Consider the following 144,179-nt stretch of genomic DNA (forward strand, 5'->3'; position numbering starts at 1 on the left):
TAAATGGGATCAACATGCTCAAAGGGGTTGTTTGGGATCTGTGTGACTTGCCTTGCTGGCCTTGGAACTCTTCAAATTCTTCTCCTGCGAAAACGGACTCTCCGGAAACGTCGGAATCTAAACAGAAAAGAGCAAAACACCAAAACAGCACATAAACAAGCATGAACAGTACATGTGGATATTTTTAACATGTAGATCTCAATTTTAGAAAAATTTAGAGACTTGAACCAACTAAATCCGAGCTAAGATGAATTAGTTATGAATTTTTAAAGATTAAATCAGATTAAAACACTTATATGGATTTTAATTGAATTATGACGCAATAATGAATTATTTTTGAAAAGGAAAAGAGGATTTATTGCGTCAGCGGCTAGGGTTAGCGGTGGACCGGGTGCACGGCGACGGTTCACAGGAACGGACGGCCGAGATCGATCCATTCAAAACGAACGGCCGAGATCGACCGGTCCACAGCCGGACCACGGCGGACGGCATCGATGACGTCGGCGATGACGTCATCTCCGGCGGCGACCGAACCGCGCGAGTTCGCCGGCGAACGACGGCGCGGCGACGCGAACGGAGAGCACCTACGGGTAGCGGACGGCACGGCGAACTCACCGGTGACCAACGAAGCGGCGGAAGAACAACGGACGGCGACAGCGGCGAAGAAGAAGCGGCGGCGACCTCCGGCTTAACGACGTCGACGGTGTTCCGGCGGTCGACAGCGACGGCGGAGGGGCGGACGAGGACGGCGACGCGACGACGACCACGACGGCGGCCTCCCCGAGCGACGGCGACGACTGGAGCGACGGCGGCGCACGGCTGGAGCGGCGGCGACGACGGCGGCGCGAGGGCTCACGGCGCTAGGGCTCTACGGAAGACGAGAGGCAAAGGCGAGGGTGGCGACGGGTAGCGGAGACACCGGGGATCCTTTTAAAGGGGCAAGGAGGCGGCGGCGAAGGCCCACGGCGACCGGCGACGCGAAGGAAAGGTTAGGGTTCGGGAGAGAGAGACGAATCCGATTCGAGATCGAATCCTCCGCTTTCCAAACGATTTTAGCCGAAGTTCCAAAAGGGAAAAGGTAGAGGAGATCGAGAAGATCATTTCCCCTCTATTGATTTCACCGGAAATGGAAAGGGGCGGCTGGATTTGGAAGGAGACGACGGCGGCGCGACGCTAGGGTTTCGGGCGGCGGCGGCGCGAGGAAGACGACGAGTCTGACAGGTGGGCCCCACCTGTCAGCGGGCGGACGCGCGCGCGAGCGACGGCTGCGGCTGCGGACTGGGCCGACTTGGGCCGGGGAGAGAGAAGGTTTTGGGCCGACTTTCGGCCCAAAGCCAAAAGAGACTTTTTGAAACTTTTTCCAATTTAAATTATTCATGAAATGCAATTCCATTTATTAAAAATACTTCCTTAGCTCAAATAAATCCCAGAAAAATCTAGGAATTATAGAATTAAGCAAAGTATTTAATAAAATTTTATCTGGCCCCATTTTATATTGGAATTTATTATTTAAAATTAGATCTTCTCTTCTAGGCTTTTAAAATCAATTCTAATAATTCCAATTAAACAACAATTTATATATTTGAAATTTTTAGGGTGTGACATACTTCCAAGACTGAGAAAGAGCAGCCATGGCAAGAAGTTAAGCAAAAGTTCTAGTGGAGGAAAGGATCCTCATTCAATTCTCCTAACAACCAAGAGATCATGGCTGCAAGAAAGATCCGATTCCTCAAGCACACAGAAGGTAAATGCTTCCGCTGCCTCCAACCCGGTCATAAAGTTGCAGACTGCAGGGATCCTCTTCGTTGTTGGTTTTGCAGAAGATTTGGTCACCTCTCCTCAGCCTGCAGAGAACGCCGCTATAAATTGCAACAACAAGTGCAGTTTCATCCGCCATCCTAGCAACCATCTCCGCCACCAGCGCCACCACTGCTTTCCTCCACAGTGTTCCCTCCTCTCAACAACCATCTGAACACTTCCTCTGCTCCTCCCACCATGGCCTCGGTCCCAAGTGACTTGGCCTCTTGCCCTGACCTGGGTAGCTGCATGGTGGCGGTGACAAGTGAAATGGAATGTCTGAAGCAGCTCTTCACGGCAAGATCGGTGGTGGCCTGGTCTGATGAAGGCTAGAAGGTGGAGATCGGCACATTTGCTGATGACATCCGTTCGGCCTTCCGTATCCATCGCTCCGACATTCAGATCACGAAGTTCTATCCAGAAGACTTCTTCCTCACTTTTGTTAACCATAGCGATCGTGAGGAAGTGCTGCAAGAGCCAAGGCTAGTAACTCGAAGTGGGAGAGTGTATCACTTCAAGCCATGGAATGAAAGGCGCAATGCTGAAGTAATTGATGTTCGCTTCCATGCCCGAGTCTGCATTGAAGGTATCCCAATGCATGCAAGATCAGAAGAAGTGGCGACAAAGATCATTGGCTGCAAGAGTTCAGTCCACTACATAGAAGAGTACTCCCGTCGCCGGAACTACAACCGTACCTTTGATCTTGGGATTTGGAGCTCAGACTTGAGCTCCATCCCGAAGGCTTCAAGTTTCTCTATCACAAGGCCAGACAGTGAAGCAAGAGCCACTGATGTTCCTTTTCCTGAGTTGGAGCCGCCCCGGATGCCGGGCATTCTTCCGCAGTTGTTTCTCCTCATCCCAACCTCTCTCACCTGATCTGTTGCCCGTGTCACAGGATCAGAGGGCTTTGCTCTTGCTTGAAAGACACCTGGATCCTATGTTCTATGAGGCCACGATGGGAGGTTCCATCTACTCCCCTGATACTTCCCTGCCTCGTACTGCCTCTCCTGTGTTTGTTCTTTCAGCTGCTGCAGACTCACAGGCGACACCAGTTGAGGTGACCCGGCATGATGTGGAGGAGTTCCTGGCGGAGGTGACCACACCCATCCAGCAGCCACTCCTTCCTGCGCCAGGAACCAAGCCACGCCGCCCATGCTGCAACAAGGTGATTACTCCAATACAAAGGCAACGTGAAAGACTGGCCTTGAAAGCCAGACGCAATACAAAGCTTGATTTAATTGCGCAAGAAATACTTGCAAAGAAATTTGGCGTTCTTGATGATAATAAGCGTCTAGATGACCAAATTAAGAAACTTTACTTGCAGCACTACAAGAAACCGCTCTCCCCAGTAGACATGAAGACAATCACGACACTGGTGGAGAATGGAGGCTGCAAAGGCATTCGGCTGCGTGCCAAGAAGGCGGCATCGGTGGTGCCGATATGAAGCCCCAACCGTGACAGAAGACTGCCGGCCAACTGTTGATGATGTTAAGTAGATGGCTTTTGATGTTTGTAATGCAAATGTGCACCTCTTTGTGTTTCTGCCAAGTTTCTTGGCTGTGTTTCAGAGATGGCCATTTGCATCACAAGTCCTCCCTTGCAGATGGAGTCTCCCCTAGTAGTAATGACTTTTATTCATGTCGCAGTTGAACTGTTTCATCCTCAATTGGAATGTCAGAGGCTTGAACAGCCAAGTTAGAAAAAAAAGTGTTAAGCTGTTGGTAGAGCAGATGAATGCTACAATAGTTTGTCTCCAAGAAACAAAGATGAATCAAATCTCTGATGTGGATGTTTTGCATACTCTGGGTTCTCGTTTCAAAAACGAATTTGCTTTTCTCCCTGCTGATGGAACCAGAGGAGGAATCCTCCTAGCCTGCAATGATAACTATTTCAGCCTCTCTAATGTTCTCCGGAAGCAGTACAGTCTCACAGCCACAGTGACTATGAAAAATGATGGCATCGCATGGACGATAACTGTGGTCTATGGACCTCAGCAAGATGCCCAGAAAATTGAGTTCCTCACTGAGCTACAGGAAATAAAGCAACTGGTTATGTCACCTTGGCTGCTAATAGGAGATTTCAATCTAATCTATAAAACCTTAGACAAGAACAACAGCAGGCTAAATAGAAGTATGATGCAGAGGTTCAAAGGAACTTTAGACAGATTGGAGGTAAAGGAACTGCCTCTTTTAGGAAGGAAATTCACTTGGACACAAGAGTGTGATAACCCAACCCAATCAAAAATTGACCGTGCTTTTTGCTGTCCTGATTGGAATGTTCTTTTCGACTCAGTACAAATGTATGCCCTCTCTTCTTCCTGTTCAGACCACGCCCCCTTATTCATAACAGGTTGTGTGGAAAGAGAGCAAAATAACTCCTTCCGTTTCGAGTCCTTTTGGCTAAAGTTCCCAAACTTTCTTCAGATAACAGAGGAGTCCTGGAACAGACCTTTACAGACCACCAATCCTTTTGCACGAATTAATTTAAAGCTAAGAAGGCTTGCAAGAGATCTCAGAAGATGGAAATCAACCAAAATAGGAGACACGAGATTGCAGCTGGCAATTGCGAATGAAGTAATCTTTCAATTAGATGTTGCTCAAGAGGATAGAGTTTTGTCGGATGAAGAACAGTGTTTTCGAAAATTTTTGAAAGTAAGAGTGCTTGGCCTGGCAGCTATGGAGAAAATTCGTTTAAGACAAAGAGCCAGGATCACATGGCTAAAACATGGGGATGTCAATTCAAAGTTCTTCCAAATCAAGGCGAACGGTAGAAAGAGAAAAAACCACATCCTGCTCCTCCAAACACCGATTGGTATTGCTTTCACAAAAAACCAGAAAGAAGAAGTGAAGCGATACTTCACTCAAAACCTAGGTTCTTTTGGCCCTAGAAATCAACGACTAAACTGGGCTGCCCTCAACATACCTTGTTTAGATCTCTCAGATCTTGATGAGCCTTTCACTGAAGAAGAACTTAAATATGTCATTTCTGATCTACCCTCGGAAAAAGCCCCTGTCCCGGATGGTTTCATTGGGGCTTTTTTCAAGCAGGCCTGGGATATAATTAAAATAGATATGCTGCAGGCAGTAACTTTCTTTGGAGATTTGGGATACTCAAGGCTACAGGACCTAAACTCAGCACATATTTGTCTCATTCCCAAAAAGACTGATGCTTTGAAAGTGGAAGATTTTCGACTGATAAGCTTAATTCATAGCTTTGCAAAGATAATTGCCAAACTGCTAGCCAACAGGCTTGCACCTAAGCTAGGAGATTTGGTCTCCCAAAGTCAAAGTGCGTTTATTAGGAAAAGAGCAATTCACGACAATGTCCTGTTCATCCAAAACATGATCAAAGCATGCCATAGAGCAAAAAAGCCAACTCTTTTCCTTAAAGTTGACATTTCGAAAGCCTTTGACACAATTAATTGGCCATATCTGCTAGAGGTCCTACAAAACTTCGGTTTTGGTCAGAACAGGTGTAATTGGATTTCTAACTTGTTGGGTACCTCCTCCTCGGCAATTCTCCTGAATGGCACCCCAGGGCAGGTAATAGAACATGCAAGAGGGCTCCGTCAGGGAGACCCCCTCTCCCCCATGCTTTTTATTCTTGCAATGGAACCTCTACATAAATTGTTTCTAAAGGCAGAAGAGTCTGGACTTCTGTCAAGTCTCCAAAGACAAAGACGTTTCAGATGTTCTCTTTACGCGGATGATGTTGCCCTTTTCATAAAGCCAAATCGAGACGAGATGCTAGTTCTTCGTGGTATTCTCTCTGTTTTTGCAGAAGCCAGTGGTCTTTACACAAACATGGAAAAAACAGAGATATACCCGATTAGCTGCAATGAGATCAATCTTGATGATTGTCTATCCATCTTCCCAGGCAGAGTTTCAAACTTCCCATGTAAATACCTTGGTCTCCCTTTGCACACAAGAAAATTAAGAAAAGTAAAACTTCAGCCTTTGGTGGATAAAGTGGGATCAAGGATACCTGGTTGGCAAGGTCGATTCTTCACTTCGGCTGGCAGAGAAGTGTTGGTCAAAAATACTTTGTCCTCAACCCCAATTTACCACTTAACGATTCTACAACAAAATAAATGGCCATACAAGCGAATTGACAGGTTTAGACGAACTTTTCTTTGGAAAGGAAAAGACCCTGAAAATGTTAGTGGGGGCAGCTGCCTCCTCAACTGGTCCTCTGTTTGCAAACCCAAATCTCTTGGAGGACTTGGAACCCTCAATTTGGAGAAATTCGCGCGGGCTCTACGACTCCGTTGGCTTTGGTATGAATGGAAAGATGAACATAAGCCATGGATTAACATGGAAATTCCATGTGACGAGATGGATAGAATTCTGTTCAGGGCAAGCACGCAGATCTCTCTTGGAAATGGAATGAAATGTAAGTTTTGGTCAAACAACTGGCTACAGGGAAGGGCTCCTAAAGACTTGGCACCAAATATTTTCAGATTAGCAAAAAGAAAAGCAAATTGTGTAGCTCTAGAGATGCAAAACAACCACTGGATCACTTCTTTAAGGATGATCACCTCGATTGAAGAGATCAATGAATTAGTCTTCTTGGGAACCCAGCTGCAAGAGATCAACCTACACTGTAACTCTCTAGATAACATAACCTGGAAATGGACTCAACATGGAGAGTACACAGCAAAAAGCGCTTATGAAATTCAGTTCCAAGGCTCTGTTGTAAACAAAAACTTTATGCCACTTTGGAAAGCTGAAGCTGAACCAAAACACTGTTTCTTCAGTTGGCTGATCCTACATCAAAGAACCCTCACAGCGGAAAACCTTTTATTAAGGCATTGGCCATGTGATTGGATATGCAGTCTCTGCACAGAAGCTTTTGAAGATGCAAATCATTTAGCAAAGGAATGCAATTTCATTATCTTGGTCTGGAACCAGGTTTGCTTGTGGCTAAATTTCTCACAAGTTCCAAATCACCTTGTGCATTAGAACATCTCAGATTGGTGGGAATCTTTAGTAGTTTCATTTCAAGGAAACAGAAGAAAGAAGCTAATAGGAGCCCTTCTAACAACCTGGTGGCATGTGTGGCTTGAACGTAACAGAAGATTTTTCAGCAAAAACATCTTAGTGCCACACAAGTAGCTTTTATGGTTAAAGAAAATATAGATCTTATGCAGATCTTGCGCCAAACCTAAAGGTTTGTGCCTTGCGAAAGTTGTTTCTTCTTTGCCTGTAATTTTTTTTTAAAAAAAAGTACCACTGCTTGTAGTGGTCACCTTAAGACTTTGTGTCTGCTCATTCTTCTAATATATCCGGCAGATCTCATGCCGTCATTTGCTTCAAAAAAAAAAGTAAACTTACTGCTGTGGTGGCTTCTACAGTGAACTGCAGATAACAATTTTTGAAAATATATGCAACGTATAGCAGATTACTACAAACTGTCAACCGCATGCTTTTTCAGAGAAGCATAGAAAGCAATACATCGTGGCAGAGCTTATTCTCTACAATAAATACAGGGGTGTATATATTCAGAGTTTCAGACAATAAAAACAGACAACACTTCCGCTAGCCACATGTATACGTACGGGAGTAATAATTCAAAGAAGATCCCGAGTTTGAATTTATTCTGCCGAAATTCGAGCTCCTCAAGCTGTATCACTTAAGCAAAACTTGCAAATCCAAAAAAAAACTATTTTTTTTAAAAAAAACCTCTGTAGTGGAGATTCACCATCAAAAAGGCAGACAATTGATATAGTCTTCTATGAATGGTAAAAATCTTGGAGGGAAGCCAAGTAAAATTATCAGAAGAAAGAAGTTTGAACCAAAAACAACCTCTCATCTTACACTACTGGTTGGATTAGAGTCGAGATGATGGCAATCAGTTCCACAAACCTCTATGATCTGGCTATTAGGTCACCAGTGACGGGCTGTCACTCACATTCGACGAAAGTAACCCTCTGCCGGGTTCTAATTCCGACCCGTCACAGGTGACGGAATACTTGTGACAGACTGCGACCAGTGACCTCATCTGTTACGGCCTCCCGATGGACCCGTCAAAGGTGAGGCCATCCGTGACAAGCACTTCGGCCTGTCACTGGTGGGTTCTTAGAAGTGAGCCGTTTTGGCGTGGTGTAGGTTTTCACTTGAAGAAGAGAGGGCTGCATTAACGATGCCCTAAGAGGGAAGACGACACTCACTAGTGTCGATGTCGCCACCGCCAGAAGACTGGGGGTAAGGCTTTCGCCTCGGTCTCTCTCGACGGTTGATTGCCTCCAAAAAACATGATGAGGGTGTTGTGGGTTATCACTGCCTAGCTCGCCACCCGGCACAACAGCTCTGACTCTGTCACAAAACAAGACGACCCCATACTATAGGAGCAAACAACACTACTACTCCACCCACGGCGAACCACACTACTTGAGGGGTTATTGTTCCCAAGATTGTCACCCAGTCAAGCAGTTCTAACTCCTCAGCTCACGAAAGCTCAGTCATGAGGTGGAACCAACAAAAACCACCACCACCGTGAACACAGGGCACCTGATTGTGGTCGGCCTTGAGAAAGCACCAACGATGCTGAAGGCCGCTCAACCTTCACTGAGTAAACACCCAGCTTGGCCAAAAGCGACACCTCCTTACCATTGGGCTTCCCGCGATCGGGATCTGAGAGCAGACCAGTACAAAGAAGGGGGGATTCAGCTCATCTGACTTCACCCCTCACGATGGCAGAGATCAGTCGAGGTCATCCAGCTGTCCACATTCAATCGAACCGTCCGCCCAGGGAAGTGCATGATATACACGAGCAGACGCGTCGTGAGTCTGGCCAAGGCCGGCCCAACAAGTTGTTTCCCAGCGCCGTCCGTCACTCCTACCCTTTTTACAGTGAACAGATGCGTTTTGGTGGCCGTGCTCTCCTTTTTGGCGCCAAACGAGGCCACGGCGCCGGACGATCGTCTGACAACGCACTGCGATGGCAAACCACGGATTCCACCGTTGATCAAGCATAGGTGAAGTAAGGACCTAATCTGAGTTTTTACACGCTTGATGAACTGCTTGATCTTTTAGGCAAGGTGAGCATTTATGCATCCATTGGTTGTACCTCCCTTGTTTGTTACTGCACATGTGCAGATGCTCCCATTCACCACTGCCAACAGGTGCTGAACGCAGGGGATGACATGATTGGTGTTGAGCACTTGGAAGAGGATTCTGATGGCTTGGCTCTTCTTAAAGCACGGAGCTCTGCCGGATCAATGATCGTCTTCAGCCTTTTTTTTTAACTGAATGCACACGCATGTGGTTAGTGTGTACAGTTTAGTATGTCATATACACTTGGTAGTCGACAGCAGAGAGCAAGCATGTTGGGTGGAGATTGATGTAGAGGAGAAGGGCCGCTGTCGCCACCGCTACCTCTTCCTTCACGCCGGTCTTCTCTGCCGTCGCCACTGGATTTGGGCTATTGTGTGTGGCTGCCGCGGTCCTCCTCCACCTCCGCCTCCACTGGGAGAGAGGGGGGCCGGAGGAGGAGGGAAGCGGCCGGAGGGGAGGGCAACGGTGGAGGAGGCGATGCCGCAACCGCTCCATCGATGCCGGTAACCACCTCACAGCAGACTAACAGAGATGAGGAGGAGGGGGAGAAGAATGGGGGGAGGCGGATCTAGAGGAGGAGGGGGAGAATAATGGAGGAGGAGGACGAGGAGTGTAGTACCGAGAGAGAGGATGTCGGATGGATAAGGAGTGGAGTATGGGCGCTGGCTTGATCGGTTCGCCTCAGCTCGAGTGCTGGTTTTCCTACAATAAACTATAGTGCCGATTTATATGCAGATCCGGCACCTATAATATAAGTATAGGTCCCTTTTTTATAAAAAAAAAACTAGCACCTATACTATAGGTGCCGGTTTTTATGGTAATAGGTATCCGTTTTAAATAAACCGACACCTATGAGCCAATACCTATTAGGTGTTTTGTAATAATGGTCACACTCACATATGTCCAGGATACCTGATGGTAGTCCAAGGAATTAGGTGCCCACACTACTACAGAATACCAGGGAGGCGGCACTATTGACTCCAAGTGATTGGTGCTGGTTTCAAAATCAGCACCTTTGAGGTGTTCGCGAGCCAAAAAAAAGGCTCGATACATCGGCTCGAATCGAGCTGGTGCATCGAGCGCATCCACCCCCTGTGTTGCCCCCAAAATCTCAAATCCACAGCATCAACGAATCAACCAATATCATCACAACGAACCAACCAACATCATCACAGAAATTACAGACTATAAACTCCCGAATCAACCAACATCAATAACAGACATCACACGACAAACATTGAAAGAACAATGAACTCCACCGCTGCTCACCATCGCCATCTACCAGACCCGCCACCGCTGCCACCGTTGCCCCGAGGATACTCCGCCGCCGGGCCACCACCGCCTCCCCTCCCACAGTCGGACCACCGGGAAGTAGGGGCTGTCGCATCCGGGAAGTAGGGGTCGCTGCCTCCATGCCGTCCACGGCCACCGCGCCTCCCCTCCCGCCGGATCTGGCGAAGGGGAGGGCGTCGCTGCCCCTCCCACCCCTGCCGAGCCGGTGCCGCCGCCGTCGCTGCCCTTTCTCCCGCCGTACGCCACTATTCCAGCTGCTGCGAGCGAGATAGAGAGGGGAGAGAGAGCGAATAAAATGAGAGGGGAGAGAGAGCGGAGAGAACGAGAGAGATCGAGAGGATACGAGAGAGTTCGAATGACCTTATCTCCTCAATGCTAGTGGTGGGGCCTGTCGGCTCGGCTCAATTCGTAGGTGCCGTACCTATCTATCTATCTATCTATCTATCTATCTATCTATCTATCCCTCTATACCTCTATACCTATACTAATTGGGCACTTTCTACGAGCTTCCACGTTAACCGGAGAAATCTAACCGTTGATTTAATCAGTTTTATTATCATGGCCGTACATACAAAATCTAACGTGGTGGGCTAATTTGCCTTCTAATTTCGTGGGCTCTTTCAGCCCATCTATTTTTTCTCTACAACAGATCAGCAGTAATCGAGAGAGATACAGATCGACCTCATCTCTCTGATAGAAATTAACGATAGAGAGGTGGGAGAGAGGACTAGCAACCACGGGATGATACCCAATGCGATTGGTGATGATTTGCAATCTCAAATCCTCTCTAACTCGGGTACTATTTTACCTCAACCTTGAACAGATTGATTTTTCATTGATTTGGATTGACACTCATCTGAAACGTCATCATCCAACCCAATAAATTTCAGGAGTCCAGATGCCGATCCAAAAAATCGAGTACATATGCCACCGTTCCCCAATTCACACAGGTAATGTCGAACTTGCATCTTCTATGCGATCTCCTCAGCCATCTATTTAAAACTTTCTTGATTTTTTATTTGTTTGGACTTTTGAGTGATGAATTACTGGCCGATAGTTTCCCTATTTAATGAGTTGTTCGGTGTTCGATGAACGTACATGTTGCAACCTATTTAAGAAATTAGCGATGACTGATTTTGACTGAAATAATGAAATAGCTGTTGATGAGTTGTGCTAATGATCCGGTAATCAGATCAGTCGACAGATCATAGACCCTTATCTATGACTTTTCTCTAAATCTAAATACAAACTAGCAAATATAATATTTATAATTTTCCAATTTACTGTATGTATGTCCGTATGCACTACATATAGTCTGCAGATTACCTTTTCTTTTACCAATGACATGGTTCAAGCTGTTGACAATGCGAAGGAAGCATCCAAAGTCAAGGTCAGGATAATCAGACTTTGGGATGGCCTAAATCCCAACAGACATGATAGTTATTAATAAAGGTCGGAATAAATATTCCCCTCGCAAATAATATTGGTATTAATGGGTATTTCCAGAGAGCTCTCACATTTACTATAAACGTTAACTAAAAGATCTGTAGTTCATTAGGTCGATCGTATTACCATGACTTGATCAATCAAGAATTTGTGTTAAAACCAATATCAGTTGTGCACTTCAGGGACGCTCGCACATTAGGAAGAAAGATCTTAACACCATTGATTAGGTGGTTTACATTGCTATGATATTCGATCTATATGAATTCGTGTAGATTAAAATATGGCCCGGAAAGTAACATGGACTCTTTAGTTTTATTTTTTTAAAAAATAATAATTCTGAAATCAGACATCATAAAGACAGGGTTTGCTCTCAATTTAGAAATTTGTTAATTTAATTGCATTTTTAAATTCATAATTATCAAGTTGTAACTTATGTGAACTCCAAACCATGTACAACTAAAATGTATTATTTACTATTTTTAGAATTATTAAATCATAAAAGTTATAATTGATACTTCAAAAATGTATTATTTCTAAATTTACAAATGATTAAATCACGAACTATCTATAACCGTGGGTCTGGACAGAGTACAATTTTATATATTATTTACGAAATTATTAAATCATATTTTTTTTACAGTTGAAAGTATAAATCATGTACTTTACAAGACTCCAACTTGAAAACGTGTAATATTCAGCAAAATCTGATGACCAACATATTCATAACTTGATTATATTTTTAATATTTATATTATTAATAACTATAGCCCGTGCAACGCACGGGTTAGCGTCTAGTACCTATAATTTATTATAGGTGTAGGTTTTTAATATTAAAGGTTTCGTTTTAAATAAAAACGACACAAAATACAATGGATGTCGGTTTTTATTTAGAATCGACACATATAATTACTTCAAGGTGTCAATTTTTTGCGATTTCAACCCGCGGAGGTGGGAAAAGGCCTATAGGTGCCGGTTTTAGCACTTATGACACCTATAGTGCCGACACCTATTTGATGTTTTGTAGTAGTGCCATATGAGGCGAGGGGAATGGGGCACATGTGGATGACAAAAAAGTACACTAACCCTAAGCAGTGGCAGTTTTCGCAATGTATCAGTTATCCGTTTTTTTTATCTTGTCCGTCTCCATGAAATTAACACTATAATCAGTTGATGGGTCAATAGGTTGGAAAACATAGCTGTTTAGCTTATAATTGCAGGTGCAAAACTTGAAAATATATTCCTATTATTGACTGTGTACATAGGAGACCGGAAAGTACAAGGTTTACTTGGACTGCTATTTGTATAGCAAGATAATTGTTGTACATAATACTCTTATTTTACTATAAAATATCACTATGTGTTACCAAATCAACTGGTGCTTCGGCGCTTCCTTGTAGTTGTTGTAGATCCATTCTTGTCATGAAATAAAGCTGTAGCAGAAGATACATACTTAGTATAAGGTGGTATTCGTGATTCCCACGTTGCTATTTCAAAATCACCACCTGAAATTGCCACCGATCTAGCTATTACCTCTTTGAACGATATACTTGGTTTCTTATAGTTTGGAATATCATCCCTTTCTACTCGAGGTGGCATTACAAGAATGCAGGCGTGAGTAGGATAAGATGTCATAAATTCGGTGCTATCTACTAGCTGCTCTTTCTCAATGATATCTTTCGGATGCTCACCATATTTCAAAAAGTTGTTCTTCACCATCCTCTCGAAGCGTCGCAATATTCTAAGCCAGAAGTGAACATTATGGTTCCTTCTAAGCATGTCAGATATCATATTGGCTGTTATCAATGATCCACCCAATACTACTGCAAGATCATTTGCAACTGAGACCATCTTTGGATGGTCCTTTTGGTCGGTCGCTAGCATCTTGAAAAGGTAGCTGTACTCCTCCTGTGATAAACTATTTAGATGAACTGCCTTTGCTGTTCCGAACCTTGCAAGATTTTCAATCCTAATTATGATTACCACTTTGCTTCCTCCAGCTGTCATCTGACTTACAGTAGAATAGAAGTTTACCCAATCATTTTCATCTATGTCCGTAAAATATTCACGAACAATTAATGTCCTCTCCATTTTGAACTTTGCATGTGTTATTGATCCGCAGCTGCTATCTCCATTGATGTACAAAATCGAAGAAAAGTATGATCTGATCCGCTCATCATTGCAGACATGGCTGATCAAGGATTTCTTTCCTACCCTGCAATCACCAATGATTGGAAGAACAAGACGAGCACCCTGGTTACCTGGATTTTGCAATAAAAAATTGATAATTTCCTGCTTCTCGACATGACGAGCAAACACACAATTATCGGTGTAAAGGTAAGCATCATAGGGTCGGCACCACATGCATTCACATCTGGCTAGGAATACAACAAACTCTTTCACTCTACCTCCATCTGAAGTATTTATGTGTTTTTTGTGCAGCTCTCTAAAAAGCTTGCTTCCCATCTCAGAACAGCCACCCTTATATATAATTAGCTGGAAATGGTTCAGAGCAAAACCAGCAGCCATTTTATCCACAGCTGTTTTCAAGGGATGAGAAAAGTGACTGCAATTTGCCAAGTTTAAAGTTCTCTATTCAATACTATTGGTCGTCGATTGCTTTGAATATCTGTTCCTTAATTTTTTACCATCACACACTTTATCGTATGAAATATTAATTAACTGGACTATTTGAAGAAACTAGTATTTTTCTTGCTAACGTACATGGCTAGGTGTGAAAATTTCTAAAGACTATGAGGGACCATTTGGACCATTTATGAAAGGAAAGCAACAAGTTGATTATGGGAAGCTAGAATTCGTCCACTTGATAAACCCTGAGCTCCACTTGAAAATATTTTACCAAAGTGTATGGGATGTCATGGTATAGATTGAACCGAGAGGAGAGGAAGGGAGTCGGACTCGGTGGAGATGATAGCACGAGGTGGACACTCGGCCTTAGTTTGGAAAGGTCCCCCGTGAAAACTAGAAACAAATCTGCCCTTCCTTTTTTTTCTCTTCTTTCTATCTGAAACAAACCCACGGAAATGAAAGGTAGATAAGTTGGGGTTCCGAAGACAAGCACTTAGGTGGTCTAGCTGACACGCGTAACTATACGGTAAAGTAGCAATGGCTAATGTTTAATCTAAGCAAACCCAAGAAACCCTGAAGGGGTACCAAGCTATTTAAGTAGGTGGGTGGACGACTAAGGGGTCCCTAGGGTCGTGCTCCACCTTGTTGGGGCACGCCCCGCATGGCCCCACTTAGGCCGAGATCCCAGATGAATTTACGAGTTCATAGGCTAAATATAGGTGACACAACACCTTGTTTCTATTATTCCAGCCTATGTAGTTGGAATTTGGAGCTGAGCTTGGATCCGTTTGAAAGAGGACTCCAAAAGCTTTCCATCAAGTACTCACGGACAAAAAAGGAGCACGTATGCACATTTGGTGCCCGTTTGAAATCAGCACTTTAGCATGTGGCTGAATTGGATTTCAGAACTTGGTCAGATTGATCTTGATGCAAGAAAAGGTTATATTAAAAGTCACCATGGTCACATCATCGTATGAAATATTAATTAAATTGACTATTTGAAGAAACAGGTACTTTCTTGCTAACGCACATGGCTAGGTGTGAAAGTTTCTAAAAACTATGAGGGACCATTTATCAAAGGAAAGCAACAAGTTGATTATGGGAAGCTAGAACTCGTCCACTTGATAAACTTTGAGCAGCACTCAAGAAATTTTTACCAAAGCGTATGAGATGTCATGGTATAGATTGAACCAAGAGGAGAGGAATGGAGTTGGACTCGGTCGAGATGATAGCACGAGGTGGACACTTGGCCTTAGTTTGGGAAGGTCCCACGTCAAAACTAAAAACAAACCCGCGATTGGAGAATTGATCTTTCACTGGTGGAGAGCTGCCGTTTTTTTTATTTGCATGGCCCTGTTGCTACATGGTTTATATATATATATATATATATATATATATATATATATATATATATATATATATATATATAGGCACCATGGTGCCCGGGCACCATGGTATGAAATACACAAATTCAATCAAATTTTTCAAAATTTTCAAATTATGAGTATATACCTAGTTATAAATATTCGATTCATACCTACACCTCTCAACAAAACAACTCAAAATTTAACTTTATTTCACAATCCAATATTACATACCTAACTAATTATATGTTTGGATGCCATATACCTAGAATCAAAATCTAACAAAAACATGTTTAAACTAAGTTCAAACTTGTTTTGAACTAGTTAGTAAAGTAGTTAATGTTAATACCTAAATTTTATACTCATTTGAATTGAGTATATACTCAATTTGAACCATGGAGCCCGGGCACCATGGAGCACCAAACAAATTTAATATATATATATATATATATAGATATATATATATATATATACATATATATAGGTAAATTAACTGGTGCTACATGGAGTATGGGCTCCAAGATTCAAATTGAGTATATACCCAATTTGAATGAGTATGAATTTTTTTAAATGTTTAGATATGAACATTAACTTCTTTACTAACAAGTTCAAGTTTGAACTTTTTTTTGTTAGATTTTGGTTCTAGGTATATAACATCCAAACATATAATTCGTTTGGTATGTAATAATGAATTGTGAAATAAAGTTGAGTTTGAGTTGTTTTGTTGTTAGGTATTTGTATGAATCAATTTCATATACCTAGGTATATACTCACAATTTGAAAATTTTTAAAAATTTGAGAGAATTTGTGTGTTTTATACCTTGGAGCCCGGGCTCCATGAAGTCCCATATGGGTATCATATATATATAATATATATATATATATATATATATATATATATATATATATACATATATATATATATATATATATATGAGTTGGATTTTTTGCACGCGAGTTCACATATACCCACAATCTACACCCTATATGTAGCTTGCATGAACCTTAGGGCAAATATATTAGGTGCTAACAAAATGTAACATGCATGATGTTTACGTTATACTATATTTTTTACAAGTGTAAAATACCTTGTTTATGTAATTTTTGTATTTCTTGTATGCAAAACTTGTTTATGTAGTTTACCTTGTTTATATAAATTACCATGTTTATGTAGTTTTTGATGGTAGGATATATATCATTTTGTAAGTATCATTGCAAGATGACAATTTGGTGATATAGTAGATATATTGTTTTCTCATTTTGACTAAATATCATGTTATAAACAAAATAAGGGTTAGAGAAATACAATGCACTAGATAGATAAATGTCATATATATGATTATTATTGAAAAAATTTATTTGGTAAATAATACAACATACATGTTATACATATTGTGAACCAACCTAATCCTAATCTTTTCTCCCTATAGTAATCATGCATTTGGTTAAGGTTAGATACATTGTGCAGCACGAATCAAAGCGGACCCGGCCCGTTTTGATTCTTCTTTTGTAAAATAATTCAGGGTCCTTAATTAGCGCTTAATTATATAAATCGCACCGGTTAGTACTCAACAGATCGAACAGCTCTCGCGACATTTGCGGTTTGACGCGAGGCGGAGGCGGCGACGGTTCCTTGACGGTAGCTTGGTTGGAGATCGCGAAGTCCGCCGGCGGTGGAAGAACTGGAGCAATCAGCCACGGACGGGTGGAAGTCGCGCTCCATCAACCAGTTGGACCACCAGCTTCCTCATACAGTCCTCAGACGGATGGGATGAGCAACGACATCAGGTAATTGGGTTGTGCTCCCCGTCGATGGTGCCGATCGACTAGATTTACGTCCTTTGAATGCTTGAATTACCATTGATGGTTGTTTAATTACATCCATTACTCACCTTTCGCAGGATTCCCAGGGCAACCGTATCAGACGTATCAGGGTCGGCGGCGGGCGGCTTCCAGCCTTCCACAGTTCCACTACCGCAGCAAGAAACGCGAACTCTCTCCTCCAACTAAAATCAGTACGGCTGGTCAGTGGTCAAGGCAAACGAATCGAACGATTCGGCCGGCGGCTGCCACAGATCGACCATGCACGATGATGCCAGTTTGTAGAGTTATTCCCAGCTAATGAATCACGGCAACGGCGGCAGACCGCAGATACGAACATGCACGCACATCTTCCATTGTGATTTGGTTTCTGGTAGAGATGTAACAATTAGCTTAAGATTATAGTCTGACGACGATGGCGATGCAGTGATGCACTGATGCAGTTTTACCTATGTAGCTATGATTTCTTTTTCTTAATCTCAGTTGTATCTATGTACTGTTACTGTCTTCTTAGTGGATTATAATAACTTAACCTTCTGTACTTCTTAATCGATTATATCTTGCATACGACTCGTTATTGTAATCAGTATATGATTGCACAATATACGTACTGTTCTTTGATCGTTGATACTACCAGGTAAAAGTAGTATGTACGTACTGACCAAACAAAAAAAATACTAGCATATACCGACTAAAAAAAGTACTAGCATATACTCCTTCAATGAGAAACGCAGTAGATACAGATCAAACAGAAGTATATAAACTTCTCAGGAATGTAGTATATACTGATTAAAAAAAAGTATATTGACTAAAAAGAGGCATATACCACTTACTAATTAAAAAGAAATAATATAAACCACTACCAATCTAAAAGATCAGTATATACTCACTCTTAGAAGAGATAAGTATATACTCACTCCAAAAAGAGATCAGTGTATACTTTCTCCAAGGAAAGATCAGTACATACTCATTCAGGGAGGATATCAGTATATATACTTCATCCAAAAAAAGATCAGTATATACCCATTCCAAGATATGATAATATATCCGGAAAATAAGATATACATGTACAAAAGTTTGTACTTGTGTGCCGAGAAAAACATATATATACTACTAACGAGCTTCCTCAGCCATATCAAAAAATTTGAACCTGCGTATGTAACGGCCGGAGTGCATGCATGCAGAAATTCAAAGAAAAAGGAAGGGAACAGTACTTTCTTTCTCTCTTTTAATCTAACTATTCATTATCAACCCTAAAAATAAAACTATTTATTATCAAAAATAAAACTATTTATTATCAACTAATGGATATCCAATAAAAAAAAGAGTACATACACCTAGGAGATATTATACTACAGATAGGGTGCGTCGTATTAAAACCCTAAACCCTAACCCTAACCCTAACCCTAAACCCTAAACTCTAACCCTAAACACTAAACCCTAAACGCTAAGCTAATCATCCCTAATCTTTGACTCAACCCCTTGCACGGACAGACACAGTCAGACCGTTGCGTTTGTTAGAAAAACGAAAAGGTAGCTAGGCATCGACTATATGACAGCAGACGCTAGGCTTAATAGTTTGTGTATCTGCAGTCATCAGCTGAACTGATCTTGTGATGGAATAACACATACCTACACTTTTACTCTGTTGTCTCAAAAAAAATGTTTGCTTTGTTCTGTTTTTATGTTTCTGATTCAAAGAGACCTGAGATGATTGGTTATGATATTTATCTTGCTAAATGGTTTCATCCTGTTTTCTCAGTGGCTGGAGCTGAAATGCCCCGATGTATATGTATGACATCTTAGTGTGCCTCTTGTATATAGCTGTTGTACATGCTGACAGATTCTATCAGTTGGATTTGTTAGATGCGGTCAATCACGCGTGTTTGTCAACTGACTGGTGGCCAACTAAATCACCCCCCCCCCCCCCCCCCCCCCAAGTCGCATACAACCAGCACCACCGACCCCACAACACATTCACTCAGTAATTTGTTTACTATTCACCTTATCCAATATATATACACATTCGGTTACGGGTCCAACCTCTTTTTCCCCTCCGATTTTTATAGATCTCGGCTTGTGGCAGCGACGGGCGACGGCGACGGCGATGGCCTACGGCAGCGTTGGGCGACGGTGGCCGTCCCTCGCTCGGCCCTGCACGGATCCACCAGCGGCGGCGGGAGGAGAGTCATCGTCGCGGGCACTGCCGATCCTCAGTCAAAGTCATCCTCGCCCAGTCCTCAACCAGTCGCCGCCGCCGCCTCGCCTTATGCCATCGCCAGATCGACGCCGCGATGCCCTGCCTCCTCACCCTAGTCGTGGTCGCCTCGAAGCCCTGCAACCAACTCCCCATCGTCGGCACGGTGGCTGCCTCCCGCTCCTCCACAGGTCGTCGTCACCCTGCAACCCCCTCCCCATCGTCGACCAGTGAGGTTGAGGCTAGCATCCACAGACTCATCCACCCCAAGCAAATGAACTTCAGTGATAGCAGTACACACCGATCTGATATTCTGTTTTTCTGTTCGTTTTTTCTTTTCTATATTTGTTTTTTCATGATTGATGTTTTTACAGGGATCTGGGATCATGCATGGGCAAGCCTGCAGCTAGGGTGCTGTTTTTGTTATTCATTCAGTACAACCTTTTCCTCCTGCTCTCAGCTATATTTTAATTTGTTCAGTCAGGAAATCTTGGGTTATGTTCGCAAAACTAGACTCATCTGAATTTTTTTCTGTTCAGTCATGGATTCGTGTGTGGGGCATTGTTCAGAAATCAAGCTGTACATCAATTTCCTACTCATGTAAATTTCCGTTTTTTCAGTCATTAGATCTTGTGCAATTTTTGCAAAAAAAAAAAGAAGAACAACTCTCATTTGATTTTTCTTTTTCATGCATGAGCAGGACTGCTGCTATAGCTGTTTTTGCGATGAGGGACTAGGATTAGTCCAAGAAGCACATCATCCGCTGCTATGGACAGCTCTGCCTCTGGGCGCACGCGACCAATGTGAGCCTCTCATTTCTAACTTCTTATTGTTCTTTTGTATGTAATGTGTCATTTATGCATTGATTTCATCAAGAATTTGTATGTTTGGAAGAACCAAGGAAGCATGTGTGTGAATTGCGCACTAGCTGGGTAAAAATTAGGTTGGATCTTAGCATTGAAACAATATTGTAGTTCATTTACGAGTGCAAATTCTGACTTGTACATCTGTTTTAGTGTTGTCTTGGTTCAAGAATTAGTATATAGCCAGACATGTAGCATGACTGGTCAATTTTAACTATATTCAGAGGAAACATACTTGATTCCTGGCAGGAATTTTTGCTCCTCCTTGTCGTAGGTTATTAAAGATTTGTGGATGATACATACTGAAGAATTCTGGGAGCAATCTCTCCGCTGCCTGCGCGCCGTTGTTCGGGGAGCAACCTCTTTCTCTCATTTATGCCGAGGAGGAGAGAGGGTGCAGCGGCAGCACGATAAGAGAAGGAGGAAGGCCACTGGATTCAGCGAGGCCACTACGACCGCGCACTACAGGTCTGCAGCTGCCTACCCGGCCCAGTCAACGTTAATCTCACTGGGCCCAGTCAACGGTAATCTCACTCGCACTTATTCTGTTAGGGTACATGTTGTTTCAGTCAAGAAGAACTAATTCTTAGCTGAGAGGGCAATCTTTATTACTTATCATGTCCATGTGCTTGGCTTTGTTTGCTGCTTGGTTATCCACCTTGGTTATCATGCTTTTGTGGTGGCAGAAGAGCGACTTGCAGGAAAGAGTAGCAGCTAATATCTTTTTTATAGGATCAAAATCTGAAGAGGCAAGTTCTTGCATAGGCACTGCCATAAACTTCCCCACAAAATACCAGAGTGATGCCACTGTAATCTCTCTGTCACAAGGTTTTTCTTAAAACCTGAGTGTGTTCAGTATTATACTTAAGACTGATACTCCTTTATACTACATTTTGTTTAATTGGACACTGATGCTGATTCTTTCAATTTTCATGGCAGATACTTCACAACGTTTGATGGTTTCGAGCTGCAACCTTTGATTTCTCACATATGGATGGGTTTTATTGATACTTTAGTTCTTTAGTCTTGACTAGCTAGTTAGCTTAAAAACATTATATCAGTTGGGCCAATACATTAGCTACGAGAGACCCTTTATGAAATGTCCCCTTCTGGTTATTTGGAGATGTTTCGTTGTTTTGGATGTGCAGTTGATATTGTGAGTCGAGGATATACTTGGACTTGTATTCTTCAAATGTAACCTCAGGATATTTGAATAGTGGCTTCAATGAATGCATTACAATATATATGTATGCTTGCTGATGCATGGTAATGTGGACTCTTTTGCAGTTCTATACTAGAAATTTTGTGGACTTGATTATTAAGAGAAACTTTGTGGCAAGATCAATATGTTATATTAAAAACCATCAGTGTAATAGTAATTTATTTACTAAGAAAAATCTTGAGACGGTACCAATACGTTAACTCTTAAGTAATTTATTTACTAAGAGAAGGTATACGAACCAATTGGGAGTACTACCATCCTAAGGAATTTATTTACTAAAGAAGAGCTAAGAACGACCTTAAGAGTAATTCATTTACTGAGAATAGGAACCAAACTGAGAAGGGCCTGGGAGTAATCCATTTACTGAGAGAAGGAATCAAGTTGTGAGTGCAGGAGTATTAGTAACTCATTTACTCATAGGTTGATAGACTCAGTAATCTTGTTACTAATGGGCCAACCACTAACTCATTTACTCATAGGTTGATAGACTCAGTAATCTTGTTACTAATGGGCCAACCACAAAAGAAGTGCGGAAGGAAAGAAAAAAGGTGCGGGCTAGTTATATGGGATTGATGGTGTGGGAAACATTTTGATAGTAACAAGTTTACTTATCGAACTAAATCCGCTGATAGTAATTGATTTACTTAATGAAGAATTTTTTGAAGAGGGAGGGATGGGGGAGTTTGTGCGGGATGGATTTGGGAGGGGGGGCGCTAGGAGGGGGGTGGGGGGGAGGGGGTATTGTGAGGGGAGTAGTTTAGTTATAACACACCCTGGGTGCGGTTTAGCGTATCCCTATATATATATAAACCGCGCCTGGGGTGCGCAATAACTAAACTAATCCTCTCAGCACCCCACCCCACCCACCACCCCCCCTCCCCGTCGCCCAGGGGGCTCTCCCGCACCTTTTTCTCTCCCTCACCATTTGTCTTTCAGTAAATAAATTACTTGCAGTTAATATCTTATTATTAGTAAATGAATTACTAACTAATATATTGATTTTTGCATTGTAATCCCGCACCTTTTGGCATGTCCATTCCAACTGCAACCCGCACATTTCTCTTGCACACGTAGTAAATAAATTACTCTCTGTTAATATCATTTATTAGTAATTAAATTACTCGGAATCCAACTCATTTCTTCTCTCAGTAAATGGATTACTCCCAGGTTGTAGCCCTTCTCAGTTGGTTCATTCTCTCAGTAAATGAATTACTTTCGGGTTGGTCTCATTTATTCTCTTAGTAAATAAATTACTTAAGATAATACAATACTTAATTGGTTATCATACCTTCTCGCAGTAAATAAATTACTTAAAATAACGTATTGATATCGTCACAAGATTTTCTTAGTAAATAAATTACTATTACACCAATCTCAACATAACATATTGACATTGCCAACAAATTCTCTTAGTAACCAAGTTACTATTACACCGATGGTTCTCAACATATGTCTCTTAGTAACTAAATTACTATTACATGCATGAATCCAACAAGCAAGACGACGCTAGTGCCTCATATCGATGTTGAGCCGACAAAGCACTATAGATTCCTTAGGTCTCCCCATCGACAGGTATCCATCACCCACGAACATCTAGAGAGGCATCCCACAGGCACCTGGATATAGACAGAAACGATTACATCATCTAAGAGAAGTCTTTAATTTACACTCATAAATGACTCTAAATGAGATATGATTCGCTGAAGAAGAAATAAAATGCTTCATAAAAAATTGAGCAGCAGGAAGAGAGAATATGTGCAAAATGCAGCCTCAATCTGAAGAACATAAATCGAGTAGAATAAATTTTAGAACTGATGAGTCTATACTGCTTTATTTACAGGAATACACTCCATTAGATTGATCATAGATTTCAGATGTTCACATGCATGTTAAATTAAGAACCAAAATTCTAATTGACACATTATCAGTTCACCAAGATAAATCCAGAAAAAGTGTGCAAAGTGTACGACATGAAACATTTAGAGCGTCCTAGTAAAATGAACCAAGGATCCTATATCTTCAGAGATCACCCGGATATCATTGAGGTCAAGAGAAAAGTTCAATTTGGCAGTCAGTAAAGATCTGTTTCCAGGGAACATATTATTATGCATAAAAAAAATACTAATCAAATAGACTCGTCCTAGATTTTTCACGATACCAATGCCCAAATAAGCTAAAATGATATGGAAATTATTCATGGATGAAAACTCCCTTGGTGTCCTTGATCCGCACCTGCGGAACTAGTGAAGGACATGCCATATGCACATGAGCAATTAGAACAACAATCTCAATCCTCTGAATATGAAAAAAAAAGCATACTTAGGCAAAAAAAAAAAATTATTGTGTGCCCAGTAGTAAAACACCTGCACCAAGAACAGGGATTTGTGCCAATAGACTGAACAATAAAGGTCTCAATGTACATCGTTATCAGTATAATCCTCATCTGCATTGATGCTGCATCCGGATTCTCACTCTGCCCGTGCGAAAAAAAGACATATCTTGTCTTTTCATGTCTAGTTATAAACACTAAACTAAAACCTGGGAAAATTGCAACCATAAAGCATAGAATATTGAATCAAGAAGAAAAACCACCATGAATCTGAACAGCGTGGGGGAAAAAAGGCCTGATCACCGATCATGCAAACATGAAAAAACAAAAACGAAAAAAAGAGAAAGGGAATAGATCGGATTGGCATGGCAGCACCAAAGACACTATTCCTCTCATGGGGGATGCAGACTTCAATCACGCAGACGAGTTCGGGGTTGTCGATGGTGTCGCTTGTGAAGGAACGCAGATGGCGCCGGCCCTCCTCCTCCTTTGTCCGCACCAACAACTTATGCAAATCCAATCCAAATACTGCTACTACACCTCCTCAGCGTCCTCCACGGGCGGCGGACGAGGGCAGCAGGCGTGGGCGATGGTGGCGATCTGGAGGCTGCCTGCGGACGAAGGCGGAACGGCGGCCACCGACGAGGACGAAGGACGTTGGCTCCTCCGTATAGCTCGCCAACGTGGAGCAGATCGGCAGCGGTGGAAGGGAAGCCGGTGGAGACCATGGGCGGAAGAAAGGCAGGCGCCCTTCGTCGTGGAGCTTGCCTCCAGATCCAGGCGGCGTGGTGGCCTCTCCCCGGTGCTGCCTTTTCTCGAATCGCCGCCGGCAACCTCCTCGTTCCAGATCTGAAAAAAGCAAAAGAAATTAACAAAAAAAAAATGAGTATATTAAATCCTATATATATAGGCGGAAGTTAAGTAGTAAAAGAATTACTACTGTGGGTACAGGGGAGGGGTGGGGTGGGTAGGGGTGGGTTGTGCCATCTGTGTGTGTGTCTATATATATATATATATATATATATATATATATATATATATATATATATATATATATGTTCCTACTACCAGGAGTAGTTACTCCCTCCTTTTAACGGGTCAGGTTAGTGGAACCATCTTGATCCAATAACCGGTACTTAGGTTGTTTTTTTAATTTAAACAATTAACTAAATTGTTTATTAGTTGAAATTATTTCTTTTTTGTTAGTTGCATGCAAACGAACTTCTGCATTAGAATTTCTGCTACGTGCTGGTCAACAGAAGATACATGTTAGCTAGCTAAACTGAATTTTCTGCTCGTTTGGTGCATGCATATATTTCCCATGTATTTAGGAACGTTAACGTGATGAAAAGGCAGAAAATATGTGAACGTTGACACATTTAAAATGCACGGTCTGTGAAACAGAAAAGGAACAGAGCATCAGTTGAGAAGGAAGCAGAACATTGTTTGGAAATGCGGCAGAACATCACTTGGAAAAAAAAATCCCAAACCGAAAATGGAGCAGAATATCGTTTGGAAATGGAGCAGAACATCGTTTGGAAAAAAAAATACATTCTGCTCTTCCTAGACAAACTCCATCTTCTGCTCGTCCCGGCAGAAAATGTATCTAAACTGAAAATGGCAGAACCTCAAATGAAAAAAAAATCCAAGGAGGAAAATAAACCTCAACTAAAAATTGGCAGAACGTCAACTGGAAAAATTCCCCAAATATAAGGGCAGAACCTCCCTGGGTAATACGTGATTAGTTACAAACAACAATTGCGGCATGTGCTCCGCGATGGCCGAGTCCATCTGAACTTGTAAATAGGCAATATAGTTTTATTAGCTAGTAGGAAGGACGAAAGCTTAACCAAAAAAAAAAAGGTGCAGAATATGTTCTGCTGGTGTAACTGAATCCCATCCTTTTATAGGAAGCTCTATGGCAAGAATACAGGCAGAAAGTTTCTGCTTGGGTAACTGAATCCCGTTCTCTTATAGGAAGCTCCCTGGCAAGAATACAGGCAGAAAGTTTCTGCTCGGGTAGAAACAGGAACAGGACAGGAAGCAGTATGTGAGTATGTGACTCAGAAAAGGAGCAGAACATCGGTTAGAAAGGAAGCAGAAAAATAATTTGAACAGAAGCACAACATCTTCTGCTCCTTCAACAAAATCGTCACTAAGCAGATGACGTTAAAAAAGGCAGAAAATTAAAAAGGAATAGAAGAACATCAATTGGAAAGAAGCAGAACATTATTTGTAAACGGAACAGAACATCAATTGGAAAGGAGCAGAACATTATTTGGAAACGGAACAGAACATCAATTTGAAAGGGAGCAAAATGGTTTCTGCCAATCATAGTGTCCATGTTCTGCTCCTCCGGCAGATGAACTAACATGCATTCGAAACTGTTTGTATCCTACGAAAATAGCGGTCGGCATTCTAAACGGGTTGGATAACATGGCTAATTAACTCTGAAATAGCAGAAATTTGCAATGCCACGTAGCAAACCGTACGGTGGATAAGCTGGAAGTAGTTACTCCCGGTAGTAGCTTATAATATTCCTATATATATATATATAAATATATATAAACCATGCATATATATGTTTCAATACATATACATGCATAATATATATGTATTTATACATATATGTATGCAAATGCATATGTATATATATATATTAAAGCACTTAACATTTTATGTGCATATATATGACCAAAATATATATTTACACTAAAGTAAATGTGTACATATAGAAAAATAGACATGTATTAATTACAATTCATCATGTCCTAGCTAGCTATGACTTCGACGTAGTAGTCATTATCTCAGAAGCTAACGACTTATGAATTGTATTTCCGTCGTAGTAGAATTCATCCTCGGGATCAAGGACTTGTTCGTTGATGAATCCCATGAGTTGTTCTTGAACCGCCGCGATAAATTCCTTGTGTGTGAGCTTATCCCTCATGCGAATAACCTATGAATGTATGAAATTAATTAGTAAACAACAAATCGATACGTACGCAATGAAATTTTGAATTTATTTGTACATACATCGAGCTCTCTTGTGGTGATGATTTGGTCTGCAAGGCAGTGGCAATACTCGCACACGTAGTAGCCGCACAAGTTAGTTCTCTGTTCTTGCTTTGCGCACTATATATACATGACAAACGGCGAGAGATCTAATTAATATACACTTGTATTTGAATTGGAGATTCAATATAAATGTAGAGCATGTGTACTCATAGGAAATTTAAACTTCCGCTTAAGTCTTTCTCTCCAATTGCAGCAGACCAAATGACGGAACCGATACCAAGCCCTAAATGGAGTTTAAAGCTATGATTCATAGTAGTAATTAATTATATCAAGATTCGTAATAACATTGGAACTTATGACATTACTTGTCTATAAGTTAAAAAACCTGGTCAAACGTAGACTCTTTTTTATCCATTGAGTCATATACATTGACTACGCAGGCCTCCAAGTCGAAGAGTAAAAGGACCCAGTGGAATCTGCAATGTGCGTCGGATGCATGACATATGAAACACTTAGCATGTACATACGGGAATGAAATTTGGTAGCAAGCTGGTCAGAAAGTTCATTAATCGCAGGGACAAAAAGATAAGGCGATAAAGGACAACCTTGACGAATACCTCGATGAGCTGAAAAGTACCTGTACGATTGACCATTTATAACAACAGAAAAATTAGCAGAGTTGATGCAGGAAAGGACAAGACGAACGAAATTAGCATGAAACCCTTTACGACAAAGAGCATCCGCTATGAATCTCCATTCAATCCTGTCAAAAGCTTTAGACAAGTCTATTTTTAAAAGAAAAGCTTTTTGATTAAAAGAGGTGAGATTAAAAGAGTGAGCAATTTCCTGGGCAAGCACAATATTATTAGAGATGCGTCTCCCCTTGACAAAAGCCTGCTGAGTGTCACAAATAAGGTTAGGAAGTTTATTCTGAATGTAATTAGCCAAGGACTTAGCAATGATTTTATAAGAAACATTACAAAGGCTAATGGGTCTAAAATCAGCAGGGGACTTAGGATTAGAATTTTTAGGAACAAGAACAATATTAGTAGCATTCATACCTGATTGAAGCTTACCTGTTTCATAGAAGGAGCCTACCATGGCAGTAACATCGTCTTTTATCCAATTCCAGGCAGCTCTATAAAATGCAACATTGAGACCATCTGGCCCTGGGGAGGCATCTCTTCGCATTTGCTTCAGAATTTCCAGGATGTCATTTTCAGAAGGGATTTCAGGGGGAGGAAAAATTACATCATTGTCATTTTGATCCATAGAAGGAGTGGCATCATCTGTATTGGAGCTTTGAAAGAGATTTTCAAAGTAAGAAGTGAAGACAGTTGCTATCTCATCAGGATCATTGATTATTGAATTATTATGGATAACACTAGAGATTCTGTTCTTTCTCCTTCTCTTCTGGGTTGCTTTTTGAAAGAAAGAAGTGTTTCTGTCACCTTTCTGGACCCAATGCTTCTTACTTCTCTGTTTGTGATAATCGGCCAGCTTCTGCATGGTAATATCATGCTGTTGCACAATCCTTTTCTCCACAAAGTACAAATGTTCTCTGTCGGGGGAACTCTGAATTTTCAACAGATCTTCTTCCAACTGATCCAATTGCTGCTGAAGAGGTTTCTTCTTTTTGCTCTAAGAAGTTAAGGATATTGCTAACAAGGTTGTTCTTCTCTGAAAATGACAGTTTACAGACTGCAGCCAGGCTGAATGAGCATGCTGATTAAAATCTGGTTCAAGCAGCCACCAATTTTCAAACATGAAAGATCTTTTAGGCCTCCTGTTCTTCGGATTGAGAATGGCAATGATGGGAGCATGATCACCATACAACATGGGCAAGTGATAAACAGTGGTATTTGGATAATTAAAACACCATTCCACATTTGCAAGACATCTGTCCAACCTTTCCAAAACCAGATCCTTACCCTGTTGCTTATTGGACCAAGTGTAAGCTGGACCATTATAACCCATATCCATAAGCCCCAGATTATTGCCATGATGCTTAAAAATATTAATACGATTCTGATTAGGAGGGGCCAAACCATACTTTTCATTAGCATGCATGATCTCATTAAGGTCTCCCATACAAAAGGTAGGTCTGTGACTACTATGTACAACAAAAGAGGAGATTTCACTCCACATGGCACTAGTGGCCCTGTGACTAGGATCACCATAAATACAAAGAAGATTGAAAATAGGACCAGAGTTCTTATAGACTCCATAAGCTAAAATATAATTAACACTAGACTGAACTATAGTAAGATCCATGTCTTCATCCCACATCAGCCACAGACCACCAGAAGCTTGATCAGCAGGAACCACATGACTATTAGCTACATGAAAATGATGGATCAGATCAGAAGCAGTGACTTTAGAGCTTTTTGTTTCTGAAATAAAGATTACCTTAGCATTAGTAGAGTATATTAGGCGTTGGAGGTGTTGCATTTTCCTACTGCCGAGGTGACCCCCCCATACCTCGGCAGTTCCAGCTTAAAAGACTCATGGCGCCCTCGACGCCTTATGGGCTGGCGCCATTGCCCATCCATCATTCTTTCCACTTCCATCTCCACCGTTTCCAGCACTGGGATCAACAAGCTGAATCTCTGAAACATTGCATTCCCTAGGATCTGTAGCCAGTATCAGTCTGGAGCTAGCTCCAGCATCACTTGCACCACCCCCTTGAGTATCTCCAGCAGCTTGATCAACAAAGATATCATGATGCGCCTCCACAGCACTCCAAGTATGCTTCCTGCTATGAATATTGTTAATGCTTTGAGGGGATCTTGGAGCATCTCTTTGAATGACATCAGAATGAGCAGCAGCAAGAGGTCTCCAAGAAGTGGAGGTCACCATTCAACCACCATAACCTCCTCTCTGATCCCATCTTGTAACTCTCTGCCCACCTCTTCTACTTGGAACCCTGATTGGTGCTGAATGATGGTTAGTTGGAGGAGCTCTTCTTGATTCAATCCCTCCATGTTCTTCACCTCCCACAATCGAGAAGGAAGAGGCAGCTGAAGTAGTTGGGGAGCAATGGCGTTTGGTAGATTCATGGGCTGCTTCATGAAACCCTCTCTTCTTACTTAAATGTTGTGAGGCTGTCTCATAAATCTTGGTAGCTCTTGTGCTTCTTCTGTGTTGCACTTCGTTGGTGCCAATAGCAGGGTCCATCAGAGGCATTTTTGGATATGGAGGAATCCAACAAAAATTCAATTGTGGAAAAATTCAGGCAACATTTTTCTTCTCAATTCAAGAACATTCAAGAACAGCAGAAGCAGCAAGAGAGAGGAAGTGGGACCAGCCAGTCATTAATGCCCAAGCTAGATTGAAAAAAAGAGAGTGAGAAAGCTTTGACTTTAGCTGGCTGCAGCACTGTTCAAGGGCCCCCAAGTCAAGCTGTTCACACTACCACAGCAGGCAAACAATGTGAGAAAAAAGACAAAGAACCTAATATGCAAAGTACACCAGAAGTTGGTACCGAAGAGATGTTGGTACATGGAAGTACAGTGAAAAAGAAGCTGGTTTCTAGTACTATAGAGGATCATGTCAGCTGCAACTCAAAGAATGTCAATACTGTTGGTAAGGTGCATCAGATGGAACCAATCCAGTCTGTTCCTTTGGTTCACCGAGTTTCACCCAGTGCAAGTGCCCATCAGAACAGATTTTTGACTTAGTGATATATATGAATACAAGTATGCCTCATTTGATCCTTACCAAGCCCCACATATTCAACCTTAGTGTAAGAGTCAAAAAGGCAATATCTTTGGTGAGGAATAAATATCCTTACACTGTTAAGTGATCGAGAGAATCACTTGATTTTTGAAAACCATCCGGAATGAAAACTAAGCAAGTAGATAAAATGTACTTTATGATCTGTTCTGTCTCTCAATATCCCAAGGTGGTGAGAAGCGTGTGTTCCACAAATTTTAGGCGTAAGGGTAAGTCACCGTGCATATTTGCTTAACATGAGAGAGAGTACCCAAACTATGCACTTGTACATCTAGATATACAGCATGGTAGCAACTCCTGATCAACAACCAAGTTTTGCTTCCCTTTCGTCCTTCACTCGGGACGAGCAAAGGTTCATGCTTGAGGGGTTTTGTTGATGGTCGTTACAGACAAATTTCGACCGTTAATATAACTAAATAATGGAGAAATAGCTATGCTTGCAACGCATATTTATTTTCAAATAATATAGTTTCACTTGTACATGGAGAATAACATGTTGCACGAATTTATGAAATAAAATAAAGAGAGAGTGTAGAGAACATCACTCCTAAGCAAGCAAATGGATAAGGAGGACCCACATGACAGGTGTAACCGCCGAAAACTGCCTTAACTGCCACAATCGTCATTGGGACCTAGCCTCCTTGCCAAACTTGGAGGCCTGTTGGGCTGGCCCAGGTTCGGCCGAACCCTAGCAGCTGCGGCTCCAGCAGGCCTTACACGTGGGTGTACAGGATCGCTTGCTGATGACGGTTACGAGGGTAAAATCGACATTTCACATGCCAATAACCATCATACCGACCATATAAAAGGCGGAGCTCACTTCATTTCGCAACACACTCAAGCAAGCTCAAATTCCTCTTCATACTTTAGTATTAATATCTTAGTGCCAAGTGGAGTAGAATAGAATAGTATTCGGAGTCTTCGGAAGAGTTTTAGTATGGCTCTAGCAGCTTTTGTATTCTCTTCTGTACAACTTTCGATATTAATGAAATACTCTTCTTTATATATCTTCAGTACTTTATTTAGTATGAATACTGTTCTTACTTTATATCTGTGCCGTACCAATTGTGTGGGTAGCCTGCCAGAGAGGTGCAATAGTGCGGGTTTAATGTCTAATTTATCAGTTACTCTATGTCATGTGCACGGGCGTAGAGTAGTATTTAGTAATGTAAGCATGGTGCTTAGATTAATTATTAAATATCATTAATTGGGCATATATGCTGCGGGACAGTAGAGGTGGGCCGCTGATGGTGACAACTCAGTACGGGTATTCCTCCACGTTAGTATATATTTCTAAGACAAATTCATGGGGAGGGTACTCCTCTGTATTTAGCCCCGGTTGGACGGCCATGATAGGTTAGCCACACGATTGTATATTAGAAGATGTAAACTAGAATTTGAGTGTATACTAGAAGTATAGGAATTAAATGCTTTCTCTTTCTTCTTCCACTTAGTTAGAATTACTTTATTATGTAGATTTGGTCAGCTTTGCTTCGTGTCACTATACCCCTATATTAAACTTAACCACTGCCTAGACTTTGATAATTACATGTAATATAGCCTAGACTTTGACAATTACAAGTAATATATGTATAAAGTGCATTAGCAAAGTTCACTCTTATCATCTTCCCTTGGGATTAAAAATAAGATACCTTGGAATACTTCTGGGTGAAATGCTACAATGGTATATCCGTGCGCTTGTGGATTACTTCTGTAACCATAAATATACCAGGACTATTTCTGGCGCCATTGCTGGGAATGAATATTTCTAGTAATACCGTTGAGAAATACCAACACCAACGAAGTTGTCCATAAAACTCCTTGTAAGGAGATGTGCATGGACCCGCTGAGCCGGAAGTTTTCTATCTTTCTTGCAATCATAGCATGGACATCAAATATAATGCGGTGCGTTAACTGAGTTTGTACTTGTGGCCACGGCAACGAGAGCCGTTACACCCGTAAGATACTCCATAGAGTCATGATCCGCTGTAGTTATCCGTTGTAGATCCATTACATCTAATGGGTGTCTGCGATTATTATCATTTATTACAAACCATGAACATTAATAAACAAGGAGGATTTCATAATTTACAGGCACACTAGATTAAATAAAAACGAGAAATGACCATTTTACCCCTATGATAAAATTGAGATTTTTTTGCATACACCCACGTCGCATTAGATATTCATGGCTAACAAAAATATCATGCCTATGCAATGATTAGTTGATTACACATTTTTCCATATGGGTCAAGTCGTCATTTAAATTTTGGCTAGTGTGAAACATTAATGACGATGGAATAGAAGGAATAAAACAATAATTCAAAATTAGCATGGCATCCGAGAAAAGATCTACCAATGACTGATGGATCCACACAAATGACTAGTGCATTTTACAAGTATTACCACACGGCAACTCAATTCAACGAGTAAGTGTGAATCGGGGTGAGAAATAATGAATATTTACCTTGTAGGCTTCAATTTTCAACCAAAACCTAACAAAAATCGAGCAAATCCGCTCCCCTAGCGGATCTATGGGCACCCCTAAGAGAAATTTGAGATTTATGGCACACAAGTCAAATTTAGCATAGATGGAAGAAACATTTAACATAGATGGAAGAAAAATTTAGCACCTATAGTGCCGGCACTGATGTAGTAGTGCCAACAACGTCAAATTTGACTTGACGTTCAAATCTATGCTATAAATCTATGCAAAATTTAGCATAGATGGAAGAAAAATGGCCAACAACGTCAAATTTGATTTATAGCACACAAGTCAAATTTTGCTCTGTAGTAGTGCCAACAACATCAAGTCCAGCGTGTGGCACCTGCCACCGGTTTGGCTGTCCATGCAAGAGATTTACTTTCTACCACGTGAGTGAGCACTTCACGGCCATGTTCCGGCGCAAAGCCATGCCCATCGTGCACTAGTACATTGAGGCATGGACGATGTGGAGATTATGGATACCCCATATCTACATGGCATGTATAGTCCGACTGGGTATGGGGTGCCATGTGTAGAAAGAATATCTTTAGAGAGACTCGGGTTAAAATCTAAACTTATATGTCAAGGAAATATCCGAGATCCTAGTCGGTTACGATTGTATTTTATCTGTAACTGCATATTCCGTTAGGGATATGGACTGTATTTTGTAATACGGACCCCTTCCCCTATATAAGGAGGGGTCCGGGTGTCTCTAGGGGCACGATTTTCTCCCAGATCATACGATCGATAATATACTCGGCGGATCAATCCCCGGACAGGAGTAGGGTATTACTTCTTGATTAATTAAGAAGGCCTGAACCTGTATAAAATTCCTTGTCTCGAAACCCATCCACTTTTCCAGCTTGATAGCCACCCCTTTTAGTATTGCCGAAATCTTGTTTCGACAGTTGGCGCGCCAGGTAGGGGTAGTGTCAAGTTCTTCGCCGACTAGTGCGATGGGTTTCGTTTCTGGCATCGACGACTTCGTCTTCCCTCCCGAGCAGGCGTTCCGATTCGGCAGCCTCGACTTCATCACCAACGACTTCGGCAAGATTTCTCTCCTCGACTCGGATTCAAACATGTCGGGAAGAGGCCAGATCTCCGCCCCGTTCGGTATCCCGAACTCGGCTGAGGTTTACCCCAAGATCGTCTCCACCGAGTTGGATTCAAACCACTCGGACGAGATCCAATCTACTCCGACTCGACCCGATCAAGATGATGGGGCCTATCCGCCGATCCTGATGAAACTCCCCGATGATTTGGCTGCTGTCTTCACCACAAAGGCGTCTTCTCCCCGTAGGCCTAGGCGGGATCCGGCTCCAGCCCCGGCCTGGCCTAGCTCCAGGGAAGTTGGCGTCATACTCCAGCCTCTCGGCACGGTTTCAACGGAACAACTAGACGGCTACCTCAGCTCCCCCGGCGTCGACTCGCGACCAACGGAGATCGTGGAGTACGACGACTTCGGCTACCGCTACGACTACCACAACCTCGACGACTTTGGAGATCTGTCTTGGGAGGGCTGTTAGCTTGAGCTTCTACTTCTGGGATATCTTTATTTGACTCTGTACCCGACTGACCAGTCGGGGGCTCCTGATCAGCGCCGACTCCAGCTTCAGCCGACTGGTTTCCAGTCGGGGGCTTGTTGCTAGGTTCTACATTGTCAGTTGCCGATTGATTATCACTCGGGTGATCTTCTGCAGTTGGCCCAGTTTCTTTTGAAGGACCCGTCTCTGCATCAGTCGGCTTGGGGTCTTTTCCAGAAGGATCTATGTCCGATGGCTTCCTACGAATTTGAGTTATGCTATCAGTGCTATTTCAATAGTGGGTGAGCAGCAATACAAGGGAGATGGCCAAATGATTTGTACTTGGAAGATTTCCTGATTTTCAGCATGGGACGACTGGATGTTTTCTTCTTCGGATTAGTTTGCCTTGGTTGTTTTCCAGTCACCTCTTTGTTGCCTGTTTTTTCAGCATCATCGCCCTCATCATCACTCAGAACCAATTTCCTCTTGCGGGAGTCTGACTGGCTAGTTGATTTCGAGGTGTTTGGTTGAGTTTCAGACTGAATTTTTGGTCCTCCACTTGCCTGACTAGTCTGCCGGCAGGGTGATCGGCGTTGAGCAATTGGAGGATCCGACTTCATCAAGGCGAATTCCTGAGCATGATATTTCGAACTTCCAATTAGCTTAACAGAAGATAAAAGCATGCTTTTGAGAAAGGCTGAAATGTTTGAATACATACCGGTGGAGGAGGATTGAAGGCGTTGTATGGCACCACTGGCAGCAAGTGCGAATAACTGACCACGATAGCGTTTGAGAAGATTTTGTACATTCTCTCCTTCATGACCTTAAAATCAAGAGAGTCTGGATCTTCACGGTTCGGGTCATGCTTGCCGTCAAACTCAAAGGCTGTACGGGATCTTTCTTTAATTGGAGCTAGCCGGCTCTTGATGAAATGCCGGGTGATCTGTTCTCCTTGCAGACCTTGTTCCTTCAGCTTCAGCATACGATCCATCAGGGCAAGTTCCTGAGCGGCTTCCTCTCCCATTGGAAGCGAGTTCCAAGTGTCCTGATAAACTGGAGGAAGACAGGAGTACTCGGGAAGTGCAGGCTTGGGGTTTTGTACATAGAACCAATTTGCATGCCAGCCTTTGTTTGAGGTTTTGAAGGGCATGGAGAAATACTTTTGGCTCAGAGTTCCCCTCAGTTGAAATCCGGCTCCCCCAACTACACATGGCTTGTTCTTGTTCGGTTGGGGTTTGAGAAAGAAGATGCGGCGAAATAGGGCAAAGTGTGGCCTGATGCCCAAAAAAGCTTCGTAGGCATGTATGAAGTTGGCAATATGGACTATGGAATTCGAGTTTAGGTGATGCAAACTAATCCCATAGAAATCCAAAATTCCCCGGAAGAATCTTGAGGTTGGAAGAGAGAACCCGCCATAGAAGAGATGAGAAAATACCACGACCTCGTGTGTGTCAGGGGTTGGGAATGCTTCGCAACATGCTGGACGCCACCCAATGATCTCCTTTGCCAGAAGAACACCGTGTGCCATCATCTCCTTCAGGTTCTCCTCCGTGACGTCGGAGGGCGCCCATTGGCTCTCGAAGCTTTCTCTCTCCTCCGCCATGGATGCGAATTCGATGATGCGATTTGTTTTGGAAATGGTTGGGAATGGATGGGGGATTGATGCGGTGGATGCGCGGATAATTTCTGTGGAGATTTCGAGGGTGGATTTGAGCGAATCGGTGAACCCTAGTTCCGCTGGAGTGGTTTTGCACTATAGCTGGAAATGGGGAAAGTGGCGAGAGTCTCGGCGGGGAAGACGAAATGACGCTCTAACTTCGGCGTTTATTTTGCTAGGGTATCGGGAGTGCTAATGGGCCTAGGCCTATACAATACTTCAGCCCAATTCTATCACCAGCGTGGCTAGTTGTGATCTTTAGGGACTTAGGCATTTTTGCTTCGGCAATTTTTTCTCACAACGGTATGGCCCAATGCTGTTAAAATCCTTTTTGATGCAGTTAGATAATTCCTTGGAATTACTACGATGCAAATAAAAAGGTGCCCGACAGAAAGGTGTTATACTTCTTTTGTAAGCCTTTTTAGGCTGCAAAGGCTGGTTGGGTTTTGTTGAGATGATTGGTTTTTGATCAGTCATTCTCTCAGCATGTTATATGCCTATTTTGATTATGGCGTGAGTCATAGCCTAGGCTACTTTGACTCATTAATTGTCATGATATCATATTTGTACCACATTTGATGGATCTTTGAGAGTTTTTACTCAGATTCTTGTCATATGTGCTGATTTATGGATCTTTGGAGTATTTTCTACTCGGGCCTCTTTATATCTCTCTTTTTGGTATATTAAAGCTAAAGCAGTCGGCTAGACGTTTTATTAAATGTTGCATATGCTTAGCAGTATGATATTTTGGTTAATTCGGTTGTAAAACCACTCGGGTGGATGTTATTTGCACCTTGACTATATGTTTAGTTTTTAACTAATCACATAGTCGGGGGCTACACCTAATTAGGTGCATCTAGTCGATGCACCCGATTTTTTCTATTTTCAGCCCTTCATAGTCTTTGATTTCGGTACTCGGGAGGTCAATACAGAAGAAATTGAAGCACTCGGATTATCATTTTACGCTCCGAGAGAAGGTTATTTCGTTGACTGTAAAGGTCTCAGGGGCTACTGTGGAGATTATGGATACCCCATACCTACACAGCATGTATAGTCCGACTAGGTATGGGGTGCCATGTGTAGAAAGAATATCTTTAGAGGGACTTGGGTTAAAATCTAAACTTGTATGTCAAGGAAATATCCGAGATCCTAGTCGGTTACGATTGTATTTTATCTGTAACTGCATATTCCGCTAGGGATATGGACTGTATTTTGTAATACGGACCCCTTCCCCTATATAAGAAGGGGTCCGGGTGTCTCTAGGGGCACGATTTTCTCCCAGATCATACGATCGATAATATACTCGGCAGATCAATCCCCGGACAGGAGTAGGGTATTACTTCTTGATTAAGAAGGCCTGAAACTGTATAAAATTTCTTATCTCGAAACCCTTCCACTTTTCCAGCTTGATAGCTACCCCTTTTAGTATTGCCGAAATCTTGTTTCGACAGACGAGATGGAGTACTGCGCCTAAGCAGAGAGCAACATGAACCCATGAACGACCTCGTTATCGATTAGTTGCAGTGCCTGGATGCCACCGCCGAGGTGTACGGCAAGGAAGGGCACAATGGGGAGCTAGCTCAACGCACCGGCGTCATCGTCGTCGGCCGACCCGAGGATCACGGTCTCACAGAGCTGTCCATGGTCACTCTCGATCTGGCCCACTCTCATTTTGGTACTGGGCTACCCATTTTAGGTACTTTTAAGTGGGTAGCTCCTATTTTTACACCATTCGATTTCTCCCGCTGGATGATCTGTATTTGTTTCAACCATTGTAAAATTTCTCAAGAAAAAAACAAGCTTCCGTTGAGGACAAACAAGAAATATCATAAAACCGATGCAACAAATGGGTTATAAAATGGTCCCTTCGTGGGTCCTCCCTTTATGTAGAAAACAAGGACCCAACAAACTTCAGGTATCATCAACACTGTAATAGCAATAACCAAACATCACAGCAATACTAACATAGCAGAGCAAAAACAAACACAACATATATGAGTTCCATGGGATGTAGATGCATACTACGGCATCCCTATTTATTTTCATACAACCAATGCAAGAACCGTAACAATATATATAAACTCTATGGCAAAGACCGAGGTTCTGAGAACGATTGGTTGGTGCAGTAGCACCAATATCTTTCGACCTTTCAAGAAGTGAATGTGTGATCAATGATTACCTTCAGTCCCTCAGTGCTATCTTTCAAATCTCGTACCAACAGGTCATTTATTTGAGCGGTTTGCTTATCCTCTTCTCTTGGTTTAGCTTCTCTGAGGCGCACCCCTTTGAGATTTCCTAGCGTGTCAATGCCAAATAGGCCTTCAAACGCTCTAAACTGCATCTCAATCATCTCAAGGGCTGGCATTGCATTGTGACAGAAGCCTAGCTTTGGAACAAGAGGTGCAAAGAAGCGAAGTAGCTGAAGACTCTTGAATCCTTCACCTGGAACAAAGATCTCCCCATCGGACAGTGATTTGTTGTCCTCGATGATGTCCTTCATCTTTTTGTCCTGATCCTTCTCCATCTCACCAAATGAGAAAGAAAAGGTAAGAGAAAACAGCGGCAGGGCACGGAGGTGCTCTAGAGTATCTGTCCGGAGAACTGTTAGAGACAGAGTTAGCTTGCTCAATGTCCGTAGTGTCTTGATCCAACCTGGGGGTTTTTTCAACATGCCGGAAAGCTCAAGGGCAACAAGATATCTTGGGGGTGCGGACATGTTACCCAAGGAGTTGATAAAATTAGATTGACCTTCCTCATTGATCGCCAAAGTCTGGAGACCACAGCTGCAAAGATACTCAATAGAAGAGCGTAGTTCTGTCAAGATTTTCCTTGTGCCCGGTTCCTCTGGGTTGAGCTTGAGCTTGTAAATAGTAAGCTTCTTTAGACCCGTCAATTGATGAAGGCCTGCTACAGCTGTTGTCTCATCGATCTTGATCCCAGACAGTATCCGGAGTGCTTTCATTCCTTCCTTCTCTTTATCTTGGGTCAACATACTTTTGTGTTGCTGCTTCTTACTTTTTTCTTGAGGCAGCCTCAACCCTTTCCGTGGGTTTTTGTTTTTACTCCCACCAAGTATTCTGCTGATTAGTTTTAGCTGCTCTACTTCTTTCGGCAGCTCTTCAACACGTGTTTCTCTTATGTCAAGAGTTTCCAAATACTCGAGCTTCACAATCGTCGGCGGAACATGGGTAATATCCGTCCCTCGGAGGCTCAAATACTTCAGCACAAACATCTTACAAATGTGTTTCATATGCCTGTTCTTGAATCCCTTCAGTCCTTGAAAATCCAGGACTTGTATTATTCTGTCATTGAAAGCATGGAATGGAAGCTGGGTGAGGCTCCCGAAAACGGTCAGTGACCGAACTTGTGACAGATTCTGCCTTTTGTTGAATCTCCATGCTTGGAACTGCTGCTCTGCATGGAAAGCCGACGGACTTTGTTATTACTGGGTGCTGTCATCATCAGATGGCCACCAACCACAGTAATAAAATTCTGTTCTCTTGCCTTGGTCACAATATAGTCAAGAACCATGTCATGAACTTGAAAGGTTTTTAGTTTCCCGTTGCTGCTGTGCTCCACAGGACGTATCAACTTTCTTCTTAAAATATGATTGAAGTATGATTCCGCAACTTCCTCCGCCGTCAGCCCTTGCTTTGCATTGACAAAACCTTCAGCAATCCATCGCCTGGACAGACACTTCCTACTAATTTTTTCCAACCCTTTGGAAATATTGCCAAGTACAGTAAGCAGGTTCTGAGATATCCAGGCAAATTATTGTAGCAACAATCAAGTATCCTTGTAATCCCATCCAAATTGAGAGAAGTTTCTTGTTCCTGAGCCCCAGCAGTAATAGAAACCTCTTCTGGCAATAATTTGTGAAGTCCAGCCCAGTAACTCTTTGGCTGGTCTTGGTTGCACGCCACTAGACCAGCCATGGTAACTATGGCCAAAGGCTGACCCCCACACCTTTTCCATAAATCACCAGGGACATTGTTCTGTACCTTGTGTCTATCTTTGGTGCTTTTGGATTCAGAAACACTTCGGTTGAATAGCTCCTTGGAATCACGAGGACTGAGGAAACTAATCGGATACAATAGATCCTTGTTTTCTGGCCGGCAGCAGGTCGAACCAACCGCTTGAAATCTTGAAGTAACTATTATTCTACTGCGCTCTTTATTATCAGTTAGCAACAAATAATCTGATATTGTTTTCCATGTTTTTGCAGACCATATGTCGTCAACCAGGATGATATACCTGGCAACAAAAAGAAGACGACAATGTGAGGTAGACGAAGAGTCCATCATCCAGTAACAAGCTTATAAATTGAAAACTACAAACATACATATTGTGCCACCACGTACACAAAATAATAAGGAATAAAGCAAATGATTTAAACTAGAAAGGTACCCCGCGTGAATGCACAGGCATGCATCACACGGTAAGTTTGTGATACTTATAAGAGCGAAATATTAACCGGAGAACATCTACCACGATTTCTCTGTAAATTGTTTCCATCAGCATTAACTGCTTGTATAATTTTCTAACCTCTGAACTTTATATTATATCATATTTAAGTAATATCTATGAGCAATTATTTATAATCGTCTTCATCATTTGAAAAGAAGGTAGATTTATTTTAAGTAAAAAAAAGAGGCCAATGAAAAGTAAGTGTAAAGTAAAACTAAGGTATTTTTCTTTATTTTAATTGCATATATATTATCATGGTTTATTCGAGGATGAATTGGGTGGGACAGGAAGCTCCACTAAAAGTATGATCAATTTATATAGCCTAATATGATTGATGTAGTTTGAGAAACTACTACAAAACTTCAAATAGATGTTGACACTATAGGTGCTAGAAATATTACAACCGGCACCTATAAAACTTTTCCTAACTCTGCGGAGTGACAAAATAGAAAACTCACACCTTTTAGTAACTACAGGTGCCGGTTCTAAAGAAAACCGGCACCTATATCATAAGTGCCGGTTTTTTAAACTAAAACGGTACCTACATAGAGGTTAAAAGTGCCGGTTTATAAAATAACCGGAACTTTAATAGAGACGAGCGAGGATTTTTTTTCTAGTCCTTATCTTCTCCCGCAACTCCCCCCACCGCTCATTCTCTCTCTCGCCTTTCCCCTCACCTTTCCCTTCCTCCTCCTCCCTTTTCAATTCCCCTCACCTCCTTCTCTACCTCCTCCACCGGCAGCGACAGTGTGGGAAGGCCACTGGCCACCTCCTCCTCTCGCTCCTTCCCACCAGCCACCGGCGCTCGCGGGTGTTCAGATCCAGCGCCGCCGCTCCTCCCCTCCGTCCCACCCCTTCCCATCAGCACTCAGAGCGGCTAGATCCGGCACGCCCCCCTCCCCACCCCACTGGTGCTAGGGGGTGGCTAGATCTGGCACCCCCACCACACCGGCACTCATTGGCGGCCAGATCCGGCACCGTTGCTCCTCCTCTCCGTCCCACCCCCTTCCCATCGGCACTCGGAGCGGGCAGATCTGGCACCCCCCACCACACCGGCGCTCAAGGGCGGCCAGATCCGGCGCCGCCGCTCCAACTCTCCATCCCACCCTCATCCCATCAGTGCTCCAGGCGGCCAAATCCGGCGCCGCCCTGACCACCGGAGCTTGGGGGCGGCCAGATCCAACGGTGGTGGTGGAGGAGGCTGGGTGCAGTGGACGTTAGCGGAGGTGGAGGCTGGGCGTGGCAGGAGGTCTCCACGAAGGTGCAGTGGGCTGCCTCCTTGATTGATTTTTGATTTGTGGTGTTTTTGAATGTGTTGCTGTTGTTGTTGATTCACTACTGTCTCTTTTTGTTGTTGTTGGGTGGATGGTGAGATTGTGAGAAATGTTGTTGTTGATGTTGATGGATGTGTTCTTGGATTTGGGTGATGGGGAGTTGCTCGATGCACAATATTTTTATATTTACACAAAAAAATTGAATAAGACAAATGGTCAAACGTTGGTTAAAAAGCCAACGACGTTATACATTAAAATACGGAGGGAAGTACGTATGTATACATACAACTATTCACGGGATTTTTTTTATTCGGGGAGGTTACATGGGATGTATTTTAAATAAATCTAATCTAAAGGTTTAAAAATAGTGGGTCCTCCAATGAAAATGAGGGTTATATGTTTTTCTTTTTTCTCAGAATTTATAAGGTTTTCTCTAATTTATTAGAGCGTCACATGGTGGCGGTGTAGAAGCGTTTGTAAGAGTACCACATGGATGTTTAAGAGCGTTTATAGAAAGTTTAATGGACTTTTAAGTCTCTCATCTTACCTATTGTATGTCGACCCAATGTGTCGTGATGTATTTAAGAGAACAACATAACTTTTATACAACGATAGTTTATATAATTAAACTAATAGAATGGATCATATATATGTTGGGCATATAATTAAAAATAATTTAAAAGATGATGTTTAGAGACCGTTGATTTGATATTTGATATTTATATTATATATCTAGCTTACATGCATATACTTCTTAGTATTATATTTTATTTTTATTTTATATTGTACAAAATCCTATTTTAAACCATCCTTTTTCCACCTGTACTAAGTACGCTTTTTTTTTTTGGCTATATCGTTTTTTATCGTAGGTAGATGTCTATTTTATTCTTCCGGCTAACAGTAGGAAGCTTTATTTGATTTTTTTTTCGATTGTATTAACGTACATATATTTATATATGTTCTCTTTCCTTTTCCCAGCCACCAGTTAAATATTTTATTTGGAGAAAAAACTATCACCTTTTTAATAATAGATCTAATCTATTAGCTTCGGTCTAGGAATTCTTAGTGTGAGATTGGGAATTTCAATCTTGTTTATCCTAAACCTCTTCTTCTCTTAAATTCTACTACTAAGCAACGAAATTAAGCCCTTCAATAATTTTGCTTCTACTGTTTGCCAAGACCACCAGCATAATATGGCTTAATATGCAACCAAGACTTAAGGAAATTAATCTAATCCTATTCAAAATTGCATCATGCCGAATCAATCTTGAACTTTGTAAGGGTGGCTTCTAATCACAGGGATGATGTGATTACGAGGGAACATGAAGGCTAAAATAAAGCTCTGATACCACAATGTTAGAATTTAATCCAATTAATTAATTGAGTCTTAACCTAAACATGATTACCTCTTGCTTATGCGGAAACTAATTGATCACTGACCTGAGATGAAGCATTGCTTTTCTTCTTTCTTGTCCTTTGTTTCTTCTGCTGTGAGATACCTCACGAACCCCTTCCAGTGTCTAATCGATCGGGCGATTGATTTAGGGTTTAGGGTTGGAGAGAGTTGAGTCGTCACCTGCCTCCCTCCTTTCTCTTTCTTTTATATAGCGACACTGGTGGGGCTCGGAGGTTTATCTCAATCTAAAATTCGAATCTATTTTGTACCGATCACATAAAACAGATTTATCTCTTAGTTTGTTTCTTGTTAGGATAGGAAAACCGGTGGGATTTTAACCTTATCCTAACTAACCGGCATTAGCCGATAAAATCAACCAACAGCTAGGTCTGGGTAGTGCTAGAGAAAGAGACGATCGATGTGAGAGCGTAATTACTTTACTGGGAGTGGATGGACTACTGATCACTAGTGATGAGTTTAGTCATGCTTTTCTTGGCCGGTTCATGTCAGAGCAGGCTGCAAGTTTGGCACACACAGTAAGCTGCACGGTTGGTGGTGGTTTGGTAATTCGGTGGTGTATCAAGCTTCATCCAATAAGAGATTAGGAGTAGCTATATTTATCACGTTATATTTTTTGCCACGAAATAGTGAGATCATTTTACATTGTAAAAGATTTTATACGTGTCTAATTTTATTCCAATACAATAGCTTCAATTCCTCTGTTTTAGAACTCAACTTTCCCATTTCGAAATTCCTCTTTTCAAATAGGACATCATTTTCTAAATTATGCACAAACTTATTTTTAGGAAATTTCCTCTATCTTTCTTCCTTCCTCCCTTTTCCCTTCCCCACCTCTCCTTTTTTCTTTTTCTTTTCTATCTTTCCTCATTCCTTTCCTCTTCTTTTTCCCTCTCCTATCTCTAGGCTGACGTATTCTGCTTTCTTCCTTTAGCATACAAACGTTCATAAACTACAAGGATTAGGGATCTACCAAACATGACCTTAGTACGAGGAATGCCAATATTAGAGTGACAAGTAGCACTATTCATAATAAATTTATTTTTTTATGATCTTAGTATGTTATTGTCTATAAAAGTGTCATGTTAGAGGTTGCAACAATAAGTAGTGAGTCCTTGATCAAGTGAAAACACGTCCACCACAAGGGAGCACAAAATATGAATATATGATCAACTCCACATCCCTTCGCCTACTAATCATGCGACAGCTCATCCAGTTGCTCTTAAGATATGTCACCTATGTACCGTAAAATGGTAAAGTGATGTAGCCATCCATATGTGAAGGCCCATGAAACATATTTATAGACTAGTAGTGGCATCTGACGTAGAAAGAGTGATATGGTCTATCTTAAACATATCTTAGTTGTGCAGGCATCTGTTGTAACTTCTGAGTGACAATCCATTTGCTCTTTAGAAAACAACATATTCGTTGATATAAATTAAGCTGCCAACATGAATTTGACGCGCATGCGTGAAGACCCATAGAGAAACATATGTACAGAATTTACAAGTTTTGTTGACAATAAAAGGAGTGATCCAATGCATGTGGGGAAATAATTGTGATTTTTCACGGTTTCTTTTTTAATGGAAAAGTGAAGCCTCACGCTGTCACGCATGACTAGAAGACGGAGCAGGATTTGTTTTTTTTAAACCGGAGTGGGAACACACACAATTTATTTTAGGATTAGTAATAGAAATGGATGCAGTCAGTGGATGCAAAATAGGATGAATAATGAGTCATGATCGGCGCAGGCAGAAAATATTATTTGATTCGCAAAAGCTTTGCGCGTCAATGGCTAAGAAAATTCAATTTACAACCGCGTCATGCTAGGTACTCCCTCCGTTTTATGTTACTACTCTAAGTTTTACTAACCCTATGAAAAAAATTAATAGTATTTATAACACCAGCATAGTTTTACTAAATCTACTGTACTAGACAAACCATCTTTGGTCGGTCGACAAAATTTCACAGTAGTCCCGGTTGTATTAAAAACCGGGACTAAAAACATCTTTAGTCCCGCTTAAAAGCTCAGGTGTACTTTTTGATCTTTAGTCCGGATAATGTTATCAACCGGAACTAAAGATCTATTTATCACCAACCGTGAAAAAAGATCGACATAAGCTTTACTCCCGGTTGGTACACCAACCGAGACTAAAGATCTATTATAGTCCCGGTTGGTATCACCAACCGGAAAAAAAGATCGACATACACGGAGAGACGTGCACGCGGATCATATCGACACATATCTCCTCCTCCCTCTCGGTTCTATCTCCTCCTCTCCTTTAACTCCTCTCCTCCCCTCCTCACACCCTATCTCTTCCTCTCCTTCTCCTCTCCCTGCCCCCTCCTCCCTATTTGCAGCGGTGGCGCGCGGCGGCCAAGCGCCGAGGGCCGGGCAGCCGGCGCGGCAGTGGCTGGCGGCCTCGCGGCGGCGCGCTGGGCCGCCTCGCGGAGGGTCAGGCGGCCTCGCGGGGTCGCGGCGGCGGGCGGCACGCCGGCGGCTGACGTAGGCGCTGTTTTTTTTAAAAGATTTATGATTGGATTGAGATGTATTTGATTTGTGTGTGATATGAATATGTAATATATTTGTGATGAATTTTGTAGAAGTTGTGATGTAATTTTTTTTTAAGATTTTGTGATGTATTTGGAGATGATCGATTTGAGGATTTAGAAGTGATAATCGATTTGAGATTTTACAATTCGGGGATGATTGATTTGGGATTTTGGGGGCGGGATGGAGTGAAATCAATATTAAAAAAAATGAAATGAAGAACATAAAAGAAAATAATAAAGGAGCAACCGGATCTAGGCTGGTTGGTAACACTAACTGGGAGTAAAAATAAATTTTTACTCCTGGTTATTTCACCCGGGACTACAGGGGGTTACGAACCGAACCGGAAGTAAAAACTACTTCTCCATCAGTACCATAATTAAATAAATTTTCATAATACATTAGTCTTGTGTTAAAAATATTACTACTTTTTTTATCAAACTTAGAGTAATTTGACTTTGACTAAAGCCAAAACATATTGTAAGCTGAAATGGAGGGAATAGTAGGCACTAGGGGAGAGAGCTTACGCGGCAGTTAGCAGCTAAGTAAAGACGCGTCCCCTAAAAAAAAGCAAATGAGGAGGAGGAAAAGATCACAAGGGTGGATCTACTCCCAAAAGATCTCCCAGGAGCAGAGTACACTACTAAAAAAGGAAAAAAAGTTTCTCCAGATGACCCAAAACCTATTTTCGTATGCATAATGTTAGCCCGTCTGCCCCAAATGGTATGCGGAAATCTGAATTTTGATGTACAGGTAGCACATGTAAAAATAAAAATCCAAAAAAATAATAATATTAATAAAAAGAAACCCTAGGAATCTCGGCAGTGGTGGCGCTGATCCGGCCGCCGCTATGTCGGTTGCCGCCGTCCGACGAGCTGCTCGCCGTTGCGCCCACCACCGCCCGAGCACCCGAGGAAGATAGAACCGTCCGCTATTCACCGCCGGCCCTCACAGTCCACCGAGCTCACCGCCGCGCCCACCACTACCCCGTTGGCACTCCCGGCTGCGACAGCCACCGCCGCTTCTCCCCGAGCCCGTCGACGTCGCTGTCGCCCGCCGCGTAACACCCGGCCAGGCCCGGCCTCTTCCGAGCGGAAGCCGCCGCTCCCAGCCATTCTTGCCTACTGCCGCTGCTCCCCGAGCGTGTCGCCGATGCCGTCACGCGCCGTCGTCGCGCAGCCGCCGTTGCCACCCTGCTGTCGCCGGGAAGTGAGGATGAGAGGAGATGAGAATGAGAGGAGGTGAGGAGGAAAAACAATCCACTCTCAACCCAATTTAACAAGTTAAATCGTTTTTTCAATGTTGCAGCTACTTTTCACCTAGTTCGTCCATCTTTGTCGATTTGCGCTGTAAATCGTATGCCTTCGCTGCGAGAGTACAAAATCCCTTTGTAGGTTTGTCCCGTAAACCTTCCGTTTGCCCATGAGATGGGTGTTTATCCCTAGTTTCATCTAAATCAGCTCTGCTAACCGGTTTAGTCTATCAAAACCCATCTTGATATCACCACATAGCATTTAGGTGTTCTGATCATTTATTTTTTTTGCCAAAAAAAAAGTTAAACATGATTTTTGGCAACTCCACTATGGATATAGTTCATCAACATCATGACCAAGCGTGAAGTGGATCCAAGCAATATCCTCCCCGTCACTTTGGAGGATTTGAACGAGGAACAACGCCAAGAGATTGAATGACATATGAAGGCGACGCAAGAGGTGCTTTTGGCGGGATGCTTCATCAAGACTCGTTAAGGAGTTACTCGAAAGCCCGACCCAATGCCCCGTGTCGTTGTTAATGAGGTAAGCATTGATGACATTGCTCTTTAGCATATTCCGTACATGAATCCGTTAATGCTACTTTTAATAATAAACTTGAGGCCGCTATGAGTTGATAGGAGAGTTGAATCTTTTATGAGGGACAAATTGGGCTCTCTCATGGCCGATGTGCCATCAAATTATATTCTATGTACTAGCCAAGCCCCCATTCATCACATCTATAGCAAAATTGATGGAGCGGCTACACAATATACTAGGAGCGAGGCTAACCCTAGCACCACGGGCGGTCCGGCCGTTCCTCTGGCCGGTCTGACCTGCTCTCCTGGCTTCAGTTTGACCAGCCATTAGACTGCTCTGACCGTGTAGACCTACAGTCCGACCACACCTTTGACTGCCGGTCAGACCGAGCTCTGGACCGATCAAACCGACACAATCGTGCCCTGATAATTCTGTTTTGCACCATTATCCAGTACCTAATCCACTAGTAGCTCCTGCTAATCCACATATTCATCCACATGTACCTAATGTTTGCAATGATCCTAATGGTGGATACCCTCAAGATGTTAGATATGGCCAATATAACAATATTGCGCTGACACCTCCTTTTAGGCCATACAATCCACAACCAAGGACTGAAAATATGGAGGAGTGTGTGAGGAATATTATTAGAGAAGCTTTCGGGATTGAGTCATATCTTGATTATTTTGATAATATCCCATATCCTTGTGGTTTTAGAGTTCCTGAATTTGCTAAGTTCAATGGTGAGGATAGTAGGCCACATGGGACCACATAGGCCAATTCTTAGCACAATGTGGTGAAGCTAGTAAGACAGATGCTTTTAAATTATGCATGCTTTCTTTATGTTTGTCTGGTACTGCTTTTTACATGGTTTAATTCTTTATCGGCAAATTCTATTCATACTTCGGCTCAATTAGAACAAAAATTTTATGATTATTTCATACATGGTTTACTGCTTCCTATTAAAGAAAGATTAGATGGCCAATAATTTCTTAATGTTAGTCAACTCATGCAAAAAGCTCTAGCTCAAGAAAGCCGAGTTAAATAAACTAAGATGTTTGTTAGGTCTAATGATAAGAAGCCTAATGTTAGTATTGTTGATTGCCATGATGAGTATGATGATGATGATGATGATGATGATGATAATGATGATGATGATGATGATGGTGATCATGATATTTATATTGCTGAGTGGTCATGGACTAATAAGAATAAAACTTTTGTTTGTTCTAATTTGACGCCGACTCCTCGCAAGGATCGACAAAGCGAGATTAAGCATAGCTTTGATGTGGTCAAGTGTGATAAGATTTCTGACTATCTTTTACAATAAAAACAAATTAGGTTGCCTAAAGGCCATGTCATACCATCTTTGGAGGAATTGAACCGTCGTTCTTATTGTAAGTGGCATGATTCTTATTCCTATACTACTAATGAATATAATGTGTTTCGTGGACATATTCAATCGGCTATAGAAGAAGAACGATTGAAATTTACTGAAGGTTCTAAGATGAACCTAGATCATGATGCTTTTCATGTGAACACTATAGATTTTAATGATAAAAATGTGTTGATTCGGCTAGAAGCAGGTAGTGATTGGAGAGCCTAGGCCAAAGATGATTGTGCCAAAAAGTCCAGGAGTTGGTGTATGGAAGGAAAATAGAGGTGAAGCTTCGAGGTCAAGAACATCTCAAAAGCCAAACGTGTCTTTTGAGATGATTTTGAACAAGTATGAGAAGAGAAGTGCCGAGCAACGTTCTAACAAGGGTAAAAGACCAAGATCACCTCCTAGGAGAGATTTGGTTAATCCCCAAGACAATTGGAGCTACCTTTTCCTTACAATCCACAAAGTCATGCCATGGGGGCCTTGTCCAATGCTGCCACCGGGTTATTCTTTTCCTTACTTCATGCCATGGTGGGCACCGCCACCAATGTACGAGTTCATGCCACCAACGGTGCTAATGCAATTTCATCAAAGTTGGGTGGAGCCATGAATGTCAGTGCATGAGCAGTTGTTTTCGTCAAACAAAGACTGGTTTCAATCAAATAATCGGTTTGAGGAGGAAAGAGGTGGAGGAAAGCGCGCCAAGGTGGAGACAAGGACTTCAGAGCTCATTGTTGTCAAAGTGGGGTCTCATGATTGTGCCAATACCTACTGGAGATGAAGCCTGGGTGGTTCAAAGCGAGAAAACCGAAGCTGAGACAATCACGGCGTAGGACACCAGTGAAGGTGGATGCCTAAGAATTTGACGGCTTCACAAAATAGGAGGTTGCAACGTCTTCGTGCTCATGAATTGAAAGAAAAGAAAGCAGAAGAGTGGAGAGATAGGAGATTTAATGAGTTGCGGCTGCCGCCAAGGCAAGAGTGGAGACCTAAGCCAATGGAGATTGAAAAGCCAGTGGTTGCTCAAGATGAAGAGGGAGACTTGAAAGAGATGAGCCACCGGTTGTTAATTAGCAATGATTCACCACCAAGGGAGTACATGGATGTCAATATGGTGTGCATGTTGCCTGTGGAGTTCCGTGCCACGGATGAGGCCAGAATTGCCTAATTTCACAAGGACTAAGAGATGCAGCTTTTGAGAAGCCCGATGAGTCTAACCGTCATATGAGGCCTCTCTACCAAAAGGGTCACATTGATGGGAAGCCGATCTCTAGGATGTTGGTGTATGGAGGTGCCACTGTAAATTTAATGCCATACTCACTATTCAAGAAGTTGGAGCGTGGACATGAGGATTTGAAGAAGACCAACATACCACTCAACGGCTTTAATAGTGAACCAATGGAGGCCAAAGGTATCTTTTCTATGTAGCTTGCCGTGGGGAACAAAACGTTGCCAACCGCTTTCTTCATCGTCGACGTCCAAGGTAACTATTGTGTTATTTTTGGATCCAAGGTAACTATAGTTTTTGTGTTAGAGGTGACACATAGTGGCAGGTGAGCGTTCAAGAATATATTTATGTTACGTGCTTTTTATGGAAATTTGAATGCCATGCAAAATGTAGTAGTATGGTGTGTAGCTGTATTTTTTTTGTCATGTTGAATTTATTAACGCGTTGAATTTATAAATTTTATTCCCTTCGATACCATCTATCTAATTTATTTTTGTAAAATGTTTACAATGATATATATTATTCATTTTCAATTTCTTACAATGTTTTATTGCTATTTGGTTGCCATTAAAAGAATAGGGTTCTATGACCAAATGATTATTGTCATATATAGCATATAATATGAGCAATATTGATCTCAAATTATTGGTTTATATTTCTTAAAACTCATGGCAAACTATCTAATTGTATGTATGTAATGGAGGGAGAATACGCATGAATGTACTTGAGGAAAGACATGATACATGTAGAAGGGGATGGAAGGTATTTGTATCTTTTTTAGTTTGATCTAATCCATCACGTACGGACAGGCAAGTGGAGGTGGGAAGGATCCTTTAAGGATTAAGGGTTAATTGGATACATGTCACAGCAACTTTGCAAAATTAAAAAAATGCTACTATTATTCATCATATTAGCCACTGGAAATTTTTAAAATTGAAACAATGCCACTCCCATCCCTTTTTCTGTCTCCTCTCTCACACCGTCTCCGTTCCCGTCCTCATCCCCCTTCCGCGAGGAGGCGGAGGCCGCCCCGCGCTCTTGTTCATCGGCGTCAGCAACAGCGACGGAGACGACGGTGCCACGATGGAGCGCCGCCCAGTAGCGGTGGTGGCGAGGGGTCGTCGGGGTTATCGAGTTGGAGAAGAAGATGGTTGTTGGAGGAGGGGGGTCGGTGGCGCCGAGCGGGGCGAAGCTGACGTGCCTCACCCGCGACCACCGCCGGAGGGCTCGGGAGCCGCTCCCACCGTCCTTGACGCCATCTGCGGCGGGAGGTCTCTAGAGCTGTCGCCGCCGCCGTCCTCGATGCCATCCGCGCGGGAGGGCTCGGGAGCCGCTACCGCTGTCCTCGATCTGTGACGGGAGCCGCCGCCTTCGTCACCGTTGTCCTGTTTGCAGTCGCGCCAGATGGAGGAAAAGATGGGGAGACGGAACTATCATGTGGTATGGGAATGGAGACGGCATGAGAGAAGAGACGGAAAAAGGGACGGGAGTGGCATGATTCCCAATTTTAGAAATTTCCAGTGGCATGTAGCCAATATGACGAATAGTAGTGATATTTTTTAAATTTCGTAAAGTTACACAGTGGCATGGATCCAATTAACCCTATAATATAACGGATGAAAATAATGGGTCCACTTTTTTTTTCTCAGAATTTTTGCCTTTTTTTCCAATTTATTAGTATGACACGTGGCAGTCTTAGAGCATTTTTAGGAGTGCCACGTGGAGGCTTAGGAGCTTAGTATATAATAGAAGATAATAGATAATAGATAGATATTTGCACCTAATGAATTGATAATTTAGCTAATGTATTTTTTTAGTTGTACTTGAATTGTACTCCATTTATTCAGGGTGGTGATCAAATTGATTCTTTAATTGCTTTTGTTCATTTGTTCACTTTAATTTGTCCGATTGATAAGATTTAACATACTGATTTGCAAACAAATTACTCCAATATATAGCACGATGTAAAGTGTTTTCAAAAAGTTTAAAACATTACGTATTTTTATTATAGTATTATTCAAAGTTTTAGGACGCTACAACGTTCTCCCTCAGATCAGCCGCCACCGACACCCATGCTCACCATAGGGGATCACCTGTGTGTAGCCATCGTCCATCCGCACGTCACCCGGCCGCCGTCGCTTGCGTGACCTGGGTGAGCGTCAGAATGGGGAACTTCCAGAGGCCAGAGCGTGTGCCTCAGCGACGCCTCATCCGTCAGCGACAGGTTGTAATGTTGTATTTGCAGAGTTGAAGGTGGTGGATCTCGTCAAATATCGTGTGTAGTCTTGCGAGTTGCTGCAGCCAGGGTGTAAGTGGCTAACCCGCGAAACCCACTTATAGGCTAAAATAAGCCGCAAACCCGCTTATTTTGACCTATAAGTAGGTTCGCGGCTGACCCACTTACACCCCTAGCTGCAGAACATGTTTCACTCGGGCTTTAGTGACATGGAATTTTAATTGTTCCTGGCTGGTTCGGTGGTCTGCAGGTAGTGATCGATGACATAAGAAGGATATGATACTCCCGGGTTGGGGATTTTCCATTTTCTGTTAAAGCACCAGATTACATTTGTCGGCCACCACACTTTAATTTACATGACAGTCACTTCTTCCACTTGCCAACTTGGAGCCATTGGCTGTGTTTAGATTCAAAATTTGGATCCAAACTTCAGTCCTTTTCCATCACATCAACCTGTCATACACACACAACTTTTCAGTCACATCATCTCCAATTTCAATCAAAATCCAAACTTTGGATTCAACTAAACACAGCCATTCTCTCTAATCTAATATATCCACCTTGTTGTACAGAAGGTCCTGCATTACTGCAAACGGATCCTCATCAGGGGAAAGCAGTACAATGGAGCGTCGTTGACTGATCACCAACCCCAGCAAACACTAGATGCAGCATACAAATGGCTTAGCTGAGCACAAGAAGTTATAGGCTGATGGTAGAAGCTAGGAAGGAATCTGAAGGAGCTCTGGTTCCCGGCTTGATTGATCTTGCTGCTGCTTCTCCGATCCTCCGGCCTCTGGTATGTTCCTCGACTCCTGCTCCGGTTGCTATCTCACACATCTCTCTCAATTTCTACTGATATATTTTTTCAGTCCTTTATTTCCAGACCACCAAAGAACAAACTAAAGCTCAGATCGATCGGTAGCCATGGATGCCGTGGTGAGTGTCTCACATGGGGCACTGGGGCCACTGCTGGGCAAGCTCAGTACCTTGCTCGCAGACAAGTACGCGTGCTTGAAAGGTGTCCGCCGTGAGATCCATTCCCTAAGATCGGAGCTGAGCAACATGCAAGCGGCGCTCCACAAGTATGCGTCACTCGAGGACCCTGACATCCAGGTGAAGGCCTGGATCACCGAGTTGAGGGAGCTTGCCTATGACATCGAGGACTGCATAGACAAGTTTATGCACCAACTTGGTGCCAACGGTGAGCAGCACCGCACCAGTAATAGCATCGAGGACTTCTTCAGGAAGAGTATACAACGTCTCAAAACTCTTGGCCCGAGGCATAATATTGCTGGCGAGATTGAGGAACTGAAGGCACGAGTTATCTCGGTGAGAGATCAAAAGAACAGCTACAAGCTTGACGATATTTTTTGCAGTAGCTCTAGCAATACTAATGCTTCTGTTGATCCACGGTTGGCTACTCTCTTCGCGGAAGAGAACCATCTTGTCGGTATAGATGGCCCAAGGGATGAACTTGTCAATTGGTTGGATGCAGAGAGCAGGTTGATAAAGTGTCGCAAGGTATTATCTATTGTGGGGTTTGGAGGTCTTGGGAAGACAACTCTAGCGAATGAGGTATATCGCAGGGTTAAAGTTTATTTTGACTGCCATGCATTTGTGTCAGTGTCACAAAAGCCCGATTTCAAGAATATCTTCAAGGATATAATATACAATATGCCTACGAAAGATGGTTTCCTCAAAGATATTGACACATGGAATGAAAAGAAATTTATTGAAAAGCTAAGAGAACTACTTGTGGATAAGAGGTAATTCTCTAGTTCTTTTTTCCCCTCTTCGATAAAGTTGTATACCCACACTCATGATATAATAGAGTGGTTTTTCATTCACAAACTTATATTGTTGATAAACTTTAACTAGGTATCTTGTTATAATTGATGATGTATGGTCTATTTCGGCATGGAAAGCTATCACGGTTGCATTCCCGGAGAATGACTGTTCCAGTACAATTATAGTTACTACACGCGTTTCCGATGTTGGATGGTCATGCTGCTTAAATGGCATTGACCGCAATTATCAGATGGAACCTCTAAGTGAAGTTCACTCTAGAAGACTATTTTGCAAGAGAATTTTCAGTACAAATGAGGATGGCTGCCCAGATATTTTACAGGAAGTTTCAACAGATATATTGAAGAAATGTGGCGGTCTTCCATTAGCAATTATTAGCATATCTGGCTTATTAGCAAATAGACCAGTTATCAAGGAAGAGTGGGAGAAAGTGAAAGAATCGATTGGTTTTGCATTGGACAAGAACCAAAATCTAGAAGGAATGAAAATCATACTGTCCCTTAGCTTTAATGACCTTCCAAACTATCTCAAGACTTGTTTGCTATATTTGAGCATATTTCCAGAGGATTGTATTATTGAAAGAAACATGGTAGTATGGCGATGGATAGCTGAAGGCTTTATCTCTGAAGATTGTGGGCAGAAATTGGAAGATGTTGCGGAGAGCTACTTTTATGAGCTCATCAACAAAAGTCTGGTTCAACCTGTGGACATTGGTTTTGATGGTAAGGCTCGTGCATGCCGTGTCCATGATATAATGCTTGAATTTATCTCCTCAAAAGCAACAGAAGAGAATTTTGTTACATTATTAGGTGGCCAAACTAGAAAAACGAAGTCGCATCATTATGTTCGGCGATTATCCATTCAGGACACTAATAATCATTTGTCAACTCTGTTAGCAAACAAAAATTTATGCCATGTTCGATCCCTACACTGCTTTGGTGGGAACATAATTTTTTTGCCCCAGCTTTCCCGGTTTGAGGTTCTACGAGTATTGGATTTTCATGGCTCTCAAGGTTTAGAGCAGTATTTGGAAAATATAGACAAGCTATTCCAGCTTGAGTACTTAAGCCTTTGTTGTTCAAACATATCACATATACCAACACAAATTGCAAAGCTCCAAAATTTGGTGACGCTGGACCTTCGCCAAACATGCATAGAAGAGTTTCCCACTGAATTTTGCCGATTGATAAAGCTACAACATCTTCTCGGAGATCGGATGTTGAAGCTACCGGATGGAATTGGGAATATGAGGAATCTACAGGTGCTATCAGGCATTAATATAAGCAGTAGCTCAGCGAGCGCAGTGGCAGAACTTGGTGAGCTGACCAGTTTGAGGGACCTCAAAATAAGTTTGTCTGATAAACTCAGCAAGTGCAAGACAAAAGAAGAGATGTTACTCGCCTCACTTTGTAAACTAAGCAGCTACAAACTCCAATCATTGCACATTATAGATCACAGTACCGATGATTTCTTAGAACGTTGGTTCCCTATCCCTTGTTTCCTCCGATTGTTTCACATGATCACTGACTACTATCTCCTGCAACTTCCAAAGTGGGTTAAACCGTCTCTCACCAAAATGGCATACCTTAGCATAAATTTACGTGAGATAAAGGAGGAAGATATGGAAACACTTGGAGACCTGCCAGCCTTACTCAGTCTAGAAATATGGCTGGAACCTGACCCAAAAGAACAGCTTACAGTCCAAAGCACAGGATTCCTATTTCTTAAGGAGTTTGTCCTTGCTTGTAGCGATCACAATGGTGGACCATACCTTACGTTTGAGAAAGGGGCTATGCCAAAGCTGGAGAAGCTTGAGATTCCATTTCACGTTTTAATGGCAGAACCCCATGATTTCTATTTTGGCATCAACAACCTCCAACATCTCAAAGAAGTGGAGGTATTTATCTACTGTGTGGGCGCTGAAGATTCTGATGCTGAGGCTGCGGTGGCTGCCATCAGGAGCGAAGCAAATGCAAATCCCAACCATCCTAGACTTGCGATCAAGGAAGCATACGTCGAAGAGATCAGTAACAAAGAGTGTGATGATAACAAGGATGCAGAGGATCAGCAAGGCGGTGTTACTGACAACTAATATCGTTGCCAGCGGCGATGTTTCTAGTGACCCATGAAAGAGGTATATACAGAATCATCACTAAATTGCAAACTAGTCGTGTGGTAGTGGTACTTCTATTTGTGTACTTTTATGACCTGTTGCTTTGTTTTGCTCTACAAGAAATTTGCTCTTCCCATTTCTCTCGGATGTTTTCCGTTGCACGTCGTGAAGCCTGAATTGGAGTCCACACACTTTTGGGGCTTATTAAATTATGTGTGTTTCACATTGTTAATGTAATGTACTAATGTTGTAATCGGCATTTTGTCTTACTAAAGCATGATCCTGCATGTTGCAGTTCTTTTTAAAATAATGGAACAACTTCTGCCTGCTTGGATTATTTCTGTAGCTTTATTCGAATGTTCTCGCTGTTTAATTGTTTGATTGTAATGGCCAGTATTTTTTTTAATCCTTGAGAAGATATGATAAGGTTCTAGATGCAATGATGTACCATTTTATACCGTGAAAACTGATCATTTGCCTGACAATTGAGTGGCAGTTGATCATTTGCCAGCTTGCCACTAGATGCAATGATGTACCATTTCTCAAAGATTTTAGAAAGGGTTTGCTTCCATGAGGACAAGTTGGCGGGCACTCATGTATAGTCTCTGTGGCATCAGATATTCAGATGTCATTCAATCCAACACTAACACACATATCGGAGGTGTGAGATGAGTTACCAAGAGCATTGGCGGTTCTTCAGTTTTCTAGTGTTCCAAACTTTTGTTTCAAAGAGCAGAGGATGGATAAATGTGAGGACATTATTACGGTGGTTGTGTTGTTCATTGTTCAATGATTAATTGGAATGTAGACGATTAATTAAAATTATATAGAATTTTGATGCTTGTAAAGATGTGTACACATTTTATAATATTTTGCCGCTTTTGGAGATTTAAATGCATACGACTATTGAAATTTTGTCCCTTTTGAAGCATAGACTTTTCATCACTTGTATAGTTACAGGTTTGGTTCATATTGCGTAAAATAAATAATTAGGAGTATACATAAACATTGTTAAACAAGATCCTAAAACATGAACGTGTTGCTTTGAATCATTATCATCTACTGCAACTGCAACCAGTGTTTGCACTTTCGGTTAGGCCGAAATTTTGGTAATTTTGGTGGTCACAAAATCTCATGAATCTTGGGGATTTTGGCACTTTTTGGCACGAAATTATTCGAAATGTTAACAATTTTTTTAATTTGAACAAAGTTTAAACAAATTCACACAAATTTGAAAAAAAAAATGGACGAGATAGTTGCTTACCGTGGTCCGAAATTACAGACATTTCGATCCCTGACTGCAACATGTGAACAATTACCCGCACAACTTCAAATAAAACAGAAGATTATCAATCGCTAACAACTAAAATATTTGAGATTTGCTCAGGTCCAACAAAAATTACCTCGAGGTGCTGGTACTTGAGGAACTTTTTGTTGTTGGACCGGAGAAAATCTCATAAAATTTCGTGTACGTTGTCGTCGTGGTAGTCATTCAGTCCAATATACCAAATCACATTTCGCGGCCAATGTAGACGAATCAGCGATGCATCCATTTCTGACGGGAAGATGCGGCGCCTTTGTCTCCCCTCCTCCGGCCTCGCGCCGCCATCACCGGCCGCCGCCGGCCACCGTCCCCGCCGGCTGCGAGAACCTTGCTCCTCTTCTCCACGAAACGCTCTATCATCTGCTTTGTTGGATCCCGCCACCTGCACCTATCCTCACCGTCTCCGGCGATAAACGACGTTGTTCGACTTCGCCGACCGATGACCACCCTCGCCGGTGATGGCAGCCACCGCCGTAGATAACCCTGGCTCCACGCGAAGTTCATCCACAGCTCCCCAAACTGGAAATCGTTGTTCAACACCTCGCTGCCGGCGATGAGGTCGCGGAGCCCCGTGCAGGTGAAGTACACCGCCGCGATGTCCTCCACGGCGAGCCTCCGCAGGATGTCCTCCTGCAGGTCAGCCGGCAGCGTGGTCAGGCGCGGCGGCAGGTGCTTGCTGTTCTTCCGGCACATGTCCACGAAGAGACGCCGGCCCAGCCCGCCGGCGAGCTTCTTCCAGAGGCCGGCACCGGCGGCGTCGTTGGCCAGCGCGTGCGCCGTCGCGTCCAGGCCGCCGGAGAGGAGGACGGGCGCGACGCTGAGCGCGTCGATGCACGCCCAGTGCCTGGTTGTTGTCCGGACCTGGTTGACGTCGCCGGTGAGGTACCCGTAGAACACGACGTGGTCACCGTGCGCGCATAGCCTCAGCACGGGTCTCGGCGCGGCTACGGCGCCTTTGCGTCGTCGTCTGTCGCAGGAGATCCGGGACTGTGTAGCGGAGCGAGAGCGACGAAGCCGCCGCGCCGATCTCATCCGGGAGAGGACGACGAGACGCTGACGAGCTGCCGCCGGCGCTGTAGGGGACGAAGCCGGCGTGGAGGAAGGCGGCGTGGGCGACGACGACGAGGCGGCCGAGGGGAGGCTCGGCGTCCCACCGGGCGGCGTCGATGGCATCGTGCAGTGGATGCCTCCTCGTCGTCCGCATCAATTCGAGCGATTTGATGACCAAATCGAGCCTTCTTTTTCGCTGAGCGTTTGTGTTTCATTTCTGCGAGCTAAGTTGGTCAGAGCGATGCGTTTCCTGCGGAGAATGCTTTGCGCCTTCGGAAAGGCTAAATAACTTTCGACACATTTTACATTAGAGATCTGCTGATTTTTGATCCATTAGATTGACTTTGAGATTAATGCTATTAAGTAAGACGAAAATAAAAGGGTGAATAGTCAGTTAACTCCTTTAACTTTTGCTTAGAGGTCGAATTAGTCCTTGATGCTTTATAATATCCAAACAAGACCCTAAAAATATCATGCGGCTTAATATAGTCCTTAGACTCACTTAAAACGCCACATGGACATGCCACATCATTTGTGCTTGTAAGATAACATTTAAATGTTTATTTTAACCTTCAATTTTCTATCAAATAAAAGAAGAAAAAGAAAGGGAAAAACAAGAAAAGCAATCATAAAACAAAGGAAAATGCCAATTTTTTTAGCTAACAATGCTACATTTTTTTTCTTTTCTCAATAGTTTTTCTTTATTTCCAATGAAAAACATAAGGTAGAATGGACATTTAAATATTAAATTTGGATGCATAGATGATGTGGCATGTACACATGACATGTTTAGAGGGTCTAAGGACTATATTGAATCACACAATGAATTTAAGGTATTTGTTTGGACAACACATAATGTCAGGAACTAAATTGATCCTTAAACAAAAGTTAAAGGATCATGGTAGTTATTCACCCAAAATAAAATTGCATCATGCACATGCAAGGATTCCAACCAACCAACGGATGTGTGTTTACATGCATAGACACATCCGGTTGCTCACACAGCGGCTCCAACCAAGGAAGGATGAGAATTTTTGAAAATTGAATTGAAATTGCATAATACTTACACTTAGATTACATACTACTTATGTAATTACATATAAATAATATTATAAGTACATCTAACAGTTTTTAACAAAAAAAAAACTATCAGCATATATTTAGATATACCCTCGGGACTTTAGGTCGGGGGCCCAACCCACGAATAAAAAATTGGGCGCCCGCCCACCTCGCTCCAAGCATATAGTGTACTATTGCTGCGTGGCTCCTTTTTATACTACTTTCTTCTTTTTATTCCGAGTACTTATCTTTCCATGTATGTGTCGTGCCTATGCATGCATATTAACAACTAGTCTTTGCATGCTTATTTGTATATTTTTCTTCCTTCTTTCAATATTTTCTCCTAGAATAATTATTTGATTTACGATCCGATTAAACTGTTGTATTCCTTGTAATTGAATGTATATAACAAAATCTCACACGATTATATATCAATAAGAAAATTAACATTGCTTCATCTGTTATAAAAAAATGTGTTAATTCCCTCCATAAAATATTTCAATTTCAGTTAGAGAAATACAACATTTAAAACATACAGATTAACCATTACATAAAACATTGAGTCCCCACGAGTGAGAGAAAAACCATATGAAAGATACAATGTATTTGCAAATACTTAATATTATTGAAATAATTTTATATCATATATGAAATATTAATTTGTAACCTTTAAAATATTATAAAACACTATTAAAACATGCAAACAACAGCACATGCAACATTTACAAGTTTTAAATATACCTAGTTAATGTAGAAATTTATACAATTGATGTACACTCAAATTGCTAGCATATTGTCTAGAAAATTTAACAACTCAGGAAGTACACACAATCTTCCGTTTCTTCCTTGCTGAGGTTGTTGACAGAAGCTCCTCTGCACCACAAGTTGCAGAAATAACAGTATAAGGGGCTAACCGTGATTCCCAAACTAACTGAAACTTCATTGGCATGGTTACGGAGCCCGCTATTATATCGCCGAATTCCATGATGGGTAATTCCCTTTTGTTATCATACTTGAATTTTTCACCAGTTAGCAGTGTGATTCGAAGTGAGTTTGTAGCCAATGACGGGCAAAATGCAGTTATATCTATAATAGTTCCATCTTTCTGAAGTAGAGATTTAGGGTGTTCACCATACAAGGACAAGTTGCTCTCCATCATCCCTCTGTATAGGTTCAGCACACGGATCCAAAATGGAACACTGAAATTATTCCTCAGAACATTAGCATATATGTTTATGGCGACAAGTGACCCCTGCAATGTTCTTGCTATTTCCTTCCCTATTATCGCTAACCGGGGGTGATCCAATGGGTTCGAGCTTCCAAATGCGAGAACGTTGAAAAGGTAGCTGTACTCCTCATGTGAAAAGTTCCTAAGTTCAATGGGGTTTACAGTCCCAAACCTTGCTAGTTTCTCAAGCCTACTTATGATTATAACCTTGCTTCCGTTACCAGAGGAGGCTACTAAAGAATAAAAATTCAACCATTCACAGTCACTTATGTCTGAAATAAATTCAACAGTAATTAATGTCTTGAGAGGCATAACCTTGCGTTCATCAAATTTCTTAATATCATCGCCACCGAAATGCAGAATGGTAGAAAAGTAAGAGCGGATCCTCTCATCACTACAAACACTCCAAACTAGTGTCTTCTTACCTACTCTACAACCACCAATTATAGGCAGCACAGCTGGGATCTTAGGATGATCATCTAGCATCAATATGCTCATGATTTGTTGCCTTTCGACTTGACGTCCAAACATGAAGTTGTCAATGTAAAGATATGTACTATATGGATTGCGGAATATCCGTTCGCATCCATTTAGGAGTGAAACAAATTCCTTTAGGTTATCAAGAACGGTTTCTAAATTTTCTAATGAACTCTTCACCTCCCTGCTAACAATTGTGCCACCAGATAGATGAAATCGTCTTACATAATGGAAATCCAGGGCATATGAGTCACTCACCTCCCCTGCTTCTTTAATAAGCTCTAAGGGACCATATGTGTCAAAGACATGGTAGCCTTTATACATAGCCTCTGTAAGCATCTTGAGTTGCATCAGCATCCCTGCATTTGTGATGTATCGTCCTTCTGCCTCCTCAACAACCATATGAACCCTTAGAAGAAGATGTTGCAGTCTCTCAAGTTTGTTCTTCAAACATGAGTTGTTTCCATACTTACTGATAAGGAATGACATGAATCGGCTAATGATGTCACTCGCTAATGCAGAAATGACAACATCCATAAATATAGAAGTTTCTTGAACTATCTTTAGATGTGTGTTTGCTAGGATGCTAGCTACCAAGAGTTTGATATGGAAGGCTTTCACTGTTAACTTGGTTAAATGGTGTTTATATAGCACAACCCTTGTTGAAGAGATGAACCATGTTACAAAAATTAATGGTTGAGAATAGATGAAAACGATGTAGATGGACTTGACAGTCTTGCCAGGCCAATAGGAAAATTACATGTATTGACGTGAAGATTCTGCAATTTACAGAGGATCAACAGCTCAACATGTGTACTATTGACTCTTGAGGCAAGAATTTACAGATAGACACATGGACAAATTGGTACTTAATTTCCATGCTATTTCACTCCTTGTTTGTATCAGATATGATAAAAATAATGCATCCAGTTACTATTTTTTTTACGGTCATGAAGCAAATACGCATTCTTTGGGGTCTGCAGCAAAGACCACGAACTTTGAATGTTCTGCAGCAAAGACAGCGTTAACTTGCTTACATGGTGTTTATATAGAACAACCCTTGTTGAAGAAATATAAACCATGCTATAAAAATTAGATAAAACTGACCTGTATGTATTTTGACAGCCTTGCCAATAGGACGCATACATGTATTGATGTATGACACGTACGTGAAAATTCTGCAATTTTACGGAGGATTGACACCTCAGCATGTTTACTCTTGACTCAGTCAAGAATTAACAATCCTCTAGGTCAAATTTCCACATTTGAGTGTATGACTCGAATAACTCCAGACACGTGTTTCTCCCTTGACCTGAAGGAAGTAATTATTTCTTCAAACCAAATACTAGAATTTTCCTGATCATATTATATTCAGATCATTTTTTTTGTTACACCAAATCATTGTTAACCATCCATTTTGAATGAATCTAGTTATTGTCTACGGATTCTCTGGCAGCTGGATGTGGCCATAACTATCACTCACCAAATTGTGACTAAAACTCGTCAAAAACAACTGTAGTGTCTTTCTAAATTAGAATCGAACTATGAGCAGTACACAATCAGTTTGACAAAAATAATCTAGCTAATAAAGCAACATTGAATTTCTTGAGCTCTCCATTTCAACAGAGGAAATTCCATAACAAGAAAGAACTTATCGTCGATAGGAAATGAGTTAACGACATTGAGGGGCAGATCGTTCATCATTACAAACATTCTCGCTGATGTTCTAAGAAAGAATCTCGACCACCGATTCTGGTTTAATATCTAGAAAAGGTACAAAGGGACTGTACAGAATAACATATTGTTGTTCGGAGACCATCCAAGAAAGCAATCCTGAGAAAGATCGCCCAATATATATCACCCAATTGATACCGTCTCCGGTTCCATTTCGTCTCATGCCTCCTTATGAACACGAAAAAGCTAATCGGCGACCAGTCGTGCGTACTCTCCCCGCGCGACTGGACACGTGTCTCGTGCGGAGGATGCGGCGGACAGCGCCTGCGCGGGATTTCCTTTTTTTTTTCGTTTCTCTTTTTTTTTTGGTTCTCTTTTAGTTTTGGTTTTCTTCGGTTTCTATTCCTTTTTGTTTGTTCTCTTTCTGTTTTGTTTTTTTTTCATTTTTTCGGTTTTGTTAAGATGTACGTGTGCTAAGTTTATATTCGTATATATACCAGTTTTGTATTCGTACATATACAAATTTTGTATGAGATAATCTATAAAATGCCATTGAGAAGCGTCCAAGTCCCAGAAATGCCATCGACAAGTGTGAGTTCCAAGAAATGCCATCGTATAAGCGATTTTGTCCCAAAAATACCATCGCCGTTAGGGTTCCGTCCATTCCACGCCGTTAAGTTCTATAGGATGAACAGTGTATTTAACGGCGTGGAATGGACGGAACCCTAACGGCGATGGCATTTTTGGGACAAAATCGCTTATACGATGGCATTTTTTGGAACTCACACTTATCGATAACATTTATGGGAGTTAGATGCTTGTCAATGGCATACAAAATTTGTATTCATGTTTTTATTCATGTTTTTTTTCTCTCGGTTTTTAATATGTATATATACAAAATTTGTATACGCGTATGCAAACTTTGTATACTTGTATATTTTTTATACGTCAATTTTTTGTACACATAAAAATTATATATACGTATATATATACTTTATATACACATATATAAACTTTGTATATTTGTATACACGTATACAAAAATTATAAGTCTACATATATAGTACGTATATACATACAGTAATATACATATATTAGTATAGAATAGAGGATATAGTAGATTAGTAGTATACAGACCAGAGGAGGGGCAGCTGATCGCGCTGCGCACGTGCGATTAGTCGCGTATCAGCGCCCCCCCTCATGAAGGAGGTGATCGATGTCTGCACAGATATAACCAAATTGATTTAGTCAACTTCTCCTCCTAAGGAGATGTAGTTCAAGCTCCTTATTCGAAGCTACTACAAACTTTTGTATTTGAAGATAATTAAGCCCCAAATGTGTTGAGTAAATAAGCAATATACAATGGTTTGCCTATGATGTTTATTCATCGCTAATCATATAATTTGTGTACGGAGCCGGTGGGCCCTCCGTACCCGTGCGTGGAGGAGCTCCTGTGCAGCGACCTCGTCGACGAGACTGACGTCGTCGTTGGCAAGCCGCTGCTCTTCATGCAGGTATATATAGTCAACTTAACCCCGTTTTACTATAATGTTGCAGTTACTGACTACTACTTACTTTTATTTTAAAACAGATGACAATTTTTGAATTTTTACATAGCGTTTTAGTTCTATTAAAATATATATATATATGTCATTTATTTTGTTGTGATATGTTCTACAATTAAAGAAACTTGAAGTATAACTTATATTTTAGAATAAGTACTCTAACTAATCTTTTTACCACACAAATGGTTAAACATTATTAGAAAATTTAATGGTCAACGGATGTTGTATAATCTTGATTTTCTCCATGGATGGACTTACATTGCAAAATGACAACTGCACGCAGACGCTGTTAAGTAGATATCTTATGAACTCGAATATTTATAAAACCTCAAAACCTCCCAACTTCCAGTCAAGCTAATTTCTAACTGACGATACATGCAGTCAAAAAGAAATGTTTAATATGCATTATAATTACAGCGTGATATTATTAATACAATTTAAAGTTCTTTCATGCACCAATTTTGAAAATACCTAAATTTGCAATTAAAAAATTCAGAGAAGTATTGCCTTAAGAGAAGGTCTCTGTCAAAGTGAGAAAACAAAATCATTCAAGCCTTATGTCTCGATTTCTTATTGATTTCATATATTTGTATCTTATTTTTTCAATTGATAGGTCATTTGGATGAAGGAGAGACTCCCCCACGATGACTATATAAAGGATATTCAAGAATAACCGATGGGAGTTATCATGGATCAGATTATTGATCCTGCGAGAGAATTCCACGACGATGGAAAACCGATTCATCGACCCCATCCTAGTAATTACATTTCGTATTATATGATAGAACATTAGAAATTAAGAAGGACGGTAATACACACATATATACATATACATATGCATGGGAGAATATCCTATGCACACAGGCCTTCGCGTGTACACACCGTGTACACCAACTAAAAGTTATCACAAAAAATTTTAGAGAAGTTTATGCATATACTTCCAATAGTATTACATCTACGTGCAAAGTCACATCTTTAAATTATAGAGTAACAAAAAAGATAAAATTCTGATAAAATTATAACCTTAAAATTGTCAGATTTTTTTACGGCTAAAATATAATGAATTTGAGGTTAAGATTTTACTCATAGGTATAATACTATTGAAGTACATGTATGAATTTTTCTATTTTTTTAGTGACATTTATTAGTTAGTGTGCACGTGTGTACACATGAAAACTTGTGTGCATATGATATGTTGCCCACATACATCAATACACACAAATACATATACATATACATACACACACACACACATATATATAGACACGCACATATAAAGGAGAGAGTAGATCTATTATACACCCCTCCCTTAGAATAACTATTCTACACCCCCAATCCCACCTCCCATCCGTCCCCACCTCCTCCCCTCCCATCGCTCCTCTCTTCCTCCCGTGCCCCCTCTCTCAGCGCCCCTCTCTCCCTCCCACGCCCCCGCCCCCTCTCCCATCGCTCCTCCCTCCGATTCCCCCTCCTCCTCCTTTTTTTTCTCTCCCTCCTTCTTCTCTCTTTTTTAGAAAAAATAAAAATAAATTGGTGAGTATATATATATATATATATATAGACACACACATATAAATATAGGACGCCCGGATGGGGCACCATGTATGGGCTCCAATGTCGGGAGCCGTAGGATCGTGGATGATCGATTCAGTCATTTTGGTATATTAGCTTAATGTGTATACACCCGTTAAGAACATAGCCGTTAATAGTGAATGAATTCCATATATTTGAACGTAGTTATAGACAGTAAATACACTGAATCAATACATTTCAATGCATGCATGCAATTCGGATGATAGAATTTCCATATTTGCATGTAAAGTTCAAAATGGAAACATTAAATGCCATACAATTGGAAATAGTATCATGAAAATATGGAAAATCAGCCTGACGTTGGGGTTTGAATAAATGGAAATATATGTACGAATCATGGAAAGTGCGAAATTTAAAAAATGGAAACTAAGTATATGGAAAAAAAAACAAAAGGAACTATCCTAAACTAAGTGCCTAATTATAGAAACTGATCCTCAGTATTTGGCAACATGAGAACTAAGTATATGGAAATACTGATCAGCAGCATTTTGAAAAAAGGAAACTAGGTATTTGGAAATATATATTGCGGCTGGGTATATGGTAATGTATCCGTACCTATATATTTCCATTTATGGCGTCATTAATTTAGCTATTTGATGTACAAAATATGCATGATGGGTATATTTCTATATTTATGCATAGAATATACACTCGTGATTTTTTATTACTGGAACCAAATATACCCAAATATTGGGTATGAACACGGGGCATTAGTTTTTAATGGGCCTAAAATAAGGTTATGAGTACAAACGTGTGTCATGGGTATATACTCAAAGATTGTGTATATGTAGGGGGAAAAAATCACATGCCATGAACAAATTTTCATGTTATTATTTTGTATTAAGTTTATGATAAAAATTTTGGGTATTCGAAGTAAAATTAGGTATACTTATATGACGTACGGCGTGTGTATACGCAAGAGTTGAAAATATATACCCAAATATACCAAGTTTTCAATTTGGGAGAAGAAGTTGAAAATATGGACACATACAATCGTATATAACTCAAATTGCCGGATACTCACTGCTTAATTAAAAAATACCAAAAGGGCATGAAAGACACAATGTATATATCTTTCTCGTTTCTTGTTCTATACAAAGTGCTTAATTATATTCATTCTATGACCACTACTGGAGAAGTGCTCATCTCTCCCGGTTCGCAACCCCCTTTACTCCCGGGTAGTGAACCGGGAGGGAGAATCCGGGACTAAAGATGGCGGTCTTTAGTCCCGGTTCAAATACCCGGGAGTAAATCTCCATCTTTAGTCCCGGTTGGTGACACCAACCGGGACTAAAGATGGCTGAGCCATGTGGCCGGCAAAGCCATCTTTAGTCCCGGTTGGTGTCACCACCAACCGGGACTAATGAATTTTCTTTTATTTTTTTTTAATTTGGTTGTGCTGCCTGGTGTACATATATATATATATATACATACATATATATATATATATATATATATATGAATATATATCATGTATATATATATATGTTTAAATACATATATATATATATATGCATCATATAGAAATGTATATATTACACACATGCATATATGTGTGCACTATATGTATATCTATGCATTATATATATATATGTATAGATATACATATAGTGCACACATATATGCATGTGTGTAATATATACATTTCTATATTATGCATATATATATATATATATATATATATATATATATATGTATATATGTATGTATGTATGTATGTATATACAAATATGTGTGCACTTAAGTAATTAGAGGCCATATGCATATATATATTAACAAAATATGAGTTTGCAAGTAAGTAAATATACACATATATTACCAAACCAAGTACACAAAAGTAAATGCATGTGTGCATATATGAATATATAGATATATATTACAATTCGTTCGGACGTTGTAATCTTTGTTTCTGCTACTACGACTTGATGGCATCAGAAGAAGAAGGACCGGCTTTATGAATAGTCGATCCATCGTAACAGAATTCTCCTGTGGGATGGAGAACATGCTCGTTGATGAATCCCATTATCTGTTCTTGAACAACCCTTATGAAATTATCGTGGGTGGTGTTCTCTATCAGGTAAATCATCTGTTATTTGGAAAAAAACGGGATTATATATATGAAACCAGTAAGCAATAATTGACGGAAGAATAAATTTACGTACTTCAAGGTCCTGGCTAGTCCTGATTTGGTGTGCTAAGCAGTGCATGTACTGGCATACGTAGTAGCCGCACAAGTTAGTCCCCTTTTCCTGCTTTGCACACTGAAAGAGAAACAACGAGAGATTTAGTATGCATATCTGATTTAGAACAAAGAAGTGATTCAATACAAAATTGGAGTTAGCATGTACTAACCGGAAAATTGAACCTCCGGGTGAGTTTTTCATTCCAGATCCCGCGGACCAATGTACGGAACTGAATCCATGCTCTATTTAGAGTTGTTAGGAAGGATTAATTTATTATCCGAGATCTAGTAGTTATACAATGATTCATAATGACAGTGCAATATATGACAATACCTATCTATCACTTCGAAAATCTTTGCGAAAGTTTTCTCCGGTTTATCCATTGAATCGTAGACATGAACTTTGGATTTCTCAAGGTCGAAAGGAAGAAGGACCCAATGGAATCTGCAATTTGCATTACATGATACATAGTATGATTGTAGGAACTTTGTAGGAACAAAATTGAAGTTAATTATGATTGTAGGAACTCACGATGTGTTGTAGGGAAGTAGTATGAACCTCTTATAATGCTGCTGCACCAGGAAATGGACGATATTGTCCTCAGTTTGTTTCTCGTATTGTTGTATCATCAGCATGTTCACTTTGCGTGGGTCCATGAATCCAGTATTGAATTTGTTGTGTTGACGGCACAACTGAATCTCCATTCTACAACGGGGAAAAGGAATGTGTGTGAGCAACGTTCAAAGGAGGAACAAAATTGAACTATAAACAGTACTTACAAAGTCCACGCACTGAGAATAGAGACGTCGAGGGCCTTCAGGTGGTATAAGTCGAAGACTTCTTTGTAGCGGATCCAAATAACATCTTCTCCTTGGTAATAATCTGAGTTTCGCACCCTAGCTCCGAACATCTCTCTACCCATCGCTGATTTTTCCATGTACCATTGATGGAACCGGTACATCTGTGTAGGTAGCTCTCTGATCTTATCAGGCGTGACTAGCGGTTCACTGAGTTTAAACGTGTACATGACCGGAGCTATTTCGATAGGTGTGTCCTCTAGCAACTGCTCCATACTCAGTCCCGTATCTTTCAAGAAGTTGCATATCTCTAGTTGTGCCGGTTCTACGACTAACGGTTCAACCTCTTGTCGTGGCTGTTGCCCCAGCTGAGGGACTTCCTTTCCGCACTTTACTGCTGAAGGCTTGGCTTTAAGAGCCTTCCTCAATGTTCGATCATAGTCAGAAACTTCGACCGGTTTGCCCGGTTCGGCCATCTTAATAAAGTGATCCCGAACCTCCGGGGCTATAGGGATCTTCTTTTCTAGACTACGTGGCTTCAACTGCTCCCTAACTTCCGCTCTAACGGCTTCATCGAGCTCCTCCGGAGTCAAGTCGTACGCCCTTTTCTTGAGAGCGGGGAGCCGTGGCTCGTCAGATCTGGCTTTCTTCTTCGGCCTTGATGGTGCGGGTTCATATGGGCGGGACCTTGATGGTGTAGACTTGGCAGCAGGTGCACGCGGAGGAGTAGTTGCCCGCGGGCCCGACGGTGCAGACTTGGCAGCTGGTGCACGCGGAGGAGGTGGTGGTGCAGGGGAAGGAGCCGGAGGAGACTGACGAGGCGGTGATGGCGGAGGAGACTGTGCTTGCGGCGGGGAAGGAGGAGCGGGCGGCCGTTCTTGCCCGGGAAACACGATGTCCTTCTTACGCCAGAGTATGATGGCGTGGGCTGTCTCCAAGTTTCTTCTCCCCGTCTCCTCCAGGGATGTCAAGCTCGAGATCCTCGTAGGTTCGTTCCACCAGCTCTATCTCGACCTTCGCATATCCATGTGGAATGGGCCTGCAATGGTATGTATTCGAAGGGTCCGTGGGTATGGCCATGCCCGACGCGACCTTCACAAGAAATATAGTTCATTAATTACTAATCAACATATATATGTAACAAATTTCGCATTTCGCATACCTTGATAGACAAGTTCCTGAAGGGAGTATGCATATCGCAGGGTGTTCGCTGCGTGATATCATCAACGGGGAAGTGGGTTGCTTCGTGAGCTGCCACTGCCTCAATGCCCTCTAGGCCAACTTGGCCCGTTGATGCGCAGCTGCTGCGATTGCCCGAGGGGCTCACCATGACGGGCGCTTGTGTTTCCATTCCACGCTGCTCGGCCAGGCGTTGGTCCACCTGTCTTGTCACCTCCTCTTACATCCTTGCCTCGTAGGTGGACACCCTGTACTCAAGATTGACGATCTTAGCCTCTGTATCCCTCTTGCTCCTCATCCGACTCCTATACGTGTGGATGTCCTCTTTGAATCTATCTTTCCAAGGAAGGACGCCTTTTCCTCGCGTTCGTCCTGGATGCTCAGGATTCTGTAGTGCGAGGGTGAGCTCGTCCTTCTCTCTGTCGGGCCGGAAAGTCCCCTGTGTAGAGGCTTCAATTGCATCCGCAAGTCGGCGTGCTGCATCTCGAATCTCATCGCCGAATATGAGGGAGCCATCACCTGGATTGAGCGATCCACCGTGTGCATAGAACCAGTTCCTCGATCGCTCAGGCCAATTAGCCGTGGCCGGCTAGATACCCCTTGCTATCAAGTCAGCTTCCAACTTGTCCCACCTGGGGATTGCCTTTCCATATCCGCCTGACCCAAGCCGGTGATGGTATTTCTTCTTAGCTGCATTGGCTTTGTTCTTTTCTATCTGTGCTTGCCCTTGCGCTCCAGTCTTGTATGCCACAAACGCATCCCAGTGATTCCTAAGCTTGTTATGCATGTTGAAATCAGGTGTCAAGCCCTTGAGGATGTATCTCTTGTACAGATCTGATTTGTAGCTCTGGAGTAGTTCTGCCATTTTCTTCAGGGTCCATTCTTTGCATCTGGGACGATCTGCCTCAGGGATCGTGAATGTCTCCAGCATGGTGGTCCACAACATGTCCTTCTCTGTGTCAGGGAGAAAGCTATCTTCATCCCCGCGTGACCTAGTTCGACGCCAGTACACTATGCTGATGGGGACGTTGTCTCTCACGACCCAACCACAATGATTCACAAACTTTCGTCCTATACCCGCCGGGGCTACTGGTTCACCGTCTCGGGCAATCTCAGTAACGATGTGCCTTCCCTCAAGCTTCTTCGCGGGACCTCTTTTCCCGCATGGCCTCTTCTGTCTGGCTGACGGTTGACTATTAGTCCCCTCCTCGGTCCCCTCCTGGTTAGCCTCCTGGTTACCCTCATCGTTGCCCTCCTCGTTCAGGTATTGGTTGGGATCCTCGTTCCCCTCATCATCCACCGAGTACTGACTGCTGCCCTCTGCGATCGTGTCTAACAGGATTTGTTCATCATCGCAGTCTGCCATCTGTGCGTGCAAAGAAAAAAAGACAGTGAGGTCATGGACATCAACATGTACAGCTCATACGTCTAAACCCTACAAGTATACATGTATAATTCGCTAAGTCATTGTTCTCGTTAAGTCGCTAAGTCGTCGTTCTCGTTAAGTCGCTAAGTCGCTAAGTCGTCCATCCATCTCGTGAAGTCGCTAAGTCGCTAAGTCGTCGTTCGTGAAAGTCGCTAACTCACTAAGTCGCTAAGTCGTTGTTCTCGTTAAGTCGTCGTTCTCGCTAAGTCGCTAAGTCGCTAAGTTGTCCATCTCGTTAAGTCGCTAAGTCGCTAAGTCGTCGTTCGTCAAAGTCGCTATGTCGCTAAGTCGTCCATCCATCTCGTTAAGTCGCTAAGTCGCTAAGTCATCCATCCATCTCGTTAAGTCGTTGTTCTCGTTAAAACGTTCTCGTTCACTAAAACGTTCTCGTTCTCGTTCGCTAAAACGTTCTCGTTCAAACGTTCGACCATTAATGTTTTCGCTCAAGCTATGTCGGCGGCGGCAGTGGGCGGCGTCGGTGTCGGCGGCAGCGTGTTCGGGCGGCGGCGGTGTTGTCGGCGTCGACGGCGCGCGGCGGCGGCTATGCAGGCCGGCGTCGACGGCGGAAGTGGCGGCGGCGGCGGCGGTGGAGTCGGCGCGAGGTGGTGGCGGTGGAGTCGGCGGTGCGAGACGGCGGCGGAGGTGGCGGCGACGGCGATGGCCAAGGACGACGGTGCCGACGACGGCAATGGCGGCGAGGTCCGGCCGAGCTTGGCGTGTGCAAGATCGAGAGAGAGAGAGAGAATGCGAGATCGGAGGCGCAAGATTTGCGCCCCTCACCTTGAGGGAGGCGACGCTGGCGGTGGCGTTGGCGACGGCGGCTGAGCGCGGCGAGCACGACGTCGACGACGGTGGTGGCGACGGCGGCGTCTCGGGTGGTGATGGCGCGCGAGGAAGAAGATCGTGGAGAAGTGGCTAAGTGTGGTGCGGGGAAACCGATGCAGTGGCTATTTATAGCGGGCCATCTTTAGTCCCGGTTGGTAGTAAGAACCGGGACTAAAGATTTGATCTTTACTCCCAGTTGTTACTACTAACCAGGACTAAAGATATCTTTAGTCCCGGTCGGAGCCACGAACCGGGACTAAAGATATTTTCCTGCTAATCCAAAATTTATATTGGTCCCGGCTACTGTTAATAACCGGGACTAAAGATGTCTACACAAAATCAAGTTATGGCCTATTTAAATTGTTTACAAGTCCAAATAAATACCAATAAATCCAATGTAATTACCATATGGCCGATTTAAATGGTTTCAAAGTCCAAATAAATACCAAAAATTGTATGTAATTAACATATGGCCAAATTAAATGTTTTCAAAATTTTAATAAATTGGAATAAACATATGTAATTAACATAAGACCTATTTAAATGGTCTCAAGGTATAAATAAATAGAAATAATCATTTATAATTAACATAAGGCCAATTTAATTCCATTCAAATTGTAAATAAATAGAAATTATCATTTATAATTAAGATATGGCCTACTTAATTGTTTTCAAAGTGTAAATAAGTACCAAAATCATTTATAAATAACATATTGCCAAATTAGTTGTATTCAAAGTGTAAATAAATAGAAGTAATCATTTATAAATATCATATGACCTATTTAAATGGTTCAAAAATAGTAATACATTACAAATTAAGCAGTTGAGAATAATATATTGATCCAAATTCGACCTTCAATACAATACAAATAATTTACATCTTCCATCAAACAACCTAGGTCACTGTCTTCGTCACGTACTTTCTCCTCACTATTGTTCCTTCGCTATGATCGTTGCGTGAGTACGGCGTGTCCTTCTTTGATAGTATGATGCTCAGGTCAACCGTCACTGCAAACGGAGGTTGCCTCTCAAACAGATCGTAATTTTCGTCAGTCTTATCCTCGACTCCGACGATTTTCCTCTTGCCTGGGAGAACAACATGGCGTCTTGGCTCATCGGGCCCTTTCCCCTTCTTTGGTTTGCTATCCATGTCCTTCATGTAAAAAACTTGCGTTACATCATTGGCCAGAACGAATGGTTCATCTGAGTATCCAACCTTGTTTAGGTCAACCGTTGTCATCCCGCTGTCATCAATCGTTACGCCTCCACCAGTCAGTCTAACCCATTGGCACCGAAACAGAGGGACCTTCAGGGGTCCATACTCTAGTTCCCAAATGTTGTCGATGACACCGTAATACGTGCTAGTTGGACCATCGTGTCATGTGGCATCGATACGAACTCCACTGTTCTGGTTCGTACTCTTTTTGTCTTGGGCTCTCGTGTAAAAAGTGTATCCATTGATTTCATAACCTTGGAATGTAGTTACCGAGCCGGAGGGTCCCCTAGCCAAGAAGGCTAGTTGTCGGTCAATCGTCTCGTTACCCAGGAGGTGTTCTCGCAGCCAAGCGGGGACAGTATCAATATGATGGCGTGTAATCCAGGCATAGGACTTGCCACTGTTTTCTGAGCGAACAATCGCAAGGTGCTCATCGATGTAAGAAGCAACCAACGAAGATTGTTGCAAAACCGTGAAATGTGCTTTACGGAATAAATCGTTGTCTATAGTCATAATTGCTCTCCTTCCAAGTGTGCCCTTTCCACGTAGTCTCCCCTCATGGATTGATTCGGGTACCCCGATTGGCTCGATGTCTTCAATAAAATCTACGCAGAACTCAATGACCTCCTCTGTTCCATACCCATTCGCGATGCTTGCTTCCGGATGAGAACGGTTATGAATGTACTTCTTTAGAACGCCCATTTACCTCTCGAAAGGAAACATGTTGTGTAGGTACACAGGACCGAGAATACCGATCTCTTTTACAAGGTGGCACAGAAGATGCGTCATTATATTGAAGAATGACGATGGAAAGATCTACTCAAGGTGACAAGGCATTGCACCACGTCATGCTGAAGGTCGGCTAAACTTTCTGGATCGATGACTTTCTGTGAAATTGCGTTCATGAAAGCACAAAGCTTCGTTATTGTTGTCTGCACATTATCAGGAAGGATACCACGAATTATAACAGGAAGCAGCTGTGTCATAAGCACGTGACAGTCATGAGACTTTAGGTTTGTGAACTTCTTATCCTTCATGCTTATTATTCTCTTTACATTCGAGGAGTATCCGGACTAAGTATGCAGAAATTGACTTAGTGAACATTTATGCACAACTACATGATTTCTGATTTTGTTATAGGTTGATATTTTTCAGCAAGTTGACAATGTCGGTACAAATGGATTTGATAATTACCTAGATAATTCATATGCCAATGCCCATGCTACATCAAATTATGTGCAGGTGATGCAATGTTTACTTGATAAATTCTAATCAAATCTTTCTAAATATTGTCATTTACCATGAGCTGCAGCAATCATGTTATATTAGTTCTACTAGTGCCAAGGATCATCTCGCCAATTGGTCTACACCATCTGAACACACTACCAAGGTGGACTATGAATATCACACTATGCTAATAAGCCTTGCTTGATTTTAAGTACATGTATATGACCGTACAGGACTTTAATTGCAGCAATCAAGTATGGAAATCTCTGCCAAAAGGTCCAAAACAGGACAGAAGAACATGGAATCAACAGTGCCGCGTGATAAGGAACATAGTAAGGTATATTCAAACTAAGAACACAAAAATCAGTTTTCGGAACATTTTGATGCACTATTTCTGCGATACTATTGCTTTTTTTTTCTCTTGCAGGGTTTTATTCATGAACAAGCTGGTAATGCTATTATGAACAGATTAGTTAATGACCTTGAGGATTCACATTCCAGTGGCCATGCATTACCAAATAATGTGCAGGTGTTGTGTTTTATACTTGATAAATATATCGAATCAAATTGCGCCAATGTGTTAAGGCTAATTTATAACATCTTGCAGCAGTTACGTTCTGTCGGTTCAGCAAGAACTAAAGAGACACACCTCAATTCTGTCTTACCAAATCAAAAGACGACTGCAAAGGTGAGTTTTACATTCTTGCTCTGTAACTGGACGGTGCATGAATTTTTGAAGTTTATATAATGGAGCCAACTTTCATATGCAGCAACCAAGAATGGAAATCTCTGCCAAAAGGTCCAAAACAGGACAGAAGAACATGGAATCAACAGTGCCACGTGATAAGGAACATAATAAGGTATATTCAAACTAAGAACACAAAAATCACTTTTCGGAACATTTTGATGCACTATTTCTGCGATACTATTGCTTTTTTTTCTCTTGCAGGGTTTTATTCATGAACAAGCTGGTAATGCTATTATAAACAGATTAGTTAATGACCTTGAGGATTCACATTCCAGTGGCCATGCATTACCAAATAATGTGCAGGTGTTGTGTTTTATACTTGATAAATATATCAAATCGAATTTCGCCAATGTGTTAAGGCTAATTTATAACATCTTGCAGCAGTTGCGTTCTGTCGGTTCAGCAAGAACTAAAGAGACACACCTCAATTCTGTTTTACCAAATCAGCAAACGCTTGCAAAGGTGAGTTGTTAATTTCTTGCTCTGTAACTGGACAGTGCTTGAATTTTTGAACTTTATATAATAGAACCGACTTTTAAATGCAGCAAGCAAGCATTGGAAGCTCTTCCAAAAGGCCCAGGACTAGTGAAAGTAGCATGGAACCAATTTTATCACATGACGGTAAAGCTAAACAGGTTAAGTTCAAACTATTGATTAAAAGAAATCAAATTTATTGGCTGTGTATATGCTTCATGTAGCAATACAGATCCTGTTTGTACATATTCACATGACTTGACGGGTCAAATTGTGACACAGGAGGCTCAACCAAAGGAAGTCTTAAAGCAGAGTTCATCTAAATCAGTATGTGTTTACCTATTGTTTGTGAGAAATAACATCTCTCTTGTTTCATGAATAACATTATCATGTTTCTCAAATGATAGGATCAAAGGGAGGTTTACATGTTTTCATTGAATCCTAGAATCAAAAGTACAGTTGTGGCCAAAGGCAATTTAGTGACTACAGATAGCACCCATGTGATTGGAGGAAACATGCTTGGTCATGAATTTTATGGGGTGGCTGTTCATTATGTTACAAATATTGGTGGTAATGAGAGACTGCCTAGACCATCTGAAAATTGCCATACATTAAGAGATGCAATTGGTCTTGTTATTGCTTGGCCTCGTTCCTTTGTAAGCTCAATTCCATCAACACCAAGTATCTTTACATTTTTCATGGTGTGATATTTTCATTTCTTGTTACCCATATAACATCTGTCAATTTCCAGGTAAGAAAGCCAAGACAAAAGCTTCAGCCTCAACCTGCTAGGTAGGTCTCCAATTAAATTTAGTGATCCTGTTGTACTTGACCTCCCTCAAGTGCTTGTATCCATTATTTTGTTAATATGGATTTGTTTGCAGGGCAAGGGAGGACTATGAAAATAATTGAAGAAAGGATGCCCCTTAAAACAATAGAAGGAAGATGAAAGATGTGATGCACTTTCTAGCTGAAGAACTTATTTAGATTGATTTCCATCAATTTAGAAGACATGCCTTAAGTCTTATGTTCAGGAATTTTCATTGAACTTTAGTTTTCCTTTCAGTTGTGAACTCAGCTGTTATGTGGATCTTTTTTTTTTTCACCGTGCTGGATGGTTTAATTTTAACTACATTATTTTTATTGTATACAGAGCGTTGCTACTTTACTATCACTGATTCTCTTGTTATAGTATACTTGAGAACTCCAAAAAATGGATGTTCTCGTAAAATTGTTGCATATACAGTTAGCAAAACAAAATATGTACAAGTATTTATACGAAGACATATATGTCTTTAGTACAACGTATTAACAAAAATAAAAATACGTATTAGACGGGGCATCCAAATACTGCCCAAATACATGCAAACGTAATATCGAGATGTTATAAAGTGCCTCTAAGAGCGTCTCCACGTTAATTCAGGTATGGCGCAAATGATTTTTCTAAAAATCATTATTTATTTATAGAGACACACTAAAACGACTCTATGTGTTTATGAAGACGTGCTTCAAGCGTCTCCACGAAACGTCTCAGATTTTGTAGAGGTGTTCTGTAAAATGTCTCTATATTTTTGAGACGATCCTTGGGGAGGCGTTCCTACAACGCTTTATAAAAATGCCTCAACTATCTACTAGAGATGAAACAAAACGTCTCTATTCTACATATAAGATGTCTTCTTTGGGGGTGTTTTGTTGTAGTGGCCACAAAGGTCACGAACTGTCGCCGCATTCCCCAAACCACGACAGTTCCAAGCCAAGCAACTCATTTCTCCTGACGGGCCCTAAGGACGGGTCCCGTCAGTTTACCAGTAGCCCCCGGGCTAGTTGCTTCCGCTTCTCCCAACGTAGCCTCCACCTCTGTCTTCCTGGACCGTTTTAGAGCTCTCCCCGGCTCCTTTCCCTCTGCAGCCATTACCTGCTTTATTCCAGCATCTTTCTCATACACCACTAGTGCTTGCTGAACTCGTTCTGACATCTTGCTAATATTGTGGCTTGGCGTCCTTTTCCGATTAGACTCGCTGAGATCATCAGAAGTGTCCCCACCAAAGGAGGCTGGGTGTTGCAGATGCTGAATTGCTGGGATCATCTCATCATCTGTGTGCGCTACAGAGTCAGACTGCTGTGACTGCTGCACCTTATCTCTCCCATACTGCCCTATTCGTTGGTCTGTAGTGTCCCCAGACACCGTCAAGTTGTTTGCCTGGTTTGCCAGTTGCTCATCTATGGCTCCATCTCCTGCATTCTCCCTGCCATCAAAACCATCATGTGCATCAACCCTGTCCGGAATTATATCCTCCCGAGAGCTTCCCTTCTGCTGTTTGGCGGACGAAGAGCTGGCGCTACCTGCACCCCTGAAAGATAGATTACGAGCAACACTAGTTTTTTGCTGACCCCGGATAGTACTTAGCTTCCTTTCAAAGGGCTTTAACGGTGAACACCTAAGATCAGACGAAAATCGGCAAGGATGGTCTATATTGGCAACCCTTTTCTCACAATCTTTATCTGAATGCCCAATATAACCACAAATGAAGCAAAAGAAAGGTACCCTTTCATATCTCAGCTCAAATCTCCTAACCACCTCACTTCCCTGCATATTGATCTTTATAGCTAGCGTAGGCTTCAGGGGTTTCTTGACAGGAAGATCGACACGGATGCGGAAAAAGTCGTGTTTGTTCCTTCCCTCTTCATCAACATCAACCTCCCTAACACGTCCCAACTTACTGCCATAAAGCTCGCCCCTCTTCTTCGTCATCAGAACCAGAGGAAGATCGTAGACTCAAACCCAAACTGGAACACAATCAAGAGGAACTTGGGATGGACTAGTTATACCGTCAAATTTAGCGACGAGGAGAGCGTCACCCCGATGCAGCCATGGGCCGCCCTGAAGCACAAAGTTGTAGTCTCCCTCCGAGCTGAAAGTGACGATGAACATATTGTCTCTTAGGGATTTGATGCTCATATCAGCCCGCAATCTCCATGCCCGTCGCATATCTTCAAAGAGCGCAGCTTGATTGGGCACTCTGAGGGAATAGTATCTAGACAGAATTGTCCATTGCCCCGCTTGTTGAACTTCGCCATCATCCAGCAAAACCTCCACCACTTCTTCATCTTCCTCTTCCGGCATATCTCCATCCATAAAGGCTCCCGGACCAGAGGAGTAGAAATCACTAATGCCAGCCGATGACGGATGATTGAACTGCAGCGGCACTTCCGTCGAGTTCGGTGACTGCTGCACAGGTTCCAGCACCATATTGTTTGAGACAGCCACGATCTCCTTTGCCGGGGTGTCTCCCGGCGGCTTCGGGTGGGTAGTCATCCCGATGATGACCCCTTTCTTACCCCCACCGCCATTAGTCACCATGGCCTGAAGAACACGGCAAGAAACCTGAAACCCTAGATCAGGAGGAAGGCTGAAGCGATGGTTGTTGGAATCGGTAGTTAGAACTTGTGGGCTATGATCTTTATATAGTGGTGGTGAAAAGATCAGAAACAGATCGGACGAGACTCCCAGTCCCATACGGATATTGTTCTTTCCCCGGATCCATCTCCATAACCAAAAACGAAGATCTCCCATGGAGACACGGCCAACAGATAAGGAATTCTGAGGGCGTAGAAAAACCTTGAAGGGCAAGAAGAACTTTCTCCAAAAAGCGTGGTAGAAATTCACTGCCCTTCCCAAACTCTTCATACCAAACTGAGAGAACATCTGGCTTTGGGAAAACCTAGCATGAGAAACCCCTGCAGACACCATGCGCGGAACGGAGAGGGCCTCCATCCAACACCATCTCGCCACGAGACAGACGGCCGCCGCCGCACAATCGACAGCGCTGCTCCTAAACCCACATAATCCGTACGCAGGCGGAAACCCTGCAGACCACCTTAGCAGATCGGAGATAAACTCCATCCAAATCCATCTCACAGCACAGGAGATAGCCGCCGCCCCGCCATCGCCTGGGCGTCGCCCAAACCCTAGCTCCATGTAATATATTTAAGCTTGGAATCTTCTTGATCGGCACAGAATCAAGGGAATACAACAGATATCTCAGAGGACCAGCTTCAGTACTATCTATCCCTACTACAGGTATAAATATGACATATCAATGTTCTTCGCAAATAGCTGAGTGGAACAACAAATTAACTTCAATTATTTTATTTAGCTACTGAGTAATAACTATTCTACATATATAGGGAACAATTAGCTGCAAATGATTTGAGAAATTACATATCTAGTTCATTTTTGTTTTGCTTGCAGATCATTACTATGCTATGCCCCCCATATATTCCTATCACCGAGTTCTTGATTGGGATTCGGACTCTGATTCAAATCATGACATGAAGCCTGCTATGATGTTGGAATGCACGTTTTGTGCTAAGGAGAAGAACGATAGAACCCACAACCCCGCATTGATTGGGTTAGTAGAGCATTCTAACTAAGTTTTGGTTTGAACCAAGCTAGGGGTTATCGAATTTAATTATTACAAAAAACTATATCAGAGGACCAACTTCACCACCATATTTATCTACACGAGCTTCCATTTGTTTCCCTAAGATTTGTGTGTGTGCACGCGTGTGTGTGCTGTGGTGTGTGTGCGGTATAGCGGGCCGCGGAAAAGAAAAAAAAATGTGTTCCTTCACCATAAATGATAAAATTGCTGCTGTCTAATTCTTCCTAAGAAAATAAATCACACAAAACAAAATCTTTTTCAATGGATTCCATAATTTTCTATAGAAACAAACATTATGATGAATTTTGAGTATTAAGTGAACATAATGGTGATACGTATGTATGCTCCTCCTTAAAAAAATGTATGTACCAAGATGAAATATCCTAATCGGGCTCTTAATCCTCTACATGTTCTACTAATGGCAGGTGGCAATGGTTGTAGAGAGGTGATGAAGCGGATAACTGAGATGGCTAAGCTAAGAGCGAGTACAATAGCAGGCTACAAGTCAGCTATAAACACACGTGGAGGAGAGAAGAGAAGAGAGATAAGGAAAGCGGGATATAGATTTGTAGCCAGCTGCAGCACGTACTCCAATACGTTGTGTGTGTATGAGAGGTGGGACCGTATATTAATGGTGTAGTATATGTTTATAGGTAACTATTGTATGAATGAGCTATTAGATTGGCTATAGATGAATTGGAGCTAGTAGTTGGCTATACTATTAAACTTGCTCTAATAAGCAAGATGGCTTTAAAAGCTCTTTGAACTAGGATGATTTAAAGTTATCTGTTGTTGTTGATGGATACTACCTTAATTACAAAGTAAGAAGCACTTTACTGTAATTAGTATGTGTGCTTCTGCATTTGACATAACTATATGATGGGCGATACATGGAAGTTGATTCTTACTCCCTCCATCCCGTAATATAAGGGATTTTTGGGTGAATGTGACACATCCTAGTACCATAAATCTGGACATATGGTATGTCCAGATTCATTGGACTAGGATGTGTCACATCCACCCAAAATCCCTTATATTATGGGATGGAGGGAGTATTATGCAAAGGGTTTCATACGTTGAAGAAGGCCTATCAGATTATACCAGCTCTCTCTTATATAATACTATATATACATACTCTTGATTTTATATATGCTCTATTAACACCATCAAATATAATTTGAGCTGCATACCATGTCTACTTCACACATGTCACCTTGTGTGCCCTAGCACCAACACAACACACAGGGCTATCTTATTATCTGAAAATGTTTTCAACAATTGAAGAAGGCCCAATTATAGTGCCATCTTATATAATATTATATGCACATACTCTTGAGTTTATATATGGTATGTTAACTCAATGAAAAACTATTTGAGCTGCATGCCATGTCTATTTTATACGTGTCCCGTTAGAGTGCAACTTAGACCGCATCAGCATGTGAATCTGGAGCTCTGAGATGTAGAAGTAGTGGAAGATAAACTCCATGAAATGCAGCTTATTTCATGCCGAGCACCATCTCACCAGAGCCATCCACTGGGTGGGTGGTAGGGAAGGGGACACAAATGGTTTCAGCATCAAGACACAAATTAATATACATTGTTTTGACATATATGGGACTTCAGCATCTTCTGAAAACAAATCTCAAGTTTTCACTTAATGTGTAAAGGCATTTTGTTGACCTGTTGATGCAAACCATTAATTGGTTGGGAGGGGAGATCACCGGTTTCAGATTCTCCCACCACCGCCAGGATGTGATCCCCATGCCCAGATGCTACTTCACCAATGATGATAGTTGCCGCACCGCCATGATTGGCAGCTGCAATAGCCCAGAACATGCCGGAACCGATGATTGTGACTACCAATCAACGATGTTCCACATCACTATTGTGTTCACAACTTACCCTACTTCTGTCTGGATGACTGCAACGTTGACCACATATGTGTGAGTCTGGAGCTCCTAGACAAAGGAGTAAAGCAAGGTATACTCCATCAGAGGCTGCAGCTGCAACTTTGATTTCATGGCGAGTGCCACCGTTGTTGGCACCGTCAACTGTCTGGTGTGGGACACTAGTTGTTTCAACATCAAGGGACAAATATACATTGATTTGTCATATATGGTACTTGACCATCTTCCAAAAGAGAATCTCTAATTTTCACCATTGTCACATTATGCCGAAAAGATGCCTCTACGATAGAGAATTAACAAAGTTTGCTAAAAATGTCTCTAAAGTGTCTCTGGAGTAAAAATGTTCTATACAATTTTTCAATTCAATCTTAAGACGAAAAAGCTCGCCTTGATTCAGACTCTAGTGGACATCTTGGAATTCATGTTGTTCCCAACCAAGGACGGGAAACTAGGGTTCACTATTGTGCTGGGCTCGCATGGATATTGCCGATGATACCATTGTTGTCGGCAAGACGTGGAATATCCTAAGCATTATTCCAGTGGACCAGTACTTTCCACCCCATGCCAACATTCTTGGGACTTGTGGTTCTTTAGCTTCTCCTTGGGTAATGGACTATTACATCTACAACTCTGATGAAGGAGAAGAAGATCATGATGATGATGACTATGGTGATAAGACTAGGGCAATTCCTCCAATAATGCAGCACAATGACAAGGCTAGTGGCAGCCAATCTCCGCGGTGGAGTGACTTATGGTGTGATAAATATTTTCACCAGGAGAACGATGCACCACCGATCCCAGTAATAAGCGCAAATATAAATGTTATTGGCTTCGTTGAGGAAGCAAATGCAGTTTTACTTGGGGTTATTGTCTCCCACCTAAAGGAAGATCGGGGGGTATTCTACTTGGGGTTAATGCGGCTGTATTGGATCTATCCTTAATTGTTGAAGGGGAATTTTTCGTTAAATTTCATCTCAACAATAGGGAGGATAACTTTAAATGGATTTTGATGGCAGTGTATGGACCGGCCCAAGATGATTTTAAATCTAGTTTCTTGGCAGAGTTAGTTCGCACATGCCAGCATAATCATCTCCCCACTCTAATAGGGGGGATTTCAACATTTTGAGAAGTAGTGCGGAAAAAAACAATGACCGATACAACGCTCGCTAGCCTTTTCTCTTCAATGCTGTGATTGATAGCTTTGACTTAAGAGAGATCGCTCTAACGGGCAGGCAATATACTTGGGCAAACTCGCTCCTTATACCGACGTATGAGAAGCTAGAAAGGGTTCTTACTTCCACGGAATGGGAATCCAAATACCCTATGGTATCGGTTCATGCACTAGATAGAGGGGTGTCAGATCACACGCCCTTGTTTCTTGATACAGGGGAAGCGGCCTTTGCCGGAAACCTTAAGCAGTTCAAGATGGAACTTAGCTGGTTTCTGCGTGACGATTTCCATGATCGTGTTGTCGAAATTTGGAATAAACCAGTCAAGGGTCGTAATGCAGTCCAATGATGGAATAACAAAATGAGCGCTTTACGCCGACATCTGAGAGGCTGGTCTGCTCATACCAATGGCATCTTTAAACAGAAAAAAACTCATCTACAACAGACCGTTGACGAACTAGATATCGCTGCAGAGGTGCGACTCCTTTCGGATCAAGAAAGAAATCTTCTTGATCAATCGAGGGATAATCTTGCAAGACTACTTCGTGAAGAGGAGATTAGATGGTACCAACGCTCAAAAGTCTCAGACGTTCTCCTTGGAGACAATAATACAAAATATTTTAACTTGATTGCCAATGGCAAACATAGGAAGAAAAGGATCTTCTTCCTAGATCAGGATGAAGGAAAAATAGAGGGGGTTGAGGCGTTGAAAACATACATTACAAATTTTTACAAGAAACTCTTTGGACTGCCAGAGGAAAACTCGTTTTCACTTGATGAGCACAAAACTGAGGATATGGCTCAGGTCACACAAGCAGAAAATGACTTTCTTACTGCTCCTTTTTTGGAGAAAGAAATAAAGGAAGCGATCTTTGCGATGGAGCATAATAAAGCTCCTGGACCAGATGGTTTCCTAGTTGAATTTTACCAAAAATTTTGGGAAGTCATTAAGCATGATCTACTGAATTTATTTAATGAATTCCACTCTGGCAGCCTTCCAATTTTTGGTCTAAACTTTGGGGTGATTACTCTTATTCCGAAAGTTGAAGAAGCAAATTGAATCCAACAATATAGACCAATATGCTTGTTAAATGTCAGTTATAAAATATTCACTAAGGTCGCCACAAACCGAATTAGCTCGGTAGCTGACCATTTAGTGAATCCAACACAAACAGCTTTCATGCGTGGGCGAAACATCTTAGATGGAGTCGTCATCATACATGAAACAGTTCATGAACTACAGAGGAAAAAATTGAATGGGGTGATATTCAAAATTGACTTTGAAAAAGCCTATGACAAGGTCAAATGGCCCTTCTTGTTACAAACTCTACGGATGAAAGGTTTCTCGCCCAAGTGGATTTCTTGGATCGAATCTTTCATCGTCGGGGGAAGTGTGGCGGTCAAAGTCAATGATGATGTCGGACCTTTTTTCCAGACTAAAAAAGGCCTTTGGCAAGGAGACCCTCTCTCCCCAATCCTATTCAACTTTATTGTTGACATGTTAGCTACCTTGATAAATAGAGCCAAAACACAAGGGCAAGTAGATGGTCTCATTCCGCATTTGATTGATGGGGGACTGTCTATATTACAATATGCCGATGACACAGTTCTTTTTATGAATCATGACCTTGAGAAAGCTCAGAATATGAAGTCGGTGCTTCTAGCCTTTGAGCAATTGTCGGGTCTGAAGATCAATTTTCATAAAAGTGAACTATATTGTTTTGGCGAAGCGCTTGAGTATAGAGATCAGTATGCCCAACTCTTCGGTTGCCAGGTTGGCAATTTTCCTTTTCGATATCTTGGCATTCCGATCCATTGTAGGAAGTTAAGAAATGCGGAATGGAAAGAAGTGGTCGAAAGATTTGAAAAGAAATTAAGTAGCTGGAAAGGAAAACTTCTTTCGTTGGGAGGGCGACTTACACTGATTAACTCAGTACTTAGTAGTCTCCCAATGTATATGATGTCGTTCCTTGCAATACCTAGTGGGGTACTTAAAAAACTTGATTACCTTCGATCTAGGTTCTATTGGCAAGGGGATGGCCATAAGAAAAAATACCGGCTTGCTAAGTGGGACATCATCTGTCGTCCCAAAGATCAAGGGGGGCTGGGAATTCATGACCTCGGGGTAAAGAATATAGCGTTACTTAGCAAGTGGCTATTCAAGTTGCTTACCACAGACGGAATGTGGCAACAGTTGATACGTAATAAATATTTGGGATCACAACCTTTATCTCAGGCTTATTGGAAAGCAGGAGACTCACATTTTTGGGCTAGTCTTATGAAGGCCAAACAAGATTTTTTTCGGTTTGGGTCTTTTCGTATTAGGGATGGCTCTCAAATAAGGTTTTGGGAAGATAAGTGGTTGGGTAATGCCTCGTTGAGAGATCAATATCCTTGTCTCTATAACATAGTTAGGCATAAACAATCGACAATATTACAAATCTTTCAAACGAACCCTCCAAGATTTTCATGGAGACGAGATTTAATTGGAGCAAAATTAGCTGCTTGGAAAAATCTATTGCCTCGCATAGCTGATTTGGTGTTGACGCAAGAGCAAGATGAATTTCGCTGGAATCTCACCCCCAATGGGGTCTTCTCGGTCAATTCACATTACATAGCTCTTGTTCATACGGGCGTCCCGAATATTAATAGACGTATTTGGAAGATTAAAGTACCGCTAAAAGTAAAAGTTTTCCTTTGGTACTTACGTCGGGGAGTAATTCTAACAAAGGATAACCTAGCTAGGCGAAATTGGAAAGGTAGTAAAAAATGTTGCTTTTGTCATAAGGATGAAACCATTCAACATTTGTTCTTCCAATGTCATCTATCTCATTTGGTATGGTCCGTTATTCATATGGCCTCTAACTTTCAACCTCCTCGAAATGTTACTCATATGTTTGGGCGTTGGCTTTTATGTGTTCCTAAAGAAATGAGAAATCTGCTTTTGATGGGTGCAGCAGCTCTTTGTTGGTCCATTTGGCTAAGCAGAAACGGGGTTATTTTTGATAACAAGTTAGTGTCTTCTCCTTTACAGGTTATTACTCTAGTTACCCGGTGGCTGCGTACCTGGGCTATCCTCCACAAACCGGGATTGCGGGATACTATTGCGGTGGTATCTCGACGTTTGGACCAGGTGGCACGGGATGTTTTTACCTAGGAGCATGGGTGGCGATCTAGTCTACGGATTGATAGTCACTAATATCTATGTTTCGTGATGGGGATTTAGTTTTGTTCTTTTATTGGCTGTGTGCATTTTATGCAGAGGCCGGGGGTGAGCTCAGTTGAAATGTATCATCTTGGTGTATTTGACTGAGTCTTAATAAAGCTTCCATTATCTAAAAAAGTTTTACTGCATGCAGCTGGTAGGGGGGTGTACATAATTGACATTGAGACGAAAGACACCCAGAGAGTGGCTGCTTGTGCTTACTACAGCCATATTTTTACCTACACCAGCTTCAACACTACAGGTATACAATAAACACAAGCTAGTGAGCATGTTCTTTATGGATAAGAACCACATATGTTTATCATTCCTTAGTGCTATGCACCCAACCCATTCCTATCACCAAGTTCCTGATTAGGATTCAGACTCGAATACAGATCATGAGATGGTCGCTGTTTTTATGCCGGAAAAAACAAGTTTTGTGACTAGGAGAAGAAGAATAGAACCCACAATCTCGCATCTAATGGATAACGATGAGTATAAACATGTCGTGATGAGGGCCATACGTGATTGGGTTTATAGAGCATCCGAACTCAATTTTGGTTCAAACCAAGCTAGATGTCTTAATAATCACGAAATTGAAGGATTAGAAGCATCTATCTCAAAGGACCAACATCTCTACTGTATATATATCCCTACATGAGTGTCTCCCCTAAGCTAATGAGCTACGGAATGCATTTTTTTTTGTTTGTGTGTGTCTTGTGTGTGTTTGTGCGAGCACAGGTGTGTGGTGTGTTGTGTGTGTCGTATAGCGGGGAGAACAGAAAAATGTGTGTTTCTCAGCCAAGAGAGATAAAATGGGCATGGTCAAAATTTTCCTTAAAATAACGTAATTCACTCAAAGAAAATGTTTTTAATGGATTCCTTAATTTTATTATTATGTAATAAGTGAACTTAAAAGTGATATGTATGCTTGAATGATGATGGATATATCCTAATTAGGATTTAGCCTAAGGTTATTGTTTGTTCTATATTTGGGGAGAATTTGTCGATCTTTAAGTACTCTATAAACATGTTTACACACACACACACACACACACACACACACACACACACACATACACTCAACCTCTATGTTCCCACTTTTTCTAATGCAAAATATGCCTAGATACAGAACCAAGAATTTAATATAATGACTTTACATATTGTGATGCTAATATATCTTTGCATGAGATTAATTGAAGAAAGTCTGACTCTGAGATGTTAGATATCAAACTTTCACAGATCTATATCTGTCAGTTGTACACTCCCAAATATATAGATTTTCTGCAGTTTTGTATTCCACTGATTTTATACCTTATGTAATGATCATTGTTGACAATTAATTGCGGCTGGGAAAACAGTAATCAGTGATCCAACATTCCCTAATCAGTTGAACAACCGTGCATCAGGTTTTAAATTCTTACTGTCATTTACTAATAATTATGATATCTATCGAATAATAGTCATCTACACTAATTAATTGGTATCATGTACATAAATGTTTCATATGATTTTTGTTTTCTCGTTGATCTTGTCCTTTCTTGTAGAAGAGGGGAGGAATTGATGCTGCAAGTGATGATGGATGGCACACAGATGTTAAGTGGTGACATTGCTAGGTTTAGCTAGCCAAAGGCTTTTCACTTTTACAGAGTTATAAATACATGTGTAGTATTAATATTTAGCTGATTCAGAAATGTTAAAGCAAATTTATGTTTTGCAATCTTACTGTTATTAATTCAAGATGAACTGCTTGATTTGTTCCTGAAAGTAATTTTACTGTTATATATAACTCTTCTGTTATGGCTAACTAGCATCCCAAAAATGTATCAGAGCCTTGTCCTGTAAAAGCTTAAGTTTGTTTTATTTCTGAATGTTTAATTTCCAACATTTACTTTGATAATTTTGGTATATGATTGAACTTACATTAGTTACTTGAATATTCTTGCCTCCTGATGTTCCTTGGGCCGTTCTACGCATATGTAACTGAACAATGATATCATGGAATTAATGGAGGCAGTCTGTTTTTTTATGTCTACCAATATGTAATTTGATAGGGAGCGATTACCTTCTTTGTTCTAGCAGTTCATAATTACATGCTTCTACCTCTTTCATATTAGTGATTAAATTGCAGTGCGAAAAATAGCTAGTAATTAACTGCACATGAGTACTTTTATGTTGCATATATGTTGAAAATAAAATGGGCCGGGTGTCTTCAGGCCTTGAAGTTTGTTAGTTCTTAATTTGGCAATATCTTTTTTAAAAAAAATGGATATACCTGTGTGAGCTAATGGTTTAATTTTGACAAATGCTTTATTCAATGTTGACAAATGCAGGTGCTAAAGCAATTTACAGCACGTCAACATTCTCTGATCTGGAGAACAGCACCACACCAGCAAGTTTACAGCTCTTCATTGCCATTAATTAATTAATAAGTATAATGAACCTGTCGAATTTATGAAGTCGATCGTTTCATTCTTACAATATATATATTCTAGATGCATTGTTCGTTTGCTTGAGGGTGTTATTAAATTCATGACACATGTAGCTTTTGATAATACTAGCTCTTTTGACAAACAATTCTAAAATGACATACTTCCTAAAATGACAACATTTCTTTTATTGGACAAGGGTGCTGAGAGTCGCTAGTCTGATCCACTAGTCGGTGCTTCTATTTTATGGAGACAGATGCTTCTAATTAATCTATGCCGTGCACTTGTATCCGTCTATCACATGAGATGGAAAGGTGCCCTGAGGGTGGTCTCTTTAAGCAGATGGAAGAATTTGTGCAAAACTATTTTATCTCTTGTACTGTATACAATGGTTGATTGTTTAGCTACCAATGAATGTAGTGCGATGTCTTTCGACCCACCTATATATGTGCTTGGTGCCACGCACCAAGCTTTGTAACTGAACTGGACTTCAGGTACTTTCCTGAGCTGATGGTTAATTGAAGCTTCAGTTAAAAATTAAAAAGAACTGCTATATATATAGCCTAGAAAACTGTCTGCCTCTTCCCCAAGATTTTGTTTGTAATTCCTCCCTCTGGTTGATTGAAGTCACTCTTCTTCGCTGAATATATTCTTTTTTCACAATTTATTACAGTAATGTAATATAGCAGCTTTAAAAATATTTGCGAATAATATTTCCAAATCGCCCTGGCAGAGCAACTCTATGTGGTTCTCTGAACAGCTGAGCAATACCATGAGTCATGGACGCTCTCGCCACGCTGCTACATGATAACGCATCCATCCAACCTCCTCCTTTTCATGAAAATATCTAAAATAGAAACGTGTCACTGGAATCAAATCAATCAACAAATTAATCAAGTGAAGCGAATCAGGAGCTGTCTAGGTGGTCAGTGCAATGCGTGCGTGTCATAATATGTTGGTCTCTTCATACAACATACTGGCATGGTAGCTGATCATGTCACTTCACGGCATGGCGAGAGCGGCCGATAAATAAGGATGTAAGTGGCTACGGGTTACCTATTTATATTATTTGGCTTACAAGTGGGTTCACAGGTTAGCCACTTAATTACACTCTTACGGCCAATCACAACATGATGCTTCATTATGTATGCTTGTCACATGGCGATTCATACATATTTACACGAATATTTATAAAACCAATATATTCCTACAAAATGGCACAAAACACCGTATATTTGAAATTTCAACTCCTTCGCTTAGTGAAATGTAACAATTTGATATGAGAGATGTCAATCGTGGAGAAAATCCAAGCTCAGAATTCAACGATTCAAGCATCCAGGCATAGGCCCCAAGGATAAAATCAAGCTGATGGTCACTAAATTGGTTGGATGGAAGCTAACCATTAAGAAGTCAGTTGCGAATTAATCTGCATGAGAGGAAGTGGGGGGAGCTGGGGCTTCATTTTAGCCAACTCTCCCATAATCCCTATGCTCTCTCTCAAACCGTATGATTGACCTCCCTCTCCTTATGCCTCAGTAGCAAGGTCGTGAGTGATGGATGACCACAACGTCAACTATTGTGATGAAGGTCGCGGGCTATAGTCCACCATGACGCATATCACGCCACAAGGGGAAAGAATTGGGGAAGGAATTTCCGAGGCATCTCTCCCGATCAAGGATATGTGCTCTCACCCATAATTTTATCATGTAACCCAAGCTCTATGTGTCATCCGGGTTTTTTTTTTTCTTCCTCATGGGAATTCTCCTTGGGTGGACTGCCCTGATCAATTTGATGGTGGGTCCTCATAATTGGAAGCTTAAGTGTGAGATGTATATTTCCTTATTCGTGGGATATATCTTGATATCTGAGCGAGTGTGACCTTGTTGCAGACTTGCAGTTTGTGGGTGAAACCATGACTTTGCTACAATCCACGCAAACTCATTTGAATTGTCAAGGAATGGGATGAGCTTGCTGAGAGCACTATGTGCAAAATTTGGTAGATCCAGTATTATTATTTAAAATGGTTCTCTAATGACCGTCTCTATCCCGTTTCTTAAGTAGTGTACAGATGCTTTACACTACCTCAGGCATATGACTATGGCATACCTAATATTTCAGAAAAGCAGAGTCCATCACAAAGCTTAAGCACATATCATGTGCAGATGATGGCAAACACAATAGTTCAATAAACATTGTTTCAAGCAAAATCTTGATGTTCACAAATTATTTCAGGAAATCGATTGATTAAATTGTTCACAAGCAGAATAGCGAAGCTCAATCTTCCATTCCATCATACTAATGACTCTTGTTACCTGTCAAATCGAAAAGGAACTCTTGTCATTACATTCTGGTTAAAGATATCTAGCAGCATAACAAAATATCGAAGTTTGCATATATATGACACACCATGCATGAAAAAGTTACTTGCACAAAAAAATTCTGAATGCAATAATGTATATATTGGGTATGCTACTATGCTAGCTATATACACTGAATTGAAGATCAGTTATTCAGTGAATGGTAGGAGCTCTGTCTTGGAATGACAGTACGATTACATATATAAAATAATGTAAAAGTTGATGAAGATAAATATTAATACTGCTTTGGTATCATCTTGTTCAGTTAAATCCATAGAATGGCCTAGTGGTGAACGACATGAGAAAAAATTATTCAAGTAACCTATAATTTCTAACATATTCGAAAATAATCAAAGTAAAGCTTGGGAATGAAAGCTCCAGAAATAAAACAAACTGTAGTAGGATTGTGGAGAAGAAGGTTTACTAGCTTGTAGCAAAATTATATTCTGAATACATTTTTTGGATGCTAGCTAGCTATAACAGAAGACTTATAACCATGTAAAAAAAATGAAAACCCTTCAGCTAGCTAAACCTAACAATGTCACCACTTACCATCTGTGTGCTGTCCATCATCACCTGCAGCATCAATTCCTCCTCCTGTGCGAGAAATAACAAGATCAGCGAACAAAAATTCTAAGAAGCATTAGAAGAGATGATACCAATTAATTTTGTATGAATCTAATTGAATACAAATATTATAATAAATAAATGACTGTAAGAGTTTTTAACCTGACGTACTTCTGTTCAACTGATCATGGAGTGTTGGATCACTGAGTACTACTTTCGCAGCTGCAATTAATTGTTAACGATAATCATTACGGATATAAACTTGATGGAATTCAAAACTGCAGAATATCCTGAGAGTGTGCAAGTGATAAATATAGAGCTGTACATGAAAGATTGATGTCTCTCATCAGAGTCAAGACATAACATTACAGCATGTAAAACCATTATTACATTAAATTCTTATTTGTGTCTAGGCATCTTTTGCATATTAGAAACAGTGACAACGTAGATAGCCCAACATGCTTGAGAATATATATAACATGTTTCAAGAGTATTTTAAAAAAACACTATGTATTCAAGCCAATAAGAAAACAAATAATTAAACTAGAGCTTGGTAAATCTCCCCAAATAGAGAAAAAACAAATATGAAAGAAACTATAACTTTAGGTTAATTACTATGTGCTTTATTTTACTTACTAAAAGTGATAATACTCTCCCGCCTAGCTAGTTAAAATAAGAAAATGTTGTGGTTCCTAACCATAACAAACATGCTTTCTAGCTTATGTATATGGTATACCTGCGGTGTAGAAGCTGGTGTAGGGAAAAACATGGCTATAATTGGCACAAGCAGCCACTCTTTGGGTGTGTTTGGTCTCGACGTCAATGGTGTACACAATACCAGCTGCATATAGTAAAACTGCATTTGCTTCAGCGACAAACCCAATAACATTTACGTTTTCGCTGACTGTTGGGATCAATGCATCCTTCTCTTGGTCAAAATCTTCATCAGACCATGACTCACTCCACTGTGGGGAATGACCGCCACTAGCCTCATTGTCATGTTGCATTGTTGGTAGAATTTCCCTAGGCTCATCATCATCATCAACACCGTGTTCTTCTTCTCCTTCATCAGAGTCAGAGACGTAATAGTCCACCACCCATAGAGAAGCTAAAGAACGACGAGTCCTAAGAATGTTAATATAGGGTGGCAAGAAGTGGTCCACCTGAATAACGTTCTGAATACTCCAGGTCCTCACAGTGGTGAGGGCATCACCGGCAATGTCCATGTGGAAGAAGATAATGTGAGAGCCCAGCACACCGGTGAAGCCTAGCTTCCCATCCTTAGTTGGAAAGAGCATGAATTCCGAGATGTCCAATTGGGTCTGAATCAAGGCAAGCTTTTTGGTAATGAGATTGAACTGAAGAACACCATTGGTGTCCCCCACCAGCCAGTGGATGGCACCGGCGACGAGGGCGCTCGGCATGAAATCAAAGTCGCAACTTCCTCTCATGGAGTATACCTCACTCCACTCTTTGGTCTCCGAGCTCCAGACTCTAGTGCAGATGCATTCATGGTTCCACTCGTCCGAACGATAGTTGGGCCGGTCATTGAATGCAACGATGACACGGTACGGCGCCAAATGGCAGTCACCACCACCGACGCTGGCGCCGACGACGTGTTCCAGACCATCGCAGCCGCAGATTATGGCAGCGCCGCAGCTGTCATCGTTGGTGAAGTAGCATATGGGCGTGGGGATGATATCCCGGCGGCGGGCGAGAGGGTCCCAGACCAGGAGCTGGCCGTCCTCCCCGTCGTCGAGTAGCACGCGGCCATGGCGCACGTCGTGGACGAACGGCCGCTGTTTCCCGGCCGGTGGGGACAGATCCACCACGCCGGCATCCACCGTGCTGGTGAAGAACGGACAGGGCAGATTTCTCCTGTTGCAGAAGAAGCCAAGGAGGGGAGGCACTCCGCCGTGCGCCGCGCGGAAGGCGCGGAGGAAGCTGCCGTTGCTGCCGAGGACCTGCCGGCGCCAGTTCTTGGCGACGGCGGCGGCGACAGCCAAGTACCACGGCTCCGACGGAAGGCGGAGCAGGATGCTCCGCAAGGCGTCGTTGGGCAGGTCAGCCAGCTGCAACTCCTCCTGCTGCCGCCGCTGCTGCTGCTCCTGCTCGCCGTCGACAGCATCGACAGAGACAACACTCTCGGCCATGGTGATCAAGGGCTTGCTCAGGTCAGAACGAAGAACTCCGACGAGTGCTGGTTCCTGGTTGCTGGAAATTAAGCGATCGAGTTAGGTGAAGTGATCGGCACTGATCGATAGATATAAAGAGGAGGAACCGAGGAAGAAGGTGAGAGATGCCGCGACGCCATGGCAAGGTGCGTGCGTGCGCGAGGGAGGACGACACGCGGTCTGACGCCGAAAGCACTAGCAGTCAATCGGCCTGGCCGAGGATGACGACGACAAGCGGTTGCAAGCGCCATGGCATGCGATGACGCAGCATCGTTTCTATCTATCTATATCTCAATCTCAAGTTCTCAACGTACTGCTCTTACTGTCTTACATTACATGTGAGAAGAGCATTCTAGAAATTTTTAATCTCTGCCAAAATTTGACTGAGATGATTTTAGTTTCACTCTCAATTACGGTATGAAATTGATTCATCGAGTTGGGAACAAGACACAGCCGGAACAAAGATTGATTTAATTAATTTGATGCTTAATTAGCGCCGTTAAGTGATAAGCTAAGCTAAAACTTAATTTGTCTGATCTTGAACCAACTATCCCTGCTTTCGACTAAACTTACATAAATACTGAAGATTATTTAAACTGTTCAGCAGCTTATCAATGATCATAGTTATTGCAGAGGTGTTGGTACGTACATCCGGTTTGTTTGGATGTAGAGTCCGGCTTTTAAACCTTAAAAAAGAGCTATTACAGAGTTAAACAGTTTTCAACTGTATGCCACAAGCTGATCAAATTCAAACGTCTAAGTACATACATACGAAAATGCAGGTGAACAACACTACTAGAAAAATACATTTTTCTCGATGCGGAGGTCTGATTTTCATAGGCGGACATGACCCTTGAAGCCAATTGACCGCCTACAAAAATATAAATCAGGGTGAAGTTCGCTGTCCGCCTGCAAACCACTTAAGCGACGCCTGTGAAAATCATTTTCGCAGGCGGACCACTTAAGCCGCGCCTGCGAAAATCGTATCTACCCCAAAAAGATCTAAGTCTTATCTTCTCCACCCCCTCCCCACCACTCATTTCCCTCAACTCTCTCTCTCTCTCTCTCTCTCTCTCTCTCTCTCTCTCTCTCCCTCAACACTTTCCACCGGCCGGGCCGTCCCCCTCCCCTCCCCAACCTCTACCGGCGGCGGCGGCGTGGACAGCGATGACGATGCGGCTCCCGGTGCGGCGCGGCGGCTCCTCTCCCCTCCCCTCCCAGATCCGGCCAGAGGGAGGCCTGGGGAGGGCGGCGGGGTGCGGGGCGGCAACGACGATGGCTCGGCTGCGGCGAAGACGGCGCGGGGTGGCGGCTCCCCTCCCCTCCCCACCTAGATCGGGCCGGGGGTGGGCGGCAGCGGCAAGGCGCACCCGCAATTTTTTTTTTTTTTGCTCGTTCAATGGATTTTTTAGGCGGGCCACTGCCCCGATGTGAAAATCATCGATTTTCACACTCGTTGGGCTGCAGGCAGTCCTCCCCTGCCTGGGAAAATCACTTTTGGCCGTCTGTAAAAATATTTTTTCTAGTAGTGCAACACCAGACATACGAAACGAGTGTATATAAACACATCTGCCTGACGTGCAGGACAGATCAAGGAAGATTGATCAATTTATTTTGATTAATTCAATCAGATAGCCTGATGAGTAGCTAGCTAGCCACGCGGAAAAATCCTCAAGTTGCTCTCAATCTTTGATGCCTGTGAACTAAGATAAATAACTATCATCAACTCGGTTTATTTTGATTAACAAAAACGATCAAGGCACAAGACAATATATTAAACTGCATCGTCAAACCAAGTTATATTCAGGTCTATTTGCCAGCTCTTGCAAGATTTCTTACATTTGAACTTGGGCTAATTATTATGTATTTATGTCTGCATCCAGAGTTTTTACTACTCTCTCCCTCTAGTCACTGAAAATGGAGTTTTATGCTAGCACAACTGCAAATTACAAATTTGAAATATATAAACTGACATAGCATAGTTTTTAGAAACTACATATATATCTTCATGAACATTTAGTTATTTACTACGATATATAAACGATATATAAATCAATACTTTGTCCAGAGACCGGCTGGCACTGGTGGAGAAATGCTCTTTACTCCCAGTTCAGAACCCTTTGTAGTCCCGGTTTTCCAACCGGGACTACGAATCCATGACTAAAGATCGATCTTTAGTCCTGGTTGGTAACACCAACCGAGAGTAAAGAGGGGGAATCTTTAGTCCCAATAGGGGTAGCGGCAGTCCCTCGAGGCCCTTTTTTTTCATTGTTTTTTCATTGTTGATTTGCTAATGGCTAGAGTTAATCCCTGTATTTTCTCCCAAATCGAGTGGGATGCACATCCCTAAATCAGCATCCTAAATATTAAGTTACTTATACACACATCAAATACATCACAAATCCTACACACAGATCAAATGCATCACAAATCCTAAAAAAACTACACACAAATTAAATACATCGCAGATTATACAAGATTATACATCTCAAGATTATACATCTCAGATCCATGCGATGCAATGAATCACAAAATCTAAAAAAAATATACATCCAGTGAAACACAAATTATAAAAAAAAAGCAAACGAGCCGGCCGCTGCTCGCCGCCGCCACCCGCCGGCTGCCTGCCCGCGACCGAGCCGCCCGCCGCCCGCCTGCCCGCCTCCACGCGCGCGGCCGAGCCGCCCGCCGCCCGCCTCCCCGCGCGCGGCCGTGCCGCCACCGCCATCCTACCCCGCACGGCCACGCCGCCGCCACCCGCCGCCGGCCGGGTAATGGAAGAGGGAGTAGAGGGGAGGAGGAGGAAGGGCCGGCTGATGGGAGGGACGAGAGGGGAGGAGGAGAAGAGGAAGGGGAGGAGGAAGGGGATTGGATCTGAGAAGAGGAAGAGAGGGGATGATCCAATCTTATCTAAATATCTGTCTGGGACTTAACCGATCAGATGTGGAAGAGAAATATTTACTCTCGGTTGATAACTCCAACCGGAACTAAAGATCCATCTTTAGTCCCGGTTGGTATTGGTAATACCAACCGGGACTAAAGATCAAATTGATCTTTACTAAAGTGGTAATCTTTAGTCCCGGTTAATACTTACTAACCGAGACTAAAGATCAAATTGATCTTTACTAAAGTGGTAATCTTTAGTCCCGGTTGGTAGTATTAACCGGGACTAAAGATCCTCAGCCCCCTGACATACATCTGACAGGGGATGAACCGGGACTAAAAATCATCTTTAGTCCCGGGTTGGTTCAAATTTTTTTAACCAGGACTAAAAATCGTTTTTAGTCCCGGTTTTTAATGGAACCGGGATTATTGTGGAATTTGGTCGACCGACCAAAGATGGTTCTCCAATGTGGCCTCGTCAAGAGACAAAATACCCAAACACACAAATATTGTCCGGTCTGACCGGATTGATCCAAATCGAAAACCCTATTCACAGTCAAATATTGTCCGGTCTGACCAACCACGGCCGGTCCAGACCCATCCAGATAGCAGATTTACATTTCGCGGATAAATCATCACATCATTAAAACCAGTACAATCAACTGATCATGCCAATTATTTTTCATCGCAAAAACATGAATCAAAACATTGATTTCACATATATCCCTGCTGTCGTCTAAACTTATACTAGCTGAAGATTTGAACGGCGCAGCACCAGTTGTTGCAGGGGCAAGTACACATACGAAAATTAATGCAGGTAAACAACAAACACATGACATGGGTTTATTAATTAAATTAACAAGTTTACAGCACATCTGAGAATCTGACTGAATGTGCGATAGCCTGATTATTATAGTAGCTATCTGCCGACCAAGAAATCTTCAATGTACGCCCAATCTTGATGCCTGTGTATAATAATTAATAAGATATATAATTGTCATCAATTATCAATTATATAAACTGATCCCAAAGTCCACACATTTACTGTTGTTCCAGAAAAATAATTTCTCAATCTATAACTTGATGTAAATATTTTTACAAAAATATGACATAGCGAAATGATATTTTGTCGCTAATGAAAACGTCATTTCTTTGCCAGAAACTTCTTATGTCTATCTTCAATTGGGGAACTGGTAACTAATTAAATAAAGTAAAAGAATTGAAGAATATAAGATTGAGCAGGTCAACATAAAAAAAGCATCGTCAGACTAAATTCAAGTCTATCTGCCAGCTCTTGCAAGATTTGTAACATTTGAACCTAGCGCTAACTATTATGTCTGCATATATCCATATTTTTTTTGCTACTCTCGCTCTAGTAAAATGAACATAAGAAAATGTGTAGAAATCTTGCTAGCACAACTGCAAGATCCTCAGAAAATGGAGTTGTATGCTAGTACGTCTACAAAGAACAAATGTGTAGATATATAAATGACACAGCAAAGTTTCAGAAACTATACCTAAGAACATACGGTCTTTTTAAACTGCTAATTATAGCTTTTTGGCTGTGTACGCCCTCGCAAGGTGTAGCTTTTTGGCTGTGTACACCCTCACAAGGTGTAGAGGCCGGGTTTGATATAATCCATTATCTTAAAAAAAAACTGCTAACTAGCTATCTATAAATGAAAACTTAATTTGGATCAAAAAAGAGAATAATGTCTATATAGCAGGTGAGCAAACAGTAATTCATACCACTTGAACTGAGGAGGTAACAGAAAGACCTGTTTACTGCTCGTCTCCATCACCTGAAGCACTAATCCCTCCACCTGTGGGAAAACAAGAACAGGCAAAACTTTACTGTTTAAGCCATATAAGCTTACTGTTTACTTATAAATTATAATGGATTTAAGTCGTAAACTTCTTTACCAATGTTCTCCTGATCTGGAAGTATTGTATCATTGAGGGGTTCAAGCTGTTGTAAACCTTGTTCATCGTTGTTCTCATGATCAATCAGCACCGGATCATTGAAATTTGCTTTGCCAACTGTATGTACGTAACAACATCGAATATATAAGATCTATGCAATTGACAAGAAAGATATGTTGGGCTGTGAAAAATGCAACTGTTTTTTAGGAAAATGCCGGTCATTAGATGTGATTCTGATATGAACATATCTCAGTACAGGAAATGTATACATTGTCAATATCATATTCAGATGTAGATAAGCACATGATCGTAAATGAACAAAATTCCATGTCAACATATTTTAAATATATATGATAATTAGAAGATGCAAAAGGGTATAAAAGAACAGCTAATTTATCATGCATATTGCAAGTTGCAACTATATATGCACAATCTTTAATTACTCATACAATTGTAATATATACTATTCTAGAATTGAATAATAATTAACTCAGATCAATTATCTGCAGTTTGTTAAATTCAGAATACTATTAGAGCACAAATTCTATCGTAGTTATCACTTGAGTAACAAAGCTAATGAATAAACTAAATTTGTGTTTGAATAATTTTCAAGATGCACTTGGCAGTTCAGTTCGAAGGTATATTCCGTCTTGCTTATCAGCTCAACTTAAGACGTTGTAATAGAAATATACATTAGTTGATGAACTTAATTGTATGTATAATCTGATGTGGCCAACCATAAAATGCACAGAGGAAAATGGAATTGATGACTAGCTAACAAATTGTTTAAATAATTATGTATTATATTTAGGAAAATCTAATGTACCTTTGCATTGAAACACATATGCAGTTTGTGAAGTCCTACTGTAGCAACTATATATGCAGAAAGACTATGCAAAATTTGGTGAACACAGATCAGATCAATAATATATCATATGCTGCACCATACCTCAAATAATTAGAACAAGCAAATTTATTCAACAAAACAAAATAAACGGAGCACTATACACTTAATGAGATAGTCTAATCATCATATGAAGAATATGGGCAACATGAAGAGGGCAATACTCATGAACAGAATTCTATGGAAAATAATTAGATGGGTTGCCATTTTTTAGTATAATAATGCAATACACTCTATAAATTTGCACTTGCTGCCCGAGCAAAAACACAATTTTGCATTTACTTTATCCAAAAGAAACATTTTTAGGAGTCTAACCCTATAATATAGAGACTTAAACTTTTTTTTCAAAATGTTTGCCCCTAGCTAGCTAGCTATATTATTGTTGCACTAAGTTTACAGCAAACCCAAATGCTAAGAAACCGCAGTGTGGAAGATAAATCTGTATACTAACACTGATTTTTTCTAATAAGAAGGACTTTTTTTCCTAAATGTGTTGATAAGTAATTTAATTAAACGGTAGGCAAAACTAAAATATTGTTGTTTTGTTAAAGAAAATAGATATGACAGATTTATACCTGTGGTGTAGAAGCTCTCGTAAGGGTAGACAGTGGTGAAGTAGATTCTCTGAGATAACTGCTCGTATTCGTTTGATTCAATATCAACCATGAATACACCTAGCTCAGTTCGAACTAAGATTGAGTTAGGATCCTCTATGAACCCGATAACTCTTGGCCTGATCACGACATGGTTATATTCGTCGTTATCGCTCTTAATAGTTGGCGGGTGCGAGGGAATGATTTTGCTATCCTTCTTCGCCTTGGGACCAAACTGATGTGCCAACAATAATACAACCTCCTCCTCATCATCGGAGTCAGAGTCTGTGTCCGAATCAAGAACTTGCTGATATGACTGGCTTGGCCGCATAGCATCTAGATGAAGAGTAGTAACTTTTGTCCAGGTGGCATCACCGTCTTCATAGATATCTTCGATGGCGAAAACCCTGACGATTGGGCCCATCATACCAGTGTAGCCTAGCCGCCCGTCTTCCATGGGGAAGACGACGAAGTCCGGGAGATCCACCGGTGTTCTGAATAGTGCTAGGCTGTTGGTATCGAACTCGAACTCAATGATTTGGGTCCTCCCATTTACCAACCAGTAGACGGTATAGTCGAGCACAGCGGGTTGCTTGAGCTCGAAAGTGACGCGAGCATCCATGGTGGCCACGGGGCCCCAGGTGTTGGTCCTGGAGCTGTACACGCTAGCCATGGTGGTGGGGGGCCGATCCGAGCCGCAGTACACGAATACGACGCGGTACGGCGCGTTATGGCAGTCGTCGCCGGCGTCGTGGTCGGCTTCGCAGATCAACGCGCCGCCGCCGTAGCCCTCTCCGACGAAGTAGCCGGGCGGCATGGGGATGAAGTCCTTGCGGCGGGACAGAGGGTCCCAGACGAGGAGCTCCTTGTCCTCCCGTCCGTCCATCAGGACGCGGCCGTGGCGCGCGTCGTAGATGTGCTGCACGCTGCCGTCGCCGGCCGAGACGGCCTCCTCCGGCGGCGCCAGGCCCACCACGCCGGCGCCGGTGGCGGTGAAGAACGGCCCCGCGGCGTTGTTGGAGAAGAAGCCGAGCAGCGGCGTCGGCCCGTCGTAGTCCAGGCGGAAGCGGCGGCCGAAGCAGGCCTCGCTGTGGACGACGCTCCGCCACTTGGTGGACACGGCCGTCGCCACGGCGAGGTATGCCGGCTCCGGCGCCAGGCAGAGCAGCAGGTTGTGGACGACGTTGTCGGTCAGGTACGGCGGCGGGACGTCGTCCTTGGCTGCGACGATCTGCACCGGCGGCAACTCAGCCATGTCTCGGGGTAGGTGAGTGAGTGTAGTGCTAGGGCTTGGAAATCGATTTGGGAGAGGAAGAAATCGAGAGGGGGGAGGAAAGGGAGGAGACTTTGGTGGAGACGAAGACAAAAGTAGTAAGTGACAATGATTGATGACAGCGACAGTGATGATGCTTTGTTGTTGCCTGCTGCAGTCTGCAGATAGAGTGATATTTATAGCCGCATGGTGTGAAAGCGATCGACCCTTTCTGCTTGCTTTCTCCAGGAGAGTGTACACCTGTCCTAGCTGTATCCCCTATCTTCAGAGATGCATTTTTGGACACCATTAATTTCTTCCATATCACATTAATAGTTATTAGAAAATTTATAAAAATATAAGATAGACTAATATAAGATAAATATATAAAGGGAGAGATAAGGGTTTCACCAGTAGTGATTACTTTACAAACATGCAGGGGCAAATACAACTCCTATAAACCATAGCAAAAAGAATAAATTAAACTAAAATCTCAATTCACATTTACATTCGTTGTTTTTATGTCGAATTTAAATTTTTATATTCGTGATGTGATATTTTTATATTAATCTATTTTTCTTATTTTTTTAAAATAATATTTTGTTGATTATTTAGGTGGGACGTACTACTCTGTTAAAAAAAGTTCAATCTTAGCAATAAATCTGGACACACACAAACATTTCTAGGTTAGTATGTAGGATTGGATTTTTTTTTTTACGGAGGGGTACTAATAAACAAAGAGGACGTCCAAAAATCCATCTCTGAAGATAGGGACAGCGACCCTAGCTATCTTGCTGCTGCATGCATTCTCCAGGAGAGTGTACAACTGTGCAGCGAGACAGGTTTCATACGCTGTATATCAAGTGATTCTCCTTTTTTTAAAAAAAATATATAAATCAAGTGCTAGCTGTATTTATTCTATATATTTTTGTATATATAAGTAATTAGTAGTGACTTCAATGTTATCATATGTTTCTTCCTCAACCCGTTCCTCTCTCTTAAAGGTAGGTATAGGTGGCTGGATAGGCCCCACTTTCTTTTGCCTTGGTCTGTCTTCGCTGTTTATATGCCCTATTTATTTTCTCTTCATCCTGCAAAGACGGTTGCTTTACATATTTATTAAATACATATTAACACTACTACATCAAAAGACGATTGTTTTACATATTTATTAAAGACATATTAACACTACTATAGAAAATGTAATAGAGAACACCTATAGGTGTTGATTAATCTAAAACCGGCGCAAATGAGCTTTTCCCCATCCTCCTAACCCTTTAGAGACTCCAAAATTAAAAATCCACATATATAACACTTTATAAGTGTCAATTTATTAAAAAAATAGTAGCACATATATTTCTGGCGCATGTTTTCTCAATTTGACCAGCACCTACATGGTGCCGGTTTTTATTAAACCGACACATGTCGAGAAGATAGAGCTGAGCTAAGCGGGGTGGAAGAAATAAACCTCTGAGCTCGAGCATCTCCCTCGTCCCACATGTGCAACGTTTATATTCTCTCTCCACTCATCCTTATCTTCATTGCCCTCTCTCCTCCTCTCTCCCACCCCCTCCATCTCCTCTCTCTCTCTCCACCACCACCACCAACGTAACCCCTCTCCGCCGCTACGGCATCATGGAATCCTCCTCCTCGACGGTGGCAGCTCCTATAGGCAGCTTTGCCGGCTGCGACGATGGTGGCTCCCACAGGTGAATCCGTTGGTAGTGGCTATGGGCGGATCCACAGGATGCCATGGCAGTGGCTCCCGCGCTTGGATCCACCTAATGCGCCAACAGCGACCCCTGCGGGTGGATTGGGTGGATCCGGCGGCGGTGGATCCCACGACGGCGATGGCTCTCGCGCATGGGGCAGTAGCAGAGGCAATCTCCACGTCCCAGTGAGCGATGGCAGCAAGCGAAGTTCTCCTCTGCAGTGAGCGACTACACATCCTTTTTAACTGTTAAAACAGCAGGAGAGGCTCCTACTGCACAAATATATTAAAATAAAAGGGCAATATACAAGGGAAACTGTACAGGGGGAATATAATAGAAGGGAAAGAAAGAAGAAAAGACTGACTGAAAGGCAAGCTAGTTAATACTTCCTCCGTTTCACAATGTAAGTCATTCTAACATTTTCCACATTCATATTGGTATTAATGAATCTAGATAGATGTATATGTCTAGATTCATTAACATCACTATGAATATGGGAAATGCTAAAATGACTTATATTGTGAAACAGAGGGAGTATATGTTATTAATCCATGATAGCCCCGCAAAAAAAAATCCATGATTACCACAATGGTTTTCCTGTCTCCTTTACTCTATGCGTATGTCTCCTTTACTCTATGCGTATGCAGAGTAAACTCATCCTTGAAATCAGCCTTCCATTTGCCAAAGTTTGCTTGAATACCATTGAAGATCAAGTCATTTCGCCTACTCCAGAGATGCCAGCAACAGATTGCCAAAACTTCATAAAGAAGGGATGAGGGAAGTTGGTTTTTCATGAATGCTTGATTCTATGATGTGAAAATGTTGATGGATATCCGGTTGAAATTTTTGTGATTTTTGTTGCGTGAAAATCTTGATTCTATGTTGTTGTTGTATGGATCGATGGAGGTATAAGGGTGATGGGGAGCGGCTCGATTCAACCAGATCCATCAAGCCCCCTTTTTTTAACAACTATGGAAACTTTCTACGTATCAATTTGGAACGAATTTAACGTGTTGCTTAAATTGAAATAAATTTAACATGTTAACCTGGGAAAAAAATACATAGAACTTTAAATGCATGAAAGTTTATACATATAAACTTTATACGTATAAACTAGAAACTTTATACATATAAATTTTTTCTATACATTTGAAACGAATTAAAATAAAATTAAGGAAAACAAAACACAAAACAATATGTGTTGGATGTGAGGCCCGTATGATAATTGGGCCAAGCCCATGAAAAATTAGACTGATTTTGTCAGAACAGAAAAAAAATCACACGTCTCATGGACCAAAAATTGGCAACCTTGGCTCAATCGTGTATCATATGCACATGGGGCAAGAATGTTAATTGTGACCCCACCAAGAATCACCCAAAACAGGAAAAAAGGACAGATGCACTAAACTGACCCAAAAAAGGAAAATTGGAACCAGATCGCGCACAGAACGCTCACGCGGCCAAGATGGCCTCACCATGCCGTCACTGGTGTGGCGGTGAAGAAAGGCCCCGGCTCTTTGCTGCATGTAATCTCCAGTAGATCAATGTACAACTCTATGTGATGCCGAAGGTCCAAAACATTTTATATCAGGTGATTTTCACTTTAAAGAAAATGTAAATTAACTGTTAGCTGTATTCTCTCTACAATGTGGAATAGGTTCGATGTGATGCTCTCTCTAACAAGTGGGTCCCACTCCTCTTGCCTCTCTCTAGCTCACACCTAGGTTCCACAGAAAAAGTACGAATTACCCCCCGAACTATCACGGTCGATTGAATTACCCCCCTTAAACCGTAAAACCAGGCATCCTTCAACCCCCCCCCCCCCCAACTATACAAATCGGGCAAATAACCCTCCTAAGGACTGTTTTGAGCTGTTTTCGACTTGAGCTTGCACACGTGGCACCAACGTGGCAATTCAGTCAGCAAAAAGAATTAAAAAAACTCTTGGACACACCTGTCATTCCTCTCCCCTACCCAATCCCTCTGCTCTCTCTCTCTCTCTCTCTCTCTCTTTCTCGCTCGCTCGGGTGGCTGGCAGCGGAAGCAGAGCTCGGGCAACCAACGGTGGAGGCGGAGAGAACTCAGGTGGCGGGTGGTGGAGGCGGAGGCGGAGAGAACTCGGGCGGCTGGCGTCATCGCGGGACGGCGCTGAGGAGGATGCTGGAGGCGGCGGCGTCCAGCACCTTGCCGCCCGCGAAGGGAGGGCCTCTCCACACCGTGAGGAGAGAAGGATGAGAGAGATGGGGAGAGGAGCTTGGTGGCCGGCGGTGGAGGCGGATCGGGCGGTCGGCGACGGAGATGGAGGCCGACCGGGCGTCAGCATGGTCCTGTACCTCCTCTTCCCCTCTTCCTCCCTCCCCCCCCTCTCTCTCTCTCTTTATCTCTCTCTCGGGCAGTTGGGCAAAAGGCGTGCACGGCAACGCTGGAACGAGCAATGGACAAGCGGCAGCGCACGGGGGCGGTCAGCGCGGGGACAGGCGGCCACGCCCCTGCCTCGCCCGCCACGGCCGCCGCCGTGCGCCGACATCCCCTTCCACTTCCATCTCTTCCCTTCTCCATCCACCTCCACTCCCCCTCTCCCTCCCCATCCCCTCCACATCCCGGCGTGTCGCCGTCCGCGTCGCCCGCCCGCCTATCCACGGGCACTGCCGCCCACCGCCCCTCCCCTTCCCCATCGACCTCCGCCCTCCCCCATCCTCTCCACCTTACCGCGCACGACCTCCTGCCCGTCCACGAGCGCCACCGCGTGCCCACTGCCTTCCCCATCCACCTCCGCTTGCCCTCCCCCATCCCCTCCACCTCCATGCACGCTGCCACGCGCGCTACTGCCCATTGTCCGTCCCCACGTCGCGCTGTGCACGCTGCCGCCCACTGATAATGTGGAAGAGAGGATGAGAGGAAGAGGGGTTATGACACGTGGGTCCCACCATTTTTAAAAATAAAATGCTGACTGGATTGCCACGCGTATGCCACGTGGGACAAAACTGATTTGGATTGGGTTGAGGGGAGTGAATCGTCCATAATTGAAAGTTTAGGGTAAGCGACGTATGGTTTTCGGGTTCAAAGGGGTAATTCAGTCGACCACGATAATTCAGAGGGGTAATTCCTAGATTACACACTCCTTTTGATTTAATACACATCTGACATACCACTCTCTTAGGCCGGTTAGTTGGCCCCATCCACGACCGTTGGTCCAACCGATGTTAGTGGGGAATACAAGTTGTAACACCGACTTTAGGACATGATCTCAGATATTGGAAAGGCCAACCGACCCAGCGGAGGACACTGGCCGGCAGACCAAACTTTCCCTCCCCCAATCACTTCAAGGCCGAGCACACCACTACTCTAACTCGGAGTAGAAGCTCCACTTTGTTCACTGTAGTTGCTAGAGTATTAGGAATAGCCAACTCTACTTCGTAGAGGAGTAGGAGTTTGATCGGGAGCCAAGTCAAGTACGAGAACCGACAAAAGTTCAGAGGAGTGCCTCTGGAAGTTTGGTAAAAACTTTTATATCTTTTCTGAGTCGGATATTTTGGTTAATATATATGCTTTATGTTTCCAATATTTATATATATATCCTTTTATATCTTTATGCTTTAGTATCAATCTTTATTTAGGAATATTTCTTGGATCGATCATTTGGTCGCTCGTTGTGTGCATTAAAACTAGACGTCTATGGTTTAGAGAGTATGGGTCTAGACTTCTATCTTGATTAGAGAGAGTACTTTAGTATACAATTACATGTGGTGCCTTGACCAGTAAACCAACCGTATGGCAAGCATCGGCCACAGATGACCCAGAGCTCAGTCTGGTTCGGTCCGGTTCAAGTCCGGCCAATCGCCCAATCCCATGTAGAGAAATAATGGTATATTTTTCCCTCTTTTTTGCACGAGCCATAAGAACATTACTGTCCATATATTATCTCCATACGAGCAATTTTATGGTACTTGAGGAGATACCATGAGATACCATTTTTTCTATTGTAAATTTGGTATCTCTTAGTACCTAGATATTATAAGGTATCATGAGGTACCAAATTTTACGCTAAATTTTTGGTATCTCATGGTACCTCCTTAAGAACTGTAGAATTGCTTATCTCCATACATATACAGGTTTACCTTGCAAAAGTAAAAACCTTTTCTCTTCTAAACATACTCTCTTCAACTTAAAATATCTAACGCCTTAACTTTAGATATAACATTTGACCATACATTTTATTAAAAATTTAGTAAAGATATAAAAATATAAGTTACAGCAAAATAAATATAGCTGCATGATATTTTAAAATAAAATAAATAGTTAAACATCATTTCCAGTAATCAACATACATAAAAAAAAAACTCATCAACATACAAGTCAGCAGCCCCGTTATTTTTGGTGTTTATACAGGACCTGGGTCCTTCGCCCATTTGGAAAGACTTCTCATCTTGAGTGACACTTGTTCGCACGAATCTTAGAGCAGAGAACAGTCATCTTCTACCTCAGACCAAAGTGCCGAAAAATTCCCCAATCCCTCTCTCCTCTCCCTTTCCACTTCCCAGTCCCTACCTCCCCTGGCTCCTTTCTGCACAGCCAGAGGCCCAATCTCCGGCACGGGATGCAACATGATGCAAGAGCAGCAATGTAGCATGTATAGTCGGCAACTCGGCACCCAGTACTTGTGCTCTTAGCTTGGGAGGCTGGCAAGGTTGCTAGTCTGTGACCATCGATTGGACGAACTCGCCGCTGTTGCTGTTCATCCGGCCAAAAATTGGCTAGGAAGAAAGAGAGGAAGGAGGTGGTGAGATGAGAGTGGAGTGGAGAGGAGAGACAACGCCACGATGAAAAAGTTTGGCGAGCTCGCCGCCTCTAGCAAGTGGAACCTTCCCTCCCTGGCCGAGGAGGAGGAAGGTGTTGAGTTGTGATCCAAATTCATTTGCACTTAATAAAGGCCAGCTTCTCCCTTTTAGGGTTCCACTATATATATACCTCTTGTAAGCCGTCGTGCGGTGATGTAACCTCATCTCAGATATAGTGAAGATATTTTGCTGGCTGGCGCCCGTGGTTTTTTCTCTCCTATTTTGGGAGGGTTTTCCACGTTAAATCTCGTGTCTTTTGTGATTGATCTATTGTTCTTTATCGTTTGTTCGCCTATCGTTTCCTAACAGAAGGGAGGTGGAGAGTGGAGAGAAGAGAGAAAGGGAAAGTTTGGCACTCTGCACTTGAGTTGAGCTCAGGTAGAAGATGACTACGGCAGCGTTTCTTTGGAGGACATTGAGGAGAAAGCACCTCGTTTTCCGGACGCACGCTTCCTAAACTATTAAACAGTGCGTTTTTTGTAAAAAAATTTTATAGAAAAGTTGCTTTAAAAAATCATATTAATTCATTTTTAAAATTTAAAATAATTAATACTTAATTAATCATGAGCTAATGGCTCACCTCGTTTTGTATATCTTCTCAACCTCCTCAATCCCCTTCTTCTCAAACACACCCTACATCAAGATTCGTGCGGACACGTGTCACTCAAGATGAGAAGTCTTTCTGGGTGGGCGAAGGACTGAGGTCCTGCATAATTCTCTTCCAGCCAAGATGCGAAGCCATTTCGGCTTTCTCCCAGCACTAGGCGGTGGTTGCAGAAAAGCTCTCGAGATACCTCTCCACGACGTCGAGGCCGCAGAGCTCCTTGACGGCCGGCATCGTCGCCGGCACGTCCATCTGGAACGACGTCACCTGATCTGAGCCGCCGGTGCCGCCGCCGACAGCGGCGAACTCTCTCCGCGCCGCCCTGATCGCCTCCCTCATCGCGCAGTGCACGGACGACGCCAGCAGCAGCGGCGGCTCACCGGACGCTGCCATGACATACGCCAAAACAGCTTCAGATTTTTCAGTGTTAAAGTTGTGAATGTATAGCTTGTATAGAGTTTGTTGTTCACAGGTTAGCAATCTCGAAATTGTTTTTTTTGCCGGGGGTGGCCGAAATTTCGGTACTTTTTTGCCGAAATTTTTTGGAAAATTTGACGAATTTTGAATGAATTTAAATAAAATTTGACCAAATTCACAAAAAATTGAAAAAAAACCGAAAATTCTGGGCCAGAAATGTGCTTGCCTGTGGGGGTGCGAAATTGCCGAAATTTCGTTTCGAAATTGCAATCACTTGTTGTTAGTGGCACCCTGTACTACGATATACTTTTATTTTCTCCTAAATCTAATAAAATCGATCGGCTTCCTTCCGCCGTTCCGGCGAAAAATAGATTGAGGAGGAAGAAGAGGTTAGCAGAAGATGCATTTATATTGTCACCTTTTGAGGAGAGGACGCGGCTGTGATGGCGAGCGGTGTTGATGAGCTCGACGTTGAACTGCTTGGGGATGGTGTCCACGGTGGGGATCTTGTACGTCCATGTGCCGTCGTGGATGACCAGCCCATCGGCGTTGGTCGCGTACTCCTCGTTCGTGAAGAAGCCCACACCTTGCACGAACGCGCCTTCCACCTGATTACCGATGGAGACCACCAAAATCAACAATATTCAGCTAACAATCTTGCATTCAGATTATACATATATATTTACACATGGATTTCATTGGTCTTGCAATTGATTAATGATTTGCAACATCATGCAGAGATCTGATCACTACCTCCATTCCAAAATTACCCAGAAACATTTTTCTTTAAAAAAATTATGCTTTGGAACGGAGAAAGTAATTAATTGATGTTTTGAAGGTACTCCAATTAGTAGCAGGAGCACTGTTTTTTTTTTAATTCAAACTTTATGGCTGTATGTATCACAGATGCAGAGGCCAGGATGTAATCATCTATCTAAATAAAACAAAATCTAAAAAAAAAGATTGAGTGACTGACTGACCTGGCCTAAGTCGACAGCAGGATTCAGGCTCTGCCCACAGTCATACACGAGGTCGCTCCTCAGGATGGTGGTTGCCCCTGTCAGCACATCGACTTCCACCTGGAGAACAGTGTTCATATCATATATATGCAGATTTCCGATTAAAATTGCATTTTCAGAGCTGCCTGCTGATGTAATTTGGATCAGGGTTCGTGTAGTGTGTGTACCTCACTAGTGGCAGCTCCATAGTTCATGTAGCTAGTGAACGTCGGGTCAGGGGTCCAGTACGCGTGCTCCGTCAGTTTTACACTAGCCATGCTTGCCTGAAAGTGAAGACAAATTTACAATGCTGTCTTCAGACTGACAACAGTGATCTTTCAGAAAACATGATCTGCCTAGCTACTGATGCTTTCAGTTTACTAGAAAATTTTGAAATTTTTTTCTTCCTCACCTGCACAATCTAGGATTTCTACGTTACTGCTTTTTTTTTCTACAAACTTGAAGCAGTTTGACTTTACCTTTAACCAAAGTCAAAATGACTTGTAATCTCAAAACGGAGGGAGTCGAAAATTTGGATGTTTTTTTCTTCCTCACCTGCGCAATAAAGGATTTCCATGGTAGGGTGCCAGCCTTCTCCTTGATGGGCTTGAGCCGCTCGACGAGCGCGGCGCACGACTTCCGAACAGCCTCGCAGCTGGTCTCGGAGGTCGTGCTCCCGGCGGTCCATCCTCCCTGGATCATGCTCAGGGTGTCGGCCTGGATGACACGGACATTGTCGAGGAGGCCCTCGCCGCCGTCATCGCACAGCTGGCCCAGCGCGAAGGCGGTCATCTGCTTCACCTTGGTCCACAGGCCCTGCCCGATCTCGACGCCGCCGACCTCGACGGTGATGGAGCCGTCGTTCAAGATGGAGACCTTCCCCGGAGACGGCCGGAGCGTCACCGAGTAGGTGATCGGCACGCAAGAAATGCCACGCTTCTTCCACCTGCTGCTGCCGTTGAATTGCTCCACCATGGCGGCCCTCCGCTGGTACTCCGGCGTCGAGGCCAGCCTGTCGAAGATGGTGACGAGGCTGTACGACGACGTCGAGGCCTCGCCGGTGGTGCTGTTCCCGAAGAACACCTTGAGGCTCTCCAAGTCATGGAGGTTCTTCCTCCTGATGGTGTTCGTGGCCACGGAGAGCGTGGACGCAACGTGCTCGACGATGGCCTCGGCGATGAACGAGCCCTGCGCGTCGCCCGGAGCACGCATGGCCGACTTGGACGAGACGTTCGTCTTGCAGACCTTGATGTCGAACGCGAGAGCGCCCCAGTTGTACTTCTTCAGGGCCCCGACAATGGCGTACGGGATCGCCGGGCTGAATTCCGGTGATATCCCGGCGTTGATCTTGAGATCGAGGTGCAGGGCCGTGATCTTGCCGTCGGACTTGAACCCGACGGAGTACTTGGCCTTCATCGGATGCCGCCCTCCCGCCATTATCATGTCCGTCTTGCGATCGAGGTACATTCGAACTGGGCGCCGCAGCTTGAATGCTGCCACAGCGCAAGCAGTTGCAACCTGTCAAATCATAATACTTCTGGTCATACTTACATCTAGATGTTTTTCATTTCAAATACTCAGATATAAATCAAAATCAAGATCGGAAAAAAATTCTCTGTTTTGCTATCAAAACAGAGATCTGAATTGCTGAATTTTAGTGGTGAAATACTAGTATATTTCTATTGAAAGGTGAAAGACTGCTACATACATGTTCAATCACAAACGTTTGTCATTTTGTGGTATTACAAATATATATATAGTTTTATTTTCAAACAAAAGCATATGCACTGCAGTATATCTATAGCAACGGAACTAGCTAGACGTACGGGAAATTAATTCCACTAGTTCAATAATATAATTTTCCTGCAAATGCAAAGCTATGGTCAGTCAGGTTCTTACATGTGTTGCTTTCATTGCCTTTCCACCGAAACCTCCTCCAACTCTTCTCGTGATAATACGGACATTATGAAATGGAACGCCGAGGCACCTTGCAACAATATCTTGAGTAACCTCAGGCATTTGCGCTGAGCAGTAGACGGTTATACAGTTATCTTCATCAGGGATAGCTAAAGCCGTTTGTGTCTCCATGTAGAAATAGTACTGGGATCCAAGTTTCACCTGTATGTGCCCAAAAAACAAATAAGGTGAAGGTATTTCTCCTAGAATTGTCATGAACTGAGGCTATATATTTCGTTTCATTCAGAGCAACTCTGTTGCTCAGTAGATTCCAGTGTGAATCAAAATTGTTCTTCTAATTAATATATAGAATAGCAAAATTAAAGCTTTAGCGTGTTAAGAGAAAACGAAATGTCCGTACCTCCCCATCTATGATCTTGTGATCGGCTTCAGACATGGCTTGGTTGAAGTCACCAATTGGCTTAGGTTGTAAAAATGGGGGAACTTGGAAGTAGCTGTTATGCTGGACAGCGTCTTCTACTGTTAGAATTGGTGGCTGAAGATTTTCAGTATTATATTCGATCACAGCTTGCCTTGCTGCCATATAGGCGTATTTTTGTGTTTCTGCAATCTGAATGATAGAAATGGATCAGGACATGGTAAGCTCAAACGCATTATAAAAAAAATCTGAATATTTGACATATTACTAGCTAGTTTTGTCTCATCGAAAGAAAGTTCAGGTGGTTTGGTCGTAAGTACCACAACGCCGATATTTTGACCAGCGAATTCAGCAACTGGATCAGCAAAAAGTGCTTCATCTCCTAACATTGGGAAGCAGGATCCAACATTTTCTCCACCGGTCGGAATGTCCTTTGCAGTGATAACTGTGATAACCTTCTGTGAAGCCAAAGATGATCTAAAGTTTACACCTTTTATGTGAGCGTGAGGGCGTGTGCTGTAGATAAATGCTCCATAGAGGCAATCCTTTGGAGCAGGGATGTCATCAACATACACTGCCTCCCCTGAGTAACAAGTTTAGAAGTTCAGGCTATCAAAGTCCAAGGAGCTCAACACATAGTAGGTACGTTGCAAGATTTTAGAGTACAGTAGTTCAAAGAAATTAGTTAAAGCAAATTTCTTTATTTCAAAAGAAAAGTTAAAGCAAAACTTATAAATTAAAAAAGATTGTGCACATAAAGGAACAGGAAAGTATATATGTACCAGAAGCTTGGAGCTCTGCCCCAACTTTCTTGATTGGTTTTCCGACTGGTTTGTATTCATCAGAGAAAACCATCTCTTGTCTTGATTTTATTGGCAAATCAAAGCTGTCAACCGTCGACTCAGCGCTACCGTTGGTGGTTCCATTAGTAGTACATGAACCATTGGGAACATTATTAGCATTTTCAGGCTTATCATCCAAGCCATTAGCAAGGGAAGACAGGAACCTGAACAGGTAACTGACGGCTAGACTGACTCTGTATTCAGGATGTGTGGTGCCTTCTGCTGGTGAAACAACTCCTTTAAGCAGCCGGACTGCTTCAAGTATCACAGATGCACTAACCAATTTTCCCTTCAAGAACTCCTCAACCTTACTAGCTCTGATGGCATGTTCAGACCCAAAAGCGCCGAATGCCAAGCGAACATCCTCAATGAGATGGCTTCCTGATGCTGCATCCAACGAACTCCTTGCCAAGAATGCAGAATTCACATATGAGACAGCATTGCCAAATGGACGAGGAGCCGCACGAAATGTCTCAAAAGTGATGCCATCATATGAACACCAATCTGGGATGGAGATGCTGATTAGCAATGTCCTGGAATCACATGGAGGCTGCTTCAAGAATTCCTCCAGAGTGAGGCACATCCTCTTGGAAGCCACCTGCTGGATGGTGACAGTTGATCCTGCAGCGAGAAGAACAGTTGCGATGTCTGACGGGAACGACATCCTCTGCGCCATGATGATGTTGCCTCCTATGGTGGCCGTGTTCCGGACGAACGGTGAGGCCACCTTGCCCAGGTGATCAGCAATCTTTCGAAACACCACCGCGTCTCCACCATCTGACCGTAGTATCTCGATGGCTTTGGAGATAGACACGGCTGCTCCGATCTCGATGCCATTGCTGCTTCTGTTGATGGCCGAGAGCTCAGGAATCTGCGAGATGTTGATGTACTTGTCATGGAGGTCCTGATCCTTGTACACCCCGGAGCCGGTGTTCGACGCCACAATCTTCACGGACATTTCGTCGAACAGGTTGCATTCAAACAACCTGTGGAACTCCTCGATGCTCCTGGGATGGAACCAGCCGCCGTCGCCGGTGACCGCCACCGCCGGAGCACCACCGGATGACCTAATCTCGGACTTGAGGAACTCCGGGAAGGTGGCAACATCGGCAGTACAGGAGTAGGCCGGCAGCTTGGTGATGTCAGCGCGCTCGCCTTTCTTCCAGAAGGAGTTGAGACCCAGATCCTCTAGGTCGACGTCGGCGGCGAAGCTCTTGCAGGCGTCGAGGATGGGCCGGTAGCCGGTGCAGCGGCAGAGGTTGCCGGAGACGGCCCGCTCGGCGTCGGCGGCGGTGAGCCTGGAGAACCCCGGCGGCGGCGCGGCGGAGGCCGCCCTGTCGGCGTTGGCGAGGGCGGAGAAGATGGAGACGCACATGCCCGGGGTGCAGAAGCCGCACTGGGAGGCGTGGAAGCCGGCGAGGCGGCGCTGCACGGGGTGGAAGCCATCCCTGGAGTTGCCGATGCCCTCGCTGGTGGTCACCGCGCAGTGGTGGAGGCTGCCCAGCAGCGTCAGGCACGAACTCGCCGAGAAATTCGTCACCTCGTCGGCGGCGGCGTCGTACTTGGACACCACCACCGCGCACGCCCCGCATCCTCCTGAAAAAAACAAGTCCTCAGTAATTTAATTTTACTCAAACTTGCTGAAGGCACATGCGTTGCAACAGATATTTATAACAGATAAATGAAAAAAAAAACAACAAATTTACTACAGGTTTATAGCTAACTTAACATAGTTAGTTGAATAGGCATATAATATACTCCCTCCATCTAGTTTTGATAGTCATATTTCATCTTCGCACACAGACCAATAATAAGTAATTCTATTTATCATCTATTTAAACATGCTACTAGTCATTTCCCGTAAACAAGCGATTCATTAATATTTACATTTCTCGATGCCCATGTAGCCAATTTTGTGTAGAAGAATAGAGAGTCATGCATTAAATCTGAGAAAGTCATTAAAATGACTATCAAAAATAAACTTTTCAGATTTAGAAATATGACTATCAATAGTAGATGGAGAGAGTATTCCCTCCGTCCCAGAATATAAGCATTTTTAGAGTTAGACACGGTTATTAAGAAAGTTTGTAGTATTATTAAATAAGGTAGTGTTGTGATTGGAGGAAAAGTGGAGGTAGATGGAAAAATTAAATGGTGGAGGGTTGTGATTGGTTGAGAAGAGAATGTTGGTGAAGAAGTTGTTATATTCTGGGACGGGAGAGTATAAAACAATTCACGTCCGAGCACTTTATAGTCCCACATGTTAGATTGTTGAATTTCAAGCAGACACCACCACTAAAATTATTTCAAGTGTATAGATAAATACACTCAATACTAAGATCGCATTACAAGAGGATTCAAAATAACAAATAATTAAGAGCTTATTACTGAATGCTTTTGTACAGTTATAAGAGCAGGTATAATAGCAGACTATAAGCAAGCTATAAACATATTTTAAAGAGATAAAGAAGAGAGATAAGAGCAGCGGGCTACAGATTTATAGCCAGCTGCAGCACGGACTCTAAGACGTAATTTGTGTATGACAGGTAGGACTAGGTATTAATAGTACAGTAAGCAACTATTATATGAATTGGTTATTACATTGGCTATAGATGATTTGGAGCTAGTAGTGAGCTGTACTATTAAACTTGCTCTAAGTAATTGTATTGGGAATGCACTTATTACTGATGCTGAAAAGTTACTTGATTAATTGCACGTCATGACAATCACTGATGAATTATATTAGCTTCAGAGGACATCATCATTTTCTCATTATCTAAAAGAAGCATTAATTATGGATGCCAGCAGTATCACAGATCATATTATTATCTGTATCGATCAAAGTTTACGAGACATGTTGGAAGTATTCAGAATTGTTCTAGCTAGCTTCATGCTTTGCATGTTTGTCAGCATGTGAGGCTCTGCTACCTAATACTCCTTAATAAAATAAACAAAAAGCAAACAAAAAAGTACAAATTGCAGCCGGAAAGGTTGGAATGATTCCCTAGGATTGAGAGGTGCGCTGAAACTGCTCCAAACTGATAATCTAAATTATGACTTATAGTTTTAAATTTACTAATTCCAAATTTTGAACTAATAAATGTGAAGAGATTTGAACTCCTAATAATTTAGTGCTTTGTTAATTTAATTAATTCCAAAATCTCAAATTAATTAGCAAGCTATAATTTATGCGAGCCCATCTTTTTAATCTAATTAATTAAAACTGTTAGGTTCAAAAAATAATCAACACAGTAATAACAATAATCCGTACAAACGTATGCGTTGACGGCTAGGTAGCGTAATCATCAGTAAGCTACTGTGAGTACGTGTACTACCTTTCCATTTCTTACAAGGTAATGCTCTCGAGGACTTGAACAAACTCGATCGCCTTTCCTCTTTATACTACTAAAAGTTTAGTTTTTTCTGTTAGTAAACTCAGACAATTTTTCATTGTCTAATGAAATTACACCTTTATTCTGTAGTATAAGTAATTTTGGGTGGATATGACACATCCTAGTACAATGAATCTTGACAGAAGGATATATTATATCTACACAAAATCTATTATAGTAGTATTACGGGAAGGTGGGAGAAGTGTTTTTGTCCAATGGTTTCACATCCACTGCGTATAGCTCCCAAGATTGGTTGTGGTAGTAGCAATAGCAAGTTATCTCGTGTTTTTAAAAAACTGTCACAACAATTTTGCTGCACGTACACGATTGTTGCTAGTTTTCTCATGCTGTAATTAACTAGAGTGATATATATAATAATTAATCAGGTAGGCTAAACAATGTTAGATCGACCGGAATGAAATGAAACAGTACTAGTACGTTCCTGCCGCGTCTGAAAAAACACTAGGAAGTTGAAAATTAAGCTAGCTAGGAAGGAAGATAAATCAACCAAAAACTGGATCGCTACAACTACATCCCGTAGTACGTGGATGGGACGACGTTGCAACCATTATTATTAAATTCCAGCTCAAGATTAATTAATTCCGATCGAACAAGAACAAGAAGAATAGCTAGAAACGTAGCATATATAACACGAAAAAAAAATAGAAACAGGAGACAAAAATGAGAGCAGCAGCTAGCAAGAGAGCTTACCGACCTTCGCCGCAGCCGAGCTTGGGGCCTCTGAATGGCGTTCGCGTGCGGAGGAACTCGAGCAGCGTCATCGACGGGTCCACCCCCACCGCCTCGTACCTCTCCCCGTTCACCGCCACCACCGCCGCCGCCTCCCCCATGTTGATCGAGCGACCTCTCTCTCGATCGATCGATCGGTCACGAGCCCGACGGCGTGCGCGCGCGTGGAGGAGAAGACAAGCGAGCGGGAGAAAGAAGATGCCCCCACCTTGTATACTTGTAGCTCACGCCGCCCTCGCTTTTTGAGTTTTTGTTTAGTAATTGTACTCCAGCGCGCGAGCTGAGTGAGTGGCTGGGTGGCGCGCATGCGTAGGTTCTTTCGTCGTCTACTTGGAAGGCAAAGGCAGGTGATTTTATCACTAACATGTGGCTATCTATCACCTCAACCCAATAAAGACTTATTTGTATTAAAGCATTTTCAAAGGAAAATTGAAGGATTTTAATTAATTTTTAGGCTTTTTTTTCTTTATGAAGAGGTTGTTTATTGGTTGGTAAGATTTGGGCTTGCAAATTAAAATCCCGTTGGATTCATTCCTATGCTCCAATTCCAAATTAAGGATTTTAAACATGAGCTCGTACGTACTTCGTGTTATTTGTTTTCTATGATAATTCCAAAGCCACACCTCTCTTTTCTCTTACTACTCAACTCGAAATAACATATAATTTCAATATTTATATCTTTTTCTGAGCCATCGAAACACATTTTAAGTAATTATATGATTCAAACCTTTGTTTTCCTATTTGTTTTCTTATTTCTATAGTTTTAGAATCCCTGCGCTTCAAAAGAGTCTGAAAATAAAAATGAATCCTGCACATATCCTGGTTCACATGCGCGCACGCGATCTCAGCTACTCCCTTTGTCCCAAAATATTTAACGCCGTTGGCTTTTTTTTAAATATGTTTGACCATTCTTCTTATTTAAAAACACTTTTGTGAAATATGTAAAACTATATGTATATATAAAAATGTATTTAACAATTAATCAAATGATAAAAAAATAATTACTTAAATTTTTTGAATAAGACAAACGGTCAAACATGTTTAGAAAAGTCAACTGCGTCAAATATTTAAGGATGAAGGGAGTAATTTGCTAGCTAGTTTGCTCGATCTCACTGCTGACTCCGGTGATGTTGCTTCTAATTGCATGCGCGCATCTCTGGGAACGGTGACCCCATGTGGCCTATACATCAATAATCACCTAGCTCTGCATGTGAGGTGATATTATTCTTAATTAACTACTAATATCAAATTAATCATCAGGTGGCCGGGTGCAGAACATCAACAGCGAGAAGTCAACCTAGCTTCATCACACTTCGTTTCAAACTATAGTCTAGGTAATATACTAATATAATACGTGGTGTGTGTTGCACGAGGTTGCATGTAGTCAGCACTACCGTACCGCCAGTGTGATATACTAATGAACGATTCCCGAATTTGTGTATCTGATCGAGTTCTATAATCGTAGCTCCATCGTCGGTTGTTTAAGAGAGCTAATTATAAACCAAAAGAATTTATAAATAATAAAAATAATAATTTACTGGTAAAACTTTTATATGCATATCCTTAACGCTTGAAAAACTACATTCAAAATACTCTAAAATTAAAGTTTTAAAAATTAAAATTTAAGAGCGATTGGTTCAGTTTAGGAAAACGGTGAGATCTATAGGCACAACGATCTTTCGACAGCCAAGACAAACATAGCTAATGCTAGATGTCGCTCCTACTCCAGAGGCTACACGCGCGAACACGACTAACTCACCACCACACAACCTTCCTGCATCCTCTCCCTCGCGTCATCGCCGCCGAAGTGGACGTTGGAAGTTGGACAACTCCAGGGACATTGGGAGCAGGGCTCTTTATCCCTCCCTCTAAGATCTCTGCCTAGAACTGGGCCATTCAGCCAGATCCAGTGAGGATGCCAGTGACCGACGGGGGTAGAGGAGTCCGAACCAGCACACCGAACTGGCAAGCAACAACGATGGTAGCTGGCTCGAGCGGTTGGTGGCTAGTAGACGGACAATACTGGGCTGCAACGAGGCATGGATGGCGGGACGTCGGGATGTAGCGAGGGAGTGGCTAGGGACATCTGCTCCCGGACAGTAGCATGCTCTGACAAATGGCCAACGAGGTCAAGGCACACACAAAGGCCCAAATGACACGTGGACGGTGCGAATGGCGACAACGGTCGAGTCCACTCTATTCGGTCCCCCACTTCTCCGAGGAGATCCATGACAAGTGTAGATGCTTAGGGGTCCGATCTAGCCCTGGTGACTGGTACATCAACAAGGCTACGGTGGGTCGTTTGCGAGATGACGGTGTGCAGAGGTGAGGTGCTGGTAAAGAGGTGTCAACGTGGTGGCGGTTGTGGAGCAGAAGGCCACTGTATTTAGTCTTGGAGTCAGGTGGTGGCGGGATAATGGATGGGCATGCATCGGGCTACACATGTTGGCAGAGATCGGATGGTGAGATGAAATGGGGTTGCAATGTTTGACAGCTTTCTCCCCGTCAATCAATTTATTTTGCAATAGTGCCTGGAAATGTGTTTGGAGAAGAGCAGGGCAATGTGTTTGTTCTCCTTTTGAAGGGTTGGCGGATACCGGTCATGCATATATAGGCAGCGGTGACCGGCCGGTTGGTGTTAATTATATTCTCGAGTTTGTATACAGGAGTTGCCACGTGTGGTGTTGTGCTTTTCTTTTTCTCTAATCATAGCCTCCCAGGGCTATAATTATGTAATTTTTTAAAATATTTTGGCAATTATCATTTCCATGGTTTAGGACAAGTTTTGAATTTTGAAAAATACAATTAGATTCAATTTAAATATATTTTTTAAAAAATATTTGTTCAACTTTTTGGAAAAAAAACAATATTTTAGCAATTCTCATTTCCACAGCTTAGGACAGGTTCATTCTTGAAAAATATAGCTAAATTTAGCTACACATTTCAATCTTGCAAAGTCTCTCAAGGTTAAAATGGTCTTTTGTAAAGTTTAATCTCTCCATTGTAACCGAGTATATCAAAATAAAAATATAAGAAATGCCATTGACAAGAAGTACGCAATTTTTTTAAAAAAATATCATCGATAAGTACGAGTTCCATGAAATGTCATCCCACAAACAAATTTGTCCCAAAAATACCATTACCCTTAAGGTTTTGTTAGCATCCTCCGTTAAGTGCTCTAACAGCGATGGTATTTATGGGACAAAGTCAGGTGTACGATGACATTTCATGTAACTCGCACTTACCGATGGTATTCCTTGGAATTAGGGGCTTGCCAATGGAATTTGTTTGATTTTCTCTTTAAATAATTGACAGTGTTTTTTTTAGAAAATTATCGTATAACTCTAACTAGAGTGTGTTATAACAAAGTCACAAAATTATGGTGTGTTCTGTACTGCATTCTCCGAACTTCTGCTCGCTTGTTTTCTTTTCCCAACTTTTACTCCCTTTTTTCACGCATGTTTCTTAAACTATTAAACGCTGCAATTATTTAATATTAGTCTATTTTTATGTAGGAAAGCTGCTTTAAAAAAATAATATTAGTCTATTTTTAAAGTTTTTAAGCTAATACTTAAATTAATCATGCGTTGCTGCCATGCCGTTTTGTTAGCTGGGAGAAGGGTTCCAACTACTCCAAATAACATAGCCTTAGAGACTCTTATACCAAATGTCAAAATGTCACAAAGTTAGGTACTAGAGCAAATTTTGCAAAAAAAAGAGTATAGTTTACATGTAATTTTACAATATTATAATTGTGTTAGATAGAGTATCGCTATATTGCAATAGAAAATTAGTAATAAAAATATATTTAAGATTAAATTTTACACAACCACATATACCTATATCAAACTATCGCAAAACTATAGATTTAAATCAGTGTATCACAAAGCTACAAATTTAGCAAATAAATTATCCCAAAGCTAAATGTTTATGATGTAGTATCAGAAAAATATATTTTTAGTACCAAATTTATCACAAGACATTAGTCACAATTTAACCATAAAAGTACAATATTAAAGTTTCAACATAAGAAGTACTGCTAAGGATTTATAAACTCTAAAATCTGTAATTTTGTGATAACTTCAATATTAAATATATAGTATGTAGTTTTGTGATACTTAGTCACAAATCTATAGTTTTTTTATAAATTTGGTGTTAAATTTATAGTTTTACGAGAAAATACCTTAAACCTATAATTTTATAGGATATTTTGATAAAAAAAATTACTCTATATTTAGACACAGAGGTATACCAAAGTAGGTTAAATTTTGCTTCCAAACCAAACAGCCTAACAAGCCGTGTGAAGAGAAGGCCCACAAGCCAAATGGGCCAAACAAACAAAAAGCCCGCGCGCAACGGACGTTTCTCCCGCGCTTTCCTAATCCACACGACAGACTGACCCCGCGCGCGCGAACGGTAATTTTTTTTCGGAAAATATTTTTTTTCCTCTCAAAAAGAAGAAAATAATTTTTTTTTGGGAAAATAAAACACAGTGAAACAACCCCCCCCCCCCCCCCCCCCCCCCCGACCTCTCTACTCCCACTAGGCTCCCACATCATCCGATGGCTCGCCGCCGACGCCGCCGCCGCCGCGCCGCGCCGTCGCCGACGTCGGCGCTGGACGGGGACGACATCCTGCGCGAGATCCTCGTCCGCCTCCCGACCTCGTCGTCCTCCCTCCCGCGCGCCTCCCTCGTCTGCAAGCAGTGGCGCCGCGTCGTCTCCGACCCGGCCTTCCTCCGCCGCTACCGCGCCCACCACGGCGAGCCCCTCCTCCTCGGCTTCTTCGCCGACCACTGCGGCTACCCAGTCTTCCGCTCCATCCACGACGCCCCCGACCGCATCCCGCCCGAGCACTTCCTCATGCCGCGCGACAAGGGCGCCGGGCGATGCAACTAGGACGTCCTCGGCTGCCGCCATGGCCGCGTCCTCGTCTACAACCGGACGCGGAACGAGATCACCGTGTGGGACCCCGCCACCGGCCACCGCAGCTGCGCGGCCGCCCCGCCGGAGCTCGGCGACGACAAGGAGAAGATCGTCTTCAACGGCGCCGTGATCTGCGCCGCCGCCTCCGGCGAAGGCCACGTCCATGGCGACTGCCACTCCAGCCCCTTCCAGGTCGTCTTGATAGGCATCCACACCGACTATAAACCCGTCTACGCTTCGCTCTACTCGTCGCAGGCCGGCGTATGGGGCGATCTCATCACATTAGAGTGTCCTCCTGTGTATGATACATGCTTGCCCAGCACCCTGATTGGAAATTCTCTCTACTGGTTGTTCAGTGGCGAGGAGGAGGGCATACTGGAGTTTGATCTGGGTAGGGAGAGCCTAGCTATAATCGAGATGCCTTCTGAATTTCTGCATTATAATTCGCATCGCAGCTTCCAGATTATGCCGGCAGAGGATGGTGGTATTTGCCTTGCCATTTTGTCATACCAGATCATGGAATTGTGGGAGAGGAAGATCAGCTCTGATGGTGTCGGTGTCGCCGAATGGGCGATGCTGAAGAAGATTGAATTGGGCGTGATCCTAGGGCTCGGCCGTATGGGGGGATCGGAAAATTTGATAGTGGCATATGATGAAGATTATCAGCTTATTTTTGTAAGGACGATCAATGGTGTCTTCATGATCCACCTTGAGTCAATGCAGTTCAAGAATCTTGGAAAAGACAACTTCGACGGCATCCTTCATGCATACAGTGCTTTCTGCACCGCAGGTAACTCCCTGTCTTTACACTACAGGGAAACAAGAACAATCTAATTATGCTTGCTGTTGTTTGCATGATAATCTTTCATTTAGTAATGGCTTTAATTTCTAAGATAACGTTTATCTTTATCCATCGGCAAATCATCTAGTATTTCTTTATGGATTTAATAACACTGCTGCAGGAAATGAGATAAAGGAAAGAGTTAAAAAGTTTTGCCGATCATGCAAATAAATAGAGTTACAATGTTAATGGGTCAGAAGGATTGAACTGGCTTGAACCCTTTTAATGTGCAAAACATGGCACTTTCTTTTGGTTTTTTCTTCTTTGATATCAGTATTCTTTCTATCGTTTTCCACAATCCACATCCTACATAGTCACAGTTATTTAGAGTTTCTGGCACCATTGGCAGAACTAAAAGGCTGATAGTTAGGTTGCTTTGCTTTTGAGGTTGTGGATGCTGTGTGTCTAATCTTCATTTCTAGTAATAGAAATTGGAGAGGAATCACCTCCCTTTCTTTCAAAACAGAAGTCAAAGTTATTGAGTTCCATATGTGTGCCAGGAAACAGGGTACGAGTAGCTTGGATGGATGTAGCAGTATTTTTGTGTTTATCCGTCCGTAAAAGTTTTAGATGTTTAATTATATCTAGTCATTACTGTTTTTTTAGTTCCTGCTGGCTTCTATGACTCTGTCCAAAGTAGTATGGCCATTGGGGATGTAATGACTTTATAACCCATGAAATGAACTAATAAATAATTTTATAAGGAGCCAATCATCTCCTGCTATTTATAATTTTATATCCCTTCTCCCCAATCTAACATCACTCCTCATCTAGTGGGTGATTTGCCAAGAGCCGAGAGAAGAGTTGGTACCATCTCCGAAATTATGGGATTCGATGAGGATGACAGCAACTCAGCAGATCCTCCGAAGGGAGCAGGAGCAGTAGAAGGCAATGCTGCCGCACCCTCATGTGAAACTATACCTGATGAAGGTAAGCTATATTTTGATTTTGATTTGTGGATCTCTTACCTGCTAGATCTTGGATAATGAGAACTTTGAAAGGCTGATGTGTTGCTGATTTGTGAGTTCCAATGAGCAATATTTCTAAATTGAAAATTGACTAGCAAAATGCCCATGCGTTGCATTGGGTAAAGCATAAAAAAGCGATAGTAATGGGTGTGTAGGAGCGAAATGCCACCGGATTAATTAAGGTTCTTATAGACAAATCGAATCTTTCCGGTGCAAGTAAGACGCTAACATGACATAATTATTTGTTGCTCTAAATCCATTGACATGGATGATTATAGGAAAACTATTAATACAATTTTAAAATAAAATTATGTATTATAGAGTAAAGTTTGAAACCCAAAAAGTACTTACTTTTGTCATGTATTATTATGAGTTGGTTGCAATGCATGGTTATTTTTTGGTACTTGATATTGATAAACACCTTTTTTTTACATATTGTAAAGAGTAGCAATAGTATAAGAAATGTTTTTCGCTATCTATCAGATCAACCTCACTGCACTCTAATCGCATAATTGTTTTCACTATAAAAAAATAGAAGGAAATCATACAATGAATAGAAAAAAATTGGATGTAAACACGATTCATTTTATTGGTGATTACATTTTTTTAAAAAAAAGACATGTTATTGTTTTCTATTTTCTAAAAATAATTTATTTTGTCATAAATAATTCATTTTGTTGGTGATCACTTTTTTTTTAAAAAAAAAGACATGTGGTTTTTTTAAATTAATAAAATTGCGTTATTTTTATCTGATTCCTATTAGACGTGGATCCAAACATTTTTCAATGTTGTAGCCTCGGGCAAGCCTTCTATTTAAGCTAGTGCTGCCCAAGCTAGGCAAAAGGTGGTATTATTTGTGCACTGAAATGTGACCCGTGTGGGGCCCACTTGCCACGTCAGTTAAAACTGGCCACGACACTGCCGAGGGATCTAAATTAACATGGTATTGTAAGTTAGAGGGTGAGCTCGGGTGTGTTCTGACACCCCCCTAGTTTCTAACCCCTCTCCCTCATTTTCCGCACGCACGCTTTTCAAAATATTAAACGGTGTGTTTTTTTAAAAAGTTTCTATACGAAAGTTGCTTAAAAAAATCAAATTAATCTTTTTTTAAAAAAAATAGCTAAGACTTAATTAATCACGTGCTAATAGACCACTCCGTTTTCTGTGCACAGTTGATTCGGTTCGGATCGGCTGGAGCAAACACAGCCGAGGTATACCTGGTATTTGATTTAGCGATGGATTGTATATTCGGCGACAAATTAAGGGATCTAAAGTGAACTTATTCCCGGTTGCTACAGTATCGCACAATGCTGTACTGCCGTACTGGGCTGCTGCGTTGCTATGTGGGCTGACTGCTAGGCTGCATTTGCTTTTTGTTGGGCCTTCCTGCTTGCTAGCTTTCTCTTTTTTTTTCGTTCCTCTTTTTACTGTGGAGGGTCAAAATCGCCGTCACGCGTCCCGATTCTGATTCGCGGATTACTGGCGAAAATCGCGTGGGCCCACCCACTAATGACGGACGAAAAAATTAACCGGAAGCTTTACATATTTTTTAATTAGGTTTAGATTTGATCTGCTTCCCTTCTATTAAAATTTCGTTATTAGCTTATTCAATTGCAGTTTTTCGAGTACGATGCTTCTTTGGTGCTAACCTTGTTTCTTTCTGTATTGACATAAAAAAAAGGTTTTAGGTTTTAGGGTTTAAGGTTTTAGCAAAACCTGCCTGCAATCAAATGTTTTAGTTTGCATTTTAAGGACTGGAAGAGTGGAGCATACCAACGTGATTCGTTGCAATATGCAGCTCAATTCCATCCTCTGAAAGCTTGAAGGGCACCAAACAAACCCCCTGCATATTACTTTAAACAGAGCAGAATAAAATTGTTTAGTCAAAGTTAGGACAATATGTAAAAAAAATAAAACATATTCAATAGAAATGGAATAGAGCTTTTCGTGGTGGTTTCTAAGTCACTTTTACCTTCCAGTTACTGCTCTAATGCACAACCTAGCTATACATCAATATTGACTATTAAGCTTGTTTACAGAGTATTTTAATATTAGTCAATATCTCAAATTCTCAATAGCCAGCTCAATTGCTCAATCCAGTTTGTTCAGCACCAAAATCCCTCTGATTAATATATTTTAATAAGAGAGTTCTGCATAGATACGAGGGGAAGAATAGAATAAACTGTAAAGAAATCAACCAAAAAAAGCAATCAATTGGAGAAATGGAACTTTGAGCCATTCTTAGTCCATGAATTGAAGGAATTATTTCTTTTGGATCATAAAGTTTCTTGAATCCATATGTTTCAATTAACTAAGTACTGTTATTCGTTAAACAAGACCTTCTGATATTGAGTAGATGTAAGCCTTGTTGAGTCATTTGTTCTTTTGAGCCTGCAGGAATGGTAGATAATGAAAACCTGGACTATGTTTGGAATCATGGTGAAAGAATTGGTGAAGGATTTAAATGCAAGTACTGTAAAATGACCAGGAAAAGTGGCCGTGGGACGCGGCTAAAGGAGCATCTTGCAGGGAGGCGTCACAATGTCATTGCCTGCTCAGGAGTGCCACCAAAAGTTAGGAAAGCTATGAGGATTTCTTTGAACAAAGTAAAACAAAGGACAAAAGCAGCGAAGAACCGTCGAGCAAAAATGAAGAAACCAAACACGCAAAACATGGTTCGTCATGGTGTCCACAATAACAGTAAGGAACAACAAATGCAAATGGCAAAGCAATTGTCATTAGAGGAATTTCACTATCGGCAGAAAATGGAGAAGAGAGGCAGCACATTTGAGTATGGTGGTGGAAGTGACAGCAGAAGTGCTCCAGATGCCTGCTGTAACGTCGCAGGCAGCTGTGTAGGTGGAGGTGTCGTATTGCCACAATCATCCAGCAAAACAAGGCTCAAACTTCATGGCATGGATGCAGATGATGTGTACCGTGGGGCATCGGCACAAACTGAAATTGGCACATCAGAACTAAGAAAAGCTTGGGCAGAATGGTTTCACAACAATGGTATTCCTGGAATAAAAGCAGATTGCCCATATTTCCGTCGTGCCATGGAGCTGACACAACAGCTTGGTTTCAATGTGGCTGTTCCTACTGGTGCCGAAATAGATGGCGCTTATCTTGATGCCGATGAAGAAGAAATAAATGTTGATGCCATCAATGCTGAAAAGTCATGTGAAGCAGTTCTTGATATGCCCTTGATCACATGGACCAAGAAACACATTGGCAAGAACCACAAAGCCAATAAGAAATATCATGAAATGGCTAATACACTAACTCAAGATCTTGGATCACCTGGAAGCAAGCGTAAGCGCGTTGAAGTTAAACAGGGGAAACAGCCCATGAACAACAAAGAAGAGTTCATGGGAAGTGATGATGAGATGGGCATTCCATCTGATATGTCCAACATGCCAAGGTAGACGACAGTACAGCGGCAAACTGCTGACAGTCATGAATTGATGATTTCTGCTTTTGCTAGTTTTATGTATGGCTAGTTAAATATTGGCCTCATGAACTGTACTGAGAATCTGAGATTGCGTTTGATACCTGCTTGCTTTATGAACATTGATCTACGATGGCAAATTGGTGCTGTAGCTTTTGCATGTTTCCTAAAGTTTAAGGAACTGCTTTATTGTGCCTTGCAGGTATTGATCAATACTATTCCTAATGTGTATTTGAGACACCTGATGGTTAGTGTGAACTTTGTTTTAGAAGATGATGGCGAGTGTGTTGTTTCACCGGTTGTCTTAGTTTTTCTTTTGCTAGTTCCATCTTTGTGAGTCAAATTAACAATTTGGCATTTCACTTCAGCCAATTGTAATTGCTGGTTGTATGATGTGTTTTGGAGCAGTCACATGTCCCCTTCTCGTTTGCTTCGGCTTATCAGAATTGTTTTGTATGGTATATGTTGTCTGTACATCGTCATAAAGTCATTAAATTGTGGTGTGTTTTTATAAATGACAAAAACGTCCAACTGACAACACATTTCAGGAAAGCATTACTTTCAAAGGCCATAGGAGAGTGTGAGGTTTTCACATATTTTAAACCTTTTCTGAATATTATTTTATTAATATTTTAGACACGCCGGGAAAACTGGCACTAAAAATAATATTTGAGCGTCGATGTTGGATTGCGTGCGGCAGCAGGAATTTTAGCGTGGCAAGGAGATGCTGCAATGTCATGTTGCCCTGTTTTACTAATAAAACTAGTAAGTTTAACCAAAAACTTAAGGTTACGCTGGCCAGCTAATTAACGAGCACAATTGCTTAAGCTAGTAGAGAAGGCCTTGTTAGTTCTAAACATTTAGGCCTCAGTTATCAAGTCGGCACAGCTAGAGCCAGATTAGAGGGAGCAGCAAACAAGCAGAGTTCAGAGTTACACACCTCTTTTCATCGTCTCCTCCCTGCTTTTTTACTCTTAATAGATTACAAAACTTAACAATCACAACTAATCCAAGTGAAATAGATGGGAGTGGACATTTCCCCAACGGCAGCGGGATCCGTCGGGGATCCTATCAGTAGAGATGAAATCGGTTCGGATAGTTTTCAAGCGTCCGAATGTTTTTATGGAAAAACAAAAGCAATGTCGGATGAATAATTTCACATAGGATCGAAAATAGAAATAAATTTAGAATTTTTCAGAAACAGATATGCATATAGTTAATAAATATGAAGTTTTATCCCTATTAGACCCTTAATTTAGATTTTTATTTAATTATAAAATAATAATTAACAATGCAATTAACGTGGATTCCTCTTTTTAAAATAACAAGTTTTCACATTAAAAAATACATATTTTTTAATATTTATACACATATCCGGATAGTATCTCTTGCCCAACTCATTTGTCAAATATCTTTAGAAACATGGTATGTGTTGCAGTTGCAGCTATCTGTTATACTTACTAGTTCCAGACCATACATTGCATGGTATGTATTATATTTTTTAATTTTAAATAAACTAACGAATCTAAATTGGTTACAAATGACATATCGTATTTAACATAAATTTAATATATTATTTTGAATAAAAGAACTATTTCTATCTCATCGTTGATTTTGGAAGCATAGTCCAAGGGCATTTATATTGCAATATTCTTGACCATATTTTTTTTATTTGCTATGTATATGTATATGATAATATCTTTTTTCGTATTCTGGGTATTCGTATTTGTTTTTAGTTTTTTTAAAAAAATATGAAAATGAGTATAATAAAGCTGATGTCCATCTGTATTTGAGCCATTTTCATCTGTAGCTATCAATGTACTAAATAGATATATGCTCTGAAATCAACCAAGGAACGGGAGCAGGTTGGCCAGCCTGCAGATTACCATATATGGACATGGAGGGATGGGAGCCATGGATTATAACCAAGAGGAATATGGTATGAGAGCTGCTACAGCCCGAGATTCCGTTAAAACGGGATATCAAGACTTCATATTCCGACTTCCTCCCACACTACGTACATGCACGAGTCGCGAGCTATATCTCGATCGCGTTGGCGCTTCTCTCGTAGTATCACACTGCGGCCGAAGAGGTGCGCATCGTGCCACTATACGAGCAGCACATCGAGGACGTCGAGTCCGCTACGCCGCTGCACGCATGCGCCGTGAACAACCAATTAATCCATGTCTCTCTCGCTGGTGCTGGCGCCGGCCGGCGGCACCAATGGAACTAGCAGTTCCGTGGGCGCCGCCGCTGGCCAGCGTAGTCTCGACAACGGAAAATCTATACGCATCCATCATCTCTAAAGCTTTACATGTGCTAGTGTTCTTCTCTACTAGCTAGTGGGTGTGCTGCTAACTGCATGCATGCATGTGACGTGAGTAGCTAACCTTGTTGAGTGCAACACTAAATGAGGATCTAATCCTTGCTAGTGTCTATATATATATATATATATATATATATATATATATATATATATATATATATATATATATATATATATATATATATATATATCCATGGACACTTTATGATATGGTTGTATCTATATATGTGCTAATACCTGATACCGACATATACCACGTCTAGTATCTATATATATTGGGACTGATAACTAGGTACCATGTATCAGGTATCACACCTGATAGGCTGATACCTATAGATATCAGGCCTAATAATCGTTAGTACCAGGTACCATACATGATACCTATCAATCAAGTTAGATACCTATCGATATCGGGCCTAATCATTGTTAGTATCAGGTACCATACATGATACTTAAATCAAGTCTGATACGTATTAGTATCAGACCTGATCATTGTTGGTACTAGGTACTAGATATGGTACCTATCGATTAAGCCTGAAACTTGTCAGTATCAGATCTAATATGTATCAGACATGATACCTACCAATCTTGATACTTATTGGTATCGGGTCTCATACGTATCGGTAAGGGGGCTGCTATATAACGGTATCCCGTTTTCGAACGGGGTGTAATACCTATTAGGTATCAGGTGTAATACCTATTAGGTATCAGACGATTCTACACACGTTTCAGGTGATACCTGCAAGTATCATGTGATACTTATCAGATATCATGCGATTTTCTACCACGTATCGCGTGATACTCGCAAGGTATCATGCGATACCTGTCAGGTATCAAATGATTTCAACCACGTATCGCGTGATACTCACGAGGTATCATGCTATCACTTTCTACCATGTATCACTTGATACTCGCGAGGCATCAGACGATTTCTACCATGTATCACGTGATACTTGCGAGGTATTAGATGATACCTACCAGGTATCAGGTGATTCCTACTAGATATAGTTGGGCATCCCGTTGGGGAAGGAGCACCCCGACACGCGCGGTCGCCCCCAGCAGCCGTCCCTTGTAGATGAGGACGGCGACGGCGGCAGTAGAGGACGGGCGCGGCGACGGCGGCGGTAGCGGGGGACGGGCGCGTCAGCGGTGGGGGATGGGCGCGGCGGCGGCGGCGGCGACAGCGGCTGCGACGGGGGACGGACGCGGCGGCGGCGGCGGCGGGGACAGCGACGGCGGCAATGGGGGACAGGCGCCACGGCGGCGGCGGAGGAGGCGACGGGGGACGGGTGCGGCAGTGGCGGGGGACGGCGACAGCGGCAAGTGAATGTATGGATAAGAATCGCGTGTGGAGAGGAGCTATCCTGTTGGGGGACGGTATCCCGTCCCCTAGCATTCCCGTATCGATAATAAGCCTGATTATTGTTGGTACATGATACATGACCTGATACGTATTGGTACCGAGTACCAGATTGATCTGATACCTACTGATACCGGGTCTCATCAATCCTTATTAGTATCAGGTACTACCAAATCTGATATTTATGGGCCAGGGACGCGGATCAAGTCTAACATATCACCATTCACTGTAGTAGTTTATATGCCATCCACCTGCAATCACGATCGAACTTGTCAAAATCCTAATTAATACAGTGCAGCTGCAAGCCATTTCTATTTTATTGGGACTTGGGATGCGTCCAGATCTGAGTAGAAACAACTAGCTGAGGTTTGATACGCAGCAATTCTACTGACACATTCTGGATAAAAATCCGTAGCTCCAGGATCATCAATGAAAACATTTACTTTCCCGAAACTAAACAAAATGAAACGAACTCTGGATCAATCAAAACCACCTCTTGCATAAAAAAAAAGTTCCCTAATCCAAAGACGTAGCAACACACCGCATGAATCAACCTCCCCGTGGAGCTGCCACTAGCTGACAGCTGCTGCGCATGGCCTCTGCAAGAAGCTGGATCATGAGCAACGAGAGAAGAAAGAGGAGGTAAGAGAAAGGAGGGACCGAGGGAGAGCTGCCAGGCCACCACGCGAGGAGGAGAGAGCCAATCCCGTACGACGGAATCCCGTTGTATAGTTTTTCTGATATGGTATATGCAGGGGTGGATCCAACGTGGGTGCAGGGGGGACTTGAGAGTCCCCCCTACATCCACAAGACTTATAAGACCCATGGATACCCCGGAGTACCCCTTCGATTTTTTTACCATAAATAATAAACTAAAGGTCCCTAAATAGCTAGAGGTTGAAGAAACTGTGTAATTGAGCCCTCAAGTTTTTTTTCCTGGATCCGCCCCGTATATGAGCAAGTATAACCCTATCAGCCTATCATAAATCCCCATTATTGACGTTGGTTTCTCTCCTTCAGCTGTCCGACTGCACGTTGCCACAGTACTGCCCGTCTCGACGGGAACTCACCAACCAGCACGTACCGTCACACCGCAGGCCTGACCGGTTTTTTTTTTTGCTTCCACCCAGCCTCGCCTAGGCCCATTGTCAAACCCGTGGATAAAGGAAAAAAAATAAAAATATACTGTTCATTGTTTTTTTAATAAAAACCGGATAATGAATGTTTTGCACAAATATTTCACAGACGTGTCGAGAGTATCATCTTCTCTTTCTAATCATGCATATTTAACATAGAAGCAATCAGACGCGCCGAAAATATCATCGTCTCTTTCTAATCATGCACATTTAACATTGAAGCAATCAGATCCCTAGTCATGCATAACTAAAGTAGTGAAAATACTAAAGTTTTTCCTCACCATATTGCGCCTCGTCATCAAGTAAATACTGACCATCTGATGAAAGAAAGGTTTATTCCGAGCCGTTGGATCTGGATGAGTCTGAGTAAAGGAGGCTCAGTAAAATACTATTGTCGCTCCCATCTCTTAGTCAATCAAAGGAGAGGCTTCAGGAAGCTTCCCCCTCTCCCCGTCACTCCCGTCCTTGTTGCTAGGCGCTAGCTCCCACTGGCCATTCCTCCCAATCTCTTCTCCCACCGGCCACCATTCCTAGCAAACCGTTGCCGACGCAAGGAGAAGTGGACTCTTCTAGAAGCTTCTGAACAGAAGGATCTAGAGTTTTTGTCAAATTCCACACGTAAGTTACGTAGATACGTAGTACAGTTCTTCAATAGGAGAACTAGGCAACTAGCAGAAGAGAATTGAGAAAACCGACGAAAAAAAACGCAACGCTTCCTCGATCTTCACCACACCAACTCACCATCTCCCTATTGGGACCAAGTCAGTTCAGGCAGCACAAGATAGAAGCCCTCGATGCGCTACCATGCTGCTGGCCGCCGAAAACTCATCTTTAGAAAAGATCGACGAAAGGGGGCTAGGTTGAGGAGATCACTCCTCACTCCTCAGTGAAGCCAGCCTCATCCTTCAGACATTCTCCTCCTTTTCAGTGCAAATCCACGGCGGCAAAGGTCGAGCTATAGGCTACCTATAGCAGAGACGAAGGGGACAAGATGCGGTCCTACTCGTGGAGTCGTGGTTGGTCTGTGTATCCCAGAACCCAGAGTAAGATGCAAAAGGGAAACAATGAATAAATGAGTAGGGACGATAACGATGAGGACTGGACGGTTAAATTTTTTTTGACTGTAGGAAAACGTGTAGGGCTAGATTGGTTTGAGGTCTAAATTGATCTTACCAATTTTTATAATTTCAATAATATTTAGTGTTTATTTGGTTTGAAACTAAATTTTAGCATGCCTTAAAAAAAGGCCATTTCAATAGTTAACTTAGGTTATTTTGATTTCGATTCAAACACAATTTTAGCTTGCCAAAATTTGGCATGACAAAAATTGATAAAACCTCAAACAGCCCGTAGTGCATCCATCATCAGCATGTCCTATACATATGTGACCCTGTTAAATGCAGAGAAAAAGGCTATAGGCAGGATGTGTGTTTTAATATGCATATGTAAATAGTGTAGCAAGTATTCTTTTAAATAAATAATTTAGTTAAGTACTTATATGCATATGTACTAATTACTCCCTTTATTCTAAAATGTACTTAGATATAGTGTTACCTTTTTACACAATCTTTTAACATTATACTTTTTTTAGGGAAATTTTAACATTATACTTTAACTACTACTAATTTCTTTCGTTTATTATCGATAACTACGAAATCAACGTTACATAAAAAGATTTAAATAGAAACCTGACGGCACTCCCTTATCATATAGTGATATAAAAATCAAATAAAAATCGACATACATAGCACTAATCATATACTCCTAAACTTTTAGTCCATTCATTAGTAGTTGTTGAGTAGTTCTGAAACTAGTTGTTGAGTAGTTCTGAAGTGCCCAGATGTCAAGATGGAATGAAGTTTGCATCCTACCTTAGAACCTACGCCGCCAAACTGTCGTGGAAGAATAGTTAGTAGGGTAGAACGTTTGTTGCTTGCTTGTGTGTAGGTATGGTTGCATTCTCGTCATTGGTGTGATTCAATGATGAGCGTGTAACTATACAAGGTTGCTTGCTTAATCAACTTGAACAATATAATGGTCTACACACACCAGATTAGTGGTAACCTGGTTAAGGTCTTAACTTTAGTGTAACCCCTCTCCTTCTATCTTCTCTAATATGCAACAGATGGTGAACACTCGTGCCAGTAGAAGCGAAAACAATAACAATGAAGAGAACCCAACCCTTGCTCAAGTGCTGGCTCAACAGACCCAATTGATCAACATGTTAGTGCAACAAGTGCAGAACCAGCAAGGGAACAATAATGTCAATCCTCCGCCGCCTCAAAACAAGTTAGCTGATTTTCTTCGTGTGAGGCCGCCTACCTTTTCTAGCACTACCAACCCAGTGGAAGCAGGTGATTGGCTACACATTATTGAGAAGAAGTTGGAATTGCTCCAGTGCACAAACCAGGAGAAAGTTGTTTTCACTTCACATCAGTTGCAAGGACCAGCTTCAGAATGGTGGGATCACTTTCGGATGAACAGAGCAGAAGGACAACCAATCACTTGGGAAGAGTTCATCGAAGGATTCAGGAAGACACACATACCTGCAGGAGTGGTTACTTTGAAGAAACGTGAGTTCAAGACATTGAAGCAAAAGGATCATACCGTGACAGAGTATCTTCATGAGTTCAACCGTCTAGCACGTTATGCTCTAGAAGATGTGCGTACTAACAAGGAAAGGCAGGAGAAGTTCTTGGAAGGCCTAAAGGATGAACTGTCAGTTAAGTTGATCTCTCATGACTATGCTGATTTTCAGCAGTTGGTTGACAAAGCAATTCGACTTGAAGACAAGAAGAACAGGATGGACAACCGTAAGAGAAGAATGATTGTTTTCCAGGAGGCACAGGGTAGTAGCCAGAGGCAGCGTATCAAGCCACTCCAAATGGGTGAATCTTCTTCTGCAGGTCAAGGACAGTCGCAACAGTTGAACATCAGTTGTGAGATCAATTTAGAGACTAATGCAAGCAATGAAGTTAACATTGAGCAAGATACTCAATCAGTGCCAGTTCAGCAGAACCAGCCTCAAGAAGATAACAGTAGTGGAAGGGAGCAGCAGGTATGTTTCAACTGTTATGAGCCAGGTCACTCAACTGTTAATTTAGATGAAAGTTTACTCAATGTTTAATATTATCCATATTTTATTTTATATATATATATATTCCTATTGCATTATTTAGATGAGGTCTAATTCCAAAATTAACCTAGATAATTTTGGAGGCTTTGAGGGTTCCAAAATTAATTAAAATATCCTAATATGGCTATTATTATTACAATAGCACATTGAATGAACTTATTTGTATAACAATGTATTTTACGTGGATCTAGTCATTCTATAAATATAATTTGAGACTCGATACAACATTAATCTAATTGTTTAATTAAACATTCAATATTCTTGTTTATATATAAAGCTTAATTTATTTATATGACCATTATTTTATATGACTGATTTTCATGTCATCAGGAACTTGGTGAAGTGTTCTAAGTATCAATCTATATATTCCGGTGAATTACTTATTTATAAAAAATGATCATTATAGTGGTGATCATCATTTCATGTGTTCTTATATTTCATGTGAGATTGGATCCAAATGAATTAGATTCGAATTTACTGTTTCTTTTAGTTAATCATGGCATCAAGCTATCAGCATGGTTCGAATATTTCATATTTGATCTATAAATTAAATTAGTAATTAACCCTCCCTTTGTTTGGATTTGCTTTCTTTGTGATTATTTACATTTTGGCAAGCAATATCAACCATAACAACTAGCATGATGCACAAGTTTTAATAAGTTCAAAATTTTAGTGATTTTTTTTATTGTCGGGAATTTTCAGGGTGTTACACGGCCCCTATTTTCGCCTCTGGTCCTAACTCATTTTCGCCCCCAGCCCTTGGCGCCGTACCTCATTGGTACTGTGGCGAAGGGCCTGGGTGTGGCGAAACCTATTCACCCCCAGCCCTTGACGCTGTACCTTATTGGCACTATGGCGAAGGGCGTGGGCGGGCGAAACTTGTTCGCCCGCAGCCCCTGACGCCGCACCTTAATGGTATTGTGGCGAAGGGTCTGTGTGTGGCGGAACCTATTCGCCCCTAGCCCTTGACGCCGTACCTTATTGGTATTGTGGCGAAGGGCGTGGCGTGTGGCGAAACCTAGTCGCCCACAGCCCTTGACGCCGTGCCTTATTGGTATTGTGGCGAAGGGCCTGGGTGTGGCAAAACCTCTCCGCCCGCAGCCCTTGACGTCGTACCTTATTGGTACTATGGCGAAGGGCGTGGGTGGGCGAAACCTATTCGCCCGCAGCCCTTGACGCCGTGCCTTATTGGCACTATGGCGAAGGGCGTGGGCGAGCGAAACCTATCGCCCGCAGCCCTTGACGCTGTGTCTTATTGGCACTATGGCGAAGGGCGTTGGCGGACGAAACCTGTTCACCCGCAGCCCTTGACGCTGTGCCTTATTGGTACTATGGCGAAGGGCGTGGCGTGTGGCGAAACCTCTTCGCCCGCAGCCCTTGACGCCGTACCTTATTGGTACTGTGGCGAAGGGTGTGGGTGTGGCGAAAGGTGTCCAGAGGCTAGTTTGGCTTCGCGGCCCCTATTTTCGCCTCTTGTCCTGACTCATTTTCGCCCCCAGCCCTTGGCGCCGTACCTCATTGGTACTGTGGCGAAGGGCCTGGGTGTGGCAAAATCTATTCACCCCCAGCCCTTGACGTCGTACCTTATTGGCACTATGGCGAAGGGCGTGGGCGGGCGAAACCTGTTCGTCCGCAGCCCTTGATGCCGCACCTTATTGGTATTGTGGCGAAGGGTCTCGGTGTGGCGGAACCTATTCGCCCCTAGCCCTTGACGCCGTACCTTATTGGTATTGTGGTGAAGGGCGTGACGTGTGGCGAAACCTAGTCGCCCACAGCCCTTGACGCCGTGCCTTATTGGTATTGTGGCGAAGGGCCTGGGTGTGGCGAAAACTATTCGCCCCTAGCCCTTGACGCCGTACCTTATTGGTATTGTGGCGAAGGGTGTGGGTGTGGCGAAAGGTCTTTTCGCCCACAGCCCTTGACGCCGTACCTTATTGGTACTATGGCGAAGGGCGTGGGTAGGCGAAACCTGTTCGCCCGCAGCCCTTGACGCCGTAGCTTATTGGTACTATGGCGAAGGGCGTGGGTAGGCGAAACCTGTTCGCCGTGAAACCTGTTCGCCCGCAGCCCTTGACGCCGTGCCTTATTGGCACTATGGCGAAGGGCGTGGGTGGGTGAAACCTGTTCCGTCGTAGCCCTTGACGCCGTGGCTTATTGGCACTATGGCGAAGGGCGTGGGCGGGCGAAACCTGTTCGCCCGCAGCCCTTGACGCCATGCCTTATTGATACTATGGCGAAGGGCGTGGCGTGTGGCGAAACCTAGTCGCCAGCAGCCCTTGACGCCGTACCTTATTGGTACTATGGCGAAGGGCGTGGGTGGGCGAAACCTATTCGCCCGCAGCCCTTAACGCCGTGCCTTATTGGCACTATGGCGAAGGGCGTGGGCGGGCGAAACCTATCGCCCACAGCCCTTGACGCTGTGCCTTATTGGCACTATGGCGAAGGGTGTCGGCGGGCGAAACCTGTTCGCCCGCAGCCCTTGACGCCGTGCCTTATTGGTACTATGGCGAAGGGCGTGGCGTGTGGCAAAACCTCTTCGCCCGCAGCTCTTGACGCCGTACCTTATTGGTACTGTGCCGAACGGTCTGGGTGTGGCGGAACCTATTCGCCCCCAGCGCTTGACGCCGTACCTTATTGGTATTGCGGCGAAGGGCCTAGGTGTGGCGAAACCTGTTCGCCCGCAGCCCTTGACGTCGTACCTTATTGGTAACATGGCGAAGGGTGTGGGTGTGGCGAAAGGCTCCCATTTTACCCTTTTGGTCTCGGTTCCCCACGGACGGCGCTAGCTGTTGTCGAATGGACAACTGCGTCACGTCGAAGGACGTGGTTGCTCAACAGTGTTGGAAAAGCAATAAGTGTATTGATTGATAAAATTTCTTGGGATCCCCCATTACATGGCCCTAGGGGTCTATTTATAGCCTTAGCACAGGCTTACACCTCCTAGGGTTTAGGTTTACAAGGGATTTTACATGGTTGCCCTTATGAAAGGGATATTTACATGGGTACACAGTGTCATTTGCATATATGGGTCTTTAATGGGCCGATAGGCTGGGCCTGGTCTATGACGAAGAGGCCTTAAAGGTCGGGGGCAGCCTGCTGGGCCTCCTTAATGCCAAACTCGTCATGGCGAAGTATTTGTAGTTCACCGTATGCCCTTCGCCCGAGATGCCTTTACTTGCGGAGTACCGACGCAGCTTTCCAGCCTTCGCCACCTTCGCTTATGGCTTTCGCCGTAGGGCTTCGCCCGAATGGTCTTGACGTCTTTGGCTTGAATCCTTGCTGGTACTATGGTTTCGGCAGGTCCGGCCGAAAGGCTTCATGGCATGCCTCCAACAGGGAGAAAACAACATCGTTGAGAAGTGAGACCAGAGCATCGTGGCGACGGTGCATAGCCAGCTGCTGAAGCGAACACGACTTGCCTATGAAGTTGTAGGGTGAGCCTGTGATTACGACAGTCTTCCTCCTAAACCGTGCGCCGACAAAGGCACTTGATGGCAAGACGCTATCTAGAGACAGTACGTGGGCACTAGAAAGAGCCCAGTACAAAGTAAGTTGACCCAATTATGATCCGTGGTCATTTTAGAAAGTGCATCGTGACATTGAGTAGGATGAAATCACTACTGGAGAAGTGATATTTGCTTGGTCATGCAAAAATCACATTAGTCCTGATTCGAGTAGTAACCTAGGGTACTTATCATTTTTAATCTTGGTTTAAAAATATGTCAGACCCTATTATCTTTAGTCCCAGTTATTTATACCAACTGGGACCAAAATTAAAAAAAATCATGAACAGTTGCCCCGAGCTATGCACCGAGCCACGCGCCTCGTCCTTATCTGCTCATCCTCTCCTCCTCCCCTCTCATTTTCTCATCCTCATCCTCCCCCTCCTCCCCTTCCCCTCTCCACCCCCTCCCCCCTCCTTCGACGACAGCGACGGCGGGCGGCGGCTCTCCCCTCCACCAGATCCGGCGGGAGGGGAGGCCGCCGGGTGGCGGAAGCAGCTGCGGCGGCGGGATGGGAGGCGGCGCATGGCCAGGCGCCCGCCGGTGGCTGTGGCTTTCTAGATTTTTGTTAGATTTTGTGAATGATTTGTAAATTTTGTTGTAGATATTTTTAGATTTAGGGATGATTTTTTGAATGACTTGTGGATTGTGGATGATTTTGTGGATGGACCTATGGTGGATGATTTGTCAAGAATTGGGGGTGACAGCATTGGTGCTCGAAATAAATAGATGCAAGTAGAAAAAAACAATAGAAAAAAGAAAAAAAATTAGTTTCAGTTGGTAACACTGGGACTAAGGATGGTAGCGTTACCATCTTTAGTCCTGGATTGGGTGTCCCGGTTTATAACCCATGACTAAAAGAGGTTACAAACCGGGACTAAAGAGCTCTTCCCCACAGTGAATATATAACTTGGCGGTGTTGGACATCAGATGGTGAATATACACTTACTTATTACCGAATACAATATCTCCTCGGGCAGTTATACTGTCCGTTATATTATTTATATTGGTAAAGCAAATCATTACAAGCAACGCACGGCACAAACACATCAACACTATATCTATATTCAAATCCAGAAATGGGTTTTATTGACTGAGAAAGTACTCCGTAGTAAACTTGCTGCGTAGAAATACTATATGGCACGTGAATTATATATTTCTCCGCATCGTCCATCCATGCATGGATCCGGTGGCAACATTAATTAATTATTAGTTCCCTCTACCAGGGATTGGTGGGCAATCTTGCTGCACAGCTGCCAGAAATGACGAGCAAAGAACTTTAATTAGCTAGAAAGGCGAAATTAAGATCGCAATTTATGCAGCAAATTAAACCTTCTTTCGTCTATTTAGAAAAAAAGAAGTAAAGAAATAGCAGCAGCGGTAGCTTACGATTGTCCGTGCAGGTGCTTGGTCCACCTTGTGCGAGGATGCCGCTGGCAAAAGCGAGTAAAACGAAGAGGACGAGAAGCAGCTGAACGGAGATTGACAGGTTCTTTGCCATTGTATTACTGACACGAATGCAGTATATAATGTGTGTTTTCTGCGTTTGGTGAGGCCCGAGAATTGGGGTACCGCGGCTGCTCGATGCTCAAAATGCAATAGCAGCTCCAGCACTTATATAAAGCAAGCGTAGCCTCCTCTGAGCTTCAACCAATAATCGATCCATCTTTGTCTGGAAGTTGGTTTGGTGGAATGGAAATGTGCAAGAAGGAACTAGCTAGTGGGGAGTGGGGACAGCTAAATTATTAGTACTAGATGTTAATTAATTACTCTTCCTCTGTACCCTAGAGACTGTCATTTCAGCTTCAAGATTTGTTTCACAAAGACTATTTTTAGAGTGAGGTCTGCCGAACCTCTTGCTACTGCTTACCCTTTTCTTCTCTTTTAATTAATGAAGGAAAAAAATACGAATTATTTCCCCCATCAAATTATCGTGGTTGATCCAATTACACCCCCAAACTAAAATACCAGACATTTTACATCCTCAACTATTCATACCGTACAAATAACTCCCCTCAACACTATTTCGAGTGGTTTCAATTTGAGCTTGCACACGTGGTGCCAACGTGGCAATCCAGTCAGTAAAAAAAACAAATAAAACTCTCTGAGCCCACCTGCCATTCTTCTCCCTCAACCCAATCTTTCCCCGGTCGCTCTTTTCTCTCTCGCACACGCTTGGGCGGCCGACTGTAGTGGCAGAGGCGGACCAGGCAGGCAGCGGCGGAAGCAGAACTGGTGTCGCGCGGGGGCGCGCCTGGCTCGTCGAGGACCGCGGTGTAGCACGCCAGCACGATCCCGTTCGCGTGTCTGCCTCCTCGCCCATTCCCCTTCCTCCTTCCACGACCACCACGCCCCCAGTGGCCGAGAGCTCGCCCCCACGCAAAGGTGGCGGCAACGGTGGCGACCCTCCTTGCCGTGGCCTTCTCCGCCCAAACCACCGCCACCGCTGCACTGCAAGAAAGGGGAGGGAGTCATAAGAGACGGATAGGGGAATGGGGGAACAACGGTGGTGGCCTTCCTCACCGTCGTCCGCCTCTGGCGCACCTCCATATCTCCCCGCAACACCGCCACTGCGCCCACCACAGACGCGGGCACCAACACCGGTGCTCCACGTCCACGGTGCCCTCTGGCCACCGCTCGCCCTGCATGCCGCGCCCCCAGCATCAGAGAGAGAAGAGAAAGGGGTGAGGTAGGAGTATATGAGAAATAGGCCCATAGTTATTATTATTATTATTTATTGGATTGCCACATTAGCGTCACGTGTATGCCACATAGCACCAAAACCACTTCGGATTTAGCCAAGGGAGTAATTTATCCGGTTTCAATAGTTTGGGGTGTCAAATGTCTGGTTTTGTGATTTATGAGGGTAATTCGTATTGTTGCGATTGTTAGGGGGTAATTCATACTCTTTCCTTTAATTAACCACTTAATCAGTAGTACTCCTTATTGTTTTATCCCCCTCTGCTTATATTTTTCCCCAAAACAATACAACGCTCATATAAACAGCACGCTAACCTGTACGAACACACGCCATACTCCCTCTTTGTTTTATCCCTTTCTCTTTTTTTTCCGCTGAAACACAGTACAAACACAGACACAAATGCTCGTCTAACCGTATGCACACTAATCCTTACTAACACACGTCATACCCTTACGAGCATCTCTAAAAGCTCAGCCGGCATATCTTGATACTTACAAAATCATCGAAGACGGCTCATTATCGATATGTACGTTCCACTAAAGAAAGTAATAAACTGGATAAAAGAAAATAGAAGGAGGCAAACACTATTCTTTTTGTTATCTGTTATGCACGAGAGACAATCCAACATCTTTTTTTTTAATGTTATGTTGCTCAGTTTGTTTTGAGATGTGTGTTTTTTTCTTTTAATATCCCTCCACCCCGTAACGTCAAAAATATTTTTGGTAATTGGCTTAGAGAGGTATCTAGATCCATTAAAAATATTATTCTAATTGAAGATAGTGTTGTATGTTGGTCAATTTGACGTTGCCATAATGATAAACAATTATCTAACCCTAGGCGGGTTATCTTCATATATTCTTATTGACTTCACTTTTAGTTTATGATGCTATCACAGGAGGAAGAACATGATAATATACATCGGTATTACACTCTTGTAATCGGTAGTCAAGGGTCTCTTACTTCACTATCACTATGTGTGGTCTAGTTTCATTAGAATTGCTAGCTAAAAAATCTATCAATAATAAAGGGGAGTTGGGGATTTGTCCCATCACGTTATTTCTTATTTTGATTTATTTTATATTAAACAAACTTATGGTTATTTGTCTTATGATAGAAGTCGGAGATGTAATCCATTTCCATTATCTAATAAAATCTAATGAAGGGCATAGTTATCTTTTACAATTTTATTTATTTTGCCTTCGACTAGTTAAAATAATAGTATTTTAGGAACGGAGGGAGTATATCCTATAGCAAATATTGATTTCAATAATACCTCAACAACTTTGTTTGTGCCACAAACGAACAGAAACCACTTGCATTTGCATGTCGACAATTATTAGTACATGTACAAGTAAAAGGGATATTTCTCTGAATCTTCCAAACCGTAGGTGGCATAGCAAATCAAGCAGAGTCAGGGCAGTCAGCTACTACTCCAGTCATCGTTGG

The 144,179-nt window shown here is 42.4% G+C and overlaps 8 protein-coding genes and 5 pseudogenes across 14 annotated transcripts; 4 read left to right on the forward strand and 9 right to left on the reverse strand.

The window, feature by feature from the left end:
- The first annotated feature begins 1,995 nt into the window (after positions 1-1,995).
- LOC127752636 (uncharacterized) lies at positions 1,996-3,241 on the forward strand (annotated as a pseudogene).
- A 9,718-nt stretch (positions 3,242-12,959) lies between these two features.
- LOC127752637 (putative disease resistance protein RGA3) lies at positions 12,960-13,952 on the reverse strand. The gene has a single exon (XM_052278043.1). The coding sequence runs from the start codon at positions 13,950-13,952 to the stop codon at positions 12,960-12,962; it is 993 nt and encodes a 330-aa protein (XP_052134003.1).
- A 5,446-nt stretch (positions 13,953-19,398) lies between these two features.
- Positions 19,399-21,666, forward strand: LOC127786099 (uncharacterized). 5 transcript variants are annotated; one of them, XR_008019909.1, is made up of 7 exons: positions 19,399-19,852; positions 19,934-19,993; positions 20,099-20,159; positions 20,260-20,362; positions 20,672-20,946; positions 21,155-21,250; positions 21,362-21,666. XR_008019909.1 is itself a non-coding variant. In XM_052313428.1 (5 exons), exons 1-5 carry the CDS (start codon positions 19,657-19,659, stop codon positions 20,702-20,704), a joined length of 405 nt encoding a protein of 134 aa, XP_052169388.1. In that variant the 5' UTR covers positions 19,401-19,656; the 3' UTR covers positions 20,705-21,666. The 5 variants fall into 5 exon arrangements, 1 of the variants encoding a protein (XP_052169388.1); XR_008019906.1 differs by having other exon boundaries at positions 19,401-19,852; positions 20,697-20,946; XR_008019908.1 differs by having other exon boundaries at positions 19,401-19,852; positions 20,697-20,946; positions 21,155-21,231.
- A 7,371-nt stretch (positions 21,667-29,037) lies between these two features.
- LOC127753316 (uncharacterized) lies at positions 29,038-30,405 on the reverse strand (annotated as a pseudogene).
- Positions 30,406-38,537: 8,132 nt separating this feature from the next.
- On the reverse strand, positions 38,538-41,717 carry LOC127752638 (disease resistance protein Pik-2-like; annotated as a pseudogene).
- Positions 41,718-53,017: 11,300 nt separating this feature from the next.
- LOC127786019 (uncharacterized) lies at positions 53,018-59,245 on the reverse strand (annotated as a pseudogene).
- On the forward strand, positions 53,436-56,953 carry LOC127786018 (disease resistance protein RGA5-like). 3 transcript variants are annotated; one of them, XM_052313342.1, is made up of 4 exons: positions 53,436-53,525; positions 53,599-54,495; positions 54,608-56,669; positions 56,769-56,953. In XM_052313342.1, exons 2-3 carry the CDS (start codon positions 53,654-53,656, stop codon positions 56,625-56,627), a joined length of 2,862 nt encoding a protein of 953 aa, XP_052169302.1. In that variant the 5' UTR covers positions 53,436-53,525; positions 53,599-53,653; the 3' UTR covers positions 56,628-56,669; positions 56,769-56,953. The 3 variants fall into 3 exon arrangements, with proteins under 3 accessions (XP_052169302.1, XP_052169301.1, XP_052169303.1); XM_052313341.1 differs by having other exon boundaries at positions 54,608-56,953; XM_052313343.1 differs by lacking the exons at positions 54,608-56,669; positions 56,769-56,953 and having other exon boundaries at positions 53,599-54,499.
- Positions 59,246-60,895: 1,650 nt separating the features above from the next.
- LOC127786065 (uncharacterized) lies at positions 60,896-62,323 on the reverse strand. Its single transcript, XM_052313390.1, has one exon. It carries the CDS (start codon positions 62,321-62,323, stop codon positions 60,896-60,898), a length of 1,428 nt encoding a protein of 475 aa, XP_052169350.1.
- A 6,579-nt stretch (positions 62,324-68,902) lies between these two features.
- On the reverse strand, positions 68,903-72,143 carry LOC127752639 (uncharacterized). The gene is made up of 7 exons (XM_052278045.1): positions 71,375-72,143; positions 71,002-71,296; positions 70,506-70,637; positions 69,581-70,255; positions 69,333-69,506; positions 69,135-69,245; positions 68,903-68,915 (listed from the first exon to the last, which is right to left on the reverse strand). The coding sequence occupies exons 1-7, from the start codon at positions 72,141-72,143 to the stop codon at positions 68,903-68,905; spliced, it is 2,169 nt and encodes a 722-aa protein (XP_052134005.1).
- A 20,603-nt stretch (positions 72,144-92,746) lies between these two features.
- Positions 92,747-94,925, reverse strand: LOC127752640 (uncharacterized). Its single transcript, XM_052278046.1, has 3 exons — positions 93,509-94,925; positions 92,935-92,994; positions 92,747-92,802 (listed from the first exon to the last, which is right to left on the reverse strand). Exons 1-3 carry the CDS (start codon positions 94,923-94,925, stop codon positions 92,747-92,749), a joined length of 1,533 nt encoding a protein of 510 aa, XP_052134006.1.
- A 4,686-nt stretch (positions 94,926-99,611) lies between these two features.
- LOC127786271 (uncharacterized) lies at positions 99,612-102,504 on the reverse strand. The gene is made up of 3 exons (XM_052313607.1): positions 101,232-102,504; positions 99,753-99,869; positions 99,612-99,652 (listed from the first exon to the last, which is right to left on the reverse strand). The coding sequence occupies exons 1-3, from the start codon at positions 102,502-102,504 to the stop codon at positions 99,612-99,614; spliced, it is 1,431 nt and encodes a 476-aa protein (XP_052169567.1).
- Positions 102,505-109,578: 7,074 nt separating this feature from the next.
- Positions 109,579-118,586, reverse strand: LOC127785645 (probable aldehyde oxidase 1). The gene is made up of 10 exons (XM_052313046.1): positions 118,355-118,586; positions 114,188-115,843; positions 113,726-113,988; positions 113,388-113,597; positions 112,970-113,188; positions 111,626-112,588; positions 111,259-111,354; positions 111,053-111,151; positions 110,491-110,680; positions 109,579-110,041 (listed from the first exon to the last, which is right to left on the reverse strand). The coding sequence occupies exons 1-10, from the start codon at positions 118,488-118,490 to the stop codon at positions 109,812-109,814; spliced, it is 4,062 nt and encodes a 1,353-aa protein (XP_052169006.1). The 5' UTR covers positions 118,491-118,586; the 3' UTR covers positions 109,579-109,811.
- Positions 118,587-122,951: 4,365 nt separating this feature from the next.
- LOC127752641 (uncharacterized) lies at positions 122,952-128,548 on the forward strand (annotated as a pseudogene).
- The last annotated feature ends 15,631 nt before the right edge of the window (positions 128,549-144,179 follow it).

Source organism: Oryza glaberrima, chromosome 10 (assembly GCF_000147395.1).
Source record: "Oryza glaberrima chromosome 10, OglaRS2, whole genome shotgun sequence".
Taxonomy (NCBI): domain Eukaryota; kingdom Viridiplantae; phylum Streptophyta; class Magnoliopsida; order Poales; family Poaceae; genus Oryza; species Oryza glaberrima.

Coding starts and splice junctions, on each gene's coding strand:
- LOC127752637 (XM_052278043.1), bottom strand. CDS start 13,952: ATGTGGTGCCGACCCTATGATGCTTACCTTTACACCGATAATTGTGTG.
- LOC127786099 (XM_052313428.1), top strand. CDS start 19,657: ATGCCCTGCCTCCTCACCCTAGTCGTGGTCGCCTCGAAGCCCTGCAAC. Junction 19,853..19,933: donor AATGAACTTCAGTGATAGCA/GTACACACCGAT, acceptor ATGTTTTTACAG/GGATCTGGGATCATGCATGG. Junction 19,971..20,098: donor TGGGCAAGCCTGCAGCTAGG/GTGCTGTTTTTG, acceptor TTTTCTGTTCAG/TCATGGATTCGTGTGTGGGG.
- LOC127786018 (XM_052313341.1), top strand. CDS start 53,654: ATGGATGCCGTGGTGAGTGTCTCACATGGGGCACTGGGGCCACTGCTG. Junction 54,496..54,607: donor GAACTACTTGTGGATAAGAG/GTAATTCTCTAG, acceptor AACTTTAACTAG/GTATCTTGTTATAATTGATG.
- LOC127786065 (XM_052313390.1), bottom strand. CDS start 62,323: ATGGATGTTGTCATTTCTGCATTAGCGAGTGACATCATTAGCCGATTC.
- LOC127752639 (XM_052278045.1), bottom strand. CDS start 72,143: ATGGCAGACTGCGATGATGAACAAATCCTGTTAGACACGATCGCAGAG. Junction 70,638..71,001: donor TCCACCTACGAGGCAAGGAT/GTAAGAGGAGGT, acceptor ATACCATTGCAG/GCCCATTCCACATGGATATG. Junction 70,256..70,505: donor CCACGCCATCATACTCTGGC/GTAAGAAGGACA, acceptor CGCACCATCAAG/GCCGAAGAAGAAAGCCAGAT.
- LOC127752640 (XM_052278046.1), bottom strand. CDS start 94,925: ATGGCCGAGAGTGTTGTCTCTGTCGATGCTGTCGACGGCGAGCAGGAG. Junction 92,995..93,508: donor CACCAGCTTCTACACCGCAG/GTATACCATATA, acceptor AATTAATTGCAG/CTGCGAAAGTAGTACTCAGT. Junction 92,803..92,934: donor GTTGAACAGAAGTACGTCAG/GTTAAAAACTCT, acceptor TTTCTCGCACAG/GAGGAGGAATTGATGCTGCA.
- LOC127786271 (XM_052313607.1), bottom strand. CDS start 102,504: ATGGCTGAGTTGCCGCCGGTGCAGATCGTCGCAGCCAAGGACGACGTC. Junction 99,870..101,231: donor CGAGAGCTTCTACACCACAG/GTATAAATCTGT, acceptor ACGTACATACAG/TTGGCAAAGCAAATTTCAAT. Junction 99,653..99,752: donor TCCAGATCAGGAGAACATTG/GTAAAGAAGTTT, acceptor GTTTTCCCACAG/GTGGAGGGATTAGTGCTTCA.
- LOC127785645 (XM_052313046.1), bottom strand. CDS start 118,490: ATGGGGGAGGCGGCGGCGGTGGTGGCGGTGAACGGGGAGAGGTACGAG. Junction 113,189..113,387: donor ACAAGATCATAGATGGGGAG/GTACGGACATTT, acceptor GGGCACATACAG/GTGAAACTTGGATCCCAGTA. Junction 110,681..111,052: donor CTGCTGTCGACTTAGGCCAG/GTCAGTCAGTCA, acceptor ATCGGTAATCAG/GTGGAAGGCGCGTTCGTGCA.